Genomic DNA, 144,179 nt, shown 5'->3' with positions numbered 1-144,179 from the left:
ATGGGCTGAATAGACTGTTTTGGCGCTGTTAAAGTTGATATAATTTTCCTGCTAAATATAATAATATTTAAAAAGCTTGAGGATATATTCATGTATCCACAGTCAATGTTTTTTTTAAAAAAAGGTTTTCTGCTGATGAGCACAAATAATCAAGAACCAAAGAGGAGCCTCTCCAGGTGAGAGCTGAATTTCATTTGGTTCCTTCAGGTAGTTTCTGAACTCAAAGTGTTGAAGAGGAGAATGACAATGTTTGTCAATGCTAAAAATATTATGGGGCTTAATCGATTTATCATCCATTAAGATCAGTCCTTTAATTATGTCTGTTTTAAATGTTCCAATTTATTTTAATGCAATTGCACACACTCTGGATAAAGTTAACCTTTATCATTGGCTAAATGGGCTATGCTGTGTTTAATTATTGCATTTAATTATAATGAGATTATCAATTATTTCTTGCACTGAAACCATAAGAGAGAGTGAGCTGACGAGTTAGCTAGTGAGTGAGAATTGTGCTCAACTGCTTGTTATCAAATTACTTCATTTTGATAGGAAATTATGAATACAATATTAATTGCCCTTGAAAGAAAAGGGTTAAGCTTTCCCTGAAACTCGAAGAAAATTTACATCACTTAAGATCAGAAAAACTACCTTTTAAACGTGCCTTTTTTGTAACTTTGTAAATCTGCCACTCTTTTTGCACAAAAACACTTATTACATCTGTTCAGAACCATTTTCCCCTAAATATATTTTACTACAAATAACTATGCCTTTGAAAGGATCACTGAGTTCCAGACTCTGTCCATGTACCAATTCTTTCACGGGTCCTTTGTGTTAATTTTTGGATCTTATAATAATAATAATCCTTGCATTTGATATAGCGCTTTTCACGTCGGGAGGACGTCCCAAAGCGCTTCACACTGTAAAGTGAATTGACTGTATATTTGTGGGCGAACGCGGCAGCCAATTGCGCACAGCAATGTCCCACAAACAGTCGTAGATTGAAAATGACCAATTTATTATTGGTTTTGGTTTTTGGAGGGATTATTATTAGGCGTGTGGAGTAAGAAACTTGGCCAAGGTTTCGCCCTGGCAGGAATTGAACTCAGGTCTCTCACTTGCAAAACGAGTGCTCTAACCACTGAGCTACAGGACTTCACGAGTCAAAACTATTAGTATGGGAAATTACATTTTTAAAGGTCATGTCCCTCTTTGGGAAAACCTTTCACCTTTTCCACTTAATTTTCTTTTGGATTAAATCCTTAAAATCACCCATCATCTCATTTGCTTGTAGCATTGCAACCCTAATTCGGACCTTAATTGATAACTGATTTTAGCGAAAGTGAATGTGAATACCATACAATGGTATCTTGCACTTTAGTGACATTTCCCTAATGCACCATTGAATGGGAAATTTAATGCTAGAATTGTCTTGTAATATATGGTACACTTTCCTTACTTATTTGGCTGTTAAATGATGAGTACAAAGCAGAGAGTCTTACAGATGACTCCTTTCTTTTTATCTTGTTTCTCCTCTTCTTCAATGCAGAGAGCAGTCCCTCTTGTTACTCAGTGTAATTAGTTAAAAAAAATTGGTTCATGGGAAGCTGAGAACCAGTAGTAATAATCCTTGAATTTGCTTTAGCGCCTTGTCATATCATCAGATGTCTTAAAGTGCTTCATAGGATAGACTGCAAAGTGGTGCAACTGTTGGTGGGAGTTTTGTGGGCGAACAGTGTTTTTTTTATTTAAAAAAAATCAAACAATGCTCATTGCAGAGTAGCGGCTGCTCACCTTTTGCTGACACTTATGATCTGTGCTCTTACCTTGCCAACATTGATTGCTGCTGAAGGGGAAAGGTATGAAAACCAAATTGGATTTTGCATTGGCACGGGGAATAAACTTCAATCTGCTGATGCAAATCATGTTTGTATCATTGCACCTTGGGAGAAACATTAGCCCATAAAGTGTTTCAATCTGCTTCTGAAGGTATTGCAACAGGAATCTATTGTAATTATAGACTTCCACAACACAAAAGAGAACATCTTATGTGTTGTTAATGTGATAAAGTGGCTCCAGTGTAAAGGGAAGGCAATATAAACCATTGGTAAAGTCTTAAAATCCATCTGTCTGCTCTCAACTATTTTGTTGTTCTCATTAAGAATTGCTTTGTGTTAGTTTCTTTTGGCATGAGCTGTTTGAAATTGAAACTTATTTCTTTAACATGACATGTTATGTTAACATGTTCCTTACACGTAATATATTACCTGCAGCATCCAAAGAATTCTGATGATCTTATGCATAATCTAAGAATTATGGATTGTCTGAACTGAAATTTCACGACCCAATTAATGATTTGACTTTCTCTTTGTGTTGCTGGCTAAACAAATGGATAACTTCATACTTTCTGAGATCTGGTATTTGTGGTGGACAGAATCATCATTCATTCACCTCCTAACACTTTAAAATCCCAATGTGAATCACTGGCCTGCCATGTAGAGGAACATATGAGAACAGGAGGCAGCTATTCAGCCCATTTAGCTTGTTCCACCAGTTTATTAGATCTTCTCGACGGATCGTTTAATCCCAATGCCTTGTTCTTTCACCATATCAAATGTTGCATTTTTTTTCACAATAGATATCTTTCAATTGTTTGTATATGTTCTCCCTGCAGCCATCTATTTGCCACTAACATTTGTGAGGATCACTGCAGACATTTGAGTGCAGTTTTCTAAAGTGTGGTGGTTTTCCTTGGGCAAATTGAACCATTTTTACTCTTCGAAAGCCCGATGTCAGAATTAACCCAACATTTCTGGTTTATGAATATCACCTATTGGTCTCCATTGTTTTGCTCAGCTAAGCCAGTCCAATCATATCATTCATACACTTGGTTTAAACAACAATTATTCCAAGTTCAGCAAACGTAGTCAAATCTTTAAGCTGATCATATTTTAAAAAAAATTCTAATTTGCAAGCTTCATACTTAAGGTATTCCCTTTGCTGATTATATGAATTTTTACATAGCACTTCATTGTTTTTCACATTTATCTCTCTGTAAGAAACTGAAAGAGGAGGAAAATATATTTTTGAAATGAAGCGTGTCTTTCCAATACTGTAATGAACAAGGCCACTGTGTGTTTTGCTTGAAACATCTGTGCAGATGTTTAATATCTGAAATTTTAAGTAGCTTCATGCATTTTCCTCCAGTCTGCTGATTTTTTTTTATCATCCTTTTGTGCTGCGATGCTTTATGGCTGCTTTCATTTTATTCTGCTCCCGGGCTCCCCTGTCTAACCTACCGAGCAGCGCACAAAATGGAATTCATAAAAAAGTAATAAAACAAATAAATAACTTTACACAAAAAAAATTCAGCTCCAGCTATTTTCCATTTATATTTCCTCAATGAATTGCATCGTGCGGGCCAGGTTAGTATCATGGATACTGGGAAGACTGCAACCCTGTGTCCAATATTTCCTGCTTGTATTATCACAAGCCCTTGTCGAGCTGTTTCAATAACGCGTGAAGCTTAGCAAATAACCGATGCATTCAACAGTTCATTAACTACAAATTTTCATTTTGTATCACCTTTTTGATTTGCACACTCTCTCTGTGAGACTTATTCTGAATATCTCCTTTAGAATAAATCCCTTTCCAGCTGGCCGTTTCACTGTGACTCTTTAATGCATAATTTACTCAGCCGTGCAGCGTATTTATTACTGAAGATCGCTTGTGCTTTCACCTCAATTTACTTTTTTTTGTTACAAATTGCGATGTGCCTTTCAATCCTGATACTTTTATATTATGTGCACCATATGGCATTCCTGCTACTCCTCACACAGCAGCAAAGCAGAACTAATTGGCTTATTGTACTAACTACCACAGCAGACATGAGTAATCTGCTCACTATGAAGTATCGCGGGGATGAGCGTTCCCTACTGCGAATGGTGAGGATGAGGAGTTATTTAACTTTATCTGTTTGTGTGTGATGTTGGGTCTTCATTAAGAGTCCTTCTGCTTCAGTGTGGGATTCAGAAATAAAACTTAACACACATTGATTGAGATTTTATTTTTATTCCTTCTGGTTTAGCCCTTTCACCAGTTCAAATTGGCATCAGCATGATATGTTAGATTACATTGTCATCTTCAGTAATCAGTAAGATTGCTCCTGTTGGAAATGCATATGAGGAACGCATATGAGGAAATAAAATAATACAAGAGAATCTGAACATTCAAGGAAGTCTTGCATTTTTTTACAGGATTTTACTACAAGTTTTCAACTGTAGATAAAGCGTTAAAGGGACACAATTGCTTGATTTCATAGAATCATAGAATTATATAGCACAGAAGGAGGCCATTTGGCCCATCGTGTCTGTACCAGCACTTTGAAAAGAGCTTCCAAATCAATCCCATTCCCCCGCACTCTCCCCATAGCCCTGCAAATTTGTCCTCCCCAAATAATTATCTACTTCTCACTTAAAAGTTCTAAAAAGAATCGGCTTCCACTACCCTATCAGGCATTCCAGATCCCAACATCTCGGAACCAAGATTAAAAGATTTTGCAATGTTTGAAACAAAAAAAGCATACAAAATCATTAGCTGAATGACCATGCGAGCCAATACATTATTTAACCTTGGTAGTCTATTGAGTCACAACTATTGTAATGTGTGGCATTGTGAGTTTTTCCAGAATACCAAACAAATGCAATCAAATTCAGTTTTGAGTGTTTTAAGAAATAAACTTGACAATTTAACCAGTAAAGTGATTGTGCCTCTTAACATGGTGACTTTTTGTATCAGTAAAGGGAACCATTTAGTATGTTACCATCCTGAAAGATTAAGTTCTTGTCTTGGATTTAATATTACGATTTGTGATATGTGAACAGGATTTAACATACCAATGAATATTATAATTAGAATCTATTCATCTACAGGAATTATGGTGATGCATATGAATGTTATATGATACTATGATATCCTTCCTTATTGATGTACAGTATTAAATGTGAAGTAAAATATAAGGTAATTAATCTATTACACAAGCTCTTGTATGGAGTTTGTCAGCATGACTTCAATGATATAGAGAATCAGTAAAATGTTAATTGGAAAAACATTGTAAAAACTCAATCGCAGCTAAATGTTGTAATAGGAGCTTTTAAATGAATGTAAGGATGAATAAGAAACAAATAACCAGCACTTTGTCTGTCTACTTGGTTCATAATTTGGCAAGCGAAATGCATTTGGGGTCATTGAGGTTGTAATTATAATTCCAGTCATTATACATGATTATATTGAATTCTTTTGCTTTTTTAAAAAAAAATCTTGTTCTTCGTAATAGGACGATTTTTCACTTGTACCAAGAAGGTGTAAACTTTCTTAACAATGAGCTGTCGAATTAGCAGGGAGGGTGTGTGCGCATGTGTGTGTGACAATTTAGAATACATGTGAAGGGAGCCTTCATGTATATGTTCTACAAATATGCTGAATCCATGGGGGAAAAAAGAAGATGTTTGCATTCATTATTTGTTTCTTTTTCTTTCTGAAGAGCCTTTAATTTCCATCCATGTCTATTCCGGTTTGCTGTAGAGCACCTCTGAAATAATAAGATTCCCCAACTAAGCCAAAAAAGATTTACTCTGCTTTTTAACGCGGTGTCACAGTCAGAGCCAATTCATTCACTTTTTGTGAAAACTTTTTGGGTGAATGTAATGTATTTGTTCTTCCATCTCTCAAGATGAACAGTGTTAGTGCTTGTGAATAGAACATTGTTTTGTGTCGGTATCAGCCTTGGGTACTCGGGACATGAATGCAGGGCAGGGAAAAGCATTTATTCCACCCTCAATAACGTACATTTTTTCAGTCTCCAAAGTACATTTCCTACTGTGGTCATTCAACAATTTCATTTCCCATGTAGGCCATTGTTTTGTTTGTATGAGAAAGATTGCCACATTAGTGTTGAATTATTGCAGGTTTGTGCTATGAAGTCACAACCGTGAAGAGCTGCATTGAGATAATCAAAATCTTTTTATTTAGGAACATTTCAGCCTTCAGAGAACCTGGGTCCCTGAGGTGTAAAAACTTTGTGCTACCATATTCCTGATGGCATAAAATCTGATACAGATATAACGTGACTTTAGGAGTGGAGCAACCAATTACTTTGGAATTCAATAATCCATAAACATTTTAAATAATTAAATATTGAAGCAATTGTCACAAAAATAACAAGTGTAACATTGTCCACTGTGCTCAAACCTCACATTTCTTGAATAAGCCCAAGCAATAAATGGATTTTATGCAGCCCAAGATCTGATTCTATCGATTGACACAGTGAGATGTCTATTATTTATATTTCTATCCAATAAATGTTCCAAGTGATTGCAGTTGACTAATCTGAGCTGTTTTTTTTTTAAACCTTAACTACCCAACAAGATTATCCCAAATAGGATAAAGCGAGGCATCAATTTATGGGTAGAGTTCTTCTGTCTCAGCTAATGTTTGAGGACTTTTATATAGACCAGACACGGTTAAGTTGCTTTAGGCATTTTTGCCTCTGGTTTCTGCTTTTAATCACATGGTAATATATTTAAAAAGTAGCAAATTGTCAATTAACCACATTGATCAGGGTTAGAACTGGCTAAAATGATCTTACATTGTAATCATTCCACATTACTCCACCTGATATGCATATAATTCAGACGCAACTTCCAGTAGGTTTCATGCGTTTGCTCTTGTAAGAGAAAGATTTAGTCACAAGTCATCCATCTCCTGTTAAGGGTTAAAGTGCTGAGATTTTTAAAAATATTGAAGTGTATTAACATAATATAAAAGATGGCCAGAGGAAGATGGCTGATAGTGATCTCGTCAGCAAATTGATGAGAGGCAATCTCCTTGACGAACTATCCCCAATGAATTTGTACAGTGTGATAAAGCTTCTCGTCTTCACCTTGTACCTTTAGTTATTTGCCTGCACTTTATCCAATCCACTTGTGGTGTTCTGCAGCGCTAGGGAAAACTCAATGTCTCAGTGCCCTGCACCTCTATTCCAAACTTTGTCGGACGTGAAGAAATTATTCCTCAAATAGTTTTTGTTTGTGGCACACTTACCTGGTAATACTTCTCTCTGGCTCACCCCTATTTCAAATGTCAAAAAATTCCTCTTAGAATTCCCAAATTAATACCCTTTATTGTTTAAAACATTTGCAACTTGTCTTTGTCTTATTCTTTTTCCCCACTGAAGTTGCTCCACTCAGAATCAAAGTGGCCTTTTGAGCCAACAACTTTCCTTCATATAGCACCTTTCACTCAGGATCGAGTCTTGGAGCTAAGAATCAATCTATCAGTCAGTCCTTTCCTCCCCTTCTGCAATATGTAACCTGTGTTACCCAAGGCCCAGTTTGTAAATGAATATGGTTGTGTAAACCTTTTTAACCGCAGTTGCTTTCAACATTTTTTGCCATGAATATCACTGATCTGACCATGGTTGACACTTTTGAAGAGACCGTTTCATTAATGTTCCCTCCACGCTGATGTGAAACATTCAATTAGTGTAGAATGCTCCATTAAATCTTTTAATTGAAAGATGCTCACACTTCATTGACCCAATGGCAATTCCATTCATACAATATCTTTTTACGGCACGTTAACCTTGTGTAGAAATATCTCGAAGTACAGTACTACTATTTTGAGGCATATGTTTCTGCTGTGCAGGGCTGCTACAGTCTTCAGAGGTAAACCAGAAAACATTTTTTATTATATAGAACTCTGCAGCTCATGTACTGTCCCGCACCAGGCTTCGCGACCACATCACTCCCACCCTCGCTCGCCTCCACTGGCTCCCCATCCCCCAGAGGATCGAATTCAAGATCCTCATCCTCACCTACAAGGCCATTCACTGCCTTGCTCCCTCCTACCTCTCCGACCTACTATCCCTCTACTTACCTGCCCGTACCCTCTGTTCCTCTGGCTCCGGTCTGCTCCACGTCCCCCGCCCTAACCTCCCTACCATGGTAGCCGGGCTCTCAGCCCCTAGGCTCTGGAACTCCATCCCCCAGTGCCTTCGCCGCCTCCTCCCTTTCCTCCTTCAAGGCCGGTCTCAAGACCTTTCTCTTCAACCGTGCCTTCAGCTCCCCTCTCGACTCTCTACCCCCTCCTCGCTCCCTCCCCTCACCCTGACCATTTCCCCCCTGCTCAGGTCCCATCCCAACTGTCCAGCGCCTTGGGACGTCCTCCCGACGTGAAAGGCGCTCTATAAAGGATATGTTGTTGTATATCCCCAAGGTCACACGGTCGAATTACATATTGTGCTCTAAGAAGGTTTTATATCTAGCTACCAAGCAAATATTCATTTAATCAAATCTTGATCTCAAACACTGATCTCTTATATTAAGTTGCTTACAAAAATAAAGATAACTTGGTGATATGCATGTCATTTTTCACCTGAATTGCAACAACTAACACAAAACTGAGAGGACTCTGTGTGATCTGCATCGTTAGCCTCAAAAGTTGTTAAGTCAGATACAGTGTTAACAGAAGTGGAGCAGAAAACAAGTGGCTGGTTAGTTTTTAATAATTTACTATTAAGAACTGATGCTTTCCTTTAACATGCAATATTACATTTCTTTATTGAAAGAACAAATCTATTTATCTTTAATATTAGAATCTGCTTGAAAGTAAGCAATCCATATACAAACACTTTTATGCTCAAAGGAGCTCTCGTTCACAAAACTTGCTACCAATTATGTTGCTTAGCTGCTCTTCTTACATCTGGGACTTTTAGGTTCTTTTGCGTGAATTCTCTGGGAAAAAATCTTTTGACCACAGGTTTCAAAATGGTCCTCGATTTATATTTTAATTAATACACTAGAATGATATTTGCAATGATAGTCCTGTGCAAAATTGGGATTTATTTTCACCAAAGGATTTTTTTTATTACGCTGCATTGGCAACAACATCTATAAGAACTTACAAATCTGGAAATTTTGTATGAAATGATATTGATTAAAAATATATATATTCTCATTTTTATTTTCATCATCGTTCATGTTGGTTTACTATCCTAAACCCTCCTTCGACTGGTAAGAATTGAGCATCAATGAACTTCTCTGCAACGTCCAACAGTATTACTTTACAGCTTTGGGAACAGCCAGGGAATCCAAAGCAAAGTTCATACTTGGATTCCAACTTGGGGTTTTTTGACAGAAAATAAAGTTTAAATTCATATTCTTTTTCAACCATTACATCTGCACTTTAATGCGCTAATATTTTAGTTTTCCTGCTTCCCAAATGTAAATAACATATTGCATGTTAAAGGAAATCCAAATAGATTTGCACAGGCTTCAAAAACACTTCATTTTTTAAAAAAAAATCTTTTAACTGCAGTCTTTTGTATTTCAGGGTGATTTTGGAAACAGGAGACATCAGTGCAGGTTGATGCCTTACAACAGGAAACTTATTAAACATGCCCTGAATATTATTCCATCTGACTGGTAAGATGAGCAATTTAATGTTGCAAGCCTCTGATGTTTTAGAATGGCAAGCATGTATTAAAGCTATATCCTATAACCATATAAATTCAGTTGAAGTATCTTTGATCACAGTGAAAATGGTGCATAACTTTTGCGGGTTTTAAAGAAAAGCATAATCATTAGAATCAATAAGATCAGAATTGTGTTTGGTGATACTGTATTGTCTCTTGCCAGCAAAGAATAAATCCAGGCTGTTGTGCAATGATGTACCTTTAAGCGAATTTCGTAAAGTGTGGTGTCCCAAATTGAGGTCTATCTATGCACTCCGAATACTTGCCTCAGTTCATATTAGACACAATGGCCATTGAATTGGGTACATGGTCAAAAATCTCCAGTTTGCTTCGGTGATGATGAATGTGCACAGAAGACCACGGTTTGATATTACGGAAACGTTCCTTTACTTTGATAGAATTATGTGCACATGGGGCATATTTCATTTCAAAGGTTTGCAGCGCCTGTCAACAAATCTAAATGCAGTGTTTCATCAGTGCTGCAGAAAAATACTTTAGACACCAGGAAATATTGATTTTTGCCGAGAATAGGCAAGAGTTTGAATGAACAACCAAGAAAGTAATGTAATTGGAAGACCATAAGCCTTGTGTTTTGAAAGGGTGAGATTACCTCGACCAATTGGTTTTCTTTGCCTGGACCTTGCTTTCACCTTATGATTGTTGCCATTGTCCCTTGAAATAAGAGTTGTTTCTATCTCATGGTCTTTGCTTCTCACACTATTGGTGCAATTGCAGGGAGTTTTAATAGTGGACTTTGAGATTGTAGTGACTTGTGGTTCTGGACATGTTGTGATGTGTAGTGCTCATCACAACATGACTATCTTTAGTATTAATTCAAAAGGATTTCCTTCTTTGCCAATAGCAGGATGGGTTTGTTCTTCCAGCATCTCTGGTTTATTAAATTATACTTTTTATTCCCCTCCAAGGAACCAAATTAGTTTATTCTTCACTGTTGCAGAAAATAATTTCTTTCAGTGCTAATGCCCATGGAAGATACAATGCTTCCAACGTGACAGACTCATACATTTCGCCATTGTCACTAAACCCATCCAAAGGCTTTCATTAACAATTTAAATATTTAGGACTACATGTGAGTAGTATATGCCTTGTGGCCCTCATCAACTTCATGCACAATTTGTGCTTTGCCTTTTAGGAGGGTTATTCAGGTTAACTTTAAGGAGATAATTGCTGAAATAAGCAAGTCAGAAACAGTGATTGAAAATAATGAATGCGGGAACAAACATTGGGAGCTCAACATTAGTTGTAATAATCCTTGCATTTGATATAGTGCCTTATCATGTCTTCTAGACATTTCAAAGATTATACTGTAAAGTAAATTGACAATGTTTTGTGAGCGAAACACGGCAGCCAATTGCCACAGTGTCCCACATACAGTTGTGGATTAAGTGACCAAATTATTATTTTTTTAAAAGGGATTATAACTCCCGGAAAGCAATCTGCTAATCGACTGACAACCGGGTTCCTGCTTAATGCTAGATAAACAGAGGCGTGTGGAGTAAGGAAACTTCCCCAACGTTTCACCCTGCCTGGGAATCGAACCCAGATCCTCTCGCTTGCAAGGCGAGTACTCTAACCACTAAGATACAGGACTTCAGCTACATCCCCAGCAGTAATTCCACTATTTATTTAAAATTACACAAACCCTGCAGTACATACTGCAAAGTTCATTAAGGTTTCCTCTTGTCTGTCATCATGTGCAAATATTGCTCATCAAACAGAAACGGGTGAGATTCAAGAAAGTCACCTGAGGCTGATAATTATACTGAAAATATTTTCTTTAACTCATAAATGTTTCAGTCCTCCAGAGCTCATGTCCTTGAAACATTTCAGACAAATTGTGGTGAAGATTTTGCGAAAATCCATGACAGATTCAATGCCATAGTTATCACATTGACTCATTATTGCTATTGGTTGAACTGTTGATGGTTTTCACTCTGTTATAAAGTGCATCAGAGGCAAGTGCTTGCATTACTTCACAGCTAATGGAACAGAACCATATCTGTTATGAAGGCTATCCCATTGTAAAAGAAACAACTGGCATGAATGAAATGATGGATATGAACTAGAAATAACAATATCACATCACACCAAAGCCCCTAAACATTTATAAACTTTTGTACACATGGGCTGATGGTTTATTGAAAAAGATTTGGGCTTTGTAACTATAACCAGAGATGTTCTTGTGTCATTGTACTGTAGCCCTAGCTCTGAAGTATTGAGTACCAAGATCCTAACATATATTACTGTATCTAGGTGGGTATGATGTCTTTGAAACTATGCAATTAATATGTTTGTCCATGGGATAATAAATCTGGAGATTTTAAAGATTATTTTCCCACTCTTATGGAACTATTGTTTCACCTTGTGAGCATTATTCAGAAGAATTTGCTATTGACTGCGAGGAAAATGTGTAGCAATGGTCAGTGACGACACAGATGAAAGCTTTGATCTGCGCCAGTCAAAGCAGATGAAAGACTTATTTAGCTGTGATTTTTTTTCCCCCCAGCCATTGCCACTTACTGTGAAAGGCGTACAAACTGCATGAGGTTGATAAGAAATGAGGGCCACAAGGCAGAGCCTGTTCACATGAACATGAGATGACTGAAAGCATTTTACACTTTCCAGAGGGCAGATGGGACTGATTAGAAACATTCAGAAACCAAACCCATCAGAGCCAGCTGTGAAGGTTCTGGGAGCTGTAACATGGTGTGATGGAGGTAATGATTGAGATAGACATTTAAAGGTGTGGGCAAAATCACTTACTCTTTGGATAAATTTCAGTCTCTGGAGTAATGTAAAGAAAGAGGTGGATGGAAAATCAGTAACCGACATCTTCTGTGTGAAGTTGAACATTTGATCCTGATAGACCTATACACACATCTATCTCATGATTATAGAAATCATATTTTTGCTGCAAAATGAAAAGGGCTGCAAATGACACATTTGAAAAGTGTACTCATTGAGTGATGGACATCACCTATGCTGTGCCTCTCTTCCGTCACTTTTTCTCTCAAAAGATCTTCCTATTGCAATTGACATTTAGTTGGTAGAAAGTTAATGCTTTGTTATTATTTTTAGTCTCTAATGTTTTCAATATTGCTGTGATTTCCAGTGTTTAATAACATGATGTGTATCATGGTTTACAAGAGATGCTAGATGTCATAATGAATTAAACATATGTCATGTCTCAAAGAATTGCACTGACCGATCAATGGAGGTTAGATCTGCTGCTTATCTCAGTGAATCAATACATTTTTGCAATCTTCAACAACGGTTCAGTAAAAGTTCTGATGGATCAATTCACGTCCTTGCTATCTTCTCGGTGCAAGAAAAGATTTTTTTTTCTCCGCTATAATTGGATAGTGTTCTAAAGCCAATAGTTATCCTGACTGAATGTTGCTGGGAATAGCAAACTCCTACTAGATTGTACAATGGGATTATATTAACAGTATTCGTTGCAGACCTGGGATTTAGAAAAGATGTTCTATATCAGGGGCTACATCAAATGCAAGGATTATTATCATTGTTGCATGTATACATTTATGATTAAAACGAAGATAGACAGGAGATGCCTTTAACCTTATATGTTATTCTTACTAGTGCCAACACATGTAAAAATGAACAATTGAAGCACGACAAATATATTCTGGAGAAAAATACAAATAAAATAAAAAAGAAAGGATACTGTTTGTCCCAATAGCAGTTTTGTCAAGACCTAGACTTCCTGACACTTCACAACCTTGTTCTCCACACTACAATGCTGCTTATTTCTGGCTTGTATAATTTATAATTCCCAAGGTCTATTACAAAGGTCCAGTGACTTAAAGCTCGGGGTGAAAAATGCTCATTGAGCCCTATTTTGTCTAGAAGCTAAAGAAAGGAGCAGTATTTTAATTATACGAGTATTGATAGACTACAGAAGTGACTAGATGTAGCTCATTATTATTAACTCGATCTGTAAGTTTGGTACAAGTTAGTTTTATTAAAAATTAATGCTGCAAGAAACTGTGCATTTGAAATATATTAATTAGGGCTGACCGAGTGAATACTTATTGGGCTCGTCTGAAATACATTTCCCGGTGTCTAAATCACTTCTCCATTTTCAGACTGGTAAGCCATGAGTTCAAAATCTACTTACGAGAATCCAGCTGCAAGAATAAAAACAAATATTTTATCTTAATATTCGCAGGTCTGATTTTTAGCATTAGATTTTGTGTTTCGTGTTTGTTCTCTATGTTTGAAATTGTAGTAAGGTCCCTTGCTATAATAATGAGTGCACACTGACCTTTTGTCTTGGGTTAAAGCTTTTTTTCAAGCTGATACACATAGCAGACTGGAATATGTGAGCAGTTCCTCATTACAACACAAGCTGAAATTAGTTATCAACTAATTGAATGTTTCTTTAAAATGTTAATACAGTAGCGAGATTTTTTTTGTTTGTTTAAATTCTTTTGATATAAACGCAGCCCGTTTACTCGATGTGTTTCAAGATTATTGGAAGTAACTACATGAGATCCCTTTTAACATAAAAGCTTTACACAGATTCCATGTCGTTTCTTCAATAAGTAATGACATTTTTAGTGCACCTATAACTGGAATAAGCAATAGCAGCATAACTGCCATGTCACTTGTAGGAAATTTTGTGCAGCGGATTTTTGCTGTATTGAAATATGGGACTGAGTTTCTGTAAAATGTAATGAATACAGACTGCTTCAATTTAAATTTGATAGAGTATGCTACTCCTTTGCTTCTGATAACGTTTGCTCTGATTTATATGAATAATTTAAGGATTCTGAACATATCAGGCTGTGTATAAAAGACAATGCTCGCAAGACTGATAGTTTTTTATTTGGTTTATGTAACATTTTCCTCCTGCAATCTCCAGGCTGTTAAAAGTCAAGCTTAGCATCACTTAACCACGTCTCCTTGCCATAATCTTGTTTTCTCTGCTGCTCTTTTCAACCTCGGTGCTGTGCTTCCCTGTGAATCTTTATTTAAATTCTCAATTTTAAAAGAAACACGAGAATATATATCAAGGCGCAGCTTTAAGCCATGTCGCAAATCATATGATTTCTGACCATCCATGAGTCACCTTTCCCTCCGCAAACCCCCCTCAGCCCCCACCGTCAACTCTGGTGTTCAGCCACAATTGTCGAGCACTTTGGGATGTGCTCCTGACGTAAAAGGCACTATATAACTATAAATTGCATTGGTAAATCATCACCGATATATTCTCTCTGTTGCGTACGTACCCCCAAATCTCTCCCCGTCGATTTTAAAAATTGTCCTCCACCTCTTGTTTGTGGGAAATTGCTGTGGGCAAATTGGTCGGTACGATCCCTGCAAAAGCAGACATTTCCGAGTGACCAGGTGCTATATCCAACGTCCAGAATTATTCTCATGAATTTGCGAAGTTGCGTACAATCTTAAAGTCCCACGGAATTAGAAACGGACAGTATTTACATTGAAACAGAGAATGATAAATGGAAACAAAACTTGCAAAGTTGTAAAACTCAGCTCTTGTGCCCTGTTTTTGGGGGGGGGGGAATACGGGAATGACCGGATGAAGAAGGACTAAGGTCCATCTAGTTTGCCTTCCTGGTTGTCGCGTGTTACAGGTTTCAGGAAGCTTTGTACCTTGTCGAGGATGGGGCTTCAGCCCAGTGAGCTCCCACAAGATTTGAAATCATTCGCGATCGAGATCAGCAAATCACTAGATTAAGCTCTTACTCTCTCCGCATTGTCGAGAGAACGGTCACTGGAGGTGTTAATTCTCCTAGTCTGCCCCCACCTGTCCCCCCCCCGTTCTGATCCTGATTTACCAGTAATAATAATAATCCTTGCATTTGATATAGCGCTTTTCACGTCGGGAGGACGTCCCAAAGCGCTTCACAGAACACACTGTAAAGTGAATTGACTGTATATTTGTGGGCGAACACGGCAGCCAATTGCGTACAGCGGTGTCCCACAAACAGTCGTAGATTGAAAATGACCAATTCATTATTGTTTTTGGTTTTGTTTGGAGGGATTATTATTGTACGTGTGTTCAGTCACAGGATCTGAAAACCCACAAGGGCAAATAAAAAAAATAAAAAATAATAATTCTGAACTAAGCAATGGTTTGTTCTCGGCCTGAAATGAGTGACATTCAGCAAGATCGGCAGCACCGGCAGGTAGATCAGCCAACACGGAATTATCTTCGAAACCAAACGTATATTCCGCAAATTCAACAAAACCTCCGGATTTCATTCCAGACTATTAGCTCTGGCGCGTAAGACCAAATTAAACTCCGACAAAATGTATGCCTTTCGCTGCGAAATTACAAAAATAACCGAGTTGCTAGGCTCATTCCCATGGCAACTGGGAAACCGGGCTCCTGCTGTAATTGCCTTGATGTGCTCCAGGGTCATTTTTACTAGGCAGCAGTTGAACTCGGAAGGACCTTGGAAAAGACTAATGGGATTTAACTAGATGTAGCAGTTGTTGGCACGCACTACAAACAGCATTTCGTTAAAAAAAAATTTTTTTTAAATACTTAACTGCGGATGCACAATATCATTTCTGTTCTAAAGCACCAACTGACAATTGTTACGTGGGCAAACCAGGAATCATCTTTTTTTTTTTACCTTACCCCCCCACCCCCCACCTCTCCCGCTCTTTTTCACTCTGAACATAATTAGCACTGTGTGCTTCTCAGAAATCATTGCCTATTATTTAATATTTATCATTTGTTCTTGCTTGTGTGATTTTATGTGGTGTGATAAATTGTCGGTTCAGAAACTCCTACGCTGACACGGTGTAACAAATATAACCCATCCAAGTGTCCAACATAACTAGGTATTATCGAGTCTGAATTTGATCCTGTCTTTATTTAATAGTCAATCATGTCCCCTGCAATACTATGTTACAAACAATGAAATAATACTACAGTTTTCTTTCTAAAGCTTAACTGACAGGCATTATAGGGGTTAGATTTTAATATAAAATATTAAACCAATAAAATAGTAATGATGGTTACCATGGCTTTGCATATTATTTATTGTGAGCTTTTTATAAATTACACAGTAAGATTGCGTGTTAAGTGAGGCCATTAAACATCAAGCTCTTGCTGTATCCAATATTGACATCTGCAAGTACCTTTAGCTTGGCACTTGTTAACACGACAATGAATTGGTAAATAAATGTAACTCAACCGTACCATTCATTAATTTATTTTTCTTGCACATTTCTTCCATCTGAAAATGGGATTCTTTGGTACAGATCTGAATCATTCAAGTGGTTCCAGCACCTTGGGACGTCTTCCTGATGTGAAAGCTGCTACAGAAATGTAATTTGTTGTTGTTGTTCCCGTGGTTCATGTGAGATCATCACAAAGGCATCAGTTTCGCTCAGTTGGTTGCACTTCTGCTAGAAGGTTGCAGGTTCAAGCTTCACGTTGAACTTTGAGTTCACAGTCTACAGTGGCACTTGAAGGGAGTGCATTTTTGGATTTGCTGTCCAGCTGTAATGTTAAACTGAAGTGCAGGCTGCCTGCTCTTCAGATGACTGTTAAAGATCCCATGACACTATTTGAAAAGAGAAGGGTTTTCACCAGTGTCCTGAGCAACAATCCTTCAGATAAATTGATCATTTACTTCATGGCTGTGCTTGGGACTTGCTGTGGGTAAATTGGCTTCTACAATTGTAGTTGCTACACTGGACAGCAGTTGTGTGTAAAACACACTTTGAGATGTTTCAACATTTTAGGTGCCATAACAAGCATAAGAAGTACTATTATTGATCACAGCACTTCTCTTGATGTGAATTTGCTGTTATCTCACTTCCTTTTAAATCTTTCAACTAAATTTGGGATTTGGCTCGGTTTTTACCTCTAATGCAGTACAATATGTGAAGTCAAAATATTTGGAATTGAAAAGGAATTTATCCACCTATTTCACTGCAATGAGTTACTTAAGCAGTGAATGTGGAAGACAAAAGAAACATTCTGAAACGTTTAGAACCATTGAAAATTGCAGATCGTTGGGTGAAATTATTGTAAACTTAATTAGCTTTTTATGTTTCTCTTCCTTTCACAGTACATCTTCCATTTATGTTATTATTAGAACGCAATAGGCATAAATGGGAATTGATTTTAATCAATCTAGTTTGCACGTGTTTTAAACTTGTAAAAATCAATGAAAACCCATTTCAGAGATGATTCATTCTTTGTTTCAGATAATCTATAGCAAATTAAATAGATTATCTTCAAATAACGCATGCCTTTAGTTCATGGCAGCTATTAACAAAATTGAGTTTAATTAATATGTTAGCTAATATATTAAATCCTGGTGGTGATATGTAGATTCAATCATTATTGCTTTAACACAATAGGTTTCAATTAAAATTTTCAGTGGGAATTAATGGTACTGAATATGGTATTGGCACATGTGAGAATAATAACAATTACTTGCATTTTATATAGCGCCCTTCATGCGGGGTAGCATCCTGGAGATGAGATTCATAAAAGTACTATATGCAGTTGCAAGATTGAACCTTTTCTACAGTTGTTTCCAGATCAGTGCTTAAAAAATCTTTTAAAATATTGATAAATAGGTAATAGCATATCTGATGCATGGTGATGTAACCCAATCAAAGAGAATATTTGAATTAACAAAACATAACATGCAGGAGTAGGCCATTCGGCCCTTTGAGCCTGCCCGGCCATTCAATCATGGCTGATCTTCTTATCTAACTCCAGCTAGTAACCTAACCCTGTTTTATCCCATATCCCTTAATCCCTTTTGCACTAAGAAATCTATCTATCTCAGTCTTGAATATGTTCAAGGACTGAGCGTCAACAGCCCTTTGGGGTAGCGAGTTCCATACATTCACCACGCTTTGAGTGAAGAAGTTCTTCCTCAACTCAGTGCGAAAGGGTTGGCCTCTGATTTTAAGGTTGTGACCCCTGGTTTTAGTTTCTCCAACCAGGGGAAACAATCTCCCACTATCTACTCTATCATGCCCTTTGATGGTCTTATAGGTTTCTATAAGATCCCCTCTAATTCTTCTATATTCTAGAGAATATAGGCCCAAATTGGTCAGCCTATCCTCGTAACTCAACCTAGTAAATCTACGCTGCACCCCCTCCAAGGCAAGAACATCCTTCCTTAAATGAGGAGACCAAAACGGCACGCAGTATTCCAGGTGTGGTCTCACCAGGGCCCTATACAGTTGCAGCAAGACTTCCCTACTCTTATACTCTAACCCTTTCATAATGAATGCTAACATACCGTTCGCCTTCCTAATTGCTGCTGCACCTGCAGACTAACTTTCTGCGATCAGTGTACAAGGACACCCCAAGTTCCTCTGGACGCCAACACATTCCAATCTCTCCGCTTCTAAAAAAAATAACCCACTCTACTGTTCTTGCTACCTAGGTGGATGACTTCGCACTTCCTACATTATACTTCATCTGCCACCTACCTGCCCAGTCACCTAACCTATCTATGTCCCGCTGCATTTTTTTAATGTCGACCTCTGTGTTGACACTTCCTCCTAGTTTTGAGTACGAACGCATTTGAAAAAAGTCTCTAAATATACTTTAAAAAAAACTATTTCTGAGCTTTCCTGGAGTATCAGGGCATTTCTTAAAGCCATAAACTAAATTTAAACTCAGAGATTTTTTTTAAAAAAAATCCTCCAATGACCATAAAAGATAGCAGAGTTCTTGCTCTCACTTTCAAAGTGCTCCAGCACTGAAAAAAAATAATCCCAATGAGGTTTTCTCTGCCTTGATCTCACCATTCCCAGACTACGCTGCTAAACTGTATTCGGACTCCAAGCTCGATATTTTTNAATGATTATTGCTGCCCTTCCTCCCAGCACGCAGTCCTTTTACACTCTTCAACTTGTCCAAAATTGGAGTGCAGAAATGCTTTGATTGATTGTCACAGCGCTAAATGATGATATCTCGCTAAACACTCTCTTCCCGCACAGTAACACGACTGCACCTCTGATCTAATGCTGCAACGCCTCTTCCTACCACGTACTCTGAACATTTCCCCTATCTCACCGCAAAGCAAGGGTCAGCACTAGTTAGCAACATTTAAAAAGACAGTGTTCACCATTGGTTTACATCACAAACAAAAACAACAAATTATTTCTTACATTCTTTAACCGGAAAAATCGAAGAAATATCATCTTGTCTTTGTGTTCTGTATTTCAAAGTCATCTCGATTCTCTCCCACACCCAGGCTCTGGCTCGCTGCACTTTCTCAGTTTCTCGTCCATCCTTCTCTACAGCAGTTTCCCAGTTATTTTTCCAAGTTTCTTGTTTCCATTCATCTGCCATTTCAGTGTGTGCCCTGGAACTGGAGTCTTGCAGCCCGAGCACATGATCTAACCAACTGTGGCTCATTAGCAGCTGACTTGTTCTTTTTCTCTCTGCATCATTTGCCAAGTGCTTCTCAGGATCCTGTAAAGATATTGGGTGAAAAGTCTGAGGAATTTCTAACAGATTTGACCAATTTCAAATGTAATTTAATCTTATAGTTTCCAGCTAAACTAAAGAGTATAATAATATATACCCCATTTGTTATCTGTAGTCATGCTTGCAGCTCCTAATTAACATCAGTTGGCAAATATTTGTTTCAGTTATTCTTTTTGGTTCTAATAATTTTGTGGTGTTTCTGTAATAATAATAATAATCCATGCATTTGATACAGCACCTTATCACGACTTTGAAACGTCTCAAAGCGCTTCACAGAATATACTGTAAAGTGAGTTGACTGTGTATTCTGGAGCAGAAATGCAGCAGTTTAAGCATCCTATTGTGAGTGAAACAGGAAAGCTGATGTGTTTGGTTGAGCCGGAAATCTGAACAGGTGCTCCAGAGCTCTGAGCAGTTGTAAAAGATTGCCATTGCACCTGCAGGGAGAGGAGATGATAGGCTTAGTTATGTGAGATCTGGAGAGTTGGGGGAAAAGATTCACAGCATAGTTGTGGAGCACCAGCCTGTAGAGGCAGATATTCCTGTAGGGGCTTGCGTTGCTGTCCAGACAACTGTGAGAAAAGCAAAATTATGCATTGTACACTGCTACATCTGTGGGAGTCTTGTATGCAATTCCAGTTTAAATTCTATTTGAAAGGTCTTAACCACCTCTGCACAAACCGCATTCCCAGAATAAATCAAGATTGTTAATAAATCATAAGGAAGGAAATTTCACAATAAAGTATCAGAAAATAAACAGTTTTATCATGATAAAACAACACTGTCTGATAATATATCATATTAGAATTTAAGACGTTTCTGACAAGACGTATTTCTAGCAGTAGTACAGTTGCAATATTTCATCTTAAATCGGGAAGAGAAGCTTTGGAGACTGTTAACAACAAACAGAATTGACTTGTTATCTGGCCCCCATTTCCTTTTCTTCATGATTTTGGTTTGGTTCACTGGTGCATTTTTCTTTCTGACACTTTTATTAGATGTTATAATATCCAATTTCTGCATCCATTTTCGTTGAGTCATTTTGTATTCAAGTGAAAGCCACAGCTAAGTAGCTAAAAGGCATCCACAGTAGGGTGTTTGAGTAGGGAGGAGGTGGGGAAGGTAATAGGCCGAACAGATTGTACCTAAAGCTGCTGAGGAGAGAGGGTGACCTTTACAATCAAACTGCTAATCGTTGCTTCATTTGGCAGTGAATATCACTTGTGTATGAAATATGAATTTTGATTAACCTTCCAAATGCTTAGGTGCCAGCGTTGTGTTTGCTGCAGTGTGATGAAACGACTAGTTGAAAGAAAACACGTGTGCAAGTGTCACGATTGCTGGTAAATCTCCTTGACACCTAAAGTGTGCCCTGCATAGGTAACTCCACATACAGCACAACACGCCTCTGGAACTCTTTTCCAACCTGAGTTTGCCTCGGTATAGGATTCAGGGTGACAAAGCAAGGGGTTCCCAAGATGCTTCCTCTTGATTTGCTCCATTTACTTGGTGGCATTGATGTTCAAGCAGTTTTTTCAACCCCAATAGAGTATAATGTGTTCCAATTCCTAACAATATAATATTTCAATAATACAATATTGTATCAATATTAGCAACAGGAGAAGTCTATAATGAAAACTCCCATTTGATGCAGAACATTGTTTCAGTAAACATCCCATGTAGATCACAAATAGGAACATTCCTTCCTCCTGTTGCCAATGCACTGTAGTCACTGGTTGCATGGAAGCAATACAATATAGTTCAAATGCATTTGAAATTGTTTCTCCTGTGAAGAGCACGAATGTTTTTTTGCTGACCTGTTCGCTTTTCCTTTGTGGGGGAAAAGAATGCAATATTATACGACAATAGGTTTTCTACATCCACTTGCAAAATGGTCAAGTATTTTGCCCTGGGGTTGAAATTTAAATGGATTGTGTCCGAGGGACAGTGTGTCTGTGTGGCAAAGCTGCATTGCACTATACCTACTATTCTAAGCTTGCAGAGCTCTAAACCTTGAGAATACTGCAGAATAATAAAATAGGTTAATTATTTTTGACAGGGCTAATAGAATAAAATTCAGTTCAATCTGAAAACCATTCCCTGTTTGTACCTGCATTAGAAAGGAATATACTTAATAAAATCAATCTGATTCTCTCAGTGAGTGGCTCCCATTGACATTATCTTGGTGGAAGGTCTCTTAAATCATAACCTTACCATTGGATTGTTAATGCAGAGTTGATGGGAATATTTAAGACAGAAATAGATAATACTTGACTCCTGAGGGTGATGATAATTAATGATAATCCTTCGCAATCATACATTTCATATATACCTTTCGTGTCAGGAGGATGTCTCGAAGCATTTCACAGGATTTACTGTAAAGTGTAGTGACTGTATTTTATAGATGAACGTGGTAGCCAGCAATATACCACACACACCCATTAAACAAATGACCAATGTTATTTGGGGGATTGCTAGTCAGAACACCAAGGGAAACTCGCTTTTTTGAGTCATGCCATGGCATCTTTATCTGAAATGGCAGACGTAACCTTGATTTAAAATCTCATGTGAAAGATTGCACCTCCATTGTTAGACTATGTGATTTCTAAGTCCCAACTAGTATCCAGAAATGTTTTACCCCCAAGTAATTTGAAAGCATGACTTTACTTATTTGTTTTTGAGTCCTACCAGCTCAGAACCTCAAAGCTCCAGAACTTTCATTTTACGTTCTATTTCCTACAAATCACTTGGCCTTCTTGGAGGAGGGAAGCAGAGTATCTTTTGGGCTGAGATGTCTCGAAAGTAACACACCTGGCAATGGAAGACCAGAATTGATTTCATCTTTTGTGTCGGGCTGGGTAGCATGTCTGCAGTACTTTAAGACAGCCTGGAGCGTCGGTGGGATTTGGAGGAGTAGAACAATCACTTTGGGCTCGGATTCCTCCCATTCGACAACACTGGCTCCTGACAACACTGCAAGGCAAAAATCTATCTTGTAGACGTACCCCATCTGGGTACAAGCAACAGGAAGCTTGGAGGTTTATGCAATGGTTAAAGCTGGTTAAAACGCAGCACAATCTGCAGTCCCCAAAACAAGGCTCTTGCCAACCTGTGCTCAGAGATTAGGTAAGCTGGGTGCTTCCCACTGGCTGAAACAAGCTGCAACCATACTTGTGTGGCACTTTCAGTTCTAGTTCAGAGACTGGAGCGTGTTGATGTGTTCCACATTTATCAAATGCCCCTGAAAAGAATGCAAAATGGTTTCACTTGAATACTCCTGAAAATCAGTGTGCCTTAGGTTTTTGTACAGAGGATGGCTGACAGTGATATTGTTGAGAAAAATAGCAGACAAGAGGAGTATTAAAGTTTTCCCGATGTCAAGTGTGTAAAACTTCAAAAGAAGCAGAGATATTGGAGGTCATTTTCCCAGTAATTGTCCTTTCAAGTGCGTTTTATCTGAGCGTGAGCATCCTCTTCAAAACATGTTCAGCTGCCTTTGTGTGTCAGAGCTCAGTGGAACAGTTCAAATGACAGCAACGAGTGACACACATTTTTTAAAAAATTGCGGTATCATGGATTTCGGCATTTAAACACATTGCTTTAAAAGATCTTACACTTATAAAAATGTAATTGCCAAGCTTTCCCCAACTCTTGTCCCTTCTCTCTCTCTCTCTCCCTCTCTTTCTATTTCCCCTACCCCCCAAACATTTGGAAAACTTGGTCTCCTATTCAGTGTGATTGCTGCGCGAAAGTAATGAGTTTGTTCTTTGCATTTATCTTTGAAGCTGCCAGTCAGCCCAGCTCAGGTTTGACACCAACCTATGATACAGTCAAGCTTGTATTGATAACTGACAGCTCTGTAATACAGAAATACAATAAACTTTCCTTTATTATGTCTTAAGCATTCAACAGAATTGTGTGCTGATTTTTGTTATAAATGGAGGCTAGAGGATTGCATTCACGACTGTGTTTGGATATAGAGTCCTCTTATTTTAACTGATTTTAGACGCGACGTGTTTGAGACGTGCCCCAAAATAGAATCAAATAGTTGTATTCATTTTCTCCTGCGGATACGATTATCAGGATAAATAATTACTTCTGTGTGTGAACAGATCAGCTGATAACCTTAGCTAAGCTTTAACTGATATCCTCTCCACATGACTGGCAATGAGAAGCTTACCAGATGCTGCACTCTGGTAATCGCTTTGCCCGACTGATGGAATCTGATCACCCCTTCCCAAACACTGCCTGAGGCTCGGATGGCGAGAGCAAGGATAGTGGCCATTTATTCTGTAGCTGGAGTGCTATTCTGTAACTGCTACGGTGACTTAATGCAATGCAAATAGTCGAAGGACCAAAATGGTATCTGTGTTGCCAAAGTGGGGAACAAAGCAAGTGTGGAATAGATGAGTATTACAGAGCTTTGATTTAATTACCTAAAGGAATTGGGTAATATCTACACAGATTTCTGTCCCCCTGACTGTCCAGCGCCTTGGGACGTCCTCCTGATGTGAAAGGCGCTATACAAATGCAATTTGCTGTTGTTGATGCTTTGTTGGAAAAGTTGATTAAGTGGTTTGAAAATTCACCGTGATGTTTTTTGAACTGATAAGGTGTTCAGAGTGGTTGAGAAGAAGAGAGGCAGGAGGTGGCACCGAAACCTGTCAAAAGATGGCCGGTTCCAAAGGCCCTTTGCTACACCTTAACGTTCAAGGTTTTAATCACAATGGGGCTCTTAATGCCATTGGGGAATTTTTCTTAACATAGTGGTAGGATTTTTCCATCATTTTATTATTGGCAAAATTAACAAAGGTGCAATAAATGAGAGATTACATAGCCTGCAATTCCTTTCATCCGCACAGATTCTGTTGATCTCTGTCACCATCAGCACTTTTGATTTTCATTTCAGCAAAAACGTAGTCTTTCTGAAGACCATCTGTTGCCAGGACATTCAAGTGCAACTCCACCTCCCAAATGCTCGAGATCCTTTCGGAGCAAAATCCTAGCACTAAATATCATGCCCTCGTAGTGTGAGATAGGAAGCCACTTATCATTACCACTTGTCAATGCTCCAGGTGCTGGTGAATGTGCTTAACACGTTGAAAATAGCTCTTCAGAGCCGTGCAAAGTGGTGCGTTTATTGCGAAAGTAGGACAGTCTGTGCTGAGGTTGGTAATGTTATAAAAACATTGGCTGAAGTGTGTCTCCACTTTGGCTCCGTGGTTCAAAACCATAAACTGCACATGAAAATTCTCCACCACCTGTCCAGCGATTCGATCATCCGATGAAATATTTGGACTGATCTGCCCTTCCATGTCCTGCCCATTACCCAACCTGTCATTGACAGTACCCGGTAATACTGCAGACCCCCGCGTAGCTCAGGAACTGCACTACTCACAACAGAGGCTGGACTCGATTCCAACATTCTGTTAACAAACACGTCACCTTGGACCTAGTTTATTGGTCATTTGACATCTGACAAGTGCTGGTTGGAGCCCTGACTAGGTCAGTAACACGTACCATCTGATCTTCATAGGGTCACATCTGCAAGACAACTACAGACTTGGTCTTCATAGGTTTGTAAAGTGCTCCAGGACTGCTAGCCAACATAACATCCAGCCTTGTGATAGACCGTTTAAAGCAATCAATAGGGCATCCAACATACACATGCACATCATGTAACAAACACCGTGAAATGTTCAGCAAACAGAATAATTGGTAAATGTTTTTGTATTAAACTGGATGGGTGGTGGTCTGCTTTAAAGATTGCCACTGTAATGTGGGATGTGCTTTTAAAGAACAACATACTTATTTTTTTCACAAAGCTAACAAACAGGAACCAAGTTCCACAGGGAAGTAATGTAAAATGAGGTGCCTATATGATTGCTCGGTCATGTGTCTCAGTTGGCCCTTGTAACTGGGTTTTATGTTGTATTCCCAGGCTGCTTTTCATCCTGTTTTGATATAAATGTTGACTTTAGACTGTGAGCAATATTCTTCACTGGGGACATTTCATTTACTATTCACTTACATACAGTGGAAATGCAATTGAGTGCTCAAAATCACTTAATTTAGGATGCCTAACAGCAGTCAGAAGGATGGGACTTTCATTCCATCTGGTGTTAGATTTGAAGCCAGGCCCTGAAGTGAAAGGCAGTGTTTACCTCGCTGCAAAAATATAATCCTCTGCAGTTCTACACGCTTCATAATGATCCTCATGAAGAACACGCTCCCAGAGCAAACTAATTGTTTTCCAGGAACACCAGGAGTATCACTTGACCGTGACCACTTCAATTACCTTTACAAATTGGTCACGAGCCTCTCAGTTTCCCAAATGGAACTGTATCAGCTAACCCAGTGGGGCAGCCGGTCTCTGATACTCGGCTGCCAGTGGTGGGTTTGCTATGGAGTGAAACAGGAACATTAGTTTATCCAACCTGCTGTGACTCTGTGCAGATCTTTCTACCTGGCAGCTGCAGCCTTGAACTGAGGAAATTCATCACCATTTTGCCAAGTAGACACAGTTTACAGGCAAACCTTGGGTCTGGATCTCTGAGAGTAAGCCCAAGCCTTCCTATCACTGCTCTATTGGAGATTAAAGAAGCGATTCATAATCTCATACCCACCACCACCCCGCCCTCCAAACAAAATTGTTCCTCTGCGGTCATCTCCCCATTCCCTCTCCCCCTGACTCATTGTCAGACTCTGCCACTGTGAAGCGCTCTGGCACGCTACCTCACATGAAGTGTGCTATAAAAATGCAGGTTGTTGTTTATTCCATCTTCACTACTCTGAACAATCTTTCGCTGGAGAATTCAACGGTTGTCAGTTCGTTAAAACATCACATTACTGTACTCCATTCTGTTTTCATTCCAGGATACGTTTCTTTTAGTACAAAAGGACTTGCATATTTTCAAGGGCAAGATGCAAACACATGGTTGAAGACTGAATGGCTAATTTACTATACAATAAGACTGAGTACATTATTCCAAGAATAATGATCTACAAGTGCCACCTGCTGGATGGCAATTGTTCCACATTCACTGCTCTTCCACATTCTGCATTCGTATGAAATTGTCGCAACAACTATTATCAGTCATAATATTGCAGATTGATTGCCTGTCTTTGCTAACGTTAAGGTATTTTTTACTTTTACAAAATCTAGTGATTGAAATTCTGATTAAATTTGTGAAAGCCATGTTCTTTGAGTTTTGAAATATTAATTGGAGAATTACGATCATTGTTTGTGACGCATTGTCTTTTCCCTGCAAAACACCAAGAGGATTACCAGGAACCAGGACAGTCCAGTTTCCCTCACTGATGTTGTGTTGTCGGTACTTACAATTTGCTTAATGAAACCCTGGGATAAAATGTCCTTTCTTCAAGTCTGCCTGATAAGCAAAGCTTCACCCTTTAGATTCACACACATCTATATATTTATATATATATATATATATATTACAACAGCCATACATTATTCTGTGCAGTGGCATTTTCTGTGCATTTTCACCGATCTTTTCACCAATCCCCCACAAAATATGCAGTGAATTCACTTTACAGTACATTCTGTGAAGTACTTTGAGACATCTTGAAGACGTGATTAGGCGCTATATCAAATGCAAGGATTATTATTATTATTATCCTTAATCAATCCCATTCATCAGACAGAATAGCATTTGCCCTGTGTCAACTAATGCAAGGATTATTATTATTATTGTTAATCTTGCTACATTAATTCACCTGCTTCTTTGAACTACAGTATATACTTTTTGTTACTTGAAGCAACCCTGTTCTTACTTCGGTGCTACCACCACCAGGGCATTACCATGTAACCATGTAATAATTCAACGATGCTACCTGATAAAATATTTTCCATCTATTTAATTATTTCTTGCACTTATGTTAATTTAGTAGATACAACCAGGTTCTAGTAGAATTGAATACTTAAGGTACTTGATACTGGATAAATGTATCATTATTATTATCTCTGAGGCTCTGGTGAAACTGCAATTAATAGTGGGCCCATCTCTGCTCTAATTGTTTGTTTATGAGTAACAAACTCTAACCCAAAAGCTCTGCCTCTCATAAATCAAAATGCTGTGAATCATGCATTGCCATTTAACAGAATTTACTACAGTAACTCAATCCAGAGAAAAGGATTCCATTTAACAGTGAAGTTATTTGCATCCAGAGCCCACTAAATTGCTCAATCTCTTTGCAGAAGATTTTTGATAATGGAATTTTGCAGTGTGACAATAACCGTTGAGTAAACGCCAAAGTAAACTCCGCACGTGTTCCCATTCGAGAACATCCAAACTTGTGGTAGGATGTACATTGTAATAATCTTTTACTGCTATTATACAGGTGCTATAAACTATGTCCCTTTCTTCTATTTTAAATCCCTTCTAAAAACCTACCTCTTTAACTAATTTCAGTTTCCTCTCTCCTGCTCCCCTCATTTTTCTTGCACATATTATCCTTGTCTTACATCCAGTACATCCACTATCATACTCTCCAAGTTCAAGAAGTTTGTGATGAAGTATAGAAAATATGAAATGGCCCAGACAAGCCATTAAACCACTGACTTGTATCTATCCAAATAATATGCCCAGTTTGTAATGCTTGGAAGAGATTTTTCTTCTAGCATGATTTAGTGACACACTTGGCTTATACCTCATGTTCCTAATTGCTTTGTCCACAAAGAGTGTAGTCTAAATGAGGTATTGTCACCACGTTCTGGAAGCAAACTGAGCTGGAGCCAAGTTGAGAACTGTTTTTTTTTTTTCGAGCAGCACATTTATTCATTGTCACAGTATAAATCCAGACTCTGGCCTCTGTTCACAAATAGTCCCTCAAGAGTTAGATAATTATTTGGGAAGGACAAGTTTGCAGGACTATGGGCAGAGAGTGGGGGAGTGAGATTGAATTGGATAGCTCTTTTCAAAGAGCCGGCACAGACTCCTTCTGTGCTGTATGATTCTATGAAGGGTTCTTTAGGACTGCCCGAGAATATGTATGTGACTATCTCTTAATGTTATTAAAGAATACTTTTAATACCATTAAACTTTGCTATCGCTCACGACTGAAGTTTGGAGCACATGCCTGACTGAGAATGCTCACACCTCTGCTCAACCCTGGCCAATGCGATATATCGGGCATCCTGCTTCTAATCATTTTTCTGTTGGAAGCTTCAAGCAGTCATGTACAGCAAAAAGTTAATCTACCAGTTCTGTCCCATCACTATTCTTATAGGTCTGATCTATTGTCCTTAATCCGACTTGAGTGAAAGAAAACTATTATTCAATCCTAGATCTATACGTGGACAGCCAGCAATATCTCCAACAGTGCCTCATCCTCATCCTCACCTACAAGGCCATTCACGGCCTTGCTCCCTCCTACCTCTCCAACCTACTATCCCCCTACCTACCTGCCCGTACCCTCCGTTCCTCTGGCTCCGGTCTGCTCCACGTCCCCCGCCCCAACCGCCCTACCATCGGTGGTCGGGCCTTCAGCCTCTCAGCCCCCAGGCTCTGGAACTCCATCCCCCAGTGCCTTCGCCGCTTCCTCCCTTTCCTCCTTCAAGGCCGGTCTCAAAACCTTTCTCTTTGACCGTGCCTTCAGCTCCCTCTCGACTCTCTTCCCCCTCTTCGCTCCCTCCCTTCCCTCCCCTCACCCTGACCATTTCCTCCTCCTCTCTCCCTCCCTTCCCTCCCCTCACCCTGACCATTTCCCCCCTGCTCGGGTCATGACCCAACTGTGCAGCGCCTTGGGACGTCCTCCTGACGTGAAAGGCGCTTTATAAATGGAATCTTGTTGTTGTTGTTGTTGCCTTGACTGGAATATTGAAACAGCTCATTCTTGAGTTAAGCACTTTGCAGTGGCTACCTATCTTTCAGATAAATCTTTGAGTAATGCAGGGAATATTCTTTGTGTCCAGATAATATTTGCATTATTTGCGATGCTTGATATTTGCATGTTGACTATTAAAGTAAATTTTCTTTCAAATGTGAACAGAACAATTACAGAGGCATTTCCACGTTACAGGCAACACAATGCAAACGCTATTCTGGTTGATGAATGGGATTGATTATAGATAATAATACTAATAATAATCCTTGCATTTGATACAGCGCCTTATCACGTCTTCAAGACATCTCAAAGCACTTCACACAATATACTGTAAAGTGAATCGACTGTTTATTTTGTGGGCGGATCATTTGATTTCAGACTTTAAGAAGTGAAATTGCCATTTGTGTTATGATAGCATTTTTTTTAGATTAGAAGGTTTGGGATATTTTCTGAGAATAATGATGGTTAAGGCTCATTATTTGTCAATAGCTATTGCAATCTAATGCTCTAAATTACCTGATGAACAACTGTAATTGCTCTCTGAAATCCCCAACACATTTATGGATATTTTCACTATCCTGGTGCTGTTTATCCGTAAGCAACCAAGGATAATAATCTGTCATTTGAAGAAATGCATTCAAATAATGCCTTGAAGGTACGGCTGACTATGATGAATAGCACTGCAACATATGCTGCATATTCCAGCTCCTTTGTACAAAAATTACCTTTTTACAGTTGAATTCTGATAAACAAGTTGCTGCTTTGTCGAGACTGTTCATACTCGGAGCAGGGATTTCTGAAGCTAGAAGATAAACACAGTCCCTTCACAAAAAATGTTTGTACTCTTGCTCATTTCATCATCTATTCAGCAATTGAATATAACCAGAAAATAAGAAAAAACCCTGACAAAATCAACATATATTTCTAACAAGTAGCTTCACTTCAAATGATTGCTGTTGTCCCTTGGTGAGATTTAACAACTGATAGATTATAGTCAGTGGACTGGCCATTAAATTGAATAATGGACTGGTATTTTATGATAAGATTGGGTTTTTTGTGTTTAAAAGTTATGCCTAGATTGGGAACGTTGTATTGCAATGAACGGGTAATGATTTAGAGCATCAGAATTCTAGCATTTATCTAAATTGGCTATTAGTTTTTATTAGTTTTATAAATCACAGAAGGTACAGGACCTGTCAAATGTTCTCTGTTGGTGTTTTAAAAAAAAGTAATGCCTCTTATCAAATAAGTTATTTAACTCAGTTAGTGTGTATGAAGAAGCAATATACTGTATATTTCATTTTGACCATTCTTCTGAATCGTGAATTATAATAATCTAATGATAATCCTTGCATTTGATATAGCGCCTTATCACGACTTTGAGATGTCCCAAAGCGCTTCACAGAATATACATGAAANTGTAAAGTGAATTGACTATATTTTGTGGGAACTTTTGTTTTATAAGCAGGCATTATCCCTGATGGTGTTGTAGACAGAATTAAAACTTATGGACCAGGAGCTAGTTGGTTCAAATCCTGCTCTGTGTTGAGTTTCATGATCTCAGCCAAGATTGCATGTGGGATCCAAAGCATTGGCTTAGCTTTCCAGGGTTCTGGAGGGAAAAAGGCAGAGTTCCCGTTCCTAGTCCCACTACAGCACCCCTTACTGGGGAGTTTATGTGTGATAGGTCAGGCCTGGCTGTCATGCCCTCAGCAGTCGAATGGCCTGTCAAGGCTCACACATGAACCATGATCACTTGGTGGGTTAGTGGAGGGTTACCAGTGCCCGTGAAACCGAACCCCAGCAAGAGAAAACCAGACAAGGGGAAGTATGTGCTACTCGGGAGAAAATTAGAAAAATAATTGGGCACTGCAACGATCATTCAGTTTCGTTCAAGCCTTGGTATCAAAGACGCACTATAAAACCTACCATCTCTGTGAATATCTGTGGACTCTGTTAATTAAAATCCAGTGGAAAACCACCGGCCGATTCATTCTTCATGATTACAAACAGCCTCGGAATTTGACTGGCAGCTGTGACTTCTGTGACAGATGCTACTCAATCCTGGAGCGTTAAAATCATACAAGCAGGTGCCCGAACTGAGCAAGTCAGGTACAATTCGTCGCCACCTCAGGGGAAGGAGTTTGTGACGGGCAGAGTCAATAATAATAAAAAAATTCACACAATGTATATATAATCCACATTGAGAGAAATGCCCTCACTTGCGTTGTATTGTTAATCCACCCCCCTCCTCCCAACCAATGTCTATTTTATTAAATCAAGCTACGAAAGTGCGCAACCTACGTAATATGACCTCAAAGTACAGTAATATGTCAGACCAGACAGACTGGCAAAGAAAAAAGATGATGATAAAGATAGTGCACGCACTCTTTATGTTGTGAGGCAGAGCCATCTGCTGAAACCTTAGAAATAGCTATGAATATATAGATCACAAAATAAAATTAAAATGGGCATAAATTAGCTATTAGAAATATAATCAACCATATGTCAATGCCTTCCTCAAGCTCAGCTCACTTGTTTGGTAAATTGTTTTAATGTCTGTTGGCTTAAATTATCCTTTCAGCACATTCAAAACTGCATATCACAGCTATTAGCTATCTTGTGCTTGCTTATGATTATTAACCCCCCAAAAATATACCATCGATCCTTCTTTTCATCTGATATATATCAGCCAAAGGTTTTTTTTTTCAGTACTGCTTATAACATGCTGTCTTATCTGAGCATGATTCATCAATACATACAGAAATAATGAATCCACTGCTTCTTGAAGTTTAACTTTGTAAAACATGAGTGTACAGTGCAGGAACTCTGAAATACATTGTTTGGGAGATATAATTACACCCTGCCACTACCTTTTTGACGTGTGATTCATGAACTGTTTGAAACGATCCATTCGCAAATTTACTTTGGATCAAGAAATGTTATTGACGGTAATTTAATTGCTGATAACCAAAGTGGCTTTCTACATGACACTGGACTGTACACTCAACACTGTAAGGTCTGTGAGGAGAGTAGGGTCAGAATTCTGTAGACAATAATTCTTCAGCATCTTTCACCCTTGATTTTGGGGTGACAACCTGTTTATAATGTGTGTGTATATATGAAAACGCTACCATAATATAATGTAAATATAAGATGGCTCTTAGTGGATCTAAAAGGAGATTAAGGGAACCATCTTCATCCAGGTGGTGGTGAGAATTTGGAACTTGTTAGAAGCTGCGGTTGAAGCAAATCAATATATTTAAAAGAAAACTTGATGCATCCAAGGAAAAGGGGAAAGAGAGGTGTAGGTGAAGGGCATAGGTGGCTAGTGTAGAGGGTAAGCTATGAGGGCTGTTTCTGTATCATATCATTCTATATAGTTCTATGTTTGTAGATTTTTGGAAACCAATTAACTCCAGGACAAGAGCTTCTAAGCCTCGAGGGTTAACTGATACCAGTGAGTAGTTTCATCACTGCAAACTGCTCAATTCAAGTGAGCTGGTAATGTTTTTTTTTGATAGGCGCATATAGCATCACACCTGACCAGACTACTAGTAGGCATTTTTAAAGGAAGCTGAGAATACCATAGAACGACAACCATCCTAATGGAACTGCAAAATAAGTTGCCTTCCCTTCCCCCTCCGCTTTTCTACATCTGTGGCTGCAGTTGTCAAAATGCATTAAACAATTGGAGTGTGCGATGCCGTGTAAAAAATGCAGTGTTTGCTTGGTAATTCTCAGTCCTTGTCATATTTCAAAATAAGGAGGATCTGCAGACACTGTTTTTACATTACTGTCAAAGAGTGAGAGATCTGTGCAGTTGGGCTTCACTATGCAAAGCCTGGTTGTTTAATATGTTGACTCCAATTTCTCATTGTAAACTTTACCCCAACCTAAATCCCGAACTTAATTTATAGTATACTCGTGATAAAAATGAACCTCCCGTGAAACTTCCAGACATTAAATCTTTCAGTCGTGAATTTATAAACGTATTGTTCAATCTTGTTCGTATCAAATTGTAGTTTTAAATGTCTGGCTGTGTTTTCTGACATTAACTTGTAAAATGTGTTAGCAGACTGAGTTTCCATACCTACAAAATATTTAATCCATCACATTGACATTTGCAAAACTGTGATGCATTTTTTTTAAAAACCTTGCGATTCCCTTTGGTGTGAAGTGTGCCTCTGGATATACTAACTTAACTCGCTTTGACTCACACTAAGCATTACTTACAAAATGTGTTTCAGCGGAGAAAACTGCTCATTAATCCATTTCTAACATTTTCATGCTGACAGAATAACTTTAATTTGAAGGAAAAGGAATAAGGAGATGCGAGAGGCTTGTAAAATCAGCCTTAATTATATTTTGTCAAATGGCCACTGAGCACTAAAGCAAGTTCACTGAGAAAGTGCAAGAGGATTGAGAATTTAGAATGATGACACTTCTAACATAATGAAACTCAAATGGAATTGACATTGGCAATCTTGGCCGAAATTATGTATACATGGTTTTGCTGGCTGTTTCACAATTACTTGAACATTTAAATCCCACTTTAATGAATAGCTTCTGGCATCAAAGCATCAAAGGATTAGAACCGAAAAATCAACACAGGTGACTCAAGGAAGAAGAATAACTTCACAAATGTAACATTTTGGTCAGCCGGGTGTCTGACGCATGCAGAAACCCATCACCAAGAGTATCCAAACTCGACTGAGAATTTCCCATATGTATGTCACCTACACATGGAAATCTCCCCGAGTCTGGAATGAAATGCAGACTCTTTCCCTGGAGGGACACACAGTGCTTAAGTAATTCCAGAGAGTGTTAGGCAACAGGTTGGCAAGAACCAAGACTTCAAGACCACAGAATGTGCATTGGAGTATTGCTGGAGTTTAATCAGCTAATATCACATAGCTTGCCATTGAGAGCACCATCTGATAAGCTGCTGCTTGAGCAGCTAAGACCACCCTACCCGTGGTTAACGGGAGATGAGTGGGAAGAATCCCTGCTCCAGTCTTCCCTTCCAAGACCTGCCTATGAGCTAGCCTGGCTTGTCTGTTATCCGCAGGACCCTGGTGTACCCGAGACACACTTGGCTCACGATTACCGAGAGACGGTTCACTGAATTCCAACAATCTGTTACCAAGCACATCACCGCAAAGCCAGCTCAAGCCCCAAAGAGACTCAGTTTACCTCCTCCCATTCCCAAGAAGGATAACCACTAGTTGGTCGTGTATAAATCGAAGAACAATATACGATTGGAAGATTATCTTTTCTGCCAAGAGAGCAAAAGGGGTTCATAAAGAAAGCAGAAAAATAACTGCTAGTCACGGGCAGAAATACATTTCAGATTCTGAAATGCATTTCAGATTGTAAATTTCAAGACGTGAATTCATATTGTGCAACAAAGCCCACTTGTCTTGTCAGCCTAGACTTGTTGGACTTTTTTTTCCTGTGCTTTTTGGGCCTGGCTGGGTTAAGTGGGAAGGTCATTCTCCAAGATGAAAATCTTTGCTGGTCAGAAAACGAGGGCAAGAATGTGGAGGACGCCATGAAAATACAGAGTATGATTTATTCCAACAGATTCAATTCATGGAAAACGAAAGGACACTCTAACATTCTGCAAACGCCTTTGATACTCATTTGTATCGATTGGGAGAAATGTGTTTTTTAAAAAAGAAATAACATTTATATTAAAACTGCGACAGACTTTTGTTAGATTAATAGTTATTTCACCTAATTTTTATTCCGTTTTTAACTTTTGTTTTAATGAAAGGACGATTGAAAGCGCCAATAAAAAAAATCTACTGATTTTAATAAACATGTACCACATTGTGAAAAAAAAACTTCTATACATTCACATTACATATTCACTGCAATTGATATTTGCCGGATCGATTTTGTTTTCACACATGATAATTTTTCTTCATTAAATATTGTTCACCAGTAATTTTCTTAATGTTTTATAACACTCTCACTTACAGACACACAGCCATTACAATTTGCAGTAAATCTTATGTATCTCTTTGAGACATCCTCCCAACATAAGTCATTATATCAAATGCAAGGGTTAAGAAGGGGAAAGCGGGGTGGTTTACAGTGGGTGGGGATGGGGCAGGAATTTTTCCCTCTTTCCTATAGAGGAAACTGTTCCAATACTGATCCAAATCAATCCCCGAAACTTTCTGATCCATTTTTCTCCTTCGAATGTGGGCAGACCTGCTGTTGTTTGCAAAGATTTCTGTTTCATAAACAGTTGGAGATAGTTTAAGACACTTGTGTATAACTTCACTCTATTGCTATATGATAGTCCCAAGCGGCAAAACTCAATGTGTCAGTTTTTTTACCTCTTATCATTTAATTAATGTCTTCTGGAAAGGTTAATAGCTTTACCTCTTCACACTACCAGGACACAGCATTGCCAATCAGGATCAGTGCACCTTCTTTCAATGGTATTTGTGTGGAACTGTTAAATAATACCTAAATAGCTATTTCAAAGGATGAATGGAAATGAATTCCCAGTAATACTTTCCTAATTGTAGCTCAACAGTCAGGTCAGGTTTGGAATGAGACAATCACAATTCTCGGAAAACTTCTTAAACTTAGTTGCACACTGAACGTGACAACTTAAGCAATTCTCACCGGGCAGAAAAAGGAAAGGGAAATAAAATGAGTTCAAGTGCAAAAACACACAGTAAGATGCATTGAAAGGTAACTTACTCAAGCAACCACAACAATAAAAGTTAATGATACATTATTCGCATTGAATAAAGTAGTTATGGGCATAAAGTATCATTATCCATTAAGTAAACTATTTAACTGGCTAGATTATGTGCTGAGGATGCAAGACTTCACCTCAGAAATTGAAGACGTAAGCATTGTTATATTTTGCCAGAATAATCTGGCAAACAAACTGCAGGAAAAGGGATACATTGAGTTCCCCAAATTCTAAGCAGAGGTTTTGTCTATATGATAGCATTCACTTTCAATCAGTTATATTTTCTATGATCTTCAGTAGGCTGTTTATTTTACCTGAAAGGTGCTATATAATTGTAAGGTATAATAATAATAATCCTTGAAATTGATATTGCGCCTTATCACATCTTTGAGGCACCTCAAAGCGCTTCACAGAATATACTGTAAATAATTTGACTGTATTTTGCGGGCGAAACGCAGCAGCTGATTAGAGTTGTGATTGAAATGAACACATTTTTTAAAAAAATTATGTATTATAACACTTGTACTGGTCCTAGTCTACTAAACAATAGGACCAGGAGATATGTATACAACATTTACATTATAAATTTCATTACATATAGAGTTTTACAAGGCAGTCAAAATATATTGCACGTTGGCAATGTTTTTTTTAAAAATCAACCCACAAGCTGGCAAAACAACACAGCTCAAAAATGAGAAGCTCGGGATTTAGATATCAGGTTCTTGAATCCATTGATACTGTATCTGACAAATCGGAACATAGAATGCTTTATGATCAATTTTGAAAGAGTAGCTATCGTGAAATGAACCACCCCTCCACCCTCCTACAGCTGTCTTGGACTCATATACATTGATTTTTACCCTGCTCTTGAATGGAAATAAACGAGCATGATTTTTTGTAAAAGTAGAGATTTGCTTTGTCAAAATAAAAGTAACAATAACGTACTAAAACCATATCGACTAGTTACATTCTCCATTTATAAGCACTGAAAACAGTTCCACCTTCCAAATGTACATCACTGATCCTTTCTGTGGTTCCATCAAGAATTGTGCACACCAGGGGTTCAGTACTTAAAATGGTGTACACTTTGGTTTTCCCAGTGTCCTAATTGAATTTTTTGTGATTGCTGTGTTCTAAATGTTTGTTCTGCATCATCGTGGAAATCAAATCTATGGCTCCTTCCATTGATAATGAAAGGTTTCTGCAAATCATCAACGCTGGATGTTCTTGGTGTGTAGGTGTGAAGATTATCATCAAGTAAGCAATAGGACTGATCCGCATTATATTGAAAATGTGCTTTCTGAAAATGAAATTTGAAACAGATGACCGGGTGTTAGCACATTGCCTTGTACCTAGCAAACTAAATTTATCCAATAATGCACTCGGATTATTTGTCTCGGATTACATAGTCATCGAAATTTATAGCATAATAGGAGGCCATTTGTGCTGCTTCTCCAATTTATTAATCCAATTCACCTTTTCTTTCCCCAGTAATACAGCAACAATGCTGGCATAAAGTTTAAGCCTTTCCCTAACCAGTTGGGATTCTCCTAAACCCAGCAATTGGTTTGGTGGCTGTACCACCGTAATTCTATTTGTTAAAGAAATGGGGTCCAAGGAGAAATTGGACCAAAATGAGACATTACTGAAATATGGTATTCAATACTATTGAATTGAAATCAAACTCTAGTCTCCATAGTTTAAATGGGGAGCAATGGACTAAAGTGCGACTAAATCATAGACAAAACAGCTCTTCTATCTCCAACAGTTTTTCCCATCTGCAGTTGGACACTGAGGACGGATGGATTTGTAAATGTTTCCAAGGATAACATGAAAATAGTCAGACCAAATCTCAACAAATGTACAAACTAAAAATTATGACCAATGCAGCTATGTCTGGAGAAAAATAAACGAGTTTTAAATGGGGGTAAGAAAAATAACTTATTGAGCAGAAGAATTACTCTCTGTGCAGCACACACCCATTCTGACACAGTGTTTATTTGAGGAAGAATGCTCAGGTGAATCTAATACTTGCAACAAAATGAAATCATTTCAAGAGGAAGACATAACTGCATTGGTTTTTAATTTGCACATTTGGAGCGACTTGTCATTTGAAGATATTTGCTAACTATTTTCATGTTACCTTTGGACACATTTACCAACCCGTCCCTCCTCAGAGAGAGAGAGAGAGTGTAAAACTAGAATCACCTGATATCGTTCATTCACTGAGTTGTTTGCTCCACTTCTGTAAGATCCCACCATAGCATGCTCAGAACAGTCGAACGGGACTTTCTAAAGTTCAGAAAGATGAAATGGATGCATTCTGAGAACAACAACTTGCACTTACATAGCACCCTTCACGCAGGGCAGCGTCTCGGAGCGCTTAACAGTGGCGGAACCTGACTCCGAGCTGGGTGGGGGCTGGTGGGGAGATGGCCGTAAGCACGGTCGAAGAGGAAGGTTTTCAGATGGGACTTGAAAGAGAGGGGGCAAGGTGGAGGGATTGAGGGAGAGTGTTCCAGAGTTTCGGGGAGTAGCGGCTGAAAGTGCGACCTCCAATGGTGGGGCGGAGGGTGCGAGGGACGAGCAGGAGGCCTGTGCCAGTTGAGGGGAGGCGCCAGGTAGTGGATTGGGGAGTGAGGGGGTCGAAGAGGTAGGGAGGTGCCAGAGAGTGAAGGGATTTGAACAACAAGTACAAATTGCATTCATATCGGGATGGCATCCAGGATTAAGTTTTCCGTTCGGGTCTAATCATACGATTCAATAGGAAAATATAACGGTGTTTAACTCACTGTCGTGTTTACTCCACTTCGGTAAGGTCTCTTTGCAGAGCTATGTGTTACATATTTAGACCAGTCCATCAAATGTTTCTAAAGGTTTTTTTAAAAAAGAAACAAACCAATTGTTGAAAATATAGCGCATATTGAACTAGAAGGAAAGTTAGTATAAAATAGTAATAATCTCTTCTCTTCCCCACTCCACCTCCTCCTCCCACCAACCACCACAAATAATTTCTGGGTTTTGAGCTAAAAGATGTACCTGGTCAGGTTGACATTCAATGTTGTACTTTTTCAAGCTGGATATACCGTCTTTTTCAAAATGTTTCAATTTAGTTTTGGCTTTGGACCAAGATAAAAGAAAGACAACTGTGGGACAAAAGAGTAAAACCACGCTTGTTAATCATATTAATATCGGAGAATAATAATAATAATCCTTGCATTTGATATAGCGCCTTATCACGTCGCTGAGACGTCTCAAAGCGCTTCACAGAATGTACTGTCAAGAGAATTTACTGTGTATTTTGTGGCTGAAGCGCGGCAGCCAATTGCGCACAGCAGCGTCCCACTAACAGTTGTGGATTGAGTGATCACATTATTATACGTCAAAGATCCCACTTTACTGTTCAAACAGAGAAGGGAGTTTCACCCAGTATTCTGGCAAACAATTCCCCAAATGAAATTGGTCCTGCACCTATCCCATTTGCTGTGGTCATTGCTGTGTGCAAATTGGCGACTGCTTTTACCCACAACATATTCAATCACAACACTTTACAGTAAAGATTGTGAAGCGTTTTGAGATGATTCGATGATGTGATAAAGTATTATGTCAAATTGGCAAGGATTATTCTTATAAAGGATTATTATTTATTATCATAAAGCCTTTTTTCCTATATGATTCATGTGGCTGCAGGCTGGAAATAAAAAAGCCTTTAAGTAACCCTCATACTTTGCTCTTCCATGCCATTTTTCTCTTGTAAAGTTATTGTATTTTATTTTCAATTGATTTTAGAAATTAATAATCTGAAAAGATATGTAAGGGGGACATGTAATCGCTTCCCTACCAACCTGCCCGCTCTCTCCGTTCAGCGGGCTCCGGCCTGCTCCATGTCTCCCGCCCGACCCGCTCTACCATCGGTGGCCGGGCTTTCAGCCTCTCTGCCCCCACAATCTGGAACTCCAGCCCACAGTCCCTTCACCTCGCTTCCTCCCTTGCCTCCTTCAAGGCCAGTCTCAAGACCCTCCTCTTCGTTCGTGCCTTCAGTCAACCCCCCCCCCACCTCTCTGCTTTCTCTCGCCCCCTACCCACCCCTCCGCCATGTTCAGGTCCTGACCCCTGAATGTCCAGCGCCTTGGGACGTCCTCCCGACGTGAAAGGTGCTGTATAAATGTACTTTTGTTGTTATTGTTGCTTAATGTATGACCCCGGATTTCCATGGATTTGTAGAAATGAGAGTTGTATAATGCCTTGGGACGTCCTCCTGACATGAAAAGCGCTATATATGTAAATTTGCATTGCATATCGTATTGTTTTAAATTTACCCCTTGGTTTTCAGAGCACATTTTAAAGTCAGACTATTAAGGACAAGAACAATTTACATTTATGTAGAGCTGTTCACATCAGGATGATGTGTCAAAACGCTGCACGCAATTGAACGGGAGCCGCAACTGGAGGCAGTGGTGGGTGGGGGGATGGGGAGAAGGCTGAGGAGGCAATGGAAAGAGGGTTGAAGCACAGTCAAAGAGATGAATCTTACATTGAAATTTATTGCTGTTCAAAACATGTTTTTTTTACTGTGCACAATTGGCTGCCGCATTTCGCCCACAACATACACAGTCGCTACACTTTACACTATATTCTGTGAAGCGCTTTGAGACGTCTTGAAGACGTGATAAGGTACTATATCAAATTTAAGGCTTATTATTGTTAATACCTGGGGTTGATTGTCTAGCAATCAGTCTAATTAATTTGCTTACTTTCTCCGCTGTCCTGTTTCAAAGATAGAAAAATAATAAAATTTATTCACAAAGCATCTCACTTGTAACTGAAACCAAGTATACCTGCTCAGCTTTCATACTCCAGGATTGTGCTGATCTAAGGTCTTTAAAAGCCGCAAAGTCTATATTGAATAAAATGGATTTGCTGTAAATTTTAATTTCAAATGAGAATTGTGTTGGTGTTTCAATTGGGATCAGCTCTGGTGATGTTGTTTCCCTCACAAAGAGAAAAATCCTCTGTTCGCAATTGCAAAGTCATTCCCATAAACTACCAAAGCTATTAATTACCTTAATATTCCGAATATTCCCATCTTTCAGCTGCGGTGTATGTCTCAGTGATTTATAATCACTTATTGAAAATGTACTTTCCAGCTTGCTTTGTTGCCTTTGAGCTACTGTTCTTAGTAGTAAATTACTAGAACTGCTCTCTAAATAACCAATAAGCACTTCTCGCTTGGGAACATAAATCTTTCTGACAAGATCTGCCACCCGGCTCTGGTGTTGTAATGAATAGAAGATGAGTACGGTTTTCACTAAGGCTTAAGATGCGGTTAATGGAGTGATAGGGCCAGGATTGGAATTTGATTTGGTCACAGCACCTTTCTTGAGACTATTCTAAATTCAGGGATGTCTCTTATAGACTCTTCTTGTATTACTCAACGAAACACCTAAACATGCAAACTGATTTGCGGTCTATTTTGTCCTGTGCTGTATGAAGGTTGGAAACCAGGAACAGACGGAGTCTATTCAGCCCACAAAGTCTGTTCCAACCACTTTATCAGATCTTGGTAGATTTAACTTCAATGTACTATTGACAAATTCCTTAATACTTCTACTAGTCAAGTATCCACCTATCTCTCTTTTAGGTAGGTATAAACTCCGAATAGTACATTTTACAATTCCAAAGATAATAATAATAATAATAATAATAATAATCCTTGCATTTGATATAGCGCTTTTCACGTCGGGAGGACGTCCCAAAGCGCTTCACAGAATATACTGTAAAGTGAATTGACCGTATATTTGTGGGCGAACGCGGCAGCCAATTGCGCACAGCAATGTCCCACAAACAGTCATGGATTGAAAATTACCAATTTATTATTGTTTTTTTTGGAGGGATTATTATTAGGCTCTGTGTGGAGTAAGGAAACTTGCCCAAGGTTTCGCCCTCTGCCTGGAATTGAACTCAGGTCTCTCACTTGCAAAGTGAGTGCTCTAACCCTGAGCTACAGGACTCCAAGATTCACAAATCATGAAATTGAATCCATGCGCGAGATGATTTTCATTATTAAATAATAATAATTCTTAAATTTGATTCTGCACCTCTCACACTGGGAGGAAGTCTCAAAGCTTTTAACAGGATTTATTTCAAAGTGTAGTGACTGTGTTCTTTGTAGGCCAGCTGAATTGAGAATGAACTGGCAAATGGGCTGCAATTGTAATGACCAAGGCTACCATCAGTGTCAAATGCTTTCTCTGCACCACGTGAGAATTCAGAAGTGTTCAAAGCTTGAGTATACATTTCTCCTTCCCTGGTTTAGATACTTACAAAGCAATAACAGTAGACTGGCAAAGATGAGAACAATGGCATCACCTCCCAACGCGGATGAAGGTGCTTTGTCCAAGCAATTGCGCCCATCAGGGCAATGGCAAATTCTTAAAGTCAAAATGTCATCGTTGAATAAATTTTGCTTGTCATGGATTCTTAATGGTAGAGAATAAGTTCCAACTGGAAAATCCTGCAATTTTACTAGCTCGGTAGAATTATCTGTTGACAACAAATAATTATGTTAAATTTAATCAACCCATTGCAGTGAACTTTACTAACCCGCCATAAACATTAATTTGATTACCAAACCCGTCGTAATTTGATTTGATGAAACATATAACTTTGAATTGCATAACCTTGCTCGCCTTTAATACATCTTATGACTTAAAAGGAAATTTGTGCCAGTTCATACTTCACCCCAAAGTCACAAATTTAATTGAAGCTTACAGAAGTGAATAAAAACGAGATAACATCCTCGAAAAGCAATTGTCCTATCCATTTCTATTCACTATATAAATCCACTAACAGTGAGAGTGACATCGAAAAGATTGTAAAGGACTGACAAAATCCAAGTGACAGTTCAATCTACTTCAGTGAGAGTGACATCAAAAAGATTGCAAAAGACTGACAAAATGTAAGTGACAGTTCAATCTACTTCTCAGAATTCATACCATCATGGGTGCCAAACTTCCACTTGTCTTTGATGCCATTTTCATTCTCCAGAAACTCAAATATAAATGGATGGGAGAAAGGATAATTGTCCTTATCTACTGCTGTGACTTTTACTTTTGAATGAATGCTGCACATGTTCAATGTGGTGAACTTCAGAAAAGGTGTGTTGTCATTGATATCTGTGAGGAATATAACCAAAGTTCCTGTTCCCGTCAAAGGAGGTGTAGCTGGAGAGGAAATAATAATAGTAATAATAATCCTTGCATTTGATATAACCCCTTATCATGTCATATAGACATCTCAAAGTGTTTTTTTGTTAACTGCTTTCTATTTTTTCGCAAACTGATTTGTTGAATAAGGCAATTTAAACAAGATGTGCTACAAAAGCCTTGCAAATTGACTGGCTTTGCTTGCAATATATAATATTCATTGTCCCAATATAAAATAGCTTTAGGAAATTGTGTGTGTTTATCCCGAAGTAACTCTGTTAAGGTCTTGATATTGCTGTTCAAATGATACAGTACTATTAATTGGATATTAGGAACATGCAGTATGTTCAACCCTTGAAGTGTTCAGTCTTGAGGCAACTCTAATAAATGTATTCTCATTCACGGCCCCAGTTGCTTCAGGGACACAGATCGTGTAAGATTTTGCATCTTTTTTTTCTTTTCTTGGCTGCAAAACGGGTCTGTCAAGCCATTTAGCCCGCGATGATCAACTCGTAGAAATTTGGAGCCCACACAGTTCCACCAGCAGCGTTAGGGTCAATAAGCACACACGCTTCTAATTCTTACAAAATAGTTCACAAATTAAAATGGAAAATATGCCCCTTAAGTGAAAGTCATTTCTGTGATCATTCAAAAAACGTAGAAAGAGATGTTAGTACTTACCATCATCAATCGCCAATATGGTGACATTGTAGAAATTGTTCTTGACGTAGATTGATTCTCGATCCAGTACTTTCTTAGTTTTCACAATCCCAGTTTCTGAATCCACATCAACCCAGTCATCCGGATCAAATCCCTTCTCGTATCTTGAGATGAAATTAAAATAATGCATTTGGCTAATGTTCGATTTCTCAACAAAAAAAAAGCTATTTTGCATTGTTGTGGGCTGAAGCCATTATTCATCATACTTCCCACTGTTTAAAGAGCTCAACCATTTAAAAGGCCATTTGGATGTGCAAAAAAATTAAAATGAAAGAGACAGCGTTTGTTGATATGCTTAACAACTGGGGTAAGAGTTAGTTCCCGATTGCCAACTGTTGTTGGTCGATTGGCGGATCGCTTTTCCGAGGGTAATAATCCCTTCAAAAATAAATAATAAATAAATATATCAAAATAATAATGATTTGGTCACTCAATCCACAACTGTTTGTGGGACACTGCTGTGCGAAATTGGTTGCTGCTTTTCACCTACAAAATATACAGTCAATTCACTTTACAGTTTATTCTGTGAAGCGCTTTGAGACGTCTCGAAGACATGATAGGGCGCTGTATCAAATGCAAGGATTATTATTATAATTACTAGTATATTTTACAATGCCTTTAAGGATTGCAACAATTTGGGCTTCCAAAATATAGACCGATTCCCTGAAACAAAATTCCATTAACTCTTTTTATACTGTTGCTACGATTCTTTTAACCCAGTTTCTGGTCTTGAAAATAACATTTTATTGCTTGGCAGAATACCTTATTGTACGATAAAATATCAAATCCGATCAGTGACTCATTGCAGAATATGATACATGTATTCGAGTCAACCCCAATCCGATGCAAAAGAGACTTGACTGATAACTGCCAATGAAAAAGGGACCTTTGTAAGCTGATAATAAGCAAGGAAATGTTTTTCCGATGTCACAAGATAACTTGGGAAGATCATTCATAGTGCAGCAAGTGGGTTTTGCATAAAATCCACATTTGTTTCTTTGTTGACCAGTTTGAATCAAGATAACAAACGGGGAAACAGAAATTCACTGTTCTCATTTGACATCTCAAATATATCTGTGACTGTAGTCACATGAGCAACGATAAGTATCATTTAGAGAAGAAAACATTTGAAATATAAGATAGTTAGTAGTAAATCTAACAGGGAGCTTAAGAGGAACGTGTTCACGCAGAGGGTGGTGAGAACATGAAACTCTCTGCCCACAGGTGTGGATGAGGAGAAAATATGTTGTATATATGAGGGAAAAGAGAAAAAGAGGAATACAGGAGAGGGGAACAGGAAGGCTGGGGCTTGTGTGGAGCATAAACACTGGCACAGACAAGTCAAGCCAACTTGCCTGTTTCCATTCCGTCTCGCTCCAAATGATGCTAACATTTCATTTAATGGGCTTTTGCTTGCTTTTAAAGGGGTGTAAAATGAGGACGTTATTACTGGTTCTAGTTATCATATCTCATACTGTATTTCGCAACCCATTTCCTGATCAAGAGATGGCGGGGGTGGGGGGGGTGGGATAGGAAAACTCGCATTTCACAGAGGAATAACATTAATTTCATTACATTGCAACATGCAACAGATCGTATGTTTACCTGATATTATTCTTATATATTTTATCAACATCGATGGCCGTGAATGTATTTAGATAATGTCCAGATTTCAAGCCTTCTTCTAAGTGCATTGTTACTATCGGAGGTTGGAACTCGGGTGGGTCATTTGCATCAATCAGCTTTATAAGAACGGTAATGCTGTTTTTCTTCTTTGAATACGGTTTTGACGAACAAGTAAAAAGTGGCTCTTCATTTTCAACCGAAATCTCAAGATTGATTTCAGAGTTGGTTTGTGCTTCAAAATCATAAGGCTGCAAAGTTATGGAAAAAATTAATACTGTACTATCATCCATTTTGTTAGAATATATTGCAAACTCTCAAAGAATAAGCAAACCAGAATTCTTTGCAAAACGCCAGATATAAATCATAGAATCATAGAATCATACAGCACAAAAAGAGGCCATTTGGCCCATCGAGTTTGTACCGGCTCTTTGAATAGAGAAATTAATGTCAATCCCACTCCCCAGCCCTTTCCCCATAACCCTGCAAACCCGTCCTCCTCAAATACCCGTCCACCGCGTTTTTAAAAGTTGTTATCGAATCGGCCTTCACCGCCCTTTCAGGCAATGCATTCCAGATTCGAACAACTCGCTGCGTGAAAACATTTCTTCTCATCTCCCCTTTGCTTCTTTTAGATACTATTTTAAATCTGTGACCTCAAGTCACCGACACACCCACCAGTGGAAACAGTTTTTCCTTTTCTAACCTATCAAATCCCCTCATGATTTTGAAGACCTCTATTAGGTCTCCTCGTACCTTTCTCAGCTCCAATGAGAATAATCCCGGCCTCTCCAGCCTTTCCTCATAATCACGGTCCCTCATTCCTGGTGCCATCCTCGTAAATCTCCTCTGCACCCTTTCCAATGCCTTAATATCCTTCCTATGGTTTGGTGCCCAGAGAACTGGGCGCAGTATTCTAACTGAGGCCTAACCAGTGTTTTATATCGGTTAATCATAACCTCCTGACTCTTGTACTCTATGCTCCTATTTATAAAGCCGAGTATCCCATATGCCCTTTTTACAACTTTATCTACCTGTCCGGTCACCTTCAAGGATTCATTTACCTGCACCCCCAGGTCTCTCTGTTCTTTTACCCCCCTTAAGATTGTATTACCAGCCAATATTGCCTCCCCTCATTCTTTCTACCAAAATGCATTACCTTGCATTTCTCCACATTGAAATTCTGTCTGTGTCTTCATGCAGTTGGCTCCTATCCTTCTCACTGTTTACCACCCTAACTAACTTTGTGTCGTCCGCAAACTTGGAAATGGTACTTGCTGTACCCAAGTCCAGATCATTTATGTATATTAAGAAGAGCAGTGATCCTAATACCAATCCCTGGGGGACTCCACTGTACACTTCCCTCCAGTCATAAAAGCAGCCGTTCACCACAACTCTCTGTCTAAGACTGTTGCACCAGGGAGGCAACATACCATCCTTGACTCCCGCCTTCTGTTACAGAAACGTCGGTCTATACCTCTCACTGTTGTATCCCCTATGAAAACAGCATTGCTCCTGTTACCTATGTCCCCCTGTTCCACTACTCGGTTTATACTGTCCTCCCTGGAGATATCAACACTCTCAATGTTCAGTACAGAGTACTGGTTTGAGTGAGCTACACTATTGGGGGCATTCTGCCCAGCTCGTCCCCTCTTCCTACCATGACGGACAGTCACCCAGTCATTTTCCGTCTGAACCCTCGGTGTGTGGGGTGGAGTGACCACCCCTTGAAGTGTCTGGTCCATCAAATGGACCCAAATATTTTTCGGTTTGCTAGGAATTTGGTTACAAGACAAACGCGTCATCCAGGCATTGCAGCAAAGCTGTCTCCTTTGCGGGAAGCTTTGGCGATCAGAATAATAACATTTCCTTGCAGTTACTGTAGCCCTTTTCACGTTGGAGGACGTTTCAAAGCGTTCACAGGATTTACTGGTAAGAACGGTGTCTGTGTATTTTGTAGGCAAATGAGGCAGCCAATTTGCACACAACAATGTCCCACAAACAGCCATTACTAATTTTATCTGGGGACTGTTGGCCAGGACACCGGAAGAAATTTCCTCTCTTTTTGAATAGTGCCACGGATCTTTAACGTCCACCTGAACAAGCATACGGGACCTCAGTTTAACGTCTCCACAATAGTGCAGCTCTGTTTCAAGAAATTCTCCTAAATGAAGCCATGGAGAATTCCGTGAACCCCGTTTCAGCACAGTACATGTACAACAGTATTCAAAGCATAGCAGTGTTAATCATCGAAATATAAAATGAAATCTTGCAAGAATTACCTTATGTTATGTAACGGTTATTCTTCATTTGTTATCAAGCTCACAATTTAACTATTAGCTGAAGCAATGCTGGACTTACATTTTACATTTTCATTACAGAATTACCTCATGGTAATCAGGAAAAAGACATGAAATCGAAAAGCAAAAATTAAATGAGAGCATAAAACCTTAACAAGCACCAGATGTCCCTCGTTTGTTTTTAGGTCTGTACGAATCTCGAAGTGTCCATCCTCATTCCCTTTAGTTATGCTAAATTTTGCTCTCCATGCAGCAGTGTTGGGCAAATCTTTATCAATGACTTGCAATATTGGCCCAGTCACGGTCTGCTTCCTTTCAACCACAGAAAAGGTGTACTAAAATTGAACAGACAATTAAACTCAATCAGAAATGGCTTAAAGAATAATTTTGTGCACAACAATATCTCCAAACAGTCATGAAGTGAGTGACCATTTATTTTATTTGGACTATTGTTGACCAGGACATTGGGAGAAGCTCCTGTCTATTTTAAAGTAGTGCCAAGGGAACTTTAATGTCCAGCCAAACTAGGTTTAATGTCTCATTCTTAAGGACAGACAGCACCTCCGACAATGCAACACCCCTCCACCCTCCAGCACTGCACTGGATTGTGAGCCTATGCCGTGCATAATTGACTGCTGCGTTTCGCCCACAAACTGGACAGTCAATTCACTTTACAGTTTATTCTGTGAAGCGCTTTGAGACGTCTCGAAGACGTGATAAGGCGCTACATCAAATGCAAGGATTATTATTAATATTATATGAGTTCCAAGTCCCAGTGTGGGGTTTGAACTCACAATCGTCTGATTCAGAAACAAGGTTGTTCCTAACTGAGCCAGGCCAGCAATATTTTAAGCTTCGGCTGTATAAAAGGTATAAATGTCTTTCAGGAATTGTATGACCTTAAAATGAGAGATACTAATCTGATGGGGTTATTTTGGGTAGCAATGGCATTGTGCAAATCAATACTTACAGTGTTTGTAACAAATGTAGGAGCATGATTGTTTTGGTCTAAAACTGAAATGACCACCAATGTCGAATTGGTATGTTTCGGTATCCCATTGTCACTTGCTTCAATTTTAAGAGTGTATTTACTTACAGTCTGAAAGATAATGGAAATTAATTTGCAAATCATCCTACAAAACGATAAGCACAACAAAATAATTGAGGTTTCAGGTCTAACTTGGCTTGGTCTGCCTTGGACCTGACCATGTGGTCGATTCATGTTAAATCCCAAACTGAATGCAATTTCAGGAGTGCAAAGTGCAACTTACATTGCAACCTATCTTTTTGACAGCACTTTCAGCCACAATTTCTTCTTCCCTCCCCCACCTCATCCCCCTATCCTGGGCTCCATATCAGCTATGTGAAGCACTCAGAGATGTCCTCCCGACCCGCAAGGCATTATAGAAATGTATGTTGTTTGTTGTAAATGGCTGTGGTTCTTTTAACCATACTCCTTACAATTTTGAGATAAGTATCAATAATCAGACGTACATGTAACAACAACTTATATTTATAAGTTTATATTTATTATAGTGACTTCACGTAGGGTAAAGTCTTGGAGCACTTTACAGAGACATGTCAATGTGGATAACTAACTATCCACTCCTGATCTTAAGAACTATTACCAATTTACTTGTGCTAAGGATTGGACAATTGTACTAATATCATCAGTTCTGAGTGTCACTGGTAAGAAGGGTTATTATTTTAACTCGTGCACTACACCATATGCAATATTAGTCTAATGCATTCTGAAGTACATTTTTGCTATCAAGCTCACAATTTAACCCTTTGCTAGGACATTTTTTGAAGTACCTGATAGTCTAAGCACCCTCTAAAATAAATCATTCCAGTTTTTGAGTCGATAGCAATAATATCCGAAGACTTGGGAGTCTGAGAAGTAATTGTATACGTGATGTTAGAATTGGGATGGTTTTCTTGGTCTGCATCGTAAGCTTTTACTTGATGTATCTCTGCACAGTAAGACAATATAGAACATACAGTTAAGCAGAGGAACATAATAATAATCCTTCCATTTGATATAGCACCTTATCACGGTATCGAGACATCTGAAAACGCTTCACAGGATGTACTGTAAGGTGGTGTGATGCATGTATTTTGTGGGCATATGCTTATGCATTTACTACCCTACATATGGCAACACATTCTGTTATCACATAAAACATCAGTAGACGAATTCTAGGCTTTTGAGGAAAAGCACATTTTTTTAACCAATCGACTGTCATAGTTTGAAATGCTTTCAGACATCTTAACAACGTACTAAGTAAGGTGTTAGATCAAATGGAAGGATTATTACTCATCAAAAAAAAATCCTGTTACTTTCAGCAAAAAAAAATAGATTTTAAAATATGTTAAAGACCCTTCTTAAGTTAACACTTGCCTTCTGTCGTATTTTCAGGAACTTCAATCCAATATTCCTTTTGGGTAAATTGTGGTATGTTATCATTGAGGTCCTTTACGATGATGATAATTACCAATGGACGATTAGATGATCCACTTTGGCTATAAGCAGCATGCAACTGAGAATAACAAAAGACATGAGAGTTAGCAATGTTGGTAAATTAAATAACAAGAAAACCAAGTTGAGTTAATTTAAGCGTTTCGCCCACAAAATACACAGTCAATTCACTTTACAGTATATTCTGTGAAGCACTTTGAGACGTCTCGAAGATGTAATAAGGCACTGTATCAAAATGCAAGGATTATTATTATTAAAATGCTGCAACTTTTGTTTTGCAAAGTGGCAGCAACCTTATGTATAGAAAGTGTCTTCTAATGAACCTCGTCTTAGTTAAGGAGGACTAATCAACAAATTCTTTGGGTTAACTCAACTAAATTCCCATATTAATTTGTTTTTTTTAAAAAAAGGGCTAGAAGAACAAATAGCTGGATATCTTCTTGGAATAGTTAGTATAAGAAAAAATTATGTTTACGTTTCTTATATATGTCTGCAAAGTGCTTCGTTGAGCTTCAGCTGTACTTTGAGCACATGTTGACAAATATTTACTGAACATCAAAATATTGCTTACCTTGATTGTTGACTTTTCCTCCAGGGCAATTTTTTCACGATCAATTGCCCCATTAACAACCAGTTCCGATTTTTCGTTTAGCTTAAATAGCCCCATATTTGGTTCTTCATTAATACCAGGACCATCTATTGTGTAGCCAGGAGGAAAAGTATGTACCTGCACAAACAGATAATAACCACAATACATTTTATGTTCATTCCCAGGCCTGGCTGAATTATCGTGTGAATATAGTTTTACTGTGCGATAGCTTGCAATTATTTCTGAGTAGCAAGCTTGCTACCGTGACAAAATATAACCTACATTATACTTTATATTCTATAAAATTATCTCTGTCTACTAATATAGTTGCATTATTATTTTGTTCTTTCAAAGCATCCCTATTTTAACTATTCAATGAGATTTAATGTAATCCTTTAATCAAATGTACTGGAACACAATTTTTTCTTGCCATCAAACAAAAAGAAAAATAAACACACCACACACGATAATGTGTTGTGAACTTAATTTACTTTTTTAGGGAAAGGACCCTTATCGTTTTCTTCAATGGTAAATGTTTTCAGTACCCAAGCCCGTTTCATACGACGTAATGGCTTATTCGATACCGTTTTTGGTTGTTCTTGTGTTTGTTCTGTCCTGAGGACCTGTAAGATCATAGAATCGTAGAATTATTGAATTATACAGCACAGAAAGAGGCCCATTCAGCCCACTGTGTCTGTGCTGACTCTTTGAAAAGAGCAATCCAAATCAATCCCACTCCCCCACTCTATCCCCATAGTCCTGCAAACTTGTCCTCCCCAGATAAATATCTAAGATACAAGATTGATTGCTGTCACCTTCACCTACTGCAAATATTTAAATTCAGCTCTTATTTTTCCTGAGAAATAGGCAGGAACCATGTGAAACAAAAGTTCCATTTGAAAAGACATGATTACATCATTGATATTTCCTGTTAAGCTATTTCAAATAAGGACGCGTTGAAGAAGAGATTTGCAAAAATTACATTCCTTGCATGCTTACCTCGGTCTTGGAAATATGAAATGGTTCTTGCTTGCTCGCCAAAGTCCCTTCATTTTGCGGAAGGCAATTCGCCATTCCAATCTTGGAAAACATAACTTTGCTTAGTTAAACAATGAAAACAATAACACATTGCATTTGTATAGGGCCATTCACGTCGGGAGGACATCCCAAGGTGTTGAATAAGAAATGTGACACAATAAGAAAGCTATTGCTTTCTATCAATATATTTTTGAGAGCCAAATACAAATATAGATAACATAATTCTCGACTTTGAAAGGCGCAGAACACAACAACAAATTGCATTCATATAGCGCCTTTCATGTTGGGTCAACATCCCAAGAGCATCCCAAGGCACTGGGCAGTCAAGGGTTTGCACCCGAGCTGGGTTTTGGCCTCGGGAGAAGTGCGGACCAAGGGGGAAGGGGGTAGGAATATGATTGAAGGCGCAGGCAAAAAGGTCTTGAGACAGACCTTGAAGAAGGTGAAGGAAGGGACAAAGCAAAGGAACTGTGGCACGGATTTCCAGAGAATGGGGGCACAAAGGCTGAAGGCCTGTCGGCTGATGATGTGGAGGAGCCCACACAAGGTGCTCACTCATGTCGGTCACAAACGTTTCAGACATGATGGCTTTGGGAGCCGACCCACCAGCTCGATTTGAGGAAAGCAAAAATTTTAAATCAAGCATTGCTGCTCGACGTAATAATAATAATAATAATATAAGCCTTGCATTTGATATAGCACCTTATCACGTTGTTGAGACGTCTCAAAGCACTTCACAGGATTCACTGTAAAATGGATTGACCGTATTTTGTGGGCAAAACACAGCAGCTAATTGCACAGCAGTATCCCACAAACAGGTTGAATGACCACATTTTTTTTGAGGGCTTATTATCCTGGAAACGATAAGGTTTCACCCTTAGGCAAGTTTCCTTACTCCACACATAAGGAAAGGTAAGGTTTCAATCTTACGTAAGGTTTCACCCTTAGGTAATTTTCCAAAACCGCTTCACACAACTGACATTTGATTAAAATAATAAATGGAGATACTCGAATGTACTAAAATCAATTTTGCTTATAAAATTAGTAAGGAAAACAAAGTAAAATAGGTAGTGGATGTTTGAAAATAACAAGAAACACTTAATGAAAATTATAAATCCCTTAAATACTGTATTACTCAGTATTATGCAGTATTACTTACCATTGTGAAGAGAAGCACGGCAATGTACATTTTCTTCACAGTGATAAACTGAAGGCAGCAGGTCATTGCATGCAATGTTATTTATGTGTGGTATCTTGATAGCAGATCAACATAATGGATTTCACTGTAAACTGATACTGTGTATGTCCATATATGAGCTTATCTTACCGCTCACACCCTCTTTGTACATAAAAGGTAGATGTTGTACCCTGCTGAGCTAACGAAAGGAAAGTTCAAAACAACAACAAAATTCAACAACAAAATGACATTCATAAAATGCCTTTCACATCAGAAGGACATCTCAAGGCGCTGGACATACAGAGTTACAGAACCGAACTGGGGGTCGGGCTTGGGGAGGGTGAAGGGCGGTGGGGGGGAAGCAGGGAGATCGAAAGCACGGTCGAAGAGGAGGTCTTGAGTTGGGTCTTGAAGGTGGCAGGGGAGGGGGCGAGGCGGAGGAACAGCAGAATGGAGTTCTAGAGGGCAGGGGCAGAGTGGCAGAAGGCCTGCCCCCCAATAGTGGGGCAGGCAGGGTGGTTTGCATTAAGTAAGCATATACATTCCATAAATATTCCACAATCGGATCCACCAGCCTGGCTCAGTCACTAGCATTCCAATTTTCCTCCAGTGTAAAGACCCACCTTCAAAGCTCTAGGTTAGACATGGTCTAGGCTGTCACTCTAGTGCACGGGTGAGGGAGCACTGCATTGCCAGAGGTCCCGTCCTTCACACAAGACTTTAAACCAAAGACCAGTCTGCCTGGTTCAGGTACGATTGAAAAAGAGAAGGGAGTTTTCTCCCAGTTTATTGGCCCAATATTCCTTCAAATACAATTGGTCATTCACTTCATGGCTATTTGAGGGATATTGCTATCTACAAATTGACTGCCACTTTTGCGTATAAATACAGTCAATCCACTCTCCAGAAATGCTTTGAGCCATTTCTTGCGTGATAATGCGTTACATCAAATGTAAGGATGATTATTATTGTGCCAAAGGAAGGAGATAGAGGAATGGAGGTTTGGGGCCATTTCAACCAGAAGTGAAATAACATGCTGTAAATGATAGTGGGTTTGATGCAAAGGTTCTCAGTCACTGTCTGAGTAATGGAAAGCTGTGGAAAAGAAGTTTAAACTTGTTTTTAAATCCACTCCAACACTGTTGGTGGTAAGGAAGCTGTTGGAGAAAACACTTTTACATTAAAATCTCTATTTTTGGTTCATTGTGAGGCGAATGATCTTTTGTGAAAGGAAAATGCAATGCTAAGTCATAATAATTTCTGAAAGGTTTGCAACATGAATTGCCACGCTCACCCATTAAAATAATATTTTACACGGACTGTTTGATTCCTTGTGCATCATACATCGTGCGGCAGCCAATTGCACACACCAGTGTCCCATAAACAGTCGTGGATTGAGTGACCACATTATTATTATATTTTTGAAGGGATTATTACACCCAGAAAAGCGATCCGCCAATCGACTAACAACCCGGGTTCCTATTTACTGCCAGGTAAACAGAGGCATATAAACAGAGTGAGGAAACTTGCCTAAGGTCGCACCCTGAATGCTTTCATTTTATTCATCATTTTATGGGACACGTACATTCACTGGAAGCAGAAGTTCTTTACCCATAATAGGCATCATTTAATCATTTAATCTTTTCGGTTATCTGAATGCTTTTCGTGGAATAGAGAACACACAATCTTTTATCAGTTATCTGAATTAAGGCATCACATGTGCTTGTGAGTCATTGCTCTTAAAAAAGGGAGTGCTGGATGCAAATTGTAGCCTTATGCCTACAACTTAAGCTGTTAAAATTTAACTCAGACACTCTATAGCAGTTGACGCACTATAATAAAACAAGGATTATTATACTACCTCCCTTTGTTACCGACAGCAATTAAAGATAGCGTGTGTACCTGCCAGTCTCACAAAAGAGACTGTGTGACAGTGTACTCATGTTTATGACAGGATAACTGCTGTCTACCTGAATTTAAATTGACCCACGGTAAAATTTAAAACATTACGGTGCACTGTAGTACAAATTAACGTAACCAGCAAATGGTGATTCAGTTTATTTTGTTTTTGCGACAAAATAATATTAAGCACCACCCAATAAGAAAGGGATTTTCTGGTAATCCCTACCCAAACGCTGCACTCCTGAGATCTCAGCCTTGGTTATGAAGTGGCTGATCGCAGATTTCCAAGACTCAAGTTGAGATTTGATGCGGAGTAAGCAACGGTACGGTGCATTTATTACAACATCAAATCCCAGACCCAGTGACAATACATCTCCAGAGTCATGTAGAAACAATCAGAAGTAAAATAATGATTGCAGCAAAAAAAAACATGAATTATTCCATTCTCACTTCCTCCCAGGCAGCAGAATATTAACTCCTCTCTGGTAAAGGAAGAAATTAAGTGGTTTCACTACATTCCAGCTGGAAGACTCTCAGAACAATGCTGGAAGAATCTGGTCATATGCAACAGGCGCAGATGGGACCTCAGTTTAATGTAAATCTAGACTATGTGTTCCAAGTCCTTTAATAATAATAATGATAATCCTTGCATTTGATGTAGCGTTTTCACGTCTTCTAGACGACTCAAAGTGCTTCACAGAATAGACTGTACAGTGAATTGACTGGGTACTTGTGGGCGAAATGCGGCAGCCAATTGCGCACAGCAGCGTCCCACAAACAGTCATGGATTGAAATGACCAATTTATTATTGGGGTTTTTTGAGGGATTATTATCAGGTGTATGGAGTAAGGAAACTTGTCCAAGGTTTCGCCCTGCCGGGAATCGAACCCAGGTCTCTCACTTGCAAAGCGAGTGCTCTAAGCACTGAGCTACAGGACTCTCTTCCGAATCAAAGGAAAGAGTCCTACCAACCGAGGCAGGCTGCCATCACAACTTTTTATTTTTTCCTGTTCATATTAAATGTATACTTAAATTGTGGAAACAGAACATGCAAGTCTTTTCATATCAATCCTTTTCACACCTCTTCATCCCACTTCAATACTTAGTATTCAAGACACTGAGTTGGGTGATGAACTGGCCATTAAAGTGTTTATCTTTGCTGCTTACCTGTGAATTAGTTTAGGGCTGAAATCTATATTTAATAAACTAGGTGACAGACTGGAGTCCATCGTATGAATCTTTTCTTTAGTCATTCCATAAATAGAAGAACTCGCTGTGTGAATATTTGGTCTGGATATCTTAGATTATTACAGAACATAGAGATGGAACTGTTTTATAATGATTTATTTGTAAGGTAGGAAATAGTTTCATTTGATGTTTGCAATTGCGTGAACAGGGTTGTTGGCAAGGTGAAAATTGTCTTTTTGATGAGTGCAATCCAATTTCTATTGGGAAATGACTTATGCTGCACTCTGTATTTATTTTGTTCCTTTGTTATATGGCTGGAGATTGTGTTGAGCTATTCTTTTAAACAAATGTGTCTGCTGTGGACCTGCAGAATATAGTGATGCTGTTGTGTCTCACTGTAACATCCCAAATTACTTTAATTCAGTCTCTTTGTCGAACAATTATCAACCACACGAAAAAACATTTGTATTACTGTAATTCTAATGATTATCATTGTGGTAATGAATATATTTGAACCTGAGCTTTTCACTACGCTACCTTTTATGGTTACTAATGCAAATTTAATGCTATCTCTTAGCGATCACAATAATTCACCTCAATTTTGCTCCATTCATTGATGAAACTAATTTGCAAACCAGTGTTTGCAATATTGTAAAACAGGAATTACATGAGTCTTTCAGTGTTGTTTTACTCATCGCTATGAGGACTGATTTGAAAATAGAGCTTCAACATATAGTTTTACGTTTGCATGTACTGTTTGGCAAACCTGGTGCTAAATGTGTGCATATTTTGTGAAGTTTTGATGCTCTTCAAATCCCTCTATGAAATAATATTTAAAAACCATATCAGTGATATTGATGGTATGAGAGAAGGGGCTTTGTTGGAATAAGAAATATGTTGTTGCTTAATATATTGTTTTAGTTCAATTAGAAATGCTTATGCAATTGTTGGTCCATATTGGTCCATAGCACTCGCTTTGCAAGTGAGAGACCTGAGTTCAATTCCAGGCAGAGGGCGAAACCTTGGGCAAGTTTCCTTACTCCACACAGAGCCTAATAATAATCCCTCCAAAACAAAAACAATAATAAAATTGGTCATTTTCAATCTAAGACTGTTTGTGGGACATTGCTGTGTGCAATTGGCTGCCGCGTTCGCCCACAAATATACAGTCAATTCACTTTACAGTGTGTTCTGTGAAGCGCTTTGGGACGTCCTCCCGACGTGAAAAGCGCTATATCAAATGCAAGGATTATTATTATTATTATTATATTGGAATGATTTGTAGACACTATAAGTCAGCTAAGCTTGTCTAAACATGATGTACGTTCAGGGGAAGTTAGTAATAATAATAATCCTTGCATGTGATGTCATGCCTTATCACGTAGTTGAGACATGTCAAAGCGCTTCACAGAATGTATTGTAAAGTGGAGTGACTGGATTTTGTGGGCGAAATGCAGCAGCCAATTGTGCACAGCTATATCACACAAGCAGTATAATTTTAGATAATATATTATGGAAAATGACAGTGTGTGAGCCTTGAAGAGAAAAATTGGTTCAGAAGTAAGAAATGTGCTTAGTTATTATTTGTTGATGTTATGGTCCTTGCAATGTTTCAGTTAGAATCAGATCAAGGCTACTGTACTCAAGGATGGTCCCAACTTGTTTAAACCAGCCCGCAAGCAATTATCAGTTGGGTAAGAACTGCAGATTCACACGGACCATTCTGATGTTTATTAATAAAAAGGACAATTATAAAAGAGCTATAGCCAAGCTTTAACTTGTTGAGTCAGAATTGGTTATCCAAGTGTTGAGTTCGAGTTAGTGAGAGAGCGACCACCTCCCTCCCCAAAGTTTTGTGACTCAAGACACTCAACTTCGACTGCCAGATCCAAGCTTCCAACAATTCCAGCAACATCAGAAAAGCAAAAAAGCGAAAGAGAAGGATAGCAGAAGAACTGTAACAATACGAGAGCGCAGCTGCGATACAACTGCTGGAGATTCAACTTTGATCCTCTGATTCAATGCCTGTAATTATCAACATTCCAGTTCCAGGGGAGATAACTTTGATCTTTTGATCCAATGCCCACTCTTATTAACCCTCCAGTTCCAGAGAAGATACCTTTGCTCCCTTGATTAAATGCTCGCTATAATCAACTCACAGAGTGTCGGTGCTACTGCTAACTGTACCTCCCAGGCTCAACAGAGTCGTTAACTGTACTACTGGCTGTACCTTCGAATGAATCCAAGCAGGAGATGTGCTTATGAAGTTATAGACTTTGATATTGTGATTACAGTAACATTGCTCTACGAGAGTATAACAGCAAATAAGGTTTGTCATCACCATGTGCATTGTAACTCTGATATTGAACTAATACAACTAAGATTTACTGCCTTATTAAGTAAATCAACTTGAAAGTATAAAATACAAATGACTTTGGTTCCTCTGTTCACGGGTCCCTCATATAAAATTTTGGCTAACAGAATAAGAGGGACTTTTCTGGCCACATCTTTGTCCCCGGCTGAAGCAACAACAACAACAACTTGCATTTATATAGCACCCTTCACACGGGGTAGCATCCCAGAAAGCGTCACAGTGGTGGAGTCTGACAAACGAGCCATGGGGAGTGGGGAGGTGACCATAAGCGTGATCAAAAAGGAAGGTTTTTAGGCGGGATTTGAAGGTGGGGAGAGAGGGGGCAAGACGGAGGGATTGAGGGAGAGAATTCCAGAGAATTCCAGAGTTTCAGAGTTAACCTCAGAGAGGTTAACTCCACCATTGACCATACCTTCGAACCCCAAAAGTTGAGTGTGGTTTCTTTCCCCACCACAATGAGAATTTTCCACTCTAAGAAAGGACTGTTGTTAATAAAAATGGAGGTGTCACAAAGTCGTATCTAAACTCATAAAAATCCTTACATTTGATATAATACTTTTATCACGTCGGGAGGATGTCACATCAAAGCACTCCTCCTTCGCTCGATAAGTCGTTCCTACCATCAGGAAGATTATTTTACTTTGTGTATATTTATTGGCAAACCAAGCCTGTTAGTTGTGCAAATAATGTATAATAAATGCTGTGTGCGTAATTTATACTTTGTATACTTTGTGCATTTGGTAGATTTATTGTGCGTTCTATTGTAATTACATTTCTACCTAAGTGTTATTCCATCATTCCTCTGCTTGAAGGAGGGTTTTTAATCTTCGTGCTTGTTCATCATTTATAGAATTTTTCCTCCCATTAACGTATGCTGCACTGAAGTTATTATTAATCTTAATACGTCTGTATTTTGTTGAATATCGCACCTTTCAATTTGGTGCCGTAAATACTGTATATACCATTCTTATCAAGTTCGAATTCGAAATGACCTGCCCTGTGCATTGCATCATCTCAGTTGAGATTTTATGCTTTCTTTGGAAGTTCATCAGTTTTGTAATAAATCATCAATATGAGTTTAACAAGATAATTGGTGGTTAACTTTGCCTGTGCAAGTCTGACTGCTTTCATTTAAAATATTTTCTGTATCAGCTTTTTCCCATAAAATCACCAGAGGTGATATCACTCATCGGGATCTGTTACTCACATCTTGTAAAGCATGCTTAAAAGCATGTGCAACAAGGAAATTGTGTTTTATGTGTTATGTTTTGTAATTAAAGACTGGTGTAAACAAGTTTGCACTTGGTGTAAAGGCATGGAGCAACCTTTGCAAAATAGCACCGCTATTCACCCACACCGCTATTCACCCACATCAGAAACACAGGAAGACACAGAACAAAATCCACGCCCCGTGCCCTTATTTCCCATCAACTAAAAATGGAAAATCTTTAACCGTTTGCCATTTATTATTGACCCGATAACCTGGGTTTTCTGTGAAATCCACGATGAACAGCGGCCTTCGCTATAAACCCACTAAACAATGGAGTTTCTGGTCCCGGGTCCCTCTCGGTTGGCTGTTTACCCGACGTCACTTGTGGATTGTGGCGGCTAGAAACAGTGCAATGCAATCGACCTGCAAGAGATCAGGCACCAATCCTGGCCACTGACATCAACGGCGGGGAGTGAACCTGGGAGGAACCACCCCCAATGGGCAACAAAGGGAAAAGCGGACTTGGTACAAGCAACTGCTTCAGTGTCTGCCCCACGCTGCTGCCAAAATTTCTTCTGTCGCATGGCCAACAATACCCCAAGTAACATTAGTTAGTTATTCGATGCGTGGTGGTTTGTGGGACATTGGGTGCAGAAATTGGCTGCCACGTTCACGCACATGAAAACACACAATCAATGCGCTTTACAATATATCCTGTGAAGCGCCCATCACATGAAAGTATTATTGTTATGTTGCCAAGAAATGTACGACTAAGATTTTATGGCGGTGCATAATGGGAGTCTTTGAACACTTGTTTTCCACCTGAAATTTGTTTTTGTGAGAAAAAGACTCTACTCAGTTAGAATTTCTCATTGAAGCTGAGTTATCACAGATGAACTTATTCTCGTGCATATGTGTACAATTAGGCACAAGATAGATTGTTGCCCAGAGATTTATAAGTTCCTATCTGATGCAAATGTCTTGGAGCTATTACAGCATTTAGTGTAATCTATTGACAGCAACAATCAGTTTAAAGCACCTCAGTGCTGCGAAATGTTGAAAATTGACAACTTTTTAGGGAATGTATGTCAAGTAATGGGTGAAAGAGTGCATTTAGTCTAACTATTTTTCTTGGATTATTGGAATAAAACCCACATATTAAGCAATATAACTAAGTATGTTTTAATCATTTAAATGAAAAATAGTCCCTGTGCTGAAGTAATTACTTTCATTGCATTGCTATTTCCTCTTCTTTTTTCTCTCTATGCCTTGCTAAACTATTCCAGTTCTGCATTTGTGATCAATTATGTACATGACAGTCTGTCTCATGACAACAGCAACCAAATAGACTTGTTCTGACATGCTGCATTTCTGCTACATATTTGATGGTGAAACGTTCGTGATTTTAGCAGCACAAAGTGTCTTTGCTCTCGGTGGTGTAGTAATAATAAGAATCCTTTCATTTGATATGGTGTTTTTCATGTCGGAAGCATGTTTTAAAGCGCTTCACAGGATTTACTGTGAAGTGTCGCGATTTGTAACTTGTGTAATTTGTAGGCAAATGTGGCAGCCAATTTCTACACAACATCATCTCGTAACCAGTTCAATTTTCTCTGAAGGATTGTTGGCCAGGACACCAAAGCAACACATCAAAGTTTTTCTTTGTTTCACGTGCCCTGTGGTTTGTGGCTGGCTTGGAGCATGTTGTATTTGGTTTTCCCAAGCTGAGACTTATTCTTATTACACCCACCCATTGTGACATCTGACTCTGCTCTTCCCACATTACAGGTTTGATGAACGATCAGCGGAATACAAAACAGAAATTCCTGGTATTGTACATTAGGTAATTCGAGCTGCAGCTCTGAAAGAGAAAAATAGGTTAAGGTTTCCGGTCCCGTCCTTCATCAGAACTCCTTTCTTTGAGAATTTTTTTTTGGCACAGGAGCATGTTAGGCCCTATTCAAAAGAAAGAGAAGGGTCACTGTACAGTCACTACAACAATATCTGTCTTGAAACCTACCTCTTTGACTGCACCTTCAGTCATCCTTCCCTTTCCCAACCTCCTTGGTTCCCACTCCAAGCCAGTATTGTGAATCACCTCGGCACGTCTTCCTAGCGTGAAAGATACCATCTGATTGCAAATCTGTTTCTTGTACAATAATTCCCGTGAAGTGCTTTGAGACATTTTCAAGTTGAAATTTTATATCTTATTAATCAAACTAAAACTAACAAAAAGGTTTATTGTTTGCGAAGCCATTTAGTTCTGATATAAGACGCAAGTCACAAGTCTTTGTCAGTTAATCGGTAACTTACCTTCAACTCAGATTACTTAGAATTTTTCTTGTTCTGTTCAATAAAGTTCTTCGAGAGTTTTTAAACTTTCATTTCAACTCGCCACATGCCTTTGCAATTTGGTGCCTTGACCAAAATTACACATAACCCCAGCCCCCTATACCGCTTGATTTGACTTTTGAATAACTACTGATTTTAACGGGATAGGATTCCTTTCTCTCTGCTTCACAAAGCGACCAAAGAAAGGCGATTGGTATTTGCGTACTGAACTCTGGGCAGAAATGAGAGATGGTCCGGATTGCTACTAGGAATATAAATGGAGCATTTTCCACCAGACAATTGTTGTAGCCTCTGAAGGTCAGCCAAATGCATGTTGCAGATCTAAATGTGAGGAAAGGTTTTATCATTCATGTGCTTGGTCTGAAATCTGGAGGATCTTTGTTGGAATTCTTTTATCTTTTCCATCCATATCTTATGAAGCGCAGTGAGCAGAATCTGACAAAGTACGCTATTTATGGTCTTCCTAATGTTTTATACAACATTTCCATCATTTCTTTAAGAGTCCTGCATTTTTGAACCAACCATGATCTGCCAAATACTAATGTGTTGCAAGCAATAATATGAAAGCCAAAAGAAAAATATATATGCAACATGGTACGCTTCTAGTAGTAATGACTGAGTAGATAAAATTCTCATTTTTGACATGAAAATCTGATAATGTGATCCCCAAATAGCATGACTACCAGGGATCATTAATTCACATACAGCTTCAAAGCCGCGAGCAGGTTGAGAAACACATTTTGGTTTTACAGTATTATCAGAAGGGTTAGGATGAGCTTTGAGACAGTGTAGTCATTAAACTACATATCCGGCAAACCGTCAGCCTAGAGACATACAAGCTATGAGAATCAATGAACCTTGGTGGCTGTGCTCTATGATGATCCCATCATTGTACAGTCATTTCAAGCTTCTTACAGGGCAGTCATTAAACGAAGACCAGAGAACATCTCTGATCTATTGACCTGTTATTCACTGGCTGTATTTTAGCCCAAACCACGCCAATCCTATTATTATTTTGTTTTGCACTGTATCGCCAATAAACGCAAAGGATCTGCTGCTTTGCAAGAGAGAGGTTTTATTTTCATGTTGAAATGACTGAAAAAAAACATGAAGTCTGTGTGACCATCTTCAAGTGCAAGGGTGGGCCTGAATCTTGCTGTATTTACAAAAACATATTGCACTACAGCAAAATACACAATATTATCATAAATACCACATGCATAAATGTCATATTCAATATGGCATTCCACAGTACAAAGTTCAAACACATTAAGGCACCCAATCAATGAAAGAAAATTATAATAGTAATCCTTGCATTTGATAGAGTGCCTTATCATGTCGTTGAGACAGCTCAAAGCACTTCATAGAATATATTGTAAAGTGGATTGACTGTCTATTTTGTGGGCGAAAAGGATGAAAAGAAGGATTGTCTCTCTGACATCTTGCAGTTTGCTTGCACAGACTGAAAAATGCAGGTTAAATCATTTCACTACGAATACAGAGAAATGTTAATCGAAATAAATGCAACTTTTTGAAAAAAATGCACACAAAAATAAAATGAAACATGCCATTGAGGAAATTTCTGTTTTCCGGTGTTACAAGCAGATTTATGGACAAATGATTCAATGGCAATAAATTAACATAAAATATCAGCCTGGTATTTGCATTGGTTAATACTATTATGCTTATCGCAGATGGTCAGAGCTGAATGGATTATGTTTTCCATTCATCAGTTTACAACATTAGTTATTTATTCCCCACGGTCTGAATTCAAATCCCAAGCTAAAATCACTAATCCTCTACCATAACTCAACATTAGCACTGAATATTTTCCCTTCTGGAAATCTAAAACAGGAGTAAATGACAAATTTTAACTAACTCTTGTGTATTGTTAAAACTGTAGGGCATAAATTGTAAATTGAATATGCAGAAGCCTACTTTCCAAAGTGACATTTACGGGAAGTGAAATATTTGCAACTCTGTTATCTTATGATTGTAAGCGAGAGCATTTTTATGACACAGCTTTGAATGTCAGCACAAATGCTGAAACTCTTGTCTGTGTGACAGAAGGTTGTGGGTTCAAGCTCTATGTCAAGACTTTGAACTCACAGTCTAGGCTGATTTCCTATTAAATCCACTTACATGTACCTGCACCAGTCATTACAACAACTTGTAACACCGCTACCAGGTCAAAGCTTTGGTTCCTACTGCATTCTATATTGCCTCATACAACCTCGTGAGGAGACACAGTGAGCGACAGGAACGTGGCCCCAATAACAACCCATCTCCCCTCCACCACCCCCGGTTGAAAAACCTGGCTCCAATGCTGCTATCCAATCCAAGCCAACAGAGGGCAAAAGGCAGAGCAATCTAGGCAGTAGCTTTACCCTCCATGAACTATTTAAGAGCTTTGAGACGTCTCGAAGATGTGATAAGGCTCTATATCAAACAAGGATTATTTTTATATTATAACTCATCAGGGATGGTTGGAATGGGGGGAGGTAAGTGGGCATGTCCAGAGCTCAAAGAGAGATTACCAGGTACGCAGTCCAAAGTGTAACTGATAAGAACATATATTACACTTGATCTTAGCCAAAAAGACCAAAAAAGTTTCTTAACCTCATTGCAGTACTCTGAAGGTTTTGCGACAGTCATCATGTGCACTGCTCAGTTGTAATGACCTGTCCTCATGCAAATTCACAGCTTCAGCAAGACAGGACAGTTATTGCAACTTAAGCAGGGCACACCCTTATAACATGGTGTATTTGGTTTAGCAAATTGCCAATTAATGTGTATTGTCTTTGTGGTTATTAAAGGCAAGTGACAAGCGCCAAGGCTTTGGGATTCCCATTGTGGTAATGCTGGAGTTTAATCAACTAAATCCATCACTTGGTAAGCTTCCCACAGCTTGTCAAGCTAAGATTAACACATTTTGGTTTGGAGCGTTAACAAAAATGGAGGAAGTAACTGCAGCCTCCTTGGTACTGGCTCCAAAGCCTAACTCATCAACAAGATTTGGAAGAGTAGACCGAGAATTCTTCCCCACTTTTGTTAATGCGGATTTAGTTGATTAAACTCCAGCGTTACCAGAATGCACACTGTGGGGAATCCCAAAGCCTTGGCTGTTGTCACTTGCGCCTAATAACCACTGCAATCAAGAATGCAGGATGCCATTGGGATAAGGCGCTTGCACATATTGTCGATATTTCTTCGCAGAAAAAAGTATGCTGTTAAGTAGGACTTTCTACAATTCTAAACAACTTCATCCCTCGCTGCCCCACCTCCCACCCAATAATTGTTAATTTAAAAGCACCAACTATCTTTGATAATGTAATTTCAGTCAGATATTCATAGTCCTTTCTCACCATCTACTGTTACAGTGAGGAAACACACACATTGCCTAGAATGTAGGCAATGACTTTACTGAAGAATACAATTGACATTAATGTTTTAAGGCACTAGGTAATGTCAACCAGAAGTGGCTGAATTGATACAAATTCAGCTCTTCAACAACTACAGGAACAAAATTACATTTGTGTAGCGCTTTTCATTCATTCATTCATCAAAAACATCTTGTCACTCAATCCACGACAGCAATCAGACACTGCTGTACGCAATTGGCTGCTGTGCTTCATCCACAAAATATACAGTCAATTCACTTTACAGTATATTCTGTGAAGCTTTGAACGTCTTGAAGACATGTTAAGGCGCTATATCAAATGCAAAGATTATTAATTATTAGAATGATCAAAGTCACCGACAATGTGTGCTTAAATAAGAAAAGTTTACTATTACTTGGAAATTGAACCCTAAAGGTATGGTTTCAGCTCTTAGTTCTCATCTCTTTTAACGGAGCAGCTGCACAGGATAGTTTTACTCAGACAAGTCAGTGACCATTATTGCCCGGAGACCAGAATGCTGGACTTGTTTAAAAATCAACTGAATACTGTAATTGGAAGCCAGTGAGGTAGGTATTCTGGAAGAATGAGAACAAATGGAGCCAAAGGGCTTTCTACATCGAAACTTGTCTTGTGATGTACTTCTTTCTCTCAGTACACTGTCATTTCGCCCTTGAGAACAATTTTACAAGAACATCAGAGAGTTGTGTCAGAGAGTTTGTTTTCCAAAGGGCAAATATTAAAATGAAGGCCTATTCCCTGAGAATGCTAAATTCCATCTTTGCACTGATCTTTCATGCCACCTAGAGAAAAGGTCTGGTATTGACTTTAGATTCAGGAGGCAGGAAGATTAGAGCACAATCCGACACAATCAACATTACCCAGTTTTGAACCTAAACCTTTAGCTGATGAAAGTGATATAAGAATAATTACTTTAACGCTATGTGCCTCGAAGCAATTAATAATACACAGTTAAAGAAATGATAATTTCATTAAAGTTTAGAATATTGATTGGTTGTAATAGTATTGTGAACTCCTAAAAATACAAAAATCCACTTACTTCCGACACAGGATTCTATTTCCTCAGACCTATGTCATTTCATCTTTAATTTGTTTCTTATGTCTACTGATTGCACTTTTTATTGCATCTATATCTAATCTTGAAACTTGTGTTTACCATTTTGCTTCGTTGACTCAGCTCCCACTATTTTGGAAGCTGCAGGAAACGTTTTTTATCACTGGCCGAAAACAGCTTTACCGGCTGGTGAAATAAAAACTAAAAGATGGAAGATTTTTTAAAATTTTTAAAAAATCCTCGCGTTTGATATAGTGTTGTTCACGTCGTGAGAATGTCTCAAAATGTCCTGGCTTTGTATCTGTGCACTTTGCAGATTGATAGAGTGCACCATTACTGTCTCATCAATAACTAGCGTTGTTTGCATTGGCAGCATATCCGGACGAGGCACTTTCTGCGACACTGGCTTAAAGGCTTTCCTGCAGTTTCCTCATACTCAGTTTGCTGAGTCATTAGATTGTTATTTTCCATATTCCTGGATAGCAATTTACTGCTGTCAGTATATGAGGTAATTCTCTGTGAAACAAGATAAGATTATGCGAATGCAATTGACTCTGAATGATCGAAAATTAACCGCTTGAACTTTGCTAATGAAGGTGGCTTGTTTTCACCTGGCACTGTGTCCTGGAAAGGCTCGTCAAATTGTTTTGGGGAGGGGGGGAACAACAAGGTTCACCTGAAAAATACACAATCGCTCTATTTTACTGTATATCCTGTGAAAGAAGTTATGCCAAATGTAAGTTATTATTATTATAACTCTGTCTTGTTTGGATGCTCTTAAGCATCTTGATGGGTTTCTGCATGTGTCAGATACCCGGCTGAACTGCCCTAAACTCTAACTTCCTTTGCTTTCTAAAGCCATGCTGGTTCAGATCATACGAGGGCACACTGGTCATTCTAATATGTACTACCTTTCACTGCCATTAAAAGTCACAAGTACTTTGTAGATAATTTGCAGCACAACATTTAAAAGCATTTTAGTGAATTTGCCCAGCTGGTTCCAATGTGATTGGAAACGCACAGCAATAAAATATCAGAATCAATTCAGTCCTCTGTGCTCGTCCAGTTCATGAGTTGGGGGGTGGTTCCTCAATATGACAAACCCACGCATTGGCAGGAGTTGGAGAGACAAACCAGTCGACTGGGAGCCAAAGCCCTAACAGATCTCAATGGACAAGCGGCAGGAAGCTTGCCAGGCAGTGCTCTGAATATCATACCAAATGGTTAAACTCTAGCAGTACCCTACTCTGCACACTCTGGGGTTCCCCAAGCCTTGAGCCTTACCAAACCTCACCTTATACTATCAGGAATAGGCAAAACAGGGTGCATCCTTCCAGGGACAGAATTCACAATCCATTCGAGATGCACAGAAATTTTCATATCCAGGTGGCAAATGTTTAGCATGTACTGTATCTTAATTTCTTGTCAGTAGATGGCATTGTTTCCCTTGAATTAAACACATTCTCCCGCACTTTTATGTAAGTCAGGTTATAGTTGGGCAAAGCAGTATAGGTGTCGGTTGACCATATTTTGCAAACATAAACCGGGGACATGTGTAAAATAAATTGCGCACAATTCCGGATACTGGCATTATAGGACAAGCTTATAATTCTGACGAGGGGTCGTGGACCCGAAACGTTGACTCACTTTCCTTTCTCCATAGATGCTGCCTGACCTGCTGAGTGTTCCCAGCAACTTCTGTTTTTGTTTATAGGAGAAACTTGTTGGATTAAAAACGGTGTTTCTCTGAGGAGTGTACAGTATCTGTCTTAGAACTTTATGGGTCTTGCTCAGTTTGTTGCGGAACTCAAGACCTGGTTAATTTGGCCAGGGACAAAATACCTCAACTGGGGACATATGGTCAGCATATAAAACATGATGATCTGTGCACCTGGTGTCCCAGTTTTTTTTTAATGCAGAGTCACAGATTTCAACGCAATTTTGCATCTAAAGAATATCTCACTTGAGAGGCATGTTGAAGCACAAAATGTCAGTAATTACCCAAAGCTAATACAAAATTATTGAGTCTCCATCAGAAGGCCCACCCAACAATAAAAAAAATGAAAATAGCAAGTCAAATTTTGCCTTGAAGCAACTCCATCCTATTCAGTGTAACATTAATCTAGAAAATGTTTATCAGGCAGCAGATGCTGAAAATCATTGAGAACAGAAGCTAAGTCTTAATTAATGCTAAAGCTGTTTTACAATGTTGAATTCACTAGAATTGAGCATTGTTTTTTTACAAGATGAGCATTGCACCTTTGTTCCTGTGCTAACAAATTGATATAAGTTTTTTTTCATTGCTACCACCTTGGGGGCAGTTCACGTCTTGAGGGTCAGTAAATTTACCAACTTTGATGCTTGACAATGGAACTTTAATGTAAGTGACCAAGGAGTTGTCCTTCAAGCTCTGTACCATTATCACCAAATGTTCTCTGCCCAGCTTCAAACCCCAGAAGCAGTTGCTTGCGTCCTTTCTCCACGAAGAGCTATATTCGACTCTTGCAGACATCGAAGAGAGGAAACTTTGATCCAGCTTTGTCAGGGATGGATCCTAATCCAAGTCCCATTTCTGTGACACCTGAAAATCTCCGCCAGAAATGCACCAGACCGTTTGTAATTTTCCATTGCGCAGTTAAGTGTGAATGTCAAAAGAGCACTGCAGCGTAGGAACTCTGATTTTGTAATAATAATAATTCCTGCATTTGATACAGTGCCTTTCATGTTGCGAGGATGTCTCAAAGCGCTTCACAGGAGTTAAAGCTGAGCGTAGTGAGTGTGTATTTTGTAGGCGACTGTGGCAGTCAGTTTGTGCGCAGCAATGTTACACAAACAGTTATCAAGTAAGTGAACAATTTTATTTTGCAGACATTAGAAAAATTACCTTGTTTTTTGACAAAAGTTCCATGGGATCTTTAACGTTCACCTAAAACAAGCATCTAATCGAAGGACAGCACTTCCAACAATGCAGCACATCTTCTGCACTGCATTGGAGTGTCATCTTTAGCTGAGTTCAAGACCCTGATGTGTGCCTTGAATCCACAAATACTGACTAAGGTAGAAGTGTTACCAACTGAGCCAGGCTGACACCCTAGCACCTCCAATAACCCAGCACTGTCCCAGTTCTGCACTCAATTGTCAGCCCTGGGTGTGAACGCAAAGTTCCAACATGGGGAACATAACCATAACCCATAACCTTCTGACCTGTAACAGTAAGAGGTTTTAATAATTGTGATATTAAACACAATTCCAATCTATTGAAACCCCTACCCGCAACTGAAAACATTTGGTAAATTTCCCTTCAAAGGTACTAATACATCAAACCCAACACCAATGAAACAAAATGTATCTTGGTACTAATATACAATATCCCTGTATATTCCATAAGAACTCAGTTAATTTCACAGATTGCATTGACTAGTTTTCTGTAGACTCTTATAGAGCAGTATTTCATAACAATTTCCACGTACACATTTAGTTTACCCAAAGTTTAAATCAAAAATGAAAAAAAAAGCATGGTAAGTCAAAATGCCTTATAAGAACATAAGAAATGCTAGATGAAAAAAGACCAAGGTTTATCTGGTTCGTCTTCCTGGCAGTTGCATGCACATATGTCCTGAACTACCCATGTGCTTTATCCCATAATGTTATTTCCTAAAAGATAATCATACTAATCTGTCTCAAACCACACTAATCTGTGTTTGAAAGAATCAGCATTTCCTGCTTCAACCGTCTCGCTAGGGAGCCTGTTCCACAGGTTCACTATTCGCTCACTGAAATAGTGTTTGTGTAGATTCATTCTGAATTTAGCCCCCTTCAATCGCAGTCCGTGTCCTCTGGTTTTACTATTCTGGACAAGTTAGAAACTGCCTAGCGTGATCTATATCATCTAACCCCTTTTAGAATCTTAAAGACCGCAATCATGTCGCCTCCCAATCTTCTCTTTTCCAGGGTAAGGGATGCCTTAATTGTTATTATTGTGATTCAAAGCAACAATAATAAAAGTAATCCTTTCATTTTGCATGGCATCTTTCACACCGGGAGGACATCTCAAAACACTTTGTAGGATACACTGTGAAGTGCAGTGACTATATTTCATAGACAAATGTAGATTATGGTGCAAAAAAATCCGTTAGAAACCTATTACTCTGTGAAATAAGAATGAAATATTCAGCATGCTTCTTAAAGCTCGACACTTACGGTTTAAAAAATGATGGACAATATTTTGTGAATTTAGAGGTATGGGAAAATAGATATAGTAATACGTAGTTTCTAAATGCATGGATTTACCTCATTAACAGTGTAAAAGTAGATAATAATTATATAACAATTTGGTAGCAAGGTCATCGTATAGCATTCCTTTTCACCACTGATCATTCAGTTGACAGGCATTAGCAAGATTGTTAAACTTCGACCCCAGTTGAGACAGGTAGGTGTAGTTACCACTTTGTTCAGTGTGGGTCAAAGAGTCCAGAGAGATTAAACTGTCGTCTCTCCCTTCGTAAATGTAAGTACGGGGGCCATAATCTTCACGAACTGCGTCCAAGTCATTATGAAAGTAAATTCTCTGAAAATAAAACATGACCATCATAATAAATAATTATTCTCTCATTTAATATAGCATCTAAAACATTGTTAAAAATACAATAAAGATTTAGTCACTCCATCCACAACTGTTTGTGGGACACTGCTGTGCGCAATTGGTTGCTGCGTTTCGTCCACAAAACACACAGTCACTACCCTTTACAGTACATTTTGTGAAGCGCTTTGAGATGCCTTGAAGATGTGATAAGGTGCTATATCAAATGCAAGTATTATTATTATTATCTATTAAAATGGAGAACATCTCAAAGCGCTTCACAAAATTTGTGTAAAGTTTAATGACTGTGTATTTGTAGATGAATGCCGCAGGCAATTTGCGCTCAGAATCAGCCCACAATCAATCAACCATGAAGATGAAGGACCAATTTATTGCCGCAACAACGGCTTCCGCGTGATTCCTGTACTGTTGTTACAAACGATAGCACAGTCTTGACTGGACAGTATTGCAGGAAGTATCCTTAAATCTCTTAATTTAAAGGAGCAAATTATCAATCTCACTGTAACACGTTTTTTAAAAAAAAAATGTTTTAACTCCTCCAGAGGTTAGATTACCCAGCTGGTCTTAGCATTCAGGTTCATTTGTTTGATTTCAATGAATTGTCATTTGCGCTCTAAACATTGCCCTCACCAGTCTATTGCAAATTGTGACATACACATAGAATCTGCCCGGGCTAGCTGGTCTCAACATGAAGTTATCATGGAACAGATCTAATGATCTATTAACCATTTAATAGATCTTTACATTCTAGGTTCATTACATCCATTTATACAAATATACAGTCCCATAAATATACAGTCACTACACTTTATAGTATATTTGGTGCAATGCTTTGAGATATCTAGAAGACGTGAACCTTTGCTTGAACAGGCTTTGTTCATGTCAGAAAGTCCTGGGAGGAAAATGTTAGCGTTCTACCTGGAAATGGTTTGCAAATCCAATCTACAATCGGAGTGGTTTACCACAGTACCCTCTCGGGCCACTTTAACACAGAAACCTTTCAGTAATTAAATAAATCAATGAATAATTCCCTTTGTCAACGAAAGTAATTTCCTATACAACTTGCAATGATGACTCCCTTACCTGATTTAAGTGTTGATCCAGGTCGCTCCCACATGTTGGAATGCGTCTGTCGAGAGATGAATGCTTCTTTGAACCATTGAAACGTAGTGTTCCCTGAATGATAAAATTCATATGCTTCAGAGTGAAATCAATTTTAAATAATACAAAAGAATTATTAACACAATAAATTGCATACGCATGGCGCCTTTCATGTAGGATAACATCTTACATCAATACTTCAGCCAGCGATAGGAATTAAGAATATAATTATTTGGTGAAAATATTCCACGGAAGGTTTTGAATCTCAATCTAAAGAGTCACTTGTAGTGGTGAGGCAGTTACCCAGAGCAGGATAGGATAGTGAGGTGACCAGAGGCTTGGTCAAAGTGTTAGGTTTTGAAACAGGATTTGAAAACAGCTACAGAGGAACGAGGCGGAGGGGTAGAGAGAAAAGGTTTCCAACTTTAATTGAAGATAGAAGTGTACATGTTCTTACCAAATGTCTCAAGCTGTCCTGAGTTCTCAAGGCGTAGCCAGATAAGGTATGGCTTCGGGCCATTCTTTGTACTGAAGCCTGAAATAATTGCTGAAATACAAATCATGACATCAATCTATTTCCCCCCAACCCACCCCCACCCACATCCCCCACCAGCAGTAGGAATTATGTATATAATTATTCTGGCAGTTTAATGTATCATTGAGGGATACCCCTGAAACAGATCATGGCTTCTGACCTGGGTGTATCTCAATGAGGAAGCTGTCCTGAGTTGCACTTAGGGAGATCATTCCAGGAATAGAGGCCAAGGGAGATAATGCCAGGAAGATTCCAAGAACAAAGGTTGAACGGGAGGAGTTGGGACTAACATGCAAGTTTAAGATACATTGACAAGAGGTAAACAATAAGATAAGCAGATGGAACAAGGACAGAAGTCCTGATTAAAATGACACATGGGCAATCTAAGCAACAAGGAACAAGTTAGAGATAAAGGATAGAGAACAAAAGAGGAGCTGGGCACTTGGGGAGATATCAAGTTGAGATACTTGCCGGGAACCACTAACTGCGAGAGATATCAGTGCTTCCCGGACAGTCGGCATTTCTTGAAGCTCAGTCGTCTTAAAGTATAGGATTGCATGTAGTGCTCGGGTGTTTTATTTTTGCGAGGATGTGCCGTATTCGGGAAATTCTGTCTGTAGATTATTACCCGTTGAATAAATAAGAATGGGTTTAAATAAATAAAGCGTTGTGGGTAGGATAAAGGAGGAAAAAAATATACTCTGGGAGATATACAGTACCGTGACATTGCAAAAAAGCTGCCAAGAAAATATTCTCACTGTAAGTGAAATTACATTGTTGACCATCCAGAAGATGCTTTCAAGACTATATTATCAGATTATAGATCTTTAAGAATTTTTCTTATGCAGCCTTTATGCATCTGTTCCCACCTCCCTGCACTGTGGTGTTTTTTGCACACTGAAGACTGCAAGGAAATAGAGAAAACCGCTGCTTACTTTTTGTGGCAAAATATTTTCAGTTTTCAATCGATATGTGCCTGAAGGTTGCAATCCAGTGTTTAGCATCTGTATGTTTGTTGGTCTGTTGTGAATTGTGCTGGCCTGTTAAGAAACAAGAAGTAAGCTTAATATGTCAAAGCATTGACAACTTCCCGCCTACCTATTACACACACTCCATTACCCACTGAGCCTGAATGGTCATTGGCATGTTTTCATCAATACACTCCAGACAAGCTAAGTGCACTGTCTGTAATGCTCACCAACTTTACAGATAGAATGCCCAAATCTCATGCAGTATAAAAGTAATAAGCTGCAACTCTAAGACATCACCAGACCCCCCCCCCCCCCCCACCCCCACAAAAAAAATGTATTTCTTTCACAGAATACAGCTCCCCAGTCCAGAGACGTTATTGCATTACAAATAAGGACCACTAAAGATTTTTTAATTCACGTACTGGCCGCCGAGTTTTATTTCTACAAAATACGCAGTCACTACCCTTTACATTGTATACCATGATGCTATTATTATTATTATTTATATACTCATTATTTCGAACCTGCTTGCTATAAGATTACAGTCTAATCATGCTTAGATTTTAAATGGTTTATAAATCCTTACCTCGGATGATGCACCTCCTCCTTCTTCATTATACTTTATCAGTGTCCCGAAAGGTGCATCATAATCAATTGCATTTGAATTGCTCTTTACATTGAACTGACACAATAGCAACAAACATGAAATAACTATATGGAGAGAAAACAGTAAGAACAATATGAGTGAGTAAAAATAATAATCTCACTGCAGTAGTCTGTCATATTGTCCTGGATGATATGTTTTAGTTAAGTGTATGCCATGTAATCAATTAAAGAATTGCATTACTTTTACATAATACAATAACTGATATACTGTATTCTTAAATACAGTTTTAATTTTGAAACTGTTTTCCTGTAAGCTTTTTTAAGAACTTATAGCTTCGAAGTTGAGACTAAATTCAACAATTTTCCAGATTCTGGTCATTCTAAAATGCTACTTTACATAGAGTAAATCTGGAGCCTGGTGGAATTTCTCCCCAACAAAAGCTTCCAAATGTTCAATAAGAGAATCAGCCTCTTTCATGCTAAATCGTTCTGAATGGCTCACAGATTAATTTGTGCAAATGTGATTGAAATTCTCCTTTTGCTGATCCACATGTCCCCCAATGTGAAAGCACTACATAAATGAAAGTTGTTGTCGTTGCTGTTCACATGGCAAGCTATTCAAATTGCTCAGATAAACATTAATATTAAAATAAAGGTAAATTGATAAAAACACAGAACAGATTTGTTTTTAATTGACTGCACTGTGAAGGAGAATAAGGTTTTAAACTGCTGAGAATTGACATCTTGTCCTAATCGAAATGTTTCTGTACTTACGCAGAAATAATAACAAAGCAACAAAGAGCATTGCAATGAGGATGCCAGCTCCGATGGATCTAGTGTCACTTAAACTTTTGCATTTGTTCTCAGGATTACAGTGGCACACTCGTAGTTTGAATGTACTCTCTTTGGAGACACCCTGCCGATCTTTTATGATGAAAAGCACATCGTAATATCCAAGTGCCAATTCTCCTTCTCTCAGAAGCTGTACAGAATCATCTGTCGAAAACAGTACAGCCACTACGTAAGCCTAATTAATAATAAATACATTTTCTACAATACGAAAGGCAAAATAAACAGTTGATTTAATTGCAACTACAAATATATTTTTATATTAAACAAGCATCTGTGGCAATGGAGTAAAGATGCAATGTTGGGTAAATGTTCACCCACAAAATACACAGTCAGTCCACGTTACAATACACTCCGTGCAACACTTTGAGATGTCTCAACAATGTTATTAGGCTCAATATCAAATGGAAGGATTATTATTATTATGTAATCAACTATTCTGTTTGATTGAACAAGGATACTAGTATAGTAGAGTAATAAAAATGTCTTTGGTTCCTCTTTCCATTGGCATCCCCAAAGAAGTCTCACCTTTTACTTCACCTAATTTCCATTTCTCGATTCCAGGTTCTTTGTTATCCACGAGCTCAAATGTAAAGGGTCCACTAAATGGATCCATGTCATCATCTGCTGCTTTGATGTCTATATATGGCGAATTACTATCAATACACACATATTGTTCTGGGGAGACTAAATATGGTGTGTTGTCATTCTCATCTTTTATGTCCAAATGGATTGTAGCAGTTCCAGTGAGGGGAGGGTCAGCTAGAGGAGAGAAGATAAGAAGTTCCTCAATAATTATTCATGATACACCATCCCTACAGTTACCAGGGGAGACTAGAGATCAGTAATTGCAGAACCTATAACCATGCATTGCACACTTTAAATTTATATTTATGAACAGGTCAAGATGCTCTATTTTTTCACATGTGCGGAATTTTACTTTTGAAGTAAAATACTCCAGAGCAAATTTCAAAAAAATTCTTTGAAGCATTATCAAGGTTCTTGCAAAACGAGAACTCACCATCGTCAATCGCATGAATAATAATATTATAACTAGTTCCATTCACAAAAGGTGACTCTCGATCCATCTCTTTGACTGTTTCGACCTCACCAGTCACTTCATTTACAGACACTAATTTTTCTGGGTCAAATGCCTTCACGTATCTATCAGGAAAAAAAAGGTGGTAAAGAATTATTTAAAACTCAGAAAGATAAAACGGATCGTCTCATCGGTCAATGGATCACGTGGCGAGATCCAATGCCATAGAGACACATAAACTGGTGTCTTGTAACTCAGTGGTTAGAGCACTCGCCTCGCAAGTGGAGATCTGGGTTCAATTCCTGGCAGGATAAAACCTTAAGCAAGTTTCCTTACTTCACACGTCTCTGTTTACCTAGCAGTAAATAGGAACCTGGTTGTTAGTCGATTGGCGTATTGCTTTTCCGGGGGTAATAAATTCTTCAAAAAAAAATAATAATAATAAATTGGTCACTTCAATCCATGACTGTTTGTGGGACACTGCTGTCCGCAATTGGCTGCCGTGCTTTGCCCACGAAAATATAGTCAATTCACTTTACAGTGTATTCTGTGAAGCGTTTTGAGACGTCTCGAAGACGTAATAAGGCGCTATATCAAATGTAAGGATTATTATTATTACACTAGGAAGAACTTTGGTTCGATTGCTGATTTGTGCTAAGTTACCTGATCTCTCTTAAAGTGCCAATCAAATTTGTACTGTTGGTTTCTGTGGCCCATCCATCCTCCCAAACCTGAATTTTCCACCCAAACCTTTCTTCATCATAAGCATGGTGTTTCCAGTAGTATTTTACAAGTATTTTAGAAACAGTATTGAGACGTTAAACCGATGGCCCATCTGCCTGTTCAGGTGGACGTTAATGATCCTGCGGTACTATTTGAAAAGAGAAGGGAGTTTCTCTCTTCTGGTGTCGTGGCCAACGATCTCCATAAGTAAAATTGGTCATTGATTTCTTGGCTATTTGTGGGACATTGCTGTGCGCAATTGTGCTGCCATGTTTCCCCACAAAGACACAGTTCACAGTAATTCCTGTGAAGCGCTTTGAGACATCCTTCCGACGTGATAATGTGCTATAGCAAATGCTAGGATTATTATTGTTACCTCGGGCACCATTGTTCCAACTTTTTTGGAGCACTTAATGCATATCTTTAAAAATGCTTCAAGCTCTGTGATTCTTACTTGTGAATGATCAGGGAACTGTTATCTCTAATCTCTGTTCTGCTCTTAAAATCTCCAATAATGGGCAATTTTAACATTCTTACCTGATTTTATTTTTATAAAATGCATCCGGATCATAAGCACTGATTGTCCCCAGCTTCTCTCCAGGCTGAAGACCTTCTATCCGTTTGATTAGTATATTAGTAACATTAAAAATAGGGGCATCATTTTCATCCACCACTTCAATAATTGCAGTTTTGCTTTCTGATTCGATCTTGCTGTTTTTGTCATTATCGTCCCCGCAGATAAATAACGGTTCTTCATTTTCAACAACAATCTTGAGTTTCCTCTGTGGACCGCCCTCGTAATCCATTTGCTATAGTATTAATACAGTGAAACAGAAAATGTTATTTCAGAAGTAGTTTGGTAGCTTTGAAATATATTATCACCTCAGCAAAGGGAAAGTGAACTAAACAATTGAGCCAGTATCAAAGTGAAGATGGTTGTCTCTGGTTTCCGAGTAGTTTTCTGCGTGGTTTTCAGTTAAAGAAAACCAAGAGTGAATTTATTTACCTTTTCTTGTGTCCGACACAGGTGGAAACCCATCACCGTGCTTAAGAGTATCCAAACTAAGCTGAGATTAATCCTGCTCACCTAATTCCAGAAAGTATTCGGTGCGGGTTGGCAAGAGCTAAGGCTTGGGGGACCCCAGAGTATGCGTTGGGGTAACTGCTGGAGTCTAACCAGCTAAAACTGCATAGGTTGCCATTGATATAACAAGAGTGAAAAGCATACCTCTTTATTACTCTCCATATCATAGTCCAGGTTAGAGTTTTTTTTAACCTACTACACTGTTGGAAACAGTTCTGTTGAGGTCCAATGGGGAAACGAAAAAGACTACAGGAAGAAATGTAGCAACTAAAAGGAACATGATTTCATCATGACTGTGCCTTGCAAAAGGGGAGCAATATTTATTTATACCAAGAATAACGCAGGACCGTACAATTTCACATTTATCTCAAATGTCTCACCTTTATTAGAGTTACAATGCCATCATTCGTTTCTGCATCTGTCTCAATCTTGAAGTTTCCGTGTTCATTTCCTTCTGTTATTGTATACTTTGCTCGCCAGGCTGGCGTATTGGGAAGATCTTCATCTGTAACCTTTACTCTTAGTATAACTGAATTAACGTCACTTTCATGCGCACTACCTGAGGCCTGCAAGTCCAATAACATATTTAAAATCTGATGTTGAAGATGAAATAGGCCCACAAGGTGATTTATTTTAGAATCTGTTGTGTGCAACTGGCTGCTGTGTTTTGCCTACAATATATAGTCAATTCACTTCACAGTATAATCTGTGAAGCGCTTTGAGATGTATCGAAGACGGGATAAGGCGTTAAATCAAATGCAAGGATTATTATTATTATTTTAAAGATGAAGCCAACACACAAAAAAGCCCATGATACCACCTACCCCAGTTGTGGGCAGAGTTGGGATACTGTGAAGTCCACCAGGGCATGGTGACGTAGTTTGCTGTTGTGTTCTCATCTCTATTAATGCTCAATGGTTTACTTATTATCATTCATCAATTTCATTTATGCATCATTTCTCACACAAGTATGCTTGTAGTATCTATTATACTGATATGGTAGTACAGTATAAGTTGTTTGAGACAGTCATCACATATCAAATGCAGTATACAAGTGCAACTTGTTTTTGAATCCAGTTGACCAGATATTCCATCTTTATGATGATGCTTCTAAATAACAAAAAATACAAAGTATATGTTTCACCCACAAAACGTACAGTAAATTCACTTTACAATATATTTTGTGAAGTGCTTTGAGACGTCTCGAAGATGTGATAAGGCTCTATATCAAATGCAAGGATTATGTGGAGTCCTGTAGCTCGCCTCGCAAGTGAGAGACCTGGGTTTGATTCCCGGCAGACAAAATCTTTGGCAAGCTTCCTTACTCCACCTGCCTGATAATAATCCCTCAAGAAAAAAAAACAATAATAAATCGGTCACCTAATTTCACAACTTTTTGTGGGACGCTGCTGTGTGCAATTGGCTGCTGCGTTTCATCCACAAATATCCAGTCATTTCATTTTCCAGTATATTCTGTGAAGTGCTTTGAGACGACTAGAAGATTTGAAAAGTGCTATATCAAATGCAAGGATTATTATTATTATTATTAGAATTATTATACTGACTGTAAATCTAGAAAGAAAATGCATTTGGAAGAACTATGATACAAGAATGAGTATGCTCATCAAAAAAATCTAAGTAGAAGTCCCCGTAATCTTAGAAAGTTTATAAAATATGTATTTTGATTAATACTTACACTTTGACTGTCAAAAACAGGAGGATGATTGTTGCCATCTTTAATATTGAAATGTATTGTGGTTGTGGAGGATAGTGGTTTAGGATAGCCATCGTCTCTTGCTCTGATGACTAAACTGTAAAACTTCAACTTCTGTAACAAGGAGACAACAACGGCACAATGTAAACTTTATTTTGCATACTGTTGGATATGCCAACATAATCGGGGTGGGTGAGGGGGTAGCTGAGATCAGGGAGGGTGGAGGGCAGAGAGGGTAGGGGTGGCTGAAGGCACGGTCAAAGTGGAGCGTCTTGGGACGTGCCTTGAAGGAGGCAAAGGAGGGAACAAGGCAAAGGGATTGTGGGATGGAGTTCCAGAAGGTGGGGGCAGAGAAGCTGAAGGTCCGACCGCCGATGGTGGTCTCTTGTTTTCTCGTCTTGGTGCATACTTTTAGTAAAAGACACATAGATTCTTTGCACAGTTTGAAAATTAGCTTAAAAGTCGGAATATGTTTGAGCATGAAAGGAACTTATTCAAACTGGTAAATGGCCTCAAATTCAGCATCCAACAGCCTGTGTGGAGCCTTCTAGTGTTTTCAAGCATATAAATCAGGAGCAAAATGGAAAGTACACAGTATTAATTTATTTTACATAAATGCAACCTGTTAAATTCTCATACCTGATAATCCAAACAACCTTGAAGTGTAATTTCTCCACTATCTTGAATCATTGCAAACATCTTAGGACTACTGATTTGAGTTTGAGAAATCAAAGTGTATGAAACCTTGGAGTTACGGTTATTTTTCTCATCCTTATCAACAGCTTGAATTCTGTAAGCGATTTGACCTAAACCAAAAAGAAAACAATGAGTCTTGCCTTTATCATCCATTTTTCCCTCAGCAACCAAGCTTTTTTTTACAATCCACCAAGAGCTACATCATTATATAAATCCTGTTTTGCCTCCAAATTACACAGAACATTACAGTATCAACAACAAATAGTTTGTACCCTGGAAATGGGTGAGAAGCTGTTCATATCTACAAAGCAGTACATTATTAAATCTCACAGTATGGAGGCAATGAGTTTCTTTCCTGACAAATGGACACTTTAGGCATAAATAAGTGTTCCAAGAAGAGACTTCAGGGCATAATTATTTTGTGCACAACAGCACCATTCTTCATCTACATAAAAATGGTTACTACATTCTACGATAAATCCTGCGAATCGCTCCGAGACGCTGCCCTGGAATGAAAGGTGCTAAATAAATTCAAGTTGTTGTTGGAGCACTTTGATATGTCCTCCTAACAAAAGGAAGTATATCGGTAAGGTTTTCGGATGCAGACGACCAATACAGTGGTGTAACAATCCAAGGTTTATCGAGTAACACAAACAGCTTAACTTATTCTTAAAACTGAGACCATAGATACAATAGAATTGATATCGATTCCACTGGGAAATGTGCTGACCCTCTACACAACTCCAACTATTTCAAAGTTACATATTTCTTTTGTGTGTTTCTAACTCCATCTTCCCTTGTCGCAGAGATAGCCTCCACCTTTCGCAGGCTGCCAGCCATCTTTGAGCAGGCTCTTTCCGCATGGGAAAATAACTGATAAGGAGAAAGAGATACGGACAGCTAATTGGGATGATTCCTTTCCTGTTACTTAGTCTTCAGCTAATCACATTTCCAGGATCGTGTTTCTCTCTTGTTTTCGCGTTTTCATATCTGTGCTCAAGGACATGATTACTCAATTCTTAGATTGGAAGATGACATTGGGATCTAGGCACTGAAGGAAGGAAACTCATCAGAGCCTGACCTCAGCCAGAGTCAAGCCAATATATCTTTACCTAACCCTGAATGGCACATGTACCCTCTCAGGGGCCCTCAGTTAGTCGTTCCTTGTCCATGCCCAAATAGCTAAGGAATGCAATACTAAACATTAGACAATACTAGACTGTAAGTGTTTGGTTATATTTTAAAAGTATACTGATAAAAAATCTTAAAAACAGTAAGCATGACACATATAATCTTACCTATCCAATGCAATTTTTATTACTGTAAACAAAACTATTTTTTAAACCATTCAGTAAGACAAAATCAAAGTCCATAATTCACATTGAGTAGCGTACCTACTTTATTTATAATTAATTTTATCATTTCATTAGGTGTGCTGTACATTTAAAATATGAAGTAATCAAAATGCTCACCTTTACCAAGGACTTCAGGAATCGTTATATTCTCCACTATTTTGGGGAATTCTGGAGGATTGTCATTGATATCTTTCACCGAGATATAATAACTCTGTAAACGGTCTAAATTAAAGGAGTCATGACTTCTCAAAGCAAAAACTGTCATCTAGAGGTAAACAGATATTTGATTATTCAAAACATGCTAAACTAATATACAAATATTTTAAATGTGATGTGACAGCTTTACAATATTGGGCTAAGCTTTCTCTTCATTTTTGAAAAATGAGACGTAGAGACAACAACAATAACAACAAATTGCATTTGTATAGCGCCTTTCATGTCAAGAGAACGTCCCAAGGCTTTGGACAATCGAGAGTTTGCACCCGAGCTGTGGTTTGGAATCAATAGGAGGTGGCAGTGAAAAGATGATCAAAGCACAGTCAAAAAGTCTTGAGATGGACCTTGAAGAAGGCAACGAGGCAAAGGGACTCTGGGATGGAGTTCTAGAGGGTGGGGGCATAGAGACAGGTAAGGTAAGAGTGAAACCAGAGAAGGACAGAAGGTGGAGCTGAGAGGGGAGGCGATGCAGAAGAATAAAGTTGTTGACAGGGTCGAAGGCAGCAGAGAGATTGAGAAGGATGAGGAGACAGAGAGGGCCCTGATCACAGTTGGACAGAATGTAATTTGTAACTTTGAACTAAGGCAGTCTCTGTGCTGTGGGCAGCACAAAACCGGATTGGAGGGGTTCATACAGGGATTGGCGGGAGAGGAAAGAGTGAAGCTGCGTAGTAATGACTTGTTTCAGGAGTTTGAACAAAGTATTAATATAAGTAAATGTATATTTTAATGGGTTTGCACAAATAATAATTCTTGCATCCAATATAGCACCTTATCAAGTCTTCGAGATATCTCACTGCGCTTCACAGAATACACTGTAAAGTGAATCAACTGTATATTTTGTGGGTGAAATGTATCAGCCAATTACGCACAGCAGTGTCCCACAAACAGTTGTGGATTGAGTGACTGAATTATTATTTTTTTTGAAGGAATTATTACCCTGCAAAAGCGATCTGCCAATCGACTAATAACCAGGTTCCGACTTAAACTGCTAGGTAAACAGAGGTGTGTGGAGTAAGGAAACTTGCCCAACATTTCGCCAGGCTGGGGACTGAACCCAGGTCTCTCGCTTGCGAGGCGAGTGGGACGTCTTGGGACGTCTTGACAGCGCCTTGGGACGTCCTCCCGACGTGAAAGGCGCTCTATAAATGGAATCTTGTTGTTGTTGTTGTTGAGTGCTCTAACCACTGAGCTACAGGACTCCACTGAATGGGGGGATTTTATATATATATATACACAATACAATTTACATTTATATAGTGCCTTTCACGTCACAAAGACATCTCTGTCACAGAGCTGACTGTGCTCAGATGGTGACCAAGGGGCGGGGTGGAGGGGGAGGTGGAGAGTTGAGGAGATTTAGGGCGGGGTTCAGGGGGAAAGGTGACCGAAAGTGCATCAATTTAATCATTTAACAAACTGAATTAAATTCTTACCTTAAATTGGGGATGTTTTTCCCGATCAACTTTGCGAGTAACGAATAAATCTCCAGTAGTTTGGTTTACTACAAACAGGCCTTGTTCTGGATCTTGATCAATGCCAGAGCCCATAATTCGATACTTCAATTCATTATTTATTGAATTGTCATTATAAAGCTAAATGTATAAAAAAAATTATAAAGATTGATTTGTTACACCGGACTTGTTACACGATAACTTGAGCATATAGAGATCAATTTAATTTGGTTTAACATTGTAGTGGGAATGGATATTTTGTATTTGATATGTTTTCACAGAGTAAGCTGATGGGTAGCAATTGAAATCCTCACATTAAGTAGCGCATTGACCACTGTGTGTCCGGACTCATCTTACATTTTTTTTAACCATGTTCTTTCTTTTGTAAACAGTAATACAAACTAAGCCATCTTGCTTCAGAGAAAAGCCTGACGTGGTCGCTTTCTAATCACTTTAAATATCCTCTGAAAAATATCTAGGCATTGATTTTATTAGCTCTCTAATCGGACTACTACTGCATAAGAAGTACTACGCCACTTGTAAAGATTTTGAGTGGATTTGGACGCTTGCTTTCAAAACCATCGCCTGACAATTTAATCAATGGCAACGGCTCCAGTGGAACAATTCTTTTTTCTTGAGCAATGCTGAACAGACTTTTGAAGCTGCAAACAGTAAGTCCAATGTATAATGCTAACAAACCCTAAATTTCAGCAAAGGTTTCCAAAAGTCTCCTCACGTTCTTCAGTTCTAATTCTTACCTTTGCAATGAATTTAGGAAAAGGTCCTTCATCTTCTTCAGTGACACTAAAAGTAGCAAGAACCCAATCACGTTTTTGACGACTTAACATAGTTGGCTTGATTCTTTTTCTCTTCAAGTCCTGAAACATAATTGTTTTCATTTCTTTCATTGAATTTATTTTTAGCATCAATACTCAGTTATTTCCCCATTGAACCAGCTCGCCTGCTGTTCTCCTTAATAATAATAATCCTTGCATTTGATATAGTGCCTTATTGCACATCGTTGAGACATTTCAAAGCGCTGCACAGAATATCTATCTATACTAATAAAATGACAGTATCTGTTCTGCGATTCAAGAAGGATCTCAATAACGAACACAAAATAAGCTAAGTAGTGGCAACAACAACAAAATTAAATTTTTAAGCACCAAGTCCTCCCACTATGTTCTCCCAAAAGGAGTCTTCCCACAGGAGTCTTCCCAGATAAGCATCAATAAGAATGAAATGTCTGTCTATCTGTGTGTCAATCTACATTCCATAGTGGATCCTCTGGTTGAAAGCGTAACTGCAACGAGTACAGCTAGTGGGTCAAAAAAAGGAAAGTGGTCTGTCCGGTGAATAGACAGCTCATTGTAAATGAGCTTGCAAAGCAGCAAAAGGGGAAGATTACAAGGAATTTCTTTTTGCACAGATTCGTTGCAGATGGAATGCCTTTCTGGGTGTGGTGGTTGAGGCAAGATCCAGATTAGCTTTAAAGACAGAACTACTATGAATAGATATCTAAACAGGAATAATTTACAAGGGTATGGAGAAAAACAGGTAAATGGGGCTGAATGAATTGATCTTTCAAATAGCCAATTCAGACACAATAACCTTCTCTGCGCTATAAATTTCTATGGTTGTAAGATCTATTGATGTCATTCTATTTTGACATGAAACTGTTTCCCCAACATAGCACAGCTGAGATCAGGAAGCTCACTGTGTCGGGAACTATGGGCGTACAGAGGTGTGCCCTTCTATTTTCTTCTTCTGTCTATCTATACTAATAAAACAACGATGTCTGTCTGTGTGTCAGTGTATCTGACAATCACGCCATAACCAATTGACGTGGAGACATGATTTATACCTCATCGGAAAGGTCTTGTAACTGGCAGTGTCATGGGCATATTTTTTTTTGGGGGGGAGTCTCCTATTATTGATGAGCTGTATTAAAAAATGCTTTAATTAAGCCCCAAAATATAAGGTATGCATCATATTCTGCAACTATGTAGCAACAGAGGAAAGCACACACTGTTCTGAGAGAGAGACTGAGAGAGGGAGACTGGGAGACATACTGAGAGAAACACTGAGAGAGAGATTAAGAGAGACTGAGGCAGAGACTGAGAGAGAGACACAGAGAGAGAGAGAGAGAGAGACTGACTGACTGAGAAAGAAAATATATTAAAGGAGTCCTCCCAGCTGAGCTTAATGTCTAAATGAAATGTCTGTCTGTGTGTCAATCTACATTCCATATTGGATCCTTTGGTTGCAAGCGAAGCTGCAACGGGTACAGCTAGGATATTATAAAGTCAATTGACTGTATGTTTTGTGGACGAAACGCAGCAGCCAATTGTGCACAGCAATCCTTCCCCCACAAGAATGCAATAGGCTTTCCCAGAGGGAATAATCCACTTTGAAATATGGATATAAGCTGCTGTAGATGCCTGGTTTCGTTTAACACTTCACATAAACATCATGTTCAAAAATAAGAACTAATAAAACAAAAATATATAAAATTAGTACCGATCTTGCAGTTCTAATGAGTTTAGATGATTTCTGTTGGAACCTTCCTTCTGATATGCGTCCCAAATTATTTCCATTCTGTTTTGAGGAGTTCAGCACAGTAACCTTGGAAAACATAAGTAAATAGCAATTTTAAGCACCAGCTGTGAAGCTGATCATCAATAACAGGATTGTAAAAAGAATAGAACTATAATGTAAGGGTGACCTTACTAGCCTCCGCACTGTCTCCCTACAGTGAACTGTGCCCATGAGCATAAAAAAGAGCATGTAACCTATCAAGCCCATTCCTTCTAAAGACGACACAAAAACATATGGACTGACTTTCACCACTCTATCTTCTGTAGAAACTTGTGTATAGGTACTCCCTGATAGGTACTCTTCTGTCCATACTATTCCTGGATGTCCTGTAGCTCAGTGGTTAGAGCACTCGCTTTGCAAACGAGAGACCTGAGTTCAATTCCAGGCAGAGGGCAAAACCTTGGGCAAGTTTCCTTACTCCACACAGAGCCTAATAATAATCCCTCCAAAACAAAAAACAATAATTAAATTGGTCATTTTTAATCTACGACTGTTTGTGGGACATTGCTGTGCGCAATTGGCTGCCGCGTTCGCCCACAAATTTACAGTCAATTCACTTTACAGTGTGTTCTGTGAAGCGCTTTGGACGTCCTCCCGACGTGAAAAGCACTATATCAAATGCAAGGATTATTTATTATTATTATTCAAGTCTCGAATGTTTCTCTCCACAAACACTTTTCGTTACTTACATTATATTTCTATTATAGCATGTTTGATTCAGGGGTTTGTAGCTTCAAGCTTCAAATCCAAAGTTAAACTCAACAGACACTTCCTCCATTCAGATTAGACATTAAACTGAGGTTCAGTCAACCTGTTTAGTTGGATATCAAACATCACATGAAAAGAGAAAAGAGTTTCCTCCAATGCCCTAACCAACCACCCTCCATTTGAATTGATTATTTACCTCATGGCTGTTTTGAATCTGGCTGACATCAATTGTGTTTGACAACAAAATGCTCACTGGCTAATTACCAGTGAAATTCTTTGGGATATTTTCACACAATAATGAAATATGAATTTTGGGTTCTGCCTTTCTCACGTTATAGGAATTCCATTACACTAATTCATAGGAACTCCAATTCAATCTACTTTGTGAGCAGTGTTTCTGTGTGTGATGTACATCGAGCTTTATAACTGGAAAGCCAAACATAATGAGCAGAGCTCTAGTTCAGGATTAACTGCAATGTAAACTGTATTAGTGAAGTATGCAATAATATATAATATAATAATAATATTCTTTGCATTTAATATAGTGCCTTATCACGTTGTTGAGATGTCTCAAAACTCTTCAGAATGTATTGACTGCATATTTTCAACTCGAGACCTGAGTTCAATTCCAGGTCAGGGCGAAACCTTGGGCAAGTTTTCTTACTCCACACAGAGCCTAATAATAATCCCTCCAAAAACCAAAAACAATAACTAAATTGGTCATTTTTAATCTACGACTGTTTGTGGGACATTGCTGTGCGCAATTGGCTGCCGCGTTCGCCCACAAATATACGGTCAATTCACTTTACAGTGTGTTCTGTGAAGCGCTTTGGGACGTCCTCCTGACGTGAAAGGCGCTATATCAAATGCAAGGATTATTATTATTATTATTTTGTGGGACGGTACGATATGATCCCAAGTGTTAATTTCAGTCTCGATATTGATGTGGAATCCCGTAGCAAAGTAGTTACAGCAAACGAGAGGATCCGGGTTTGATTCCCAGGGAAGGTGAAACCATCCGCACGTTTCCTTACTCCACACGCCTCTGTTCACCTAGCAGTAAACAGGAACCTGGTTGTTAGTTGATTCACGGATCACTTTCTGGGATAATAATACACTGTATTGCCATGGGTCATATCCTAGTTCAGTATACATAATGAACGATTTTAACTGAAGTTTAGGTGAAGGAATTATTAATGCTGATTGCGCTCAGTGCTTTCTTTCAGTAAGTTAACTAACATCACACTGCTACTTCTTCAGAGTGAGGGGAGACGAGCAGGTGGGGAATTAGGATTAGTGGAAATACACATGAAGTATAAACACAGCACAGCACTATTTGGACCGAATGGCCTGTCTAAGTACTGTAGATTCTAGGTAATTCCATGAGTGAAAGCACTCTCAGCCCAAAGGCTGTTTGAAACTCTAAAACCTGACTGATATCATGTATCCCACTTCAACCTAGTTCGCTTTGTCCTGATTCCATATTTTAAGTGTTCATCCCAAAAAAACTCCTTCACATGGTGCAATATGCATATAAGATATCCAGTATTTATCTTTAATTATATGCCTGAGTTCTTAAATGTTGGCGCAATAAAATATTTGATTTCCTGGAGACTGTTTCCAAGAAACCTGATTTTCAAGAAGAATTATATATTGCCTCGCCAAATGGGATGATTCATTGTTGATGATATCCTGTTGCCCTAGACAATACATCACCTTTAATATAATAATAATAATAATAATGCTTGGATTTGATATAGCGCTTTTCACGTCTTCTCGACTCTCAAAGCGCTTCACAGAATAGACTGTAAAGTGAATTGACTGTATATTTGTTGGCGAAACGCGGCAGCCAATTGCACACAGCAGTGTCCCCACAAACAGTCGTGGATTGAAAATGATCAATTTATTATTGTTTTGTTTTGGAGGGATTATTATTAGGCGTGTGGAGTAAGGAAACTTGCCCAAGGTTTCGCCCTGCCAGGAATTGAACCCAGGTGTCTCGCTTGCAAGGCGAGTGCTCTAACCACTGAGCTACAGGACTCCACACGGTGGATCAAGGGATCACTTGATCACCTCTGCAGGACTGGAGGTCATTGCAGTTGTGCTTTCAGCTGCCATACCCCAAAACATTGGAACCCTCTCCCTCAATCCCTGTGCCTTGTCCATCCTTCCCCTTTTTCAAGTCATGCCTGAAAACCTTCCTCTTCGAGCGAGCTTATAGTTACCCTTCCCAACTCATCCCTCCACAAGCTGCAGATCATCTAGAACTTTGTAGCTTGTGTCATCCCCTGCTCCAGCTCCATGAACCCATCACGTCCACCCTTGCCCGGCTCCACTGGCTCCCCGTCCCTCAGAGAATCGAGTTCAAAATTCTCGTCCTCACCTTCAAGGCCCTCCATGGCCTTCAACACTGTCGACCACTCCATCCTCATACACCACCTCTCCGCCTTACTCAATCTTCACGGATCTGCCCTTGCCTGGTTCGATTCCTATCTCTCTCACCTTCTCCACTTTGTTGCCTCTAACGGTTTCTCCTCCAGCCCCCACATTGTCACGTCTGGGGTCCCTCGGGGCTCTGTCCTTGGCCCTCTCCTCTTTAATATCTACATGCTCCCCCTTGGTGACATCATCCTCAGACATGCGGTCAACTTCCACATGTATGTAGATGACACCCAACTCTATCTTTCTTCCTCCACCTTCAACTCCAGGACCACTGCTGTCCTGACAGACTGCCTATCGGACATCAAGTCCTGGATAAGGGCAAATTTCCTACAGTTGAATGTGAACAAGACTAAGGCCCTCCTGATTGGCTCACGCCAGCGCCTCAGCACCTCAGGCTCTGGCAGCATCAACCTCCATGGTTGCACACTACAACCCACCAAGTCAGTCAGGAACCTCGGTGTCTTGTTCGACCCTCAACTGTCTTTTCTCCCCCACATTCAAGCCATGTTCATGCCTTCATCACTCCAGCCTGCTCCAAGTCTCCCACCCAGCCCACCCCACCATTGGCATTTGGGCCTTCAGCCTCTCTGCCCCCACCCTCTGGAACTTTATCCCACATTCCCTTCACCTCGCTCACTCCCTTGCCTCCTTCAAGGCCTGCCTCAAGACCCTCCTCTTGACCATGCCTTCGGCCACCCTCCTACCCTCTCTGCACCGCCACCCTCCCTGATCCCAACTGCCCCGCGCTCAGGTCTTAATCCCTGACTGTTCAGCGCCTTGGGACATCCTCCTGACCTGAAAGGTGTTTACCAATGTCTTTCTGTATTATATTGAGGCCCAGTTAATCAGCCACATTAGCCACAAAAAACATGCTTAATTCAAAGTATTTAACAGAGTTGAATTGACAGCATGATGAATTGGGTTACAGTTGCACAGTCATGCCTGGTGGATATTGGGCAACTGTGCGAGAATAAAAGGCGCTGAGTGGTTTTACACTTTATTGCCCTTGAGTCGTATGTTCCGCTCCCGGGACACAGGCAGCCATGCCCAGTGCATTTATCAGCGATAGGCTCACATTTCCAGATGTGCCAGTTTGTTTGTTCTTAAAACTACCAGTTGTAATCTGTGAAGGGGAACCCTCTTTCTCAAAGATGAGTTTCATCAAAAACTCACTCAGATCTACAATGATCTAGGATACATTGAATGCCCTTACAATCCTGTGTACTGAACACGATTTAACACGTACAGATTTTGATCATGTAAAACAAGATTTACAGTTCTCGCTGACCACACTCCAGCAATGTGTTTTGCCTTCTGGGTAAAATAACAAGCTGTCATCTGCTGTATTCATAATCAAGTGCTCTTGAGACTGAGAACTTGACTTTCCAGCTTGGTGGTTAGGTGAACAACATACACATCATAATAATAATGCTAGCATTTGACACAACACTTCATCACATCTTCAAGATGCCTCAAGGCTGTTTCCAAGAAACCTGGTATTCACACATTTACACAGTTGACATAGCGCCTTGTCACATCTTTGAGACTTCTCAAAGCGCTTATATGGTTCCCATGAACATATGTAGAGGATCCACACAGGGTTTAGGTCAATATGATTCCCTAAACCAAACTTGTCAAGAAGCAGTGGAATTGATCATTCAGCTTATTGCTGTTTGTGGGAGATTGCTGCTGCAGATTAGTTGTTTAAAATGCCCTTACTTAAATATTGCAATTACAATTCAAATAAAATTGACAACAAATTTATAAGGGTGTCAGCCTGGCTCAGTTCATTAGCATCCTTGTCTTTGGTCATTCATTTTTTCTGGCTGTTTGTGGGACATTGATGTGCGTAAATTGATTGAGTTTACACACAGTGATTGCTGAAGCGATTTCAGATGTTTAGTTGTTTTAAATCACTAAACCAAATGGATGTGTTATTACTGTTAGTTTATTCACAAACACTGAATAAGTTTATTTTTTGATGAGGCAGAACTTTCTCAATGTATCGATTTTATTTGAGCAATTACAACATTTGCAGTCCCCTCCACACACAAACACACACACGCACATTTTTCAAAGTGATGAAAATTTTTCAAACGCCCAGATTTTATTATTATTTGTATTTATTATTTATTTATTATTATTTATTACTATTGTCTCTTCTTAAAAATTATCAAAAAGCCTGATAATAATTCCTAAAAAAAAATTGGTCACTTCAATCCACGAGTATTTGTGGGACGCTGCTGTGCGTAATTGGCTGCCACTTTTCACCCACAAATATACAGTCAGTTCATGTTACAGTATATTTTGTGAAGTGCTTTGAGTGACTGGAAGACATGAAAAAGCACTATATCAAAATGCAAGGATTATTATTATTATTATTATTATCAAACAATTTGTCTACAGCATAACCAGCCATGAAATTAATGATCAAGTTACTGAAGGATTGTTTACCAGGACACCAGTAGAAACCCCCTTCTCTTTACAAGTCGTGCCTTAGCATTTCTAATATCCATCTGAACAAACAGACCGCTCTTTGATTTACCATCTCATGCAAAGATCGGCACCTGTTAACGTACTGCATTGGGGTTTTAAGTGATACTGTGATCCCAAAATATAGCTTGAAGCACAATATTCTGACTCAGAGGAGTGATTACTATCAGCTGAGGGAGGCTAACATTTACATAGTACACAGGAAAGTAATAAATATACAGTGCTTTGATTATAATATAATAATAATTATAATAGTAATCCTTGCATTTGATATAGCGCTTTTCATACCTTCTCGAGGTCTCAAAGCGCTTCACAGAATAGACTGTAAAGTGAATTGACTGTATATTTCTGGGCAAAACGCGACAGCCAATTGCGCACAACAGTGTCCCCACAAACAGTCGTGGATTGAAAATGACCAACTTATTATTGGTTTGTTTTGGAGGGATTAATATCAGGTGTGTGGAGTAAGGAAACTTGCCCAAGGTTTCTCCCTGCCTGGAATTGAATCCAGGTGTCTCGCTTGCAAGGCGAGTGCTCTGACCACTGAGCTACAGGACTCCACGGATTCCTGGCCTATTATATTGTGCGCAATCAAATATCAAGTTGTGAACACCATTTGATTGTGCTATCTGCCAAACAGTTTTAAACGTACTTTTTACAATGTTTTACACACAAAACTCTCACAAACTTACACATGCCTTCCAGCTTTATAAACTGTGTGTGAGTCAGTAAAAGTATAAATAATTTCCCTAAAGACATAGATTTTATCACAGTCAGTTCAATGGCTTATCCTTGAAACATATCACATCTGTATTATTCCATTTCACGGAAAGAAACACCTCAAAGCACTGCATGAAGAAAAATGTCAGCAGTTGTTCATTGCAAATACAGTAAAGGTAGAAAAAAAANTCCAAAAACTTAGTGAATAAAAGAAAAAAATCAACCAAAGGAAGATTGAGATGCTGCATCGAAAACTGGAAACAGTAAATGTGTTCTTGAATGACATTTATGAATTTATCCTACGTATAGTTTTCTCTCGTATATTTACCTGAAATATTACGTACTAACAAAAAACTAAATGTTACAAACGTCTTTCACAGGATAAAGTGTACTTTGTGGGAGAAATGCAGCAACCAACTGTGTGCACCAATAATAATAATCTTTGCATTTGATATAGCGCCTTATCACATCTTTGAGACGTCTCAAAGGCCTTCACAGAATATACTATAAAGTGAATTGACTGTATATTTTGTGGGAGAAACGCGGCAGCCAATTGCACACAGCAGCGTCCCACAAACAGTCGTGGACTGAAGTAACCAATTCATTATTATTATTCATTTGAAGAAATTATTACCCCCAGAAAAGCGATCTGCCAATCGACTAACAACCAGGTCCCTACTTACTGCTAGGCAAATAGAGGCACGCGGAGTAAGGAAACTTGCCCAACGTTTTGCACTGCCGGGAATCGAACCTGGGTCTCTCGATATTATAGTATTTAACACTTACCCCTGTTAGAAGTAGCACTAGAATGTGAGTTTGCATGTCTGGATGTCGTGTAAAGAAGCGCCGCAGCACAATGTAGCACACAGAGTTTGTTTCTTTTTATGTATTACTTACCTATAATGGGAGTGTATTCTTGGTGAATGGGTGGATCACAAATTGGTGGGCAGGGCCACATTTTTTATATAATGCTTTAATCGGTAAATTGAAACACTAACGCATTTTTGGAATAATAAAGGTAGTTAATTACCGATTTCCCTTTTTGAGAGAAGACATTTTAAGAAGGAAACTTGTCGGGGTGCACACTATTTTAAAATGGGATTGGAAAATGTACAACAACTTATACGTATATAGCGTCCTCCACACAGGGTAGCATCTCAGAGCGTTTAGAAATACAGTAAACACAGAACAATAATTTAGGATGAACCAGTAACAACAACTTACATTTATATAGCGTGTGTCACGGAGGGTAGTGTCTCAGAATGCTTAACAGCGGAGGAACTTGATGGTGAGCCAGGAAACGAGGGGAAGTGACCAAAGACATGGTCGAAGAGGAAGGTCATCAGGTGCAATGTAGACAGGAGCGGGTAGACAGTGGAACAAGAGGACATAGGTTTAGAGTTGCGAAAGGCAATTTCAGGAATAGACACCAGGATGTTTTTCTTTACCCAAAGGATTACTGATGCCCGAGGGAATCTGCTCAGCTGCCACTGCCCTCCCAACTTCCACCCCCTCCTTAACCCTCCCTTCACCCACGCATTCGTCACATCAAGGCTTGATTATGGAAACTCCCTTCTCATCGGCCTTAGATATTAGATATGAGACGGTACCTGTGGTGCTGGATTTAACCAATCTCACACTTCCCAATGGACTGTGTGATGCCCGCTACCAGGATGGTGCTGTGCTTATATTTGAATAAACTGAGTTAGCCACAAAACTTTATTGTCTGGTCTTTTGACTCAAACACTGAGAGTTGAGATCCCAACACTACCTCTCCGACCTCCTCACTCCCCAATCCACCACCTGGTGCCTCCGCTTGACTGGCACTGGCCTCCTGCTCATCCCTCGCACCCTCTGCCCCATCATCGGAGGTCACGCTTTCAGCCACTACGCCCCGAAACTCTGGAACTCTCTCCCACAATCCCTCCACCTTGCCCCCTGTTTCCCCTCTTTCCAAGTCCCACCTGAAAAGCTTCCTGTTTGACCGTGAATAATAATAATCCTTGCATTTGATATAGCGCCTTATCACGTCGTAAAGTGACTGTGTATTTTGTGAGTGAAACGTGGTAGCCAATTGTGCACAACAATGACCATCAAACAGTTGTGGATTGAGTAACCAAATTTTTTTTTAAGGGACTTTTTTTTTACAACCGGAGAAGCGATCCATCAATCAACTAACGACCAGATTCCTATTTACTGCTAAATGAACAGAGGCATGTGGACTTAGGAAACTTGCCAACGTTTCGCCTTGCCAGGATTTGAACCCAGGTCCTCTCGTTTGCAAGGCAAGTGCTCAAACCACGTTAGACCAAGTTAGAGTCCCAACTCTATCATGCTTTATCCACAGGACAATGAGCTATTACATCACTCCCTTTATGGGGAGAAAGAATCAGACATACATACATTTTCAGGACCCTCTTTGGTTACATATCGAGTGTCACTCTGTACATTACAGCATTACAATCGTTTACACGTTGGGGTACGCTTCTGTGTTACCCGGTGAGCGTTCCCTATTGCCTCTCTGGCGTGTGGGTACTTGAGGCCAATGTGTGCAGCTAGAACAGGAGCCACGGCTGAGCTGAGCTTCAGCACTTCCCTCAGCACCGAGCCCCTGATTTAAGCATGTGTGAGCCTGCAGCAGGCTATCTCCAACACGACAAAACAATATTCATACAGTTGCTGCAGTATTCCAGTGACTTGTTGCTAGAGTTTGTAGATCTTGTGATTAACCCGTTTCCTCATTCTACACCAAAAATATGCCGTTTGCCTCATTGCATGCAAAACAACATTACCTGACAGTCTCAGAGTCTGACAGGCTAACATTGTTAATTTGCATGCAGGCTGCAACAATCTTTGATAGATTCACGTAAGCTCATGCCCTGAAATCTCCCCCCCCCCACACCCTGCTGAATAATGACCTTATTAACTGAATGTCTACAGTGGTGTACAAAGCGCATACTACTGCAGATGCTGGAAATCTGAAACAAGTTGCTGAGAACCCTCAGCAGGTCAGGCAGCATCTATGGAGAAAGGAAAGTGAGTCAATGTTTCGGGTCTAAGACCCTTCATCATAACTTTCTTCATTACTCTTTTAATTGATCGGTGTCAGCCTTTTTACAGCTGCGTCAATCTCAACAGCAACGACATCAACAATAATTTGCACTTATATAGCGCCCTCCACGCAGGGCAGTGTCTCAGAATGCTTAACAGTGGTGGAACCTGACTCCGAGCCGGTGGGTGGGGTGGTGGTGGTGGGGTGGTGGTGGGGAGGTGGCTATAAGCACGATCGAAGAGGAAAGTTTTCAGGTGGGACTTCAAAGAAAGGAGACAGGGGGCAAGGCAGAGGGATTGAGAGAGAGGGTTCCAGAGTTTCGGGGCGTAGTGGCTGAAAGTATGACCTCCGATGGTGGGGCGGAAGGTACGAGGGAAGAGCAGGAGGCCGGTGTCAGTCGAGTGGAGGCGCCAGGTGGTGGATTCGGGAGTGAGGAGGTCAGAGAGGTAGGGAGGGTGCAGAGAGTGAAGGGATCTCCTCACCATGGTGCTGGGCTGCCTGCAAATTCCGTGTATTGTTCCCTGATGATCTGTCAGGTTCCACGGTAAAAATTACTCCTGAATTCTGCTGTTCGGTGATCAGTAAATCCCACCGCTACTCCCTTTCAGCTCCTTCTTTAGCTCAACCGTTTGCTCATCCGTTTGCAGACGCCATCCGGCGTGGAGGGCGCTACATAAATCCAAGTTGTTGTTGTTGTAATTATTCCCCCCGGCATATAAAAAAAACACATTTTAAGAGGCTCTACCAGATAATCCATCACAATATTCTTTTTACTAAAGTAAAGGCAGAAACACAAAGTTGAAAGGGAATTTCAAAATGCCTATATTTTCAGTAAAATCTGCAAACTGATAAGAATGGTGTCTTTATATGTTTGGCCCTATTATCCTATTCCACCTCTCAACCTACGCTCAATGTTGGAATATTAGGAGTGAAGGATATGTTACTTTTATTTGCTGTGCTCTTAAACACTGGTTTCACATTGTAATCATTTTTACCCGCTGTACCTTTTTCAGACTGAGTTTTTAAAAACATTGTATACAATATGCATCATATTCTGTGAAGCAAGGATTATACATAATATAATCATCCTTGCATTTGATATAGCACCTTATCACTTCTTTGAGGCATTGACTATGTTTTTTGGGTGAAAAGCGGCAGCCAATTGCACACAGGGATGAATGCGTGCTCTGCATATGAATCACCTGAAACAGCAGGGAGTAGGTATTGATGGAAGTTAGTAATAATAAAAATATGTATAACAATAGCAATCATAAATGAAAGAAAACAAGTCTGTGGGAGAGACTTCACAACATGTAAGATTGATGGGACATTGTATGATTCACACAAGTCTGCTCCAGGCATAAAAACGATGATAATAATTTGGTTATGCAATCCACGACTGTTTGTATAATGCCTGACACCAAACCGGGGTGATTGAGGAGGGGACCGTAAGCATGGCCGCAGAGGAAAATCTTCAGCTGTGATCAAAAAGAGGGGAGGAGGGGGCCAAGGTGGAGGGATTGAGGGAGAGAGTTCCAAAGCTTTGTCGCACAAACAGCCATGAATGCAGTTACAATAAGATTAAGCCACGATGAATGCAGCTCAATAGATTAGGATGGGAAGAGGTGTGGAGTTTCTATCATAACTTCTGAAACCTGTTTTCACCCTTTCAAAGAGTTGCTAGTACAGTCCCTTCGGTATTTTAAAGTACTATTTCAAAGAACCAGGAAGTGAAAGGTTTAGGAATCTAAACAAAGATTTACAAAGACTGTCCAGCACGAAACAGGCCACTCAGCCCAAAGAGTCCATGCTGGTGCTTGTACTTCACAAGAGTCTTCACCCATTCCTTACTCCCTCCGATTCCTTAGAATTAGAGCATTCACCTTGCAAGCGAGAGACCTGGATTTGATTCTCGGTAGAGACCGAAACGTTGGGCAAGTTTCCTTACTTCGCATACCTCTGTTTACCTAGGAGTAAGTAGAAATCCAGTTGTCAGTCGATTGGCAGATTGTTTTTCCGGGGGTAATAATCCCTTCAAAAATTAAAACAAATAATAGTCACTCAATCCACAACAGTTTGTGGGACACTGCTGTTCGCAATTGGCTGCCGCATTTCACCCACAAAATATACAGACAATTCAATTTACAGTACATTCTGTGAAGCATTTTAAGACGTCTCGAAGACGTGATAAGGCACTATATCAAATGCAAGGATTATTATTAGCAGTAGTAGTATACCCTCCATTCCCCTCTTTCTTATGAGAAGGTCTAGCATGCTGCTTGAATACATCCACACTTCAGGCAACAAGTTCCACAGTCCACTACTCCCAAAATTGTTGTTCTTACCATATGCCAGAGATAATTAGAGACACCACTAGGCCCCAGGGTTTTTTTCTGATTTGAAGTTGTGCAATAGCACTTGAATGATCTTCAGATCAAAGCAATGTATAACATTTATCTGTTATACTACTTGACTCCTATTTGATTTTTGCTCCATTAAATTATCTGAGTGGAAAAACAGCCCAAGGTTTATTTAGAAAACGCAAAATACTGCAGATGCTGGAAATCAGAAACAAAAACAGAAGTCGCTGGGAACACTCAGCAGGTCAGGCAGCATCTATGGAGAAAGGAAAGTAGGACAAAGTTTCGGGTCCACGACCCTTCGTCACAACTTTCTTCATTACTCTTTCTGACGAAGGGTCGTGGACCCGAAACGTTGACTCACTTTCCTTTCTCCATAGATGCTGCCTGACCTGCTGAGTGTTCCCAGCAACTTCTGTTGTTGTCTATAGTGGTGTGCTGTGCAGGAGTAATGATATTCTTAATACAATCACTTCTTTTTTAACTACCACTGTGGCTGGTTCCCATTTTCAGATCCCATTTTCTTCATTACTCTTTTAATTGATTGGTGTCAGCTTTTTCCAGCTGCATCAATCTCAACAACAACAACTTGCACTTATGTAGCACCCTCCATGCAGGGCAGTGTCTCAGAGCACTTAACAGTGGCGGAGCCTGACTCCGAACCGGGGGGGGAGGGAGTGGTACGGAAGTGACCGTAAGCATGGTCAAAGAGGAAAGTTTTCAGATGGGACTTGAAAGAGGGGAGAGAGGGGGCAAGGCAGAGGGATTGAGGGAGAGTGTTCCAAAGTTTCGGGGCGTAGTGGCTGAAAGCGTGACCTCTGATGGTGGGGCGGAGGGTGCGAGGGACGAGCAGGAGGCCAGTGCCAGTCGAGCGGAGGCGCCGGGTGGTGGATTCGGGAGTGAGGAGGTCGGAGAGGTAGGGAGGTGCCAGGGAGTGAATGGATCTCCTCACCATGGTGCAGGGCTGCCTGCGAATTCTGTGTATTGTTCCCTGATGATCTTTCAGGTTTCAAGATCAAAAATTACTGCTGAATTCTGCTGTTCAGCGATGAGCAAATCCCACTGCTACTCCCTTTCAGCTCCTTCTTTAGCTCATCTGTTTGTCTAATTATTCCCCCCAGCATATAGAAAAACACATTTTGACAGGCTCTGTCAGATAATCTATCACAATTTGAAGTTGTGCAATAACAATAACATAACAATAATAATTCCTCCAAAACCAAAAACAATAATAAAATTGGTCATTTTCAATCTACGACTGTTTGTGGGACATTGCTGTGCGCAATTGGCTGCCGCGTTCGCCCACAAATATACAGTTAATTCACTTTACAGTGTGTTCTGTGAAGCGCTTTGGGACGTCCTCCCGATGTGAAAAGTGCTATATCAAATGCAAGGATTATTATTATTATTATTATAACATTAGAATGATCTTCAGATTAAAACAATGTATAACATAAATCTGTTGTACAACTTGATGCCAATTTAATTTTTGTCTCCATAAAATCATTTGAGTGGAAAAACAGCCCAAGGCTTATTTAGAAAACGTAAAATACTGCAGTTGCTGGAAATCTGAAACAGACAAAGTGTTGTGGACCCTGAACATTGACTCACTTTCCTTTCTCCATAGATGCTGCCTGACCTGCTGAGTGTTCCCAGCGATCTCTGTTTTTGTTTCCAGGATTATTTAGTTTGGCTATCAAGGAACACAACAGATGTTCAAGTATAACTTTAAGACTTTAAATTATCTGCATAATTTGCTGAGGTTTTCTTCCTTCAAGTTTTCCCTGTCTGGAAAATACAGGTTAGAACAGTAGTTCTCATACAATTGTGGGATTGTTTTGCTGTCTAAGAGGGGTGAAAAAATAGATTGCACTCAGGGCGTTGAGCCACAGATTGCTCAATGTAAGTAACTTTTACATTGGGCAATTCTTGGCTCAGTTCCGAGTGCATTCATATTCATACACTATTTCAATATATGGGAGGTCATGCAACAATTACTATTAGTAGCTGGATTGCTCATAGATCCAAAAAGTAGTCAGATGTGTGCCCGTGTTCATGATTTTTCTTACTATGGGGTGTAATTCCCAACATTTCTTAACTGGATGACTTATTTAGAAGAATTTATTAAGAAATTCAAGCCATGCAAACACAATACAATACAATAAAATCTACATTTATACAGTACTTTTCACATCAGCAGAATGTCCTTATGAAGACTTCTGGTAACTGGTAATGGGGACTTCTGATCCAACACAATAGAAATCTGAATGGAAAAATGTTATGAAAAAAGTATCTTTTATCGTCTCAAAGTTTTCAACTATATCCTGGAGATACTTGAAAACTGACAAACTTCCTTACATGAATAGTATTTAACTGTTCAGGACTCTTCTTAATGAAAAGCAGACACTTTTGTTCGAGATAATCATTTATTACAATATAATTTGAAATAATCACAATATACAGTAATTACAAAGGATAATTAAAATTATACTCATTCTTACTTTAAAATGTTCCCGTCACTATAATAAGGGTAAAATATTACCTTTTTTGATAGATTCTGAAATTTTTTATCACTGCAACACTAAAGGTAAATATAGAATAGCACACAAACTTTTCTTATTCTAATTTGTATAAATGGAGGAAATTAAAGCAAAATATGTACTCCATATTTCCAGCTACAAATTTCTAAAAAGGTTAAGATTTGCCCGTAACAGTTCCTTTACACACTTGGGAACATTTCCATACATATTGCTTGTTGCAAATAACAAATACTATAAGTTAAACCCTCCACCAATGAATTAAGACAAGGGGAAGGGGGTGGAAGGGGAAACGAGATGAGCACGGAAGTCTCATAAAGCAATTTGTAAAATTTGCCATTCTGGCATTAGCAAGACCTTCCTCTTCGATCGTGCCTTTGGTCACCCTCCTAAACCGACCCTCCCTGCCTCCTTCATCCATTCCTCCTGATGCCAACCCCCAGCTCGGATGCACACCCTTGACTGTCCAAAGCTTTGCGACGTCCTCCAGATATTGCAATATGAAAGTAATTTGTTGTTGTTGTGGCATAGAATGTAATTCAGTTTGGGAAAAGTTCCTTTCTGTGCCAGTGGAATTCAACATTTGATATATTGCTGAGAAACATTTGCAAGTGGTGCAAATGATGACCCTGTGTTGTCCAGGTAATTGGATTCCACAACACTTTCAGCCTTGTTGAGACAATTAAGATGTAGCACTGTGCGATCTTCAACTTCACACAAGTAACTGTGAGGCTTGTAATTCACACCGTCCATATTATTGTGTAATTCAATATTCTGAAAAGTTAAATGAGCAGAAGCAATATTAATTACTATAAGAATAATAAGAATAATCCTTGCATTTGATATAGCGCTTTTCACGTGGGGAGGACGTCCCAAAGCGCTTCACAGAACACACTGTAAAGTGAATTGACTGTATATTTGTGGGCGAACACGGCAGCCAATTGCGCACAGCAATGTCCCACAAATAGTCGTAGATTGAAAATGACCAATTTATTATTGTTTTTGTTTTGGAGGGATTATTATTAGGCTCTGTGTGGAGTAAGGAAACTTGCCCAAGGTTTCGCCCTCTGCCTGGAATTGAACTCAGGTCTCTCACTTGCAAAGCGAGTGCTCTAACCACTGAGCTACAGGATCTATGGTGAATTTGTATGGGATTCATCACTCAATTCACAGAAATATGGGAGAAGGAAAAGTTTCCTGGTATCTTTTGTTGAAACACTTATTTGTTCTCGGTAAATAATGGATGGTCTGTCATATATAGCACTAATGATCGTTCTGGTGCATGTTTTGATGACGTGTGGACTTCAATTCTTGTGTGTAAATTGGAGAAACTTTGAGATACCATTTTAGTGTCTCTCCAATTATAAAACCTCCCCTGAACCCAACCTTTCCAGTTAAATCACTAATTCCTCCATTGCCCAGAATTGGAGCTTTTGAGTTCCCCTACATAAACCTTGGATCCCGCCACCCTCTGCCTAATGCTCTCTGGAATTAAGTAAACAGGAAGTGTCCTCTCGTGGAGAGATTATTATAAGCGGTTGATCAGTTAAATAGGACTCTTAAAAAATCTTTCACGTCCTAGAACATAACATCTCTTCAGAAACCAAAAAATTGACCTATAGATTAATAAACTGATCGATAAATTCATTGATAAGTCGATTAATAAATTGATTGATAAATTGATCAATAAATACCTACAAATTCAATAAATTACTCCATATAGTTCGCACAATAAACACAGTGAGTAGAACATATCATTATATGAATACTTTGACAATACAGTTTTTTTTCTGCTTTATCGAATCACTTACCTGCTGGAAGAATGTTTCCAATTGTTTCCTGTTATGGTATTCGGAATCAAACTGGAAGAGAGAGTTTAACATATTTAAGAACTAAATAATTTCCTTGATCAAATGCTATAATATGAATGATATTCACCTAATTTTATAGAACACTTAGATGTATTTAGAAACAGACTGTTAGTTCTAGGAGTGGAATTGCAACTTATGATAATGGTAATCCAAATTGTAGTTGGTATAGTGCCTTTCATGTCGGAAAGATGTCTCAAAGAACTTTACAGGAATGTACTTCGCATTAAAATCCCTGGCATTAGAATGGTTAGTGGAAATGGTTTATTGATAGTGAAAACAAATTGTCCTAAGAATGAAGGGTCTGATTTGATCCAGAATCATAGAATTATACAGCACAGAAGGAGGCCATTCGGACCATCATGTCTGTGCCGGCTCTTTTTAAAGAGCTATCCAATTCAATCCCACTTTCCTGCTCTCTCCCCATAGCCCTGCAAATTTGTTCTCCCAAAATAATTATCTACTTCTCTCTTAAAAGTTGTTATCGAATTGGCTTCCACTACGCTTTCAGGCAATGCATTCCAGATCCAAACAACTCGCTGGGTGAAAAATTCTCCTCACCTCCCCTCTGTTTCTTTCAACAACTATTTTACATCGGTGTCCTCAGTTACCAACCCACCCACCAGTAGAAATAGTTTCTCCTTGTTTACCCTATCGAAATTTTGAAAACTTCTATTAAGTCCCCTTTTAACCTTCTCTGCTTCAAGGAGAATAATCCCAGCTTCTCCAGCCTCTCCTGGTAAATGAAGTCCCTCATTCTTGGTACCATTCTGGTAAATCTCCTTTGCACCCTCTCCAATGCCTTGACATCCTTCCTAAAGTGTGGGGCCCAGAACTGAACCCAGTCTCTAGCTGAGGCCTAACCAGTATTTTATAAAGGTTCATCATAACTTCCTGACTTTTGTATTCTATGTCCCTATTTATAAAGCCTAGTATCCTGTATGTTTTTTTAACAGCATTATCTGTTACCTTGGTTTGATTCTTGGCAGGGCAAAACCCTGGGTAAATTTCCTCTCTCCACACGCCTGGTAATAATTCCTCAAGAGAAAAGAAAAACAATAATAAAATTGGTCACTTTAATCCACAACTGTTTGTGGGACACTGCTGTGCGCAATTGGCTGCTGCATTTTGCCCACAAATATACAGTCAATTCACTTTACAGCATATTCTGCGAAGCACTTTGAGATGTCCTCCTCATGTGAAAAGCGCTATATCAAATGCAAGGATTATTATTATTATATTATTGAATTGGCTTCCACCACGCTTTCAGGCAATGCATTCCAGATCCAAACAACTCGCTGGGTGAAAAATTCTCCTCACCTCCCCTCTGTTTCTTTCAACAACTATTTTACATCGGTGTCCTCAGTTACCAACCCACCCACCAGTAGAAATAATTTCTCCTTGTTTACCCTATCGAAATTTTGAAAACTTCTATTAAGTCCCCTTTTAACCTTCTCTGCTTCAAGGAGAATAATCCCAGCTTCTCCAGCCTCTCCTGGTAAATGAAGTCCCTCATTCTTGGTACCATTCTGGTAAATCTCCTTTGCACCCTCTCCAATGCCTTGACATCCTTCCTAAAGTGTGGGGCCCAGAACTGAACCCAGTCTCTAGCTGAGGCCTAACCAGTATTTTATAAAGGTTCATCATAACTTCCTTACTTTTGTATTCTATGTCCCTATTTATAAAGCCTCGTATCCTGTATGTTTTTTTAACAGCTTTATCTGTTACCTTGGCTTGATTCTTGGCAGGGCAAAACCCTGGGTAAATTTCCTCTCTCCACATGCCTGGTAATAATTCCTCAAGAGAAAAGAAAAACAATAATAAATCCACGACTGTTTGTGGGACACTGCTGTGCGCAATTGGCTGCTGCATTTTGCCCACAAATATACAGTCAATTCACTTTACAGTGTGTTCTGTGAAGCGCTTTTGACGTCGAGAAGACGTGAGAAGCGCTATATCAAATGCAAGGATTATTTTTATTTTATTATAGGTCACAAAGGGTACAGTACACTTCAATGCGAGGATGGCGATTTTGAATTTGATTCGCTGGGGCATGGGGAGCCAGTGGAATGAGTGAGGATGGGGACAAGAGGTTTGGTGAACCTGCTGTGAGAGAAGACTGCAGATTTCTGAATAATATGCAACTTTTTTTAAGGAAGAAGCTGGGGAGTGCCTGGACTTAATAAAAGATAGTTTACTTTGCACTCCACCCCAGCTAACTCTTTAAATAATCAATCTGTTCTGTGTGGCTAGTTAGTTATGACACTACTATAATTATTCTCCCTCACAGTATATTCTGTGAAGCGCTTTGAGAACGTCTAGAAGACGTGAAAAGCGCTATAGCAAATGCAAGGATTATTATTATTATCTACCTGCCACTTCAAAGATTTACTTATATGAACCCCCAGGTCTCTCTGTTCCTTCACCCCCTTTAAGATTCTGCCATCAGCTTATATTGACTTAATGGGTTGCTGCCTTGAAAACATAATAAACTTCACCAAATTTCACTGAAACAGTAAATTTATTGGTTCCCCTTTCACAAAAATATGTTTTGGGGAATTATTGGGGGAAAAAAATACCTGGGTAGAGATTTAGAGCATTTTGAAGCATACAGAATTTGTTGATTCTTCAATAAGGCTTTGATTTTGAATACAGTGTTTTGTAAGTCTTTTAAGAATTACAAAGAGCTAACTTCAAAGTTAAGACTGAATTCAACAATTTGCCAAATTCTGGGCGATCTAAAACTCTACACTGCTGCTCTGCTCATGACCTCCCCAAACTGCACACTATCCCTCATTCCAATCCCCCCATTCTCCTTTGACTCCACTGGCTCCCCAACCTCAGTCAATTGAATTTAGTAAGTTCCTCATTCTCACATTCAAATCCCTCTACAGTCTTCCCTCCCCTCCGCCTACACCACCCTATCCCGGTGGCCTCCATCAACACCACCACCCGGACTGCTCTCTACGCTCAGCAAACAATGGCCTGCCTTACGTCCCCTGCTCTGTCCCACCTCACCACCAGCGGGTGGACTTTCAGCCAACCTGTGGAACTTCATCCTGGAGTCCCTCCAACTCAATCCTTCCCTCCCCACTTTCAAGGCATGATTTAAAACATGGATTTTTGGTGCACATCCAGCAATGTGAACTGCTTTGAGATATCTTCCTGGTATGAAAAGTGTGCTATATGAATGTATACTGTATACATTGGCTAAAGCTAAATCCATGTGGCATTCCTCCCTATTTATTACATTGTTTAACAAATATTAGTGTCTGTTACAAGTAAATCAGATTGTTTCAAGTGCTGTGAAGTCACTTACGTTATCCACAGGAATACCTCCTTCTTCATTATACTCTTTTAGTGAGCCCTTGGGTTCTTGGTAGCTCTTTTGTGGCTTAAAATGCTCTTTATTCATGAAGATGAGCAAACAGAGCAAACTAACTACAAAAAAAGGCAAAGTGAATTAGAACCATTCTTGATATCTTCTCCCACAAGTTGCATTAAAACAAACTTTTTGACTTCTAAAATAAGCATGTTAAAGGCTGTAGAAAGCCTGGATGGTTATTGTAAAACTAATGCTTTCTTCTCTGTATTAGAAACAGAAAATAATGCAAGAAATCAAGAGAAGTTAAAATTGTGAATATTCAAAAAAACATTTACTGCATTTTTTTGATTAAAAAGGATATAATTTAAAGAAACATCAATGGGGTCTAATATAGAGTGATTACCAATGGGTTTTCCTATTAAAGAATCCAAATGGGAATCTATCTGGTTAATGGAAGTATGCACATGTCACCATAGTGCTGGGCTATTTGTCCAGCAGACAATTTGCGATCAAAATAACTTTAAACATAATATTGAATTTGTGTTTAAATAGTTTGAAAACCGAATGTTATTATTTTCCTACTATATTTCCCACAGAGTCCCAGTGATGTCTGTGCCCATGACTGTGTATACTTACTTAATAAAAGCAAGAAGCCAACAAAGAGAACAATTATCGCATGACTAGCCAACCTAGCTGTTGGTTGCATTGCATCAGGACAGGCGTTTTTATCATCACAGTGACAGACCCGTAGATTGAGAAAGTTCCGTTTACTCAAGCCTTGTTGATCACGAACATTTAAAAATATGGTGTAGTTTCCAATAGGAACTTCTGACATCCTCATAAATTCAACAGTGTTATCTGACGTGACAACAAAATGCATTTGATAAATATTAGGCTGCTTGTACATAACTAAGTACAGATGCATTACATATGATATATTTCTAGTAAATCATCTCAACAACAACGGTTTACATTTATATCGCGCCTTTCACAATGGCAAGGTGTCTCAAAGCGCTTTGCACAGATGACTGGACGTCCAAGATGGGGAAAATGTGGCCAAAAGCGTGGTTGAAAAGATAGGTCTTAGGGCAGGCAAAGGGAGGGAGGGGTTGACTGACCATTAATCCGATTGATTAACTATTCAAAACTCATCTGAGGCTCAGGTATCAAATAAACCTGAAAAAGACAATCAGTTACAACTCACCAGTCGTTTTGCCTAATTTCCATTTCTCCTTCGCGTTGTGTTCATCGTCCAAAAGCTCAAAGGTAAATGGGCTACTGTATGGAGGCATGTCATTGTCTGCTGCTGTCAGTATGACCTGCCTCATATCTCCTTCATCACACATCTCTTTGTACGAAGATATCAAATATGGTTTGTGGTCATTAACATCTCTCAGCAAAATATTTAAAATGCCGGTCCCTGTGAGTGGTGGTGCAGCTGGAGAGAGAAAAAGGGATTAGCCACTGCATTAAATGGAAGCTTGACGGTTATTGGCTCTAATAGATGACACAGTTAAGACATCAAAGGGGAGAAATTCCAACTGGCTCTCGATTTACTCTCTTGAATTTGCATTTTAGAGCGTCCAGAGTTGGGCAAATTGTTGAATTCAGTCTGAATTTTGAAGTTGGTTTTCTGAAGGAATTTTTGGGGTGAGGGGGTGTTGGAGGGGGGTGCTGCAGAAATATATTCCTACAATCATTTGCAAACTTCGAAGAAGAAAAGGAAAATTAATCAATTATTTAAGGCGTGTAGTGTAACCCAGTCTTTTAAGATTAATTCTTGTTGTGCTGAGCAAAACAGGTTTGCCTCTCTATCTGGCTCAACCGCTTGCACTTGACTCCTGGTGCTAGAAGTGATTCAGTTGTCTTTCTCACATCCTTACCACAATCAACAACAACAAATTAACAAACACAAACATTTTATTTCATTTAATAGATACTAAAGATAAAAGGACTTACCATCGTCAACTGCATGCACAATAACTTTATAAATGTCGTCCTTCACATAAGGCGATTCTCGGTCCAGTTTTTGTACATTTGTCACTATACCCGTCTCTTCATCCACGGTAACCCAACCATCAGGATCATACGCAATGACGAATCTTTTGAACAAAAGTCATTTACTAAATCACTTCCCTTACATCACGCATTTTACAGATAGTAAGTTGTTCCTCACCGAGTAATCATCAACAAGTTACAGTTTACGGGTAGATATTCATCTTGCTGATTGTGTAATTTTGATGAATATTAAATCATAGAATCTTACAGCACAGAAGGAAGCCATTCAGCCCATCGTGCCTGTGGCGACTCTTTGAAAGAGCTATCCAACTAATCCCACTCCTTCGCTCTTACCCCATTAGCCCTGCAATTTTTTCTTTTTCAAGTACCTATCCAATTCCCTTTTGAAAGCTACTATAGAAACCATGCTTTCAGGCAGTGCATTCCAGTAACAACTCTCCAGGTAAAAAAAAATTCTCCTCATCTCCCCTATGGTTCTTTTGCCAATTAACTTAAATGTCGGACAAACTCTGGATCAGTTATATGTAAGCAGAAACACTTTCCACAACATTGAAAGTATTATTGTGGGCGACATGTAAATAGAAATTCTGACAAACAAACAAACTTCTGAGAACTTCTACGAGAGAGATACAGGCAATAATATTCAATCTACTATTATTTTTTAGAAACATGATCATTTTTGGACTTGTAAAATTTCCTAGGGAGGAGTTGACTATTTCTATGTCATGCCTGCAAAGTATATGCCTTTTGCTTTTAATCTAACAGATATCAATTTTGTTTAGTTTTGTTTAAAGAAACGTTCGGCAATTTGCATCCTGTTTTCTTACAACCTTTTGTTGGGAGAGAGGAAATGAAGTGCTTGCACTGATCATTTACAAAGGAAAAAGATGTAGGAAGGCTAAATGCAATAAAATACTAAAACAAAAGTCACCCTTCTAATATATGGGTTCGAAATTGTTTGATTCATATTCATTCGTTTTTCTTACCTGATTTTGTTTTTAAATAATGTATCGGGATCGGTAGCAGTAAATGTAACCAATTCATTTCCCGGGCTGAGACCTTCCATTTTGACTATACGTATTTCGGGAGGATTGACTACAGGGGCATCATTCATATCGTTCACAATGACTGCTACACGTGCAAACTCATCTCCTCTCCTCGAAGTAGGTAGACAAGTACGAAACGGTTCTTCATTCTCAACAGTAATCTTCAGCTGATTTTGGTGACCAGCTTCAAAATCCAAATGCTGTAAATAGATAAGAACAAATCTGCACTGAATGCTATCGGCTCAGCCAGCTCAATAGTAAACGCTTTTTTCCACAAGGTACCCAGGAGGGTAGATGTTAACGCTAACAGTGGGAATACTCTTCACTTTTTAACTGATGACCACACTTGTTTACCAGTCTCCTGCTTCACATGATATTGCTATCTGCTTGTTTTTTTTATTTGAAATTTGGGAATATGAATATCGAGCTGAGTGCATTTTCAGTGAACTCTCCATCAGTCATCCAATTGAATTTCCGTCTATCACTCCCAACCCACAATAGCTACTGGACAGGCAGATCAGTTTTGGATATCCAAATTCTGACATCCCCACCTGTGTCTAGATTTATTCTGTTTATGTAACATTTTAAAGTATCCACCCAGAATTGAAATGAATAATCCTCGCAGCGCCTGATTGCATCGGCAAAATATCTCACAGTGCTGCACAGGAAATACTGCAGAGTGAACAGTCTGTGTATTTGTAGGTAAACGCAACACCTAATTTGCTAACACCAATAGCGACTTGCATGAACAGAGTGCCCTTCACGCAGAGCTGCAACTCGGAGCACTTAAACAGCGCTCCGCTCACAGCAATGCCCCGCAAACAGCCACAAAGCGAACGATCAATTCTATTCGGGGATTGTGAGCCATGAAAAGAATTGGACGAATTCTTAAATTCAGCCTCAATTATGAAACCAATTTTCTATAAGTTCCTTTCAACAATTGCTGAATTCCGGAGTTGTTCTCCGAGTGTAAAGTGGTCAGCAGTCTTTGGCTATCATTCTCTATGGTAACTGATTAAATCCTCCCAACGACTTGAATGCTTACCTTTATAAGCGTTAGAATTCCATCATTTGATTTTGCATCAGTTTCAATCTTGTAGTATCCTCCTTCGTTGCCTTCTACGATACTATACTTTGCTCGCCAGGCCGGTGTGTGGGGAAGGTCAGCGTCAGTAACACTTAATCGTCGTATAACCACATTTGTATCATTTTCAGAGACTTTAGCTGTGAACTAAAGATTGTGATAAGCAGGTGTTAGAGATGCAACTTTTGTAAACGCAGAGGGGTCGAGGAATACTAAAGTTTGCCATCTGGAGGGGATGAGCAGGAGAGTGAAGCTGAAGTAGATCAAAGCAGTCGGGAGGCGCAAATGTGAAGGGATTTGTAGGTGAGAGTGAGAATTGTAAAGTTAATCCCCTGGGAGCCAATGGAGCCCAGAGAGGATGGGGGTGACAGGTATGCACAGCTTTGCACGGATATCCTAAAGGGGTCCTTTCATGTTTTGCACAGGTTAAATTTGAAGCAATTGCGCACAAACAGTCATGAAATAATAATAATAATCGTTGCATTTGATATAGCGCCTTATCACATCTTTGAGACGTCTCAAAGCGCTTCACAGAATATACTGGACAGTGAATTGATTGTGTATTAGTCTTAAAATTAGAATCAAACCTATTAAAAGTGAAATCAGAAGACATTTCTTCGCATAAGTGGTTTTGAGAATGTTTGATGCTCGGCACTTGGAAGGCCGTAGATGCAGAACTAACTGGGAGGTTATAAAGAAAGATAGACACTTGGCAATGGTAACAGGGATATGGAGAAAAGGCAGCAAATGGGCATTGCCTCAAGGGGAACAAATGGCTAACTCCTGCTCCTGTTTCTCCCACACTGCTTTCACAATGTACATAAATGTTTCAGGACACGCACGTCATTTCTGTTTCATGCAGCAACTTGTCTTGCAAACGTTTAGTGACATTAGTTCTAAGTGCTCCTGGACAATAATGCCCTGAGGTGAGGAGAGCACTGCACATGTGCTAACTTCTCTAAAAGGACCCAACCTCAGTAATTTTTTTTTGCATTCTATTTATAAAGAGAGGGCATGCCTGACACATACTTCCTGTTCCATGCAGCTGCCCATCCAGAGTGATGACAAATTAACACTGATTTCAGAGTTTTGCTCATGCTTAGTTCATCACATGCGTGGAACTCCGAGATCAGCTGATTGTGTGTGTTTTAACCCAATCCACGAATAGCATTATAAAAGCATCAGCATGAAAGACCTCTGGGTTATCGATTGGGTGTCTGAGAATTTTTAAAGGGACTACGACATGACAGAACTCCACAGTTTCCTGTCAAAAACACTTTTTCCAGATCATTTCAGTCGGCGTTCTGTAGTGTGATTCACTTTCAGATTATGAACTGCAAACAGGATTTATACTGCAATTTGTCTGTAAACGTTGGAAGAAATAGGGCTTTAATGAAATAATAATAAAGCATATTATAGCAGGACAGGATTACAACAACGTGCATGGAAATAAATACTTACACTGGTTTCCGTAAAAACAGGGAGATGCTTATTAGCAGCTTTAACAATAATGTTCACAGTTGCGGAGGAGGACAACTTTGGACTTCCATGGTCATTTGCATGAACAATAATAGTGTAAGATTTAACCTTCTAAAACATAAAATACACCAATTTAGAACAATGAACAAAAAATGTGTTTCAAATGTTTAATTCAATCAAGAAAGATTGAAAATATCAAGAACAAAATAATGGGGAGAGAGAAGACTTTGAATAAATACTGGCTTGTAACCATCAAATATTTTACTGCTTAAGGCAGTTTATTAATTTCTGTACAACTCAACATACATGCACCTGAGATTAACACATGAGATTAAATTACAACTTTTATTACTTTCATTATATGTGTGTGTGTGGCTCCACCACTGTTCTGTGACGCTATGAGACGCTATCCTGTGTGGAGGGCGCTATATCAGTGCAAGTTGTTGTTGTGTATATATATATAATACAATTGAACCAATTCTAATGTTATTTAACAGTAGAGATGCATTACATGTAGTGTTCACTGTACAGCTACTCTAATAAGAATGCTTGTATTTGATATGGCACTTGTGATGTCAAAGATGCTAAAGCACTATTCGAAAAGAGTAGGGGTTTCTTCCAGTGTCCCTGCCAAATAAAATTGGTCATTAACTTTAGGGCTATTTTGGGGACATTGTTGAAGGCCAATTGGCTGCTGCATTCACCAACAAAATGCAGTCACTACTCTTTACAGTATATCCTTGAAGTGCTTTGAGGCATCCTCTCGACATGAAAGGCACCATACCAAACTCTTCACACATATGTTATACCTCATAATCCAGGCAGCGTTTAAGACTCATTGATCCGAACTCATCAAGGCTAAAATATTCAGATGATTGTGCATGAGGATCCAACCGATATGAAACTTGCGAATTGGGGTTGTTTTCCTCATCTGCGTCCGTGACGTTAACTTTGAAAAAATTTTTACCTGATAAAAACACAGAACATTCAATGCATTTATGGTGTTAATGACCATTATTTAATGTGTAACGTGTGTTAAAGTTGCTAATTACAATTCGCATCAATTAATTGGAACTTCCTGTTTTATTTTCCCTTAGTCACTTGTAACATGCTATTATTATTATTATTATTATTACTAATATTATTAATTGTGTTGGAACATCTTTACCAAGGCTTAACACAGGTATTGAGGCTTAGGACCAGGGTACGTTGACATGTGCTCTTAATGTGCAACAAACGGATTGGGAGAAATGCAGCTGTAGAATTTCCTACAGAAAGTGCTTCAAAATTACAGTGTAGTGGAACCCCGTTATAATGTGGTGCTTGGGATCCATCAAGGCACAATAGCTGTTTTTACAAGTAAATGCAGAGAAACTGCAAGTAATTGGGTCACTACTGGGATCACTTCCTTCAAGCCGCAAGTGCACAAAGCAGGAATGGACGTCGGGAAAGACCTGATTACCCAGAACTCAGCCATTTTTAGTGCACGAGTGGTCAGTGAGCAGGAAAAATGCCGGCTGGCTATAGGCATGTGTAGTGAATAGGATGCACATTCTAACTGCTTTATAATTGAAACTGGGTTTCATAAAGGAGTGTATTATAATGAGGCTGTGCTGTATTTCCAAATAAATTTAATCAGGTTCTTAAATAAAGAACAGATATGTTTAGTTGCGTGGCTATTTTGACCCCCATGTTAATGTACGTTCATACAAATCTTCTTGTATTCAGTTCTTGTATTCAGGTTCTAGCCAAAGTAAACCCTAATACATACTTTAGGCTGTATCAAGTCAGTGGAACAAAAGAACATAAGCTTAGAATTTTTAAAGGGAAATTGCATTATTTTTCTTTATTCAGAGAGTAATCAAGAACTCGAACAGATTGCCAGGAGGCTCATTTAACAAGCAGCTTGATGCAGTGTTGAAGGGATGGTAGGGTGGGTATTTTTCAGGGATGAGATCAGATGGACCAAAGGGCTTTCTTTATCCAGACTGAACTTGTGATCTTTAATTAGTTATAGATTTAAAATGTATTTGAAATTTTTATATAGAATTGACTGTATATTTTGTGGGCGTTTTGTCCACAAAATATAGTCAATTCACTTTACAGTATATTCTGTGAAGCGTTTTGAGAAGTCTTGAATATATGATAAAGTGCTATATCAAATGCAATGATTATTATTTTTATGATAAAAACAGGTCTCAGAATAAATTCTCACCAACAAGAGTGTTTTCAGGAACATTGACTGTATAGAATGATTGATTGAAGGTCGGTTTATTATCATTAATGTCTTTTACTTTAACATGAAAGGTCATACTTTTACTGACGATGTTTCCATTATTCATGGCGTCAACTTTCACCTGGATATAAATTGAGAGAAACAAGGACTGGAATCAATGTCAGTATTTTGCATTTTGTTTATACTGGAATCAATGTGTTCTCCAAGTCCTACCAGAAATCCTGATGATCCATTTATTACTTGGCTCATTTAGTAGTACTCTCGCCTCTAAGATAAACATTTTTGGGGTTCAAGCCCCTCTCACAATCTAGACTGATGCTCTAGCACAGTGCTCGGGGGGTGCGGGCTGCAAAGGTTCCGTCTTTTGCAATAAATTAAACTGAAGTCTCATCTGCTTCGACAGGTAGATGTTAATGATCCCATTGGTGCTATTCAAAAAAAAGGGAGTTTTTCCCAATATCGTGGCCAACAATCCCCCAGATAAAATTGTTTATTCACTTTCATGGCTGTTTGCAGGACTTTGTTAATGAAGGCAACATTGTACATATTTTATTTTAAATATCACTGTGGAGTACATAATTTACTTGCTGGTTCCTGGTGATCTCAGTTGCTTTCAATGAGCATAGAGGAAAGATTACATCTTTCAACTAAGGCAAAATAAAAACAAAATCGTACTTCTGTGGCTAGCTTCTGAAATAAGGTGCAATAGCAGTCCCAATTCAGAAGTGAAGTCACATCGTGAGGAAATTAGAAAAAAGATATATTTTGCTTGGACTCTGCGCCTTTATTATGAATGTAAGACAACAAAATTATCAAGCTATATTATTAAGTAGAACAACGGTTTGGTAATGTACATTTAATAATGACACATAGATGCCAGACAAGATGCCAGATGCTTACCTTAAATTCCTTTACTTTCTCTCGATCAACTTTGCGAGTGATGACCAAGTCGTTGTCTTTTTCAAGTTTAAACAAGCCCATTTCTGGTGGCATGTCCACTCCAGGGCCACTTATTTTAAACTTGATGATTTGGTCTTTTGTGTCCTGATGGTTGATCTGCCAAAAGGAAAAGTTTTCTCAATAGTTACCTTGGACCAGCCTGTCTCATTGGCAGGATTTAAGGGGTAGAACCAGTCACTCCGAGCAGGTTTGGTAATGTACATTTGTTGTTATATTAATAATAATAATCCTTGCATTTGATATAGCGCTTTTCACGTCAGGAGGACGTCCCAAAGCGCTTCACAGAACACACTGTAAAGTGAATTGACTGTATATTTGTGGGCGAACGCGGCAGCCAATTGTGCACAGCAATGTCCCACAAACAGTCGTAGATTGAAAATGACCAATTTTTATTGTTTTTGGTTTTGGAGGGATTATTATTAGGCTCTGTGTGAAGTAAGGAAACTTGCCCAAGGTTTCACCCTCTGCCTGGAATTGAACTCAGGTCTCTCGCTTGCAAAGCGAGTGCTCTAACCACTGAGCTACAGGACTCCACTCTGTTCCCATTAACCCTGCAAGACAAAGCCCAAAACCCTGCAAGCCAAACTCCAATGGAGAATCTGCACAGAATACTTTGTGACAGAATTGTATTTGGAGCAGGATGTGTAGTTACTCATGCTGATCTTAAAATGTCCTGGCCAACAATACCACAGAGAAAATTGATCATTCCTCTCATGTTTGTGTGGCAAATTGGCTGCCTCGTTCGCCTACAAAATGCAGTCACTACACTTTGAGACAGGCTATGAGACAGCACCTTCCACACATTTAATATCAGAGGCAACTTTTATTTATTATTATAAGTAGAATGATTGGAAAGTTGGAATTTTGGAACTTTCCCACCTAAATCCCTAAATGGCGTCTTTCGAAAGTTTTAAATGGACTTACCTTTACCGCAAATTTAGGATAATCACATTCCTCTTCTTCCACAATAGAGAAAGGCACCAGAACCCACATTCTCTTCTTACGGACTAAGCGAATAGGCTTTGGCTCTTCAGCATTTTGTGGTATCGGGTCCTAAAACAAAGCTATTTGTTATTTAACCTTATCCATATTCAAATCCTCCCAGATGTGAGGTGCCCAGAACTGGATGCAATACTCCAGTCACAGCCTAATCAATGATTTAAGCAAACTTGGCATAATTTCTCTGATGCCTGGGAAACAGTTAAGGTTTTGTACATGTCCAACTGGAAGCAAAGTGGGAGTCACTTCTGGTTGATTAGACTTGAGCTAAAATAAACACTTGGTTTGTGAATAACACCCTAACACCAGGGTGGTCCAACCTTTTGACTGCTGAGGGTTGGATGCCCTATTTGAGAAATTTCCGTGGACTGCATAAGTAATATTTTTGTGTTTCCCTTCCAGAAACATAATAAAACATCTAACAAGTGGGCCAGATGAAATAAAGGGTAGGAGGGTGGGGTGGGCTGACTGAAATCGGTCTTCAGGTCGGATGTGGTCCATAGGCCTCAGTTGGACCACCTTGCCTTACACCAATGGTATAGAGTAAAGAGAACACTTCCCTTATTTGGGAGAAACATTATATTAAATCAAAGTTTGTTACATGAGGAAATCGCACACAAGATTGTGTCATACCACTTTGATAGAACATCTACATTAGCATAAGAACACAAGAAATGCTGGATGAAAAAAGTCCAAGGTCCATCTAGGTTTCCTTCCACTTTCCTGGCAGTCGCATGCACATATGTCCCGAATTACCTATGTACTATATCCCATAATGTTATTTCCTAAAAGAAGGCTATCTAATCTGTGTTTGAAGGAATCAGCATTTCCTGCTTCAACCATCTCCCGAACGAGCCTGTTCCACAGGTTCGCTATTCGCTCACTAAAATAGTGTTTCTGTAGATTTGTTCTGAATTTACTGCCCTTCAGTCGCAGGCCGTGTCCATTCCTTTTACTATTCTGGACAAGTTGAAACAGTCTGTCATGATCTATACTGTCTATCCCCTTTAGAATCTTAAAGATAGAATCTCCTCTCAATCTTTTCTTTTCCAGGGTGAACATGCCCAATTTACTTAGTCTCTCCTCATAGTCTAGACCCTCCATTCCCTCAATCATTCTGGTTGCCCTCCTCTGTATCCTCTCGAGGATATAGCAGCCTTGCACATTGCTGGGGTGCTAGTTAGGTATTGAACATGTTATGAGAATGAATAAACAAATAATATAGTAATAGGAAAGGTAATGTTTCTAAGGTGAGTCAGCAGAAAGTCATACATACCTGAACAGGCTGAATGTCCTTTTCATTGTGGATGGAACATATCACCGTAGTACCCTTGGAGGGAGGAAATAATAATCCTTGAATTAGAAAGTCAAGCAAACAATAGTAATTCTATGCTACAATTAAATTGAAAATAAATAGTTACTGGGATTATCTCGAAACCCCAGTGTAGAATCTAGACAGAATACACTGTTGTTAAACCTTTCTGATCTCAGAGCTCAAAGGAATGATCAATTTATTATCACTGAGCAGCAACAATACGCATGAATGTAAGGTTGTATTTGAGGCACCATGTGTGTATTAGCATAAATTGGTGCTAATCTTAAAATGTGCTGGCCAACAATACCGCAGATAAAATTGGTTATTCCTCTCATGTTTGTGGGACATTTCTGTGGGCAAATGGGCCTTTGCCTACAAAATGCAGTCACTGCACTTTGCTGTAAAGTTTTGAGACAGCACTTTCCTGACATTTAATATCAAAGGCAAGTTTTATTTAGGATTATAAGTAGAATGGTGAAAGTTGGAATTTTTGAAAGTCCTATTCTACTGTCTTGGTGCATCTTAAAGTATCATTCTGGGTTTACTTTTTCAATCGCGTTTAAATAACTCCATTTCTGCCGTACTGCTGTAAGCTGCCGATGGGAACCAAGCCAAAATAAACATTTTCACAGCTGCTGTATTCTATATTCTTTCAAACAGCTTGACTGAAATCTTTTAAGTTAATATTGCACCTATTAATTCTTTCTGTACAATCATTACAACGTTGTATCATGCAAAATTATACCTTTGTCGTCATCTCCAAGTGGATATTGTCTTGAAAACCATGCATATCATTGCCAATAATTAAATGGCAATAAAATTGCAATTTATTCATCACTTATAACACTTTCCTGAAAAGGCAGCGCTATCGATAATTTAGTTTACTAGTTTGGAAATAATTATGCAACTAGCAACTAGCTTCAAAAAATATATGTGCAACTTGGTTATTTACTTTGAAACAATTGCTTGAATTCAAACCTTTCTAAATTTTCTAAACTTTCTGTCACTAATTTGATATGTTTAAAGTGTAATTCCAGAATTGCAATCTGAAACATTACTAATAAAATGGTCAATTGCATAGTTTTATTTGAAGACTTGTGTATGTGTTTTACTGTGCTCCATTACAAGGCTAACAAGGATTTTAGAGACCAACTGAGCTAACTTATATCGCCATTGATGTCAGATGCTGACAAGGAAAACTGGAATATATTTTTCTACTCTCCAACTTCTCAAGCCTGGTTCCGACAAATAAAACTGTGTTTCCACCACAATACAAGGTGCATGAAGTGTGTAAAATCAGGGAATCATCTCCCCTCGCCCAAAGTTAATCTCTAAATTACAGCAAATGGCATACAGAAAAGGTTAATTGGAACAAACCGTTTCATTAAGCAAAAAAATAAAAAGTTTTTGTATTGGTGAGCAAACTCACCCAGGAATTAGACTGATATGTGTTCCACTAGGCAACGAGGGGGGTCCATGAAGACAAGCCCCCATCCTCCCCCCACCCCTCCCCACTCCAGTAAAGCCTAGTGACCAACTGATCAAGTGATCTTTGCATTCCAGTATCTCCTCTTCCTCTGTGTAAGGGCAGGTCACACTCCTCAGATCGGAAGTACTGCAATACAGATCCCAACCCCCAGAGGGCTGAAGGTGTACCTGTTGCCAGGAGCTCATAATCCTCTTACGCACAGGTGAGATTCACTGTGCTGACCATCACAAGCGAACTCAACGGGTGAACTTTTCTGGCAGGTGCCGGCTGAGGACAATGAACCCGAATGTATCACTGAGCTGATTTTGACCGCGTCCGGCCAGATCTGGCAGTGGACCATTAGATTGGATTTGTGTCAGGTGCCTTCAGTGGCAAGCAAAAGAGGGTGAACCCTGTCTGAATTTAAGTGCTCGGAGAGGCTAACTTGCAAGTTGTTATTGTTGTTGTTGAATATGCCCTTCTCGATCAATCTCTATTGATTCGTCTACGACAGACTCAGGCATGAGGTGAGGAAAACCTGCCAGTGGTGGAATCTTTGAGATCCATAGGTCCAAAGTTGCTTGTTTTCCAAAGCATAATACACTTCCCATACATCATGTTTCAAATTACTCATACACTGTATGCCCAAATATTATTTTCTGAAAGAAATCTATCTAATTTGAATGAATCAGGGCCTTCTGCTTCCACCATCTCCCTAGGGAGTTTGTTCCATAGACTTACCACTCGCTCACTGAAATAATGTTTCCACTAATTTCCTTCTGAATTACTCCCCCTTTAAGAGTGAGCCCCAACCTCTTGTTCCACATTATCTTGACCCTTTAGAGTCTTAACACAGCCATCATATAACCTCTCAACCTTCTCTTTTGCAGCGTGAACATGATTATCTATCTGATAATCTGATAATCTAGTCCTTCCAACCCTCAATCATTCCGTTGTCCTCATGTGTATCTTCTCAATCACTGCAACACCTCGTTAGATTGAAATTCCATTGCACACAGTCATGACTCTTCACAGAAATTTTGTGAAGCACTTTCAAATGTGCTCAATGTTATTGACACCAAAGATTATTATGATGATTACTGTTTTTCACAACAAATTTATAACCAACCGTGATTAACTATCAAGCACACTGAGACAACATTTTGACATTACAGTGGCTATATTAAATGCAAGGATTATTATTAATATTGCTGTGGATATCTTGCAACAATGTTGAAAGAGTCTTAACAAGAGCATTTTGAGGCTAATGTATTTTCCTTCAAAATATACTAAAATATTACTTACTGTCATCAGGAAAAACAAGATGATTCCCATCCCCATACTGCTGTCTTGTTTGGTTGCAGCCAGTGCACAGACTGAATATAAACTGTGTCTTTTCACCTGGAAGCAAATATCCCCTTTGACAGAGAGAATAAATCAATAACTGTGTAATTGTTATCAGCACAAAATTGTTTTCGACATAGCCCGTCTGTCAGATCAGGTTTTATGCTAACAACTTGGATTTATGTCACACCCCTTCCACAGAATAGCGTATTGGATTGCTGATAAAACATATTTGCATTTTTTTAGGTGTGGATTATTTCTGGTTAATGAATGAACAAGGTTTCTTTGAAAGCAGTACATTTGCTGACTCAGTTATTCAATGTTTTTCTTCCCTCGCAGTCTGTTGTACTGCCAGGGGATAGAATTATATATTTAAATATATATTTTTTACAGTTTGGAAATTTGACTTTTTAATAACGTTATAACTTTATGAGGAGTCCTGTAGCTCAGTGGTTAGAGCACTCGCTTTCATTTCATTTTTTTTCATTTTTTTTCCATTTCATTTTTTTTCATTTTTTCATTTCGCATTTTTTCATTTCACTTTGCAAGCGAGAGACCTGGGTTCGATTCCGGGCAGAATGAAACCTTGGGACAGTTTACTTACTCCACACGCCTGATAATAATCCCTCAAGAAAAGAAAACAATAATAAATTGGTCACTTCAATCCATGACTGTGGGAAGTTGCTGTGTGCAATTGGCTGCTGTATTTTGCCCATAAATATCCAGGCAATTCACTTTACAGTCTATTCTGTGAAGCGCTTTGAGACGTCTAGAAGATATGAGAAGCACTATATCAAATGCAAGGATTATTTTTGATCATGTTTTTCCTGTGCTCGCCATGATGAGGGATGTCATTGCTGTGAAATGGGAATACTATTCCTTTTTGAACTTTAGGAAAGTTTCCACTTCCCTCTGCAATTGTCCTTGGAGATATTCCAAGCACTCCACTTGGAACTGGGGTGACACTCCACGGGGAGCAACTTAGGGAAATTTTCATTAGTAGAGAATTGGTGCTCGGGAAACTGTTAGGACTAAAAAGTAACAAATCCCCCGGTCTGGATGGCTTGCATCCCAGGGTTTTAAAAGAGGAGCTTATGAGATAGTGGAGGCCTTGTGTCTGATCTTCCAAAATTCCTTGGATTCTGGAAGAGTCCCCATGGATTGGAAGATCACAAATGTCACACCACTATTTAAAAAAGATGGAAAGGAAAAGATGGGGAACTATGGGCCAGTTAGACTCACATCAGTGATAGGAAACATTTTAGAATCATTGATTAAGTATGTGGTAGTACTGTATTAAGAGGAGCACATTATAATTAGGCCAAGTCAACATGGCTTTAAAAAAAGGGAAGTCATGTTTGACAAATTTCATAGAATTTTTTGAGGGTATTTCGAGTAAACTACATAAGGGTGAATCAGTGGATGTGGTCTATTTGGACTTCCAGAAGGCATTCGATATGCTGCCGCATAAAAGGTTAGTCCAAAAGATAGGGGCCCATGGAATTGGGGGGAGCATATTAACGTGGATTGGGGAATGGTTAACGGGTAGGAAACAAAGAGTAGGGATAAACGGGTCCTTTTCAGATTGGCGGGATGTGACTAGTGGAGTGCCACAAGGATCAGTCCTTGGGCCTCAGCTATTTACCATCTACATCAACGATCTAGATGAAGACATCGAAGTTAATACATCTGAATTCGCGGATGACACAAAACTAGGAAGAAATGTCAACACAGAGGATGACATTAAAAAAATGCAGCAGGACATAGATAGGTTAGGTGATTGGGCAGGTAGGTGGCAGATGAAGTATAATGTAGGAAGTGCAGAGTCATCCACCTAGGTAGCAAAAACAGTAGAGCGGGTTATTTTTTAGGAGGGGAGAGATTGGAATGTGTTGGCGTCCAGAGGGACTTGGGTGTCCTTGTACACCAATCACAGAAAGTTAGTCTGCAGGTGCAGCAGCAATTAGGAAGGCGAACGGTATGTTAGCATTCATTATGAAAGGATTAGAGTATAAGAGTAGGGAAGTCTTGCTGCAACTGTATAGGGCCCTGGTGAGACCACACCTGGAATACTGTGTGCAGTTTTGGTCTCCTCATTTAAGGAAGGATGTACTTGCCTTGGAGGGGGTGCAGCGTAGATTTACTAGGTTAGTACCAGGGATGAAGGGGATGAGTTACGAGGATAGGCTGACCAATTTGGGCCTATATTCTCTAGAATATAGAAGAATTAGAGTGGATCTTATAGAAACCTATAAGATCATCAAAAGGCATGATAGAGTAGATTGTGGGAGATTGTTTCCCCTGGTTGGAGAAACTGAAACCTTAAAATCAGAGGCCAGCCCTTTCGCACTGAGTTGAGGAAGAACTTCTTCACTCAAAGGGTGGTGAATGCATGGAACTCGCTACTCCAAAAGGCTGTTGAAGCTCAGTTCTTGAACATATTCAAGACTGAGATAGACATATTTCTTATTGCAAAAGGGATTAAGGGATATAGAGATAAGGCAGGGTTAGGTTATTAGCTGGAGTTAGATTAGAAAATCAGCCATGATTGAATGGCGGGGCAGGCTCAAAGGGCCGGATGGCCTACTCCTGCTCCTACATGTTATGTTATGAAGCGCTTTGAGACGTCTCGAGGATGTGATGAGGCGCTATATCAAATGCAAGGATTATTATTGTTGCTATCTTCAAAATTAAATACTTTTACTGTTATTTGACGTTTACTGACTTTCCAGATTACGAGGATAGAGTCATTGATCAAGTTCCACATAGACTTCCACATTTTCCTCAATCTAAATCCTGTTGGCGAATGCTATTACTAAACCATACAAGGGTTTAACAGTGAGAAACGCTGTGAGAAGCTAGGAAATGTAAGCGTAATTTCTATACTCACTACTTTAACACTTCATATCATCCACTCAACTCAGAGACACAAAGAAACACAGACAACTAAAGTGTAAGATTAGGAGAGGTGCAGGTAGACACATTGCACAGCAGATTAGCACAGTTACAGGGACAACTAAATTGCACAGAAGGTCAGTCATATTTGAACAATAAGTTGCATTACATAGTGCCCTTCACGTAGGATGCTCTCTTGTTGAGACCTGTAGCTCAACGGGTGAGAGCACTAGCCTTGTAAGCGAGAGACCTGTGTTCGATTTCCGACGGGGCAAAAGACAATGATTCACATTGTTTTTGTAAAGGGCTACAAGATATTCAAGATTCCACAAACCTGATAATAATCTCTCAAGAAAGAAAAAACTAACAAATTGTAATTTGCTAACTCAGTAAGCTGACACGCCCTGAATGAAAGGTACAATAGTGCTGACAGAAGAAAAATTTCGAAAGAACTGCTTACTGACGCAATCTTTCCACGAATGATTCTAAACTAGATGAATTGTTCCAGTCAAATTAATTAACAAATAAGAACTCATCACTTCCAGTAACATCAACATGAGGACGCCCCAAGGCGCTGAACAGTCAGGGATCAGGACCCGAGCGACGGGGGGGGCAGGGTTGGGATGAGGGAGGGCAGAGAGGTAGAAGCGCAACTGAAGGGACAGTCGAAAAGGAGCGTCTTGAGTCGTGCCTTGAAGGAGGCAACAGAATGAGCAAGGCAAAGGGAATGTGGGATAGGAGTTCCAAAGGGTCGGGGCAGAGAGGCTGAAAGCCCAGCCGCCAAAGGTAGGGCGGGTCATGCAGGAGCTATGGAGCAGGCCAGAGCCTGCTGAACGGAGGGAGCAGTCAGGTTGATAGGGAGTCAGCAGGTCAGAGAGGTAGAAGGGGGCAAGGCTGTGGAGGGCCTTGAAAGTGAGGACAAGGATTTTGAATTCTATCCTCTGCGGGATAGGGAGCCAGTGTAGCCGGGCGAGGGTGGGGCTGATGGGGTCACGGCACCTGGTGCAGGAGAGGACACAAGCTGCAGAGTTCTGGATGATCTGCAGCTTGGGGAGGGAGGACTTGAAGAGGCCGACAAGGAGGGAGTTTCCGTAGTGAAACTTTGAGACGATGAATGGGTGTATGAGGGTTTTGGTGGCCTGAGGTTTGAGGCAGTGGCGGAGTCGGGCAATGTTGCGGAGGTGGGGAAGGCAGAGCGGGTCATGGCACGGATATGGGGGAGGGTCGAAGAAGATGCCCAGGTTCCTGACTGGCTTGGTGAGGTGGAGTGTGCATCCATGGATGCTGATGCTGAGTTGCGGAGGCGATGGCGTTAGCCAATCAGTAGGGCCTCGCTCTTCTAAAATTCAGCTGTAGAAAGTTGGCTCTCATCCAGGACTTGAGGTAACGATAAGCAAACATGCTGAGAAGTGGTAATGGTCAACAAGAAGAGCTGGTTACAGGAAGGAGACGCAATTTATTTTGTGCACCTTCTGGATAGCTCCTCAGTGGTTAGAGCACTCGTCTCGCAAGCGAGAGATCTGAGTTCGATTCCTGGCAGGGCGAAACATTGGGCAAGTTTCCTTATTCCATATGCCTCTGTTGACCAAGCAGTAAGTAGGAACCTGGTTGTTAGTCGATTGTCGGGTTGCTTTTCCTGGCGTAATAATTCCTTCAAAAAAAATTATAATAAAACATTGGTCACTTCAATCCAGGACTGGTTGTGGGGCACTGCTGTGCGCAATTGGCTGCCACGTTTCGCTCACAAAATATAATCAGTTTATTTTCAAGTGTATCCTGTATATCATTTTGAGACATCTCAACGACATTATAGAGGGCTATATCAATTGCAAGGATTATTATTATTATAGATTATGGTATCGATTGTGTGCGTACATAATTAAAGGAGTCCTGTCCTGCAGAGTATTAGTTAAAACATTCACCTCGCTAGCGAGAGGACCTGGGTTCGATTCCCTGGCAGGGCAAAGTGTTAGGCAAGTTTCCTAACTCCGCACACCTCTGTTTACCAAACAATAAGTAGGAACCTGTTTTCACCATTTGATAATTGTTTGGGAGATACAATTTATAGGGATGATAAGTTTGTTGTTTCATCAAAAAACACATTCGTGCCCACCTCCTGACTGGCACTTGTTTTTGCAATTCAGCACTTAGTCGATTAGCAGATTACTTTTCTGGGGGTAATAACCCTTTCAAAAAAAATATACATAGAAACGTATTTGGTCACTCAATGCATGACTGTTCGTGGGACTTTGTGGTGCACTTTCGCCTACAAAATTTGCAGTCAGTCCACTTTACAGTATAATCTGTGAAGCGCTTTGAGACGTCTCGAAGACGTGATAAGGCGCTATATCAAATGCAAGGATTATTAAACACATGGTCAAAAAGAGAAGTTTTAAAGAGGGTTTTGAAGGCACAAGGCAAAGAGACTGGTTGAGATCTTAAAGTTAGCTGTACTGTGACATGGGAAGGGTGGGGTGGGGTTGGCTGATGATGCAAGACCGAGTCACAAGTTGTTCCTTACTCAGGTTTCCAGGAAAGGTGGAAGAGGTCAGGATATTTGACAAATTTAAAAAGCAGCTCAATGCAGTGATGGAGGGACGGTTAGAGGGGTGGGTGTTCTGGAGGGTGAGATCGGTGGGATGGGGGGCTCACGAAAAAATATCCAAAGCTTACAGAGATTCATAGAAAATATTGATATTTAGATAAAGTGAACATACAGCAGAGATAATCTACAAGAATCTGCATTATGTTTACTTTCCTGCTACGTTCTATGGCGTTTCTTTGAAAATATTTTGGTTAGTCACTAGGATTCCTGTCAACACCTCCCTCTTTTCTTTGAAAAGGATGAGTGAACAAGTGCCAGAAAGAAGGTGGTTCTTGAACGTGCTTTTTTTTTGATGAAACAACAAATTTCTCAGCCCTATAAATCGGGTGATCCCGACCCCTTCTCAACTTGAGAAGGTGAAAAGTCATAATGCATTTGATCTAGCACCCTTCATGTCGTCGAGACGTCTCAAAGCGCTTCACAGGATATACTGCAAAGTGGAGTGGCTGTGTATCTTGTGAGAGAAACATGGCAGCCAGATATGTACAGTAATGTGCCTCAATGAGCCATGAACCAATTTTATTTAGGGGATTATTGGCCAGGACACAGGGGGGAAAGTTCCTTCTCTTATCGAATAGTGCCATAGAATCTTCAACGTCCTCCTGAGACAGGCACATGCAAGGTCAGTTTAATGTTTTATCTGAAGGATGGCACCACAATCAACAGCATTGTGATTATGCAGTGCCATTTTGTGATGTTTTAATTCACATATTACAGACGTGTTACCTGCTGCATATTCACCGTAGGCCTCTTAGGATATTATCTGCAATGAGCACAATATCTATTCTAATTTGATTCACTTGCACACAATTGTGTACCTTTTTGGTCTCCCCATTAAATTTAAATGACGTCACATACTACATCACGATTCATACCAACCTCTCAGAAGACCACACTGTAATATCTCTTCAGTGCCGAACATCTGGTCACTTTATGAAATGATCGATACACCTACAGTCAGAATAGAAAGATTTGTTGGGAAGAGTAATTCTCTGGAGGTAAATCATTTGCTACCGCTAGAATTCTTTTGGGCAAGTTCTAGATGATGAATTATATAATGGGATCCTAAAGATACCAATTCCCTGCAGTGTAACTCATGTCTCTTTTTGTTGTCAAGTTCAGATGGAGCACTGGGCACAGTTCAGATAAAAAAGGCTGATTAGGCACAAGATGAATAGCCCTTCACTTCTCTGAGTCATCTTATCTCTTATGGCAGTAAATACAAACACAACCTACCCTGCTTTCAACAACTACTCAGTGCACGCACCAAAGGGGCCTTCAGGTAAGGATGACCTCTGGGTAAGGGTTCATTGGTGTATGTAGAATTTCCAAGGGTATGGAAAGATACACTGAACATACAAACCCATAAACCAAAATGCAGGCCAGTTTTATTAAAGTAATAAATCAATTAAAAATTACAAATAATATCATAATAATAATCCTTGCATTTGATATAGTGCCTTATCACGTCGTTGAGATATCTCAAAGCGCTTCACAGGATGTACTGTAAAGCGAATTGACTGTATATTTTGTGGGCAAAATATTTAATTATAAATGTTAAAATAGAAATGTTTTTAAAAACTAGAGGCCACCAACAGATGGCAGAATAATCCTGCAGCTACTGCAGTTAAAGGCAGTCAGCTGCCTCAATCCTCCCAAACACCACTCCAGTGAACCATTCAAGGACAGAACCCACTCCCCACCCCATCCCCACTCCCCTACTTACCTTCCAGCTCCACCTCCTTTCCCCTCTACTCTCCGACACCATCAATCTCTCCTATCATCTGGCATAGTCCCCATCCCCCTAAAAATCTAAAAACAGCTATAATCACCCCATCCTGAAAAAACCTTCCCTGCACCCATCCCTGCTTTCTAAATACCAGCCCATTTCCAACCTCCCTTTTCTTTCCAAGGTCCTTGAAAGAGTCATTGCTTCCCAGCTTTGCTCCCTTCTTTCGTACCACTCCCATCATGAGCCCCTCCAATTGCAATTGGCTCACAGGACGGAAACTGCTCTGGTCAAAGTCACAACCGACATCCTGTCCATCTGTGACCAGGGCTCCCTTTGCCTTCTCATCCTCCTCAACCTTTCTGCTGCCTTCGATACCATGGACCACTCCATTTTCCTGCACTGCCTCTCCTCTCACCTCAACCTTTAAGGTTCTGTCCTTGAATGGTTCAAGTCTTATCTCTCATGCCATCTCCAATTTATCTCCGTCAATGGTTTGTCTTCCAGCCCCCGCAAGTCTCATGCCGTGTTCCTCAGGGCTCTGTCCTCGGGCTCCTCCGCTTCCAATTTCTATACGCTCTCCCTTGGTGACATCATCCACAGACATAGGGTTAACTTCCACATGTACGCAGGTGACACCCAACTCTTGTCTCTCTGCCCCCAGACAGACTGTCTGTCAGGTATCAAGTCCTGGATGAGAACCAACTTTCTACAGCTGAATGTCAGCAAGACCGAGGCCTTCCTAATTGGCTCGCGACAGCACCTCAGCACCTCAAGACACTGGCAGCACCAGCATCTATGGATGCATGCTCCACCTTACCAAGCCAGTTAGGAACCTGGACGTCATGTTTGACCTGCAACTGTCCTTTCTCCCCCATATTCATGCCATGACCCGCTCTGCCTTCCCCCACCTCAGCAACATTGCCCGACTCCACCACTGCCTCACGCCTTAGGCTGCCGAAACCCTCATACATGCATTTGTCATCTCAAGGCTCAACTATGGAAACTCCCTCGTTGGCCTCCCCAACTTTTCCCCCCACAAGCTGCAGATCATCCAGAACTCTACAGCTCATGTCCTCTCCTGCACCAGGCTCCGTGATCCCATCACCCCCACCCTCGCCTGGCTCCACTGGCTCCCTATCCCTCAGAGCTGAAAATTCAAAATCCCTGTCCTCACTTTCAAGGCCCTCCACAGCCTTGCCCCCTCCTACATCTCTGACCCGTTGACCCTCTGTCAACCTGTCTGCTCCCTCCGTTCAGCAGGTTCCGGCCTGCTCCAGGTCGCCCACCGTGGGATGTCCTCCCGCCGTGAAATGAAACAAAATGGAATTTTGTTCTTGTTAAAGCAGGAATCAGAGATCAGCCAGGCCTCCAAGACCAAATTTTAAGTCTTCATCTCCAAGAGAGGTGCAAGAGATTTGTACCGATTCTTAACTGCATTTTCTGTTTTATAAATAAATCATTTGGAAGCTACCATGGAATGATTTAGTAATATAAATAGTATAATATTAGACCCAGAGACAAGATTGGTTGAGAAAACGGCCCTTCAGCCCACTTAGGTATAGATCAAAATCTTACCATGATGTAAATACTTTGCTCGAAACGGCTTCAGAATCGACCAAAATCCCAAGGGAGGGTGGCAAAGAGGATGAGAAATGGCCATAATATTTGTTTTGTGTTCAAGCAGTTGTAGTACAAATAATCGTTGATTTAATAGAGCACCTATCATAACAGGTAGAATGATGTGTGGATCAGGGTCCAAGTCAAGCCGGGGGAGAGACACACACAAACACACACTGAGTCTATTGTGTCAAATATAGGACAGAAGCCCTTAAGGTGAGCTGCTGATCTTATAAAGGGTTGAGTTGAGAGAAGAGCATTTGAGAACACGTTGTATAAGGAGAATAATAATCCTTGCATTTGATCTAGCCTTATTTTGTCCTTGAGCTTCTCAAGGCGTTTCACAGAATATATTGTAAAGTTAACTGACTGTATTTTGTGGCTTGAATGCCTTGCCATATGCTGTTGGGAAGTTCATAGGCAGCAATTTGTTCAGAACATTTTAAATGTTTTTTTCCCCATTCTATTCTCTGCAACTCAAATTAACAAGTGTATAAACTGAAATATGCCCCGTCCCACAGTAATTAAAACACACGCGGCAATTTATAGTGGAACTTTTTATTGAAAAAAAATCATTCATAAATTAATACAAAAATGTATAAACATAGGCTTCAAAGATAGGACAGAAGGCTTTGAGGTGAAATACCAAATTGGAGCTCTAAATTTGTTTTTCTCAGTGCACAGGTCTAGAACTTTGCTAATCTCGCCAGCTTGATCTTGAAAACATGCAAAAAAAAACTAGATAGAAATATGAAGTTGGAGTCATTTTTACATAAATAATTCATGCCAACAGTTGAGAAAAACAGCACAGCAGTTTATGGTGCAAAGGATATCTGTACTTTGCTAGCATCAGTGTTCACCATCAATGTCAGATTAAAAATGTGAGACATTTCTTTTTTTATCACTAGCAAGTCCTAGATGCAGTCAAAGCCCCTAATTTAGAACATATATATATATATACATATATAATAATATATACAGTAGGAGTCAGGTTCTGTGTCGATTCAAGTAACCAAATTAACTTCTCTAATCATTTTGTTCCCGACAAGTAGCACCTTACTAAGTTGATATTGAAAGGCTAAGAGATGCATCGATGGGGGGGGAAAAGCATATTTATTGTAGAAATGAAACTTCCTGTGGTGTGAACTTTAACATTCAAAAGATGTGTAACCCTGCAACAGCTTTCCTATTCCTATCTGCACTTTTTTTTCTTCAACAAAAAGAACACGTATTCATTCTACTGCATTGAGAAGTGCACACTGATAATTTTGTTTTCTACAAATTGTTCACAACGCAACCTGCTTATAGTATTCAAACATCGATAAGTATAATATTTAAGTGCTTCATGAAAGCTGGGAGAGGAAAAGGACAATAAAAGGAAATGTCGTCACGGGAAGTGTGACTTCAGACAGTCGTGTCAAAAAAAGGCATACGTTTCACAAGTATATTTTCTGCACTGAAGCAAAATAGCAACTTAAATTACGTTTTTTTTTAAAAAAACCCAGAGTCAGCAGTGTTACAAAATTAGGGGAAAAAAAGAACATCTAGATGTTCTCTTTACTGACCTTACACTCTTTACTGCCTCATATCTGGTCTTCTGAAGAATGCATGTAATGGTCCTTTGTGAAACATTAGCTTGAAATCCACAGTAACGTTTTAAAAGCCTACCATTACCAGCCTTTCAAGGACATTCAATTACAGATGCCCCCTCATCTTGGCTGTGAAAATGACCTTGCAAATCTAACATCTACTGAAATTGTGAGGTTCCCTCTGTAAACATCAGGGCCTGTGTGTCATATCACCACTACAGCACATTTGGATGGGCACCATGGGGCTCATACGAGATGTAAACTATAGATGAATATAAAAATATACATGATATACACTATATATATTTATATTGATTTCTCCTTGCTTGCTGGGGTCCTGCTCATAGATCTGTGGCAGTAGCTTGCAAGCAGGTTTGCCAGACCACCTCTATGCCCAACTGAAAAGCATCTCATCCCAGTCCTGCTCAGGGAATCCTAGATGCCATCCCACATCTTATTCTGTGGTGAAGAGCACTGGCACAACAAAAAACACTACTACTTTATACCAGTCAAGTTTGACAATAGTTTGATCCATCTAGTTGTTCATCGGGAAGTGAAGGGGGTTGGGAGATGGGGGAAACAGTTCAGCCCGATAACAAAAAACAATCAGCTAGGAAGACAACTGGACTTCTGAATGCAGAACATTATGAAAAACTTTTCAGAAACTTAAAAAATAAATTAAATCAGTAGTTGTACAACGTCTGGAAGTCCTCATTGACCTTGCTCAGAAGAGATGGAAATAGCACAGTCTTCTGACTCACTTCCTACACCTCAGTCTTGCACCTTAAAGTTGCTAATAAGGAAATATTAATGCCCCTGTATCATTGGCACACACGCCCATTCGCTTAGCAAAATAAGTTAGTATGCAAACATATAATCATAGACACAGAGCAATGTGAGGCAACTAGGGTCTAACACTTCAAATAAGACATTTGGGGGGGAAAAAAATTCTAGGAACAATTCACAATCCTTAACGGCACCAGAGTGCAGCAGTAAAAGATGGCAAAATCGTGATATTGCATGGAAAAAAAATCGGGGATATTGTATTCAGTTTGTTCTATGTATTACAAATGCACAATGACTTGCATTTCTTGATCTGAACATGTAAAGACTTCTGGTTCAGCAGACTGTAAAAAAAAAGGCAATTCACATACATTATTTACAAATAAGATGTCTTCTGGTAGAAGTGCATTAATTGCTAATGAATAAAAAAAATTTCAGCAAGTTTAATTTAATCTTCAGTGATTGAAAAGGCAGCAGGCCATTTGTACTCGGCATTCTACACCAAGGTATCACACAATACAGTAACTTCAACCAATCTGTGGGCTTGGGGTAGGTTTCAATTCATTCCTGCAACGGCAGTTGCTTGGATTCATTTTTTCCCTTCTTGATTATCAACGGCACTGCTATCCACAAGGAAGGAGGGAGGAAAGGAATACACTGATGGGAGTCCATTACCAAATGACGCTGAAGTCCTTGTTAGACGTTGTTTAGAACCATCAGTTCCGCTACACAGTCCTTTTGCTGACCATGGCACAACTCGATTACTAAAGTTAGATCTAACTTCTCGTTTCTTCCTCAAGGTCGAACTGCTATTTGCTTAGATTGCTGCAGATCTTTACCAGTAAAAGTTCCAAAAGTCCATCCATTATGTTTTCTCTTGGCAAGAGACCCTAATATCTATTATAGCTTAATAGTCGTTTACTGGAGCCAGCTCCGGTGTCAAGTTCACAGTTATGTTTTTATACAAGGCATAAACTGTGATATTTGGAAAGTACTTCAAGTTGCTCAGGCCATCGACCTGTTGCCTCTCTTTAGAATGTCTCAATAAAGCATATCTGCAATCAAGAGAATAGTATCAAAACAAGGCTTATTGCACATCAAAAAACAAAGTTAATTATCTTCTCTCTCTCCACCCCCCACCCCACCCCGATTAAAAAGTTAACCTGAGCTGAATCTAGGGTGACCCGTGCTCGACAACAGAATGTCAGAATATAGAGGCCATGTTCTGTGGCTGTCTCAGTAGTCTGGTTCCTGAGCCAGGCAAGTACACTGTACTCCCAGTTGGCAGGACTTAGGAGCGGCAGGAATTCTTCTCATTTGGTTCTTGTTAACCCTGCAAGTCAATGCTCCATGTGGTAGGGTGTCTCCAGATGGACAAGCCGCAGAAAGCTTCCCAAACATTGCTATCATTGGCAAGCTGTGACTTTAGCTAGTTGGACTGCAGCAGTACCCAAGCCATAATGAAATGGGACTTTTTCAGAGAGACAAATCAGTCATGTGGTTTCGATCAGCATGATACACTGATAGAACCATAAGAACAGGGGCTAAAAACTGGTTCAGGTTGGTTTCTCTCTCCACCCCCAACGATTCTACCGGAATTGAATGAAACATTTCAAGCAAACACGTTACAATGACATTTTCACTCACCTTCCCAAGAATTGTACCTCCCCTCGATGGTGATGGGGGATGGATTTATATTTTCCTAAATCACCTTCAGGTCTTGTTGCAGTAAAACCAGCATACTGAACCCTGAAGGAAAAAAANTCATATTTTATATACATTATATAAAAAAAATTTGGTCACTCAATCCACAACTGTTTGCGGGGCACTGCTGTGCACAATTGGCTGCTGCATTTCACCCACAAATATACAGTCAATTCACTGTACAGTATATTCTATGAAGCACTTTGAGATGTCTAGAAGATGTGAAAAACACTATATCAATTGCAAGGATATTATATGTATTAAAAGTAAAACTAGTTAGCAAGTATTCCCGATTGCAAAATATGTAAATCTCACATGATTGCAATGAATCACGAGATTCAGGTAAATGTTTATTCATCTAAGGCGATGGAGCTATTGAATTGTAATATCAAAGAACTTCAGCAATTATCAACAAGATTTGCAAGCTGAATAGTAAGATAGCACAGAAGCTACGCATTTCTGAGGTACAATAGAGTTCAGACTGACCACAAACAGCCTTGATAACTTATCGATTAAACATAAAACTAAATATTCAGTTTCCAAATAATCATTTCATAACACAGTTAATATGATTCATCAGCCTTCCCAACTCTTCCCTTCACAAGCTGCAGATCATCCAAAACCCCATCACTCCCCCCCTCGCCCGACTCCACTGGCTCCCCATCCCCCAGAGTTCAAGATCCTTGTCCGCACCTTTAAGACCATCCATGGCCTTGCCCCCTCCTACCTATCTGACCTGCTGACTCCCTACCAACTTGCCCACTCCCTCCGTTCATCAGGCTCCGGCCTGCTCCATGTCTCCTGCCCGTCGCCCTACCATCGGTGGCCGGGCTTTTAGCCTCTCTGCCGCACACTCTGGAACTCCATCCCACAGTCCCTTCACCTCGCTTCCTCCCTCGCCTCCTTCAAGGCCGGTCTCAAGACCCTTTTCTTCAACCTTGCCTTTGGTCCCCCTCCCACCTCTCTTCCTTGCCTCAACCCTACACCACCCGTCCCCCATGCTCGGACCCCGACACCTGAATGTTCAGCGCTTTGGGACGTCCTCCCGACGTGAAAGGCGCTCTATAAATGTAATTTTGTTATTGTTGTTGTTCTCCACCAGTAACGTATTCCCTTATTCCCCAGCTTCCATACATCAAGTGGCTGGTGCATAACCAGCTTAAAGCCCTGGTAAAACAGGAACAAGTAAATGGAAATGAGAAAGTTTCCCCAACACTGACCATGCATCTTTTAAGCATGGCAGACCATCTAAATAACTGGGTTCTGTTCCAAACAAGTAAAGAAGAGGAAAGCAATGGGAAAATTGAAGAAGTAATGGAATGAGTTTAAAAGCCTCCCTTTTCATATGAGCAATATAACCAGAACTAGGGTAAATTTCTTAGAACCTAGAGGTCCCTTAACAGGATCCGAGTTAGAAGTATTTTTGACAGACCCGCAAGGCTTATGAGTGTGCAAGAACGTTTCTTTTGTCGCAACAAAAACTTTGACATTACATAATAATGCGGGAGAGAGAAACACACATATACTATTTTTATTGCAAAACAGCCTGCATGTGTGTACCAAAATATTAATTTTAGGACAAATGATATAATAGAAAGCAGAACCTTTTACAGCCTTACCCTCTGCCCTTATTTTGATTTAAGAGTGGTTTTCTCAATGTCAATTTGCATTTTTGCAAAGCGCTTTTCCTGTAGGATAGCTTTTCTAAGTGCTTTACAAGAATGTGGATCATCAAGCAAATTGGGACAGATAGCACCGGTGGTAGCACAAGGGTGACTGAAAGCACCAAAATATTTGGGAACGAGGAGTGTATGTGAGAGAGGCAGATGGATTTTTGTTCCAGAGAATGCAGTGTCTAGAAACTCGTCTGCCAATAATAACGTGAGGAATGTGCAGTGGGCCTGATATTTCTTTGTTAAACAGATGTCACTTTACACAGAATTCTATCCATAAATCCAGACCCCATTTACTAATCAAAACTGACCTACCTATTCCACAGATCATCGTCTTCACCTCCCCAACCCCAGAAAGCATTTGGAAAACCATTAATTTTCCTAAATTGCTCCACTGTCAATCCACTTACACCGCCAAAAAATTCATTATAAGGAAGCCTGTAGAAAAAGAAAAACATAACACAACCTCAGTTTTGCTCACAAAATATACAGCCATTTCACTTTACGTTATAATCGGTGAAGCTCTTCGAGACGTCGCAACGACGTGATAAGGCACTATATCAAATGCAAGGATTATTATTAAACTCAAGTATTTTTGTTCAAACATTTTTTTGGTTCAAAACTAGGCACAACCTGGACCACTTAGTGGGCATCAGTGTGGTAGGAAACTAGTTAAAACCCACAGAATAAGTAAATTCACAAGTCTTAAGTGTCCCTAGCCCACATATACATTTCCTGATGACTCATTGCAGAGCAAGCAGCATACAGTATAACAGAGTCTCAGTTATAAGTCTCAGAGTTGCTTTTCTGGGCCAAGGATTAGGATATAGCTTTGTAGAATTTCGAGTGAGGCGGAGGAAAACATAATGTGCTTCAAATCATAGAACAGGACTTACAGGTACATGTATTTATCCAATTTAGCAGCAAAGTGCCTTGGCATGTTTCCACACCCATAGTAGTTGCGATCGTTTTCAGGTATATGATCGACATCGTGAAAGATGACACAATCCCAATTCTCGTCTTTCAAAGCCTCCATAAATCCAACGTTGAACAGCATAGCACGGTTAAATGGCTGCATTCCGGCCTAATGAGAGAACATACATTTGACAATGAGGTTGGAGCCTGAATCAGCTTTTGATAATACATGTTTGCATTTTATAAAGAAATATGCATCACACACACTAGTATTTTATAACCAAATATCAGATATAGTCAGAGTTATCTTAAAATTATCTAAATTCCCCCATTCAGAGAACATTTAAATTAAGTACCCATTACATTAACATATTCTACCAGATAAGTTTGGTTGAAAAAACATTCCGGTTTGTTTGACTGACCCAATGGAAATTCCTGGTACTCAAACTCCTGTTACACTACTTGTTTCACAGGTAAATGGTTTATCTATGCTACTGGATCAGAGTTAACTGTGGATATAACACGTAGGCACCTTGTAGATTTGTCACAATTTGAGGGGTTACTCTGGAAATCTCGTCACCAGATATTGCTTCTCTCTAGTTAAAAGCATTGAACCACATTCAATTAACTGTAAATGGAGATGGAACACGTGTAATTATTGGGAGGGGTTAGGTGGAGGGTGCGGGGAGAGAGAAAGCCAGCACAGAGGAATCCTAGATTTATTGTGGCATTTCCCAACTAAATAGTCTTTGGACTATTGACAATATCTTGCATACAATACAGACTCTGTTACTCTACCACAATTCAGTAGTTATTATAGATCAAAACCAGTTGACAATTGTTTAATGGATTTCTAAACCCCATTAATGTTTGCCATTTCTCCAAATATTAAATAGAATCATTCAATATTCTTTCAAAAGGCTAAGATAAGATGAACATTCAGACACTAAATGTTAGTTACCTGCTCAATTATGTAGAAGGCAAATTGCAAGCGTTGGTGCTGCAGCATTGGAATCAAATGCCTTAAGAGTATCGGTAGATGTTCATGTCGATTACGGAATGGAATCAAAATCGCCACCTGAAACAAGGTATAGTTCAAACCAATAAGAGTCAGTACACCTGATTGGAAGAGTAAATGACATTTAATAAGGCACCCTTTCAACGATTTGTGAACGTGATTATGGCTACCTACATTATTGCTGTAGGGAAAGTTATTACCGTTGATTTGATACGTATATAATAATGAAAGATGGGAAAGATGTGATATTCATACAAGGAATTGCCATTAACAACCCCTGATGGTAATGTCACACAGGAACTCCATTTGCATAGAAACAATCAGGCCAAACTCAGCGTGAAAGTAATTCTGTAATCTACATCTTCCATGTTCCTTCCAGAAGAAACGGGTCATTTATTTAACAAACCGGAAAAAAAATCTACGGCAAAAGAAGCTTCACCTGTAGTTTGAAGAGAATCAAATGCAAGGATTATTAGTAGTAGTAATGCAAAATAAAACTACATTTGTGGGAGCAGAGCAAGCAAGAGTGTTGAGATGGCAATTATCGAAGAATAAAAGAGTGTGGTTTTCAAATTAAAAAGCAGCAGCAGATCAATTTCTACAAGATTACACTAATGCGGGAGCTGGATTTCAAGTGCAGGAAATATATCCACCTGAATTTAGAACAATAAAAATAAAAAATAAAAAAAGAAATTGTTTACATTAAGAAATTGACTGCTCCTTTCTGCAGTCAAAATATCTTTTATTCCCCACCATAATATTTTGGTTACCTCCAACCAAATACCCGATTGTGGCTACTTGATCACACAACCCTGTAGTTGCCTGAGCAATACAGATCATAAAGGTCCCAGTTAGATCCCCAGTTACTGTCTGCTGGTTAAATAAAGAAATAAAGAAAGAAAGAAAGAGCGGATGAAAGAAAGAAGCTACAATTACCAAGTAAAATCAGATAGGTTTCTTCTCCTGATCTCAAAATTCAGCAACTTGTGCTGGAATTACCTGTGTGTGAACAACAGCTGAGCACAAGATCAGGCTAAGATGCAATTCCATTTAAGAACAAATAACCTGATGAAATGAATAGTGGCCACTTAGATTGTGTGCTAGAGGGTGACTAGCACCTGGGGACCAAATCCTCAGAAAGCATCAAATCACCTTCAGGAGAAAAAGGGAATGGAGAAAGGTGTCCCTACTCTTAAAAAAAGTCAACAATAATCTTGTGAAATGATTAGATTTGCAGTTAATGCAGAATTCCCCAAAAAAATAGAAATCATGGCAATGGACTGCTGCAATAAATCAGTAGCTGTAGTATTTTTTTAAAAAATGTAAAAAGCACAAATTTGGGCTTTTTTAAAAAAAAATCACAATACTAGTTTAGAACTTAAGCTATAGGAAGGACAAAAATAAGTTTTTTTTGTGTAAAGCAGGCAATAATTTTGTACCTTCCAGCGAGGAATACAATCTTTAGGTTTCCAATGACCACCAAGCTGTATATAAGGATCCTTCAAAAAGTGTTGATGAATCTCTTCCAGTGACAGTTCAGTCATGTTTACATCAATTGGCCCTTCTGTGTGGAAACAGTGGGAATGAAAAGGTCATTTTGTTAAATGTTGTCAGCGCTAAAATGCTGAGTGCAGCACTAAGCAATTCTAGAAATCACAATGTGGAACCTACAATCAAAAACCACAGAGTTGCTTTAAGTGTTCAGGGAACAAGAAGAAAACAGTGGTTTTCCAGATCCATTTGATCAATTCCTTTCTTCCAGATAATGTTTGTGAAACACTTAAGATTTTTTTTTATGCTGAATGGCTTGAAACTAGAGTACTGCTGACTCTTGCAGGAAAGCGGGAAGAGAGAGAGAGAAAGCGAGAGAGAAAACGACACCACACACACACACAATGTACTCTTAATCAATAGTTCAAAACCCATCACTCCAACAAAGAAACTAAGCTCAGAAGGGCAAAATCGAAACTTGCAGTGTTTAATACATTATATGCAAGCACTCAGAGACGTTGTTATGTAAATGCAAATGATTGTTATGTAGAAATAGCGTGTAAAACATTGTGCATGCATAACATCACATTATACTAGATCCTGACAGTATTAATAAAAAGACAGAACTTCCTCTTATTCAGTTAACAGTTTTAAGAGCAACGAGGCTACAGTGATAAAATTGCATTCTTATTTCCTAACGCTCCATTTACACTATTACCCATTTACTGACAGCCCTCTGAAGACAGACTGAACAATAGATAATACATCTCAGTAACAGCACTTTAAACAGTGGAATTGCTGATCCAAAGTTCCGCCATCTGCCAATTAACAGAAGTAGCATTCGTGCTAATCAGCCTGAACTACCTTCAGTGAGACCAGGTTCCACATACTGCAGCTACCTCTTCCCTTCCACCTCAGGCCTGACCTACTTTCCGAAGCAGCATGTAATATAGTGACAGATGCAATAGGATCCCCCATCATTTCTGCCCACCTCAGCTCATCTGGAAGACTGTGAGAACAGCTGGATGGGATGCATTTAGTCCAACTATTTTAACTGAAAGGACTCGCTTGTTTAAGATAAATTTAAACCATTTATGCACAGTGGGTTCTCGCCCAGTGTGGTGCAAGCAAGATTATCACGGACATTAACATTCCAGGTCGTTTGTTTTTGGAGTGGGGAAAGGAAGGAAACTTGGGAAAGCTAACATAAAAGCAAATTTCTTGTTTTTTTAAAAAAAATAGAAAGGGGCACGAGGATACATTACTACAAATGGCTTCACTGACAGATGAGATGGGAGTATTGTTTGTACAGCAGAAGTGATTTTCCTGTTTTTTTTCTTAAATGTGATTGTTTTGTTCACCTAGCTTTCCAACGTCAATCATGAAATAAAAATATGACCTTCAAGAAATGGGTGTATTTGTGGGAGTTTGGTGGAATAGAAAGATTGAATACAATTTTACATTTACAATAGTGCCTTTCATGTCAAGTGGACATCCTCAGGCACTTAACAAATCTGGTTTTGGCACCTGAATAACAGAGAGCTGCCAATTGAGGCTTCGATTAATAGGTGTGGCACTGACTTGTGGAGCTTCCAATTTTGGGTGGAGATTGGGAAATTTCATTCCCGCACTGTAAAGCATTCTAGATGCAGCCTCAAAAAGCAAATTCTTGCAATTCAGATTAATTTTAACCACAGATTAAAAAAACACTGCTCAATCAATTTCCAAAAAAACTCACAAACAATGACATGACGGTATACAATACTCACTCATAGAAGGAAGTCTTTCGGGGCAGACTAAGTGAGGAAGATAGGTAAAATCCTCCGGAAGAAACGTTGTAGTTTGTAGAACGGTTTCGCTGAGATTTAAATCGTCCGGATAATCTGTGGGGATAGAGGCGGAGCACAGGAGATTTGATATCTTCAACAGTTACAGGAAAGATTACACAGGGTGATCCCATTATATAACACTCCAGGCCAGAACACGAGCCCACTTACAACACCAGTGGACCCACGGTTACGAGACTTGCAGCATTCTTCCAGCACAGTCGGGCCAGGCCCATGCTCATGAGTGCTTTTAATTCACGGTCAAGAGCAGTAGATGGTGACCAGCTGGCTTCCAGCATGCTATGTGGTCAAAGAGGTCAGCCACGCCAGAAGGTGCAAGGGTCGTAAACAGCGAACAGATGACCCAGAGCGAAGCAGGTCACTTGGTTTTGCAGACCCGTTAGAATGCACGTCTAGTTTAATGGACTCAAATCATTGGGTGACAACAATGTCGCCCCCCCTATATATATATATATACACACACATTTTCAGTTGTGATCAGTTGTGTGTTGGTTTGACGTTTTGCGCGAATACAGTACGATAATTTGAGGCAGAATTAAAGTAATCACTGGCACCTTTGTAACTCGTTCGCTTTTGGCCGTGGATTTGGACAACTCGGGCACAGAATATCCCCGAAATGCTTTGCACATCATTTAAGTCAAATTCACTTTTACACAGCTTAGTAGCTTAGTGTCATTCGCGGTGCAACATTCTTGCACAAAATTCAATTAGAAATAGGGAATAACTTAACCCGTCATATGCTTCACCATCAACTTTCAATTGAAATTCCACTTTCATTATGTGAAAATCACAGCCACTGGCTAGTAGGACCACACAAAAGGAAAGACCTGGCTTTTTAGGCTTTTGGGTTAAAATAATTGAGGTGGAGGGGAGGCAAGGGGTAAAAAGTCAGGGTTGATCTAATAAATCAGGATTATTACTTGCGTTCTCAATGGCAGCTTTAGTTTAAAAGAGGATTGAATTTAATATTCAATTGTTTTCCCTTCCTGCCTCTTTCATTAAGCCCCATTCCCCCACCACATCAATCATCCTCTTCAGTCAAGGCAGGTTTGTAGTGGAATTGGTTACTGGGTACCACGGAAATCTGCATGGTAAAGCATTGGAGCTGTTAGTACAGTCTCCTAAGTGGACTTTATTCATTGTGGACAAACAGTAAAGACCTCCACATCTAGCTCTAATGATCCCTCCCTATACTGTTCTGCCTTATGTCAAGATGAATATCGAAGTACAGCAATCGCAGTAATCCCCTACCTACCTGCCCGTACCCTCCGTTCCTCTGGCTCCGGTCTGCTCCACGTCCCCCGCCCCAACCGCCCTACTATCGGTGGTCGGGCCTTCAGCCTCTCAGCCCCCAGGCTCTGGAACTCTATCCCCCAGTGCCTTCGCCGCTTCCTCCCTTTCCTCCTTCAAGGCCGGTCTCAAAACCTTTCTCTTTGACCGTGCCTTCAGCTCCCCTCTCGACTCTCTTCCTCCTCCTCGCTCCCTCCCTTCCCTCCCCTCACCTGACCATTTCCCCCTCCTCTCTCCCTCCCTTCCCTCCCCTCACCCGGACCATTTCCCCCCTGCTCGGGTCATGACCCAACTGTGCAGCGCCTTGGGACGCCCTCCTGACGTGAAAGGCGCTCTATAAATGGAATCTTGTTGTTGTTGTTGTTGTTGTTGTAATCATATCGCTGTAGATTGTAGATAATGTTTTAGTGATGACTAGAATAATCATCTTAAAATGATCCCTCTCTCCCTCAACCCCTTCGCCTCGCCCCCTCCTACCCCATCTTCAGGTCACGCCTGAAGACCTTCCTTTTCGACCGCGCCTACAGTCACCTTTCCCCTCCCCCTGGATCGGCCTTGGACTCCGCCATTGTTAAGCGCCTTGAGACACCACCCAGTGTGGAAGGCGCTATACAAGTGCAAGTTATTGTTGTAGTAAAGTGTTTATCCTAAAAATCAAATATGACGCACTAATGGGCATGTATTTTAGGGTTATTACAGAATCCCGTGAGTTTTTTCACCAATCTGATTTGGAAACAAGTCATGTATTTCTCATTTTTCTGAAATGAAAAGGAAATGATGCTGGCTGCTGCTTTTTTATTGTTAGTACATTTGGGACCCAGATGTTCCACAGTAATTATTAGGGTGAGTCAGCAACTAGAGGCCAAATTGGGAGGTTAAGTGAAATGTTTTCATGCACAGAGTAGTTCAGGTATGGAATGCCCTGCCAGGAGTGGTAATTGAGGCAAAAATCCATGTTCGCCTTGAAGAAGGAACCAGGAACCTTAAAAAGAGTCAGCTACAGGGGTATGGGGAAAGGTCAGGTAGGTGGGACTGAAAGGATTGTTCAAGGTCACTAACACAGACACAATGGGCAGATTGGTCTTCATCATAAATATCTATATTTCTATAGTTTCTGAGTGTGACTTTGATATTCTTATTTTCAATGCATTTAACCCCTCCAGCCTGAAAGCTGTAGATTCAGATCAGCAACTTGCACAGAGGCACTGTAAAGGGCAGAACAAGCATTGCTCATTTTGAATCTCTCCTGCTGCAAGATTTGCATTGTGCAGTTGGAGGTTTACATTAAATACTAATACGGTCTTGTATGTATCTATAAATAATTTGCCAAAGGAAAGAGAATTGTTAGACGTGCGAATGAAAATGCTTTTCTTCAGGTATCACATATTGGCAACAAATTAACCGTCTTTCTCTGACATACAAACATCACATTTGCCAATCAGTCTGAATTTTACAGGATATACGATCTGCATCTTAAAGGTGGTAACCTGATTACTGTGTAGTTACCTGTACCATTCAGGCTGCCGTTTGTCTTTGCATAAGTGCTTCGAACGACCTGTTCATACACTTGGGATCCTATTGTTTTCACACTCTCTCTAATCATGATGCCCTGGGCTTGCATCATAAACAGGTAGGTGTTCACTGGAAAAGAAAAAAATGTCCAATTAAAACGCTGCTCACTAAATCCGTATACAGTATTCATGATCTAATTGCAACATGATTCATGGACAAACCGGTTTTATGATCAAGTCAATAGAGCCATAGAAATAAAGCTCGCTTCTCAGTATAGGCGAAATAAAGCAAGCGTAGGTTTGAACTTAAGCTTTCCTACACACGACATTCCTGATTTCACTGACACCAAATAAAGGAGGTGGAGAGGAAGCTGAAGCTCGCGGAGCAACTGCTCACATGGCAGCATAGGCCCCAGAGCAAACGACACAAGAGGAACAAAACACAGCACACAGAGCGCACAGAAATACAAGCCATTAAAGGCCTACCTCAAGGTCCGATTCATCTAAGTTTTAAATATTAATTCAATCGACTGAGACAGTTCGACGTGGTTGGAAATGTCTTGCAATACAAGGGACAGCCAATTTCCAGTACCTTGGGGACGTCCTCCCAACGTGAAAGGCGCTATACAAATATAATTTATTGACGTTGCAGTGTTCAAGAGCCTGCAATATAATAATTAGTTTTCGTCTCTGCAATTTCAGATCCTCTCCCTTTCGGACTCTTTTTCTTTTATTGGTGTTACCTTTCAGCAAGGGCCAGCCAGCACCGGCAACCCACTTAAGTGACAGACGAGTCTTGACTGAAATGGGTGCATCGTAGCTAAGTCGAATCTTATCTTATCTTGAGGTTTGGACTGGCTACAACAGGAAACAGGGCTTCTGCTTATCCTGCCATGCTGTGTCAGACCAGGGTGTGCCTGAAGGCAACAGTTGGTAAAGTTCAAGAAGTGTTTTATTTTCCAAATGCACACTTGGGTTCCCAAGCCCTGAATCCTGCCAATCTATGCCTAGTACTTTCCTGAATTAAGCAAGTGCAACCCTCCAGGCGAAGAGAGTGCACATTCCATTCCACCAAGTGAGAAATGTCCCCATCTTGTGGTCCACAAAAAACTCCAGCACTAACAAAGTTCACAATGAGCGCTAAAGTCAAACACGTTGCAGCAATGACGTGAAAAAAGACACTTGCAATTTGTCAAAATGTTGGCGACCACATTAGGCTTTTACATTGTGTAGACTATGTCAAAAGGGGAATGTTAAGAACTGGTTAAATGGAAACCATTTGCATCTGCAAGTAA

General features: G+C 39.5%; 4 protein-coding genes across 5 annotated transcripts; all 4 read right to left on the bottom strand.

Moving 5' to 3' along the window:
* Positions 1 to 37,132: 37,132 nt before the first annotated feature.
* Positions 37,133 to 54,407, bottom strand: LOC103190862 (cadherin-like protein 26). The gene is made up of 17 exons (XM_007911766.2): positions 54,343 to 54,407; positions 53,702 to 53,918; positions 52,504 to 52,584; positions 51,996 to 52,127; positions 51,487 to 51,642; positions 50,838 to 50,976; positions 50,252 to 50,409; positions 49,407 to 49,535; positions 48,586 to 48,771; positions 46,119 to 46,387; positions 44,475 to 44,617; positions 43,584 to 43,811; positions 42,913 to 43,131; positions 39,628 to 39,734; positions 39,381 to 39,458; positions 38,797 to 38,880; positions 37,133 to 37,888 (listed from the first exon to the last, which is right to left on the bottom strand). Exons 2-17 carry the CDS (start codon positions 53,765 to 53,767, stop codon positions 37,652 to 37,654), a joined length of 2,412 nt encoding a protein of 803 aa, XP_007909957.2. The 5' UTR covers positions 53,768 to 53,918; positions 54,343 to 54,407; the 3' UTR covers positions 37,133 to 37,651.
* Positions 54,408 to 70,057: 15,650 nt separating this feature from the next.
* Positions 70,058 to 93,983, bottom strand: LOC103190867 (cadherin-like protein 26). 2 transcript variants are annotated; one of them, XM_007911775.2, is made up of 17 exons: positions 93,909 to 93,983; positions 86,682 to 86,786; positions 84,920 to 85,039; positions 84,144 to 84,302; positions 82,609 to 82,756; positions 81,080 to 81,246; positions 80,423 to 80,554; positions 79,107 to 79,292; positions 78,180 to 78,451; positions 76,902 to 77,044; positions 76,409 to 76,642; positions 75,806 to 76,027; positions 75,012 to 75,136; positions 74,390 to 74,494; positions 73,377 to 73,466; positions 72,902 to 72,994; positions 70,058 to 71,785 (listed from the first exon to the last, which is right to left on the bottom strand). In XM_007911775.2, exons 1-17 carry the CDS (start codon positions 93,942 to 93,944, stop codon positions 71,582 to 71,584), a joined length of 2,541 nt encoding a protein of 846 aa, XP_007909966.2. In that variant the 5' UTR covers positions 93,945 to 93,983; the 3' UTR covers positions 70,058 to 71,581. The 2 variants fall into 2 exon arrangements, with proteins under 2 accessions (XP_007909966.2, XP_007909970.2); XM_007911779.2 differs by having other exon boundaries at positions 73,377 to 73,454.
* A 6,966-nt stretch (positions 93,984 to 100,949) lies between these two features.
* LOC103190876 (cadherin-like protein 26) lies at positions 100,950 to 120,358 on the bottom strand. The gene is made up of 16 exons (XM_007911788.2): positions 120,176 to 120,358; positions 117,364 to 117,417; positions 116,013 to 116,141; positions 115,029 to 115,184; positions 114,108 to 114,249; positions 112,702 to 112,859; positions 111,875 to 112,003; positions 110,375 to 110,560; positions 109,270 to 109,529; positions 108,224 to 108,366; positions 107,469 to 107,702; positions 106,901 to 107,122; positions 106,259 to 106,380; positions 103,909 to 103,977; positions 102,883 to 102,933; positions 100,950 to 101,845 (listed from the first exon to the last, which is right to left on the bottom strand). Exons 1-16 carry the CDS (start codon positions 120,209 to 120,211, stop codon positions 101,648 to 101,650), a joined length of 2,289 nt encoding a protein of 762 aa, XP_007909979.2. The 5' UTR covers positions 120,212 to 120,358; the 3' UTR covers positions 100,950 to 101,647.
* Positions 120,359 to 131,416: 11,058 nt separating this feature from the next.
* Positions 131,417 to 136,852, bottom strand: LOC103172840 (beta-1,4-galactosyltransferase 5). The gene is made up of 5 exons (XM_007885548.2): positions 136,689 to 136,852; positions 135,709 to 135,896; positions 135,128 to 135,250; positions 133,083 to 133,184; positions 131,417 to 132,490 (listed from the first exon to the last, which is right to left on the bottom strand). The coding sequence occupies exons 1-5, from the start codon at positions 136,734 to 136,736 to the stop codon at positions 132,343 to 132,345; spliced, it is 609 nt and encodes a 202-aa protein (XP_007883739.2). The 5' UTR covers positions 136,737 to 136,852; the 3' UTR covers positions 131,417 to 132,342.
* Between the last annotated feature and the right edge of the window lie 7,327 nt (positions 136,853 to 144,179).

This window comes from Callorhinchus milii, unplaced genomic scaffold (genome assembly GCF_018977255.1).
Source record: "Callorhinchus milii isolate IMCB2004 unplaced genomic scaffold, IMCB_Cmil_1.0 Scaffold18, whole genome shotgun sequence".
NCBI lineage: Eukaryota > Metazoa > Chordata > Chondrichthyes > Chimaeriformes > Callorhinchidae > Callorhinchus > Callorhinchus milii.
Note: the sequence above shows the minus strand (reverse complement) of the source record. Positions and strands in the feature narration are given on the sequence as shown.

What these genes read in the sequence shown, in the direction of transcription:
- LOC103190867 (XM_007911775.2), bottom strand. Translation starts at nt 93,944, where the DNA reads ATGCAAACTCACATTCTAGTGCTACTTCTAACAGGG. An exon ending in TGCTTTGTTATTATTTCTGC is followed by an intron (nt 75,137 to 75,805) that starts GTAAGTACAGAA and finishes CTCTCCATATAG; the next exon opens with TTATTTCATGTTTGTTGCTA. An exon ending in GAGGAGGTGCATCATCCGAG is followed by an intron (nt 74,495 to 75,011) that starts GTAAGGATTTAT and finishes GTTTCTTAACAG; the next exon opens with GCCAGCACAATTCACAACAG.
- LOC103190876 (XM_007911788.2), bottom strand. Translation starts at nt 120,211, where the DNA reads ATGGGGATGGGAATCATCTTGTTTTTCCTGATGACA. An exon ending in GAATTCTAACGCTTATAAAG is followed by an intron (nt 109,530 to 110,374) that starts GTAAGCATTCAA and finishes ATCTATTTACAG; the next exon opens with CATTTGGATTTTGAAGCTGG. An exon ending in TGTGCATGCAGTTGACGATG is followed by an intron (nt 107,703 to 108,223) that starts GTAAGTCCTTTT and finishes TTCTCTCTCCAG; the next exon opens with CTGCACCACCACTCACAGGG.
- LOC103190862 (XM_007911766.2), bottom strand. Translation starts at nt 53,767, where the DNA reads ATGACCTGCTGCCTTCAGTTTATCACTGTGAAGAAAATGTACATTGCC. An exon ending in CAGTCTACTGTTATTGCTTT is followed by an intron (nt 39,735 to 42,912) that starts GTAAGTATCTAA and finishes TTTGTCCCACAG; the next exon opens with TTGTCTTTCTTTTATCTTGG. An exon ending in CAGTGAATGAACGATATCAG is followed by an intron (nt 37,889 to 38,796) that starts GTGATTCTAGTT and finishes TTTCATTTTCAG; the next exon opens with AAAGCACATTTTCAATATAA.
- LOC103172840 (XM_007885548.2), bottom strand. Translation starts at nt 136,736, where the DNA reads ATGCTGCAGCACCAACGCTTGCAATTTGCCTTCTACATAATTGAGCAG. An exon ending in TTGGATAAATACATGTACCT is followed by an intron (nt 135,251 to 135,708) that starts GTAAGTCCTGTT and finishes CTTTTTCTACAG; the next exon opens with GCTTCCTTATAATGAATTTT. An exon ending in GACGATGATCTGTGGAATAG is followed by an intron (nt 133,185 to 135,127) that starts GTAGGTCAGTTT and finishes TTTTTCCTTCAG; the next exon opens with GGTTCAGTATGCTGGTTTTA.